The 144,179-nt window shown below is 40.0% G+C and overlaps 3 protein-coding genes across 5 annotated transcripts; all 3 read left to right on the top strand.

The window, feature by feature from the left end:
- Nucleotides 1-9,594: 9,594 nt before the first annotated feature.
- LOC132778318 (tRNA N(3)-methylcytidine methyltransferase METTL2-like) lies at nt 9,595-23,970 on the top strand. The gene is made up of 9 exons (XM_060781161.2): nt 9,595-9,786; nt 12,529-12,620; nt 14,560-14,927; nt 16,695-16,744; nt 18,556-18,616; nt 19,762-19,901; nt 20,194-20,300; nt 22,196-22,261; nt 23,369-23,970. Exons 1-9 carry the CDS (start codon nt 9,695-9,697, stop codon nt 23,515-23,517), a joined length of 1,125 nt encoding a protein of 374 aa, XP_060637144.2. The 5' UTR covers nt 9,595-9,694; the 3' UTR covers nt 23,518-23,970.
- Nucleotides 23,971-34,605: 10,635 nt separating this feature from the next.
- TLK2 (tousled like kinase 2) lies at nt 34,606-97,436 on the top strand. Of its 2 annotated transcripts, XM_060781159.2 has the most exons (22): nt 34,606-35,122; nt 46,884-46,966; nt 56,345-56,416; nt 57,463-57,532; nt 59,496-59,539; nt 59,632-59,727; nt 65,445-65,612; nt 70,902-70,997; nt 71,725-71,817; nt 72,833-72,943; nt 75,495-75,631; nt 77,006-77,158; nt 78,965-79,031; nt 80,613-80,710; nt 82,927-83,008; nt 84,309-84,400; nt 86,103-86,192; nt 88,043-88,212; nt 89,735-89,873; nt 92,147-92,258; nt 92,990-93,097; nt 94,436-97,436. In XM_060781159.2, exons 2-22 carry the CDS (start codon nt 46,886-46,888, stop codon nt 94,607-94,609), a joined length of 2,253 nt encoding a protein of 750 aa, XP_060637142.1. In that variant the 5' UTR covers nt 34,606-35,122; nt 46,884-46,885; the 3' UTR covers nt 94,610-97,436. The 2 variants fall into 2 exon arrangements, with proteins under 2 accessions (XP_060637142.1, XP_067326180.1); XM_067470079.1 differs by lacking the exons at nt 34,606-35,122; nt 92,147-92,258; nt 92,990-93,097; nt 94,436-97,436 and adding an exon at nt 35,217-35,293 and having other exon boundaries at nt 89,735-89,896.
- Nucleotides 97,437-110,406: 12,970 nt separating this feature from the next.
- METTL16 (methyltransferase 16, RNA N6-adenosine) lies at nt 110,407-135,625 on the top strand. Of its 2 annotated transcripts, XM_060781157.2 has the most exons (9): nt 110,408-110,673; nt 114,005-114,207; nt 114,912-115,052; nt 117,132-117,247; nt 119,903-120,045; nt 121,190-121,259; nt 124,462-124,551; nt 134,283-134,456; nt 134,545-135,625. In XM_060781157.2, the coding sequence occupies exons 1-9, from the start codon at nt 110,546-110,548 to the stop codon at nt 135,154-135,156; spliced, it is 1,677 nt and encodes a 558-aa protein (XP_060637140.2). In that variant the 5' UTR covers nt 110,408-110,545; the 3' UTR covers nt 135,157-135,625. The 2 variants fall into 2 exon arrangements, with proteins under 2 accessions (XP_067326179.1, XP_060637140.2); XM_067470078.1 differs by lacking the exons at nt 119,903-120,045; nt 121,190-121,259 and having other exon boundaries at nt 110,407-110,673.
- The last annotated feature ends 8,554 nt before the right edge of the window (nt 135,626-144,179 follow it).

Here is a 144,179-nt window from a genome sequence, read left to right as displayed (position 1 = left end):
TGGTGTAGGGTGTTAGATATATATATACATAGACACACACGCACATATACATATGTTATTGTACAGGAGATCAGATAGGCTAGATCAGGGGTCCTCAAACTTTTTAAACAGAGGGCCTGATCACAGTCCCTCAAACTGTTGGAGGGTCGGATTATAATTTGAAAAAAACACGAATGAATTCCTATACATGCTGCACATATCTTATTTGTAGTGCAAAAAACATTTTAAAACAATACAATAATTTAAATTAACAATTTTAACAAATATAAACTTATTAGTATTTCAGTGGGAAGTGGGGCCCTGCTTTTGGATGATGAGATAGGATTGTTGTTGTTGTTGTGTTGTATGCTTTCAAGTTGTTTCAGACTTAGGTTGACCCTGAGCAAGGGCCGGGTAAATGACCTTGGAGGGCCGTATCGGGCCTTAGTTTGCTGCCCCCTGGGCTAGATTAATGGAGAACATAGTTTTAAAGTGGCCTTGATATGTTCTTTAGGTGCTTGATAAAAGTTTATTTTAAAATGATGCATTGTTAGAAAAAAAATGCAGATATTGTCGCAAAGGAGATGCAATCAATGGCTGTATAGAAGGAAAAAGGGTATAGAAGATTGTTGAAATCCACAGAAGTAGCATTAATTTATATTTTTGTTGGATTGAGGATAAACCATTAATGACTTTAAAAAGAAAAGACTGGAATACGCTTCTATGGACTTTTGGCAAAGTAAAAAAAAACTCTGTTACTGTTGGTTTTGCTGATTAAAGGTATGAATTATGGAAACAGGATTTATGTTGTTAGAGAGTAGGTTACACTTATTTAATGTATGTAACTTTTTCTGCTGATACAAAGACTGAAATTCGTTGTTTTTCTCTCTCTCTTTTTCTCTTTCTTTTTTCTTCTTTCTTTCTCTATTACAATTCTTTTAATATAATAAAAATACAACTAAATAAAATACAGTAAAGACATAATTAAACAAAAAATAAAAGAGCATTACTTAGTAGCTGTGATGACGACTAATGTTTTAACATATGTAGTGTGCAAGGAACTAGGGTTTTAGCATGTGTAGTGTGCAAATGTTTTCTCAGTTTGAATTAGTGACAGTGGACTGGAATTTGTGGGTGCATCTTAATCCATGTGATCCTCTGTAAAAAAAAAAATCACTGAAGGGACACCATGAAGGGTGATTCTCTAACTGCTCTAGGGAAGGAGTTTGAAAGATTAACCAAGAAGGACTTCTCCTGCTATGCTTTAAAATGTACCTGTGGATGTTGGTGCTCCACAGAGAAGCTGCTCATTAAAGGTATCAAAACCTAAGCAAGCTCATGTGAGACAACATTATCTTTTAATAATCTGGACCCAGGCCTTCTAGAACTTTATAGGTCCTTATCAGTATTTTTAATTGAACCTACAAACAGATTTGTAGCAGTGGAACTGTTACAACAAAGATATTTATACTCTGTACAACTAAATCAAGCTAATAGGCTAGCTCAGCGTTTCTCAACCTGGGGGTCGGGACCCCTAGGGGAGTCGCGAGAGGGTGTCAGAAGGGTCGCCAAAGACCATCAGAAAACACATTATTTTCTGTTGGTCATCTGGGTTCTGTGTGGAAAGTTAGGTCCAATTCTGTTGTTGGTGGGGTTCAGAATGCTCTTTGATTGTAGGTAAACAATAAATCCCAGCAACTACAACTCCCAAATGTCAAGGTCTATTTTCCCCAAACTCTGCTAGTGTTCACATTTGGGCATATTGAGCATTCGTTCCAAGTTTGGTCCAGATCCATCATTGCTTGAGTCCACAGTGCTCTCTGGATGTAGGTGAACTTACAACTCCAAAACTCAAGGTCAATGCCCACAAAACCCTTCCAGTATTTTCTGTTGGTCATGGGCGTTCTGTGTCCCAAGATTGGTTCAGTTCCATCATTGGTTGAGTTCAGAATGCTCTTTGATTGTAGATGAACTATAAATCCCAGCAACTGCAACTCTCAAATGATAAAACCAATCCCTCCCCCCAACCCCACCAGTATTCAAATTTGGGCGCATTGGGTATTTGTGCCAAATTTGGTCCAGTGAAAATACATCCTGCATATTAGATAGTTACATTACAATTCATAACAGTAGCAAAATTACAGTTATGAAGTAACAATGAAAATAATTTTATGGTTGGGGGTCACCACAACATGAGGAACTGTATTAAGGGGGTCGCGGCATAAGGAAGTTTGAGAACTACTGGTCTAGCTATAACTCTTGAACCAGGCGAAGTTTCCAAACACTCTTCTTTTTTTAATTAACGTTATTTTTAACGTTGTCTAGGCACTTCCTTTGACTACATTCATGGCTGCTCTGCAACTTTGATCTCCAATTTCAGTTCTCTGGTTCTCTCCCTTCACAGGTGCAAAAAGCAACTGCTGCCTACCGAATGGCCATTGCTCTCCGGGAGCGAAAGAAGTCACTTAGGCTCTGGCGAAGATTGCGTGGAGGAGAGATCGGCCTGGAGACAGGGAACTCCACCTTTTACCAGACCTTCTCTACATATTCCTGGTCTTGGAATGTCTGTCAGGAATTGTTGACACCACGAGAACTTCAGGAGTATGATAATAAACTGTATCGTCGTCGTTCCTCTCGATCATCCACTCCTGCAGATAAACGGTCCAGTCTGAGTAGGAGGCAAAATAGAAGTCAGCAATAACTCCAGACCTTGCTGGCCAGAGCATCTTCTACCATTTTTGTGAGGTGTTCCACAAAACAGTCTCGGGCTGGTATCCGGGCCACCATTCCTGCAATAGGAAATTCAGGGTTTCACCTTTGTATGCTGGCTAATACAGTGAAAAGTTAAGATATAAGAGGCAAGCCCACTCTCTTGTCTCTCTCTCTCTATTTAGCTTTCCCTTGTTTTTTAGTATCATCTGACAGTGGGGTAGAGAGATAAAGGATGGAAAAGGGAAAGAAAATATTTAATCTAGGCTTTGAGCACATTTTTTGTCAGTAGACTGTAACCATGTAATCTACATTTTAATTTCACTCTGTTAATGTTAGGGCTTCCAGATGCACATGTGGGCACATAAGGAAAATATGTCTCTTTCCATGCCCATCACTCCCTTCTCCCATATGGTGGACTAGTCAACCGTATCTAGATTTCAGAGTCTGAGCCCATTTACACTACATAATTATAGCACTATTATTCCACTGCAAATGCCATGTTTCTGTCCTGTGGAATTGTGGGATTGACAATTTATGAAGGTGTATTGAAAATGCTCAGAGCTCTAACGCCTCAATGAGATAGCCTATGGAACCACGACAATCACAATGGAAGAATAGCACTAGAGAAATGTACTATGAATGAGTACCTGGCATGCTAGGAGGTACCTCATAGAGGTAAGAATTAGAAAGTTGGTAGCGATCTAGCTAGTCCCATCCTTCGCTGATGGGGGAAATCACTACTGCGACCCTTTTGTTACATCCAGGATTATCCAGCAATGTCAGGAGAGACTAATCCAACTAGTACCATTCACATTCATACTTATTATAGTTAGTGCATATCTCATTCATCTTTTTATGAGTGAATTATTCTTGTATTGTTGAAGGCTTTCATGGCTGGAATCACTGGGTTGTTGTAGGTTTTTCGGGCTATATGGCCGTGTTCTAGAAGCATTCTCTCCTGATGTTTCGCCTGCAGCTACGGCAAGCATCTTCAGACCTCACAACGTCTGAAGATGCTTGCCATAGATGCAGGTGAACCGTCAGGAGAGAATGCTTCTAGAACATGGCCATATAGCACGAAAATCCTACAACAACCCAGTGAATTATTCTTCTCCACATTCTGCAGATGGGACATGACGTCTTTCCTGACAGTGATGATTAAGAAGCATACAGAGAACCAAAGACTCCTTGGCCATGACTGAAGAAGCTGGAATTCTTCTCAGGCAGGATATAGAGCAGGGTAAATAGTATGTGGCCCCTGAAAGAATGACCGCCGGAGTCCCCCCCAAATCCTCCAGGTCCCTCTCTAAAAATTCCACCGGGTTAAATTGGGGCATTTTTTGCACAAATCCCATCTGAAATGTGCCAAAACCAAAGTGGTTTGCTTCCTATGACTACAAAACAACCAAAGAAAACCCCAAAAACACAGAAGAAAGAGGAAAATGGCTGAAATTTAGTTGAAATGACAGCCAGAAGTGATGTCACATTACTTCCAGACAGTGCCAGTGTGATTTCTTCAGCAGACCAAGGTGGAAAAATAATACCTGTGTCCTCCATAGTTGTCCCCTGTCATGTAAAGTATAAGAGGAGACAACTTGGGGGAAAGTATTAAGGTGGCAAGTGTGGGATACAGTATAAATCAAGAATTATGTTATCCGAATTCAATCAGTTTATCCAATCAGCTAGCCGGTCTGTTTGCACATACACCAAAAAGATATACAAAAAAGATCAACACTGAATGAAAGAAATTAATTTCTACAGCATATGGTAAAATATTATAAAATTACATATGTTAATCAATGTAAAGGCTTGATGTGCAGCTATTTCAATTTAGATATAATCTCTTCCTTTCTAAACCTACAGTTTGTCCTGTACACAAGATTCCCATGCCAACAAGTCACTATGTAATGAAGAAGAAAATGGGTGTGTGATTGGAATTCTTTATGGTTTAGTGGAGCCAGGGTTTTCAGGATCAAAGCCCTGAGATTTTTGAACTGGCACTGAAAACATCATCTGCCATTATCATCATTGGTCTTTCACAGCTGTGCTGTAATCTTTATGAGAAGGAGCAGGTGCAATATAAGGCGGTGAACCATCCCCGCTGGGATGCAAAGTATTTAGGGGGGACATCATATTGGAAGAGGCAGTTTGGACTCAGTAGTTTATTAATATTCAGTTGGCGAAGGAAATGCAATAACTTGTCTATTGATGTAGATTAAGTGGTTTTGGACTCTCCTGAGGATATGGCTGTGGGGACCATTATGGGAAACACTGCACTTTAAAATTTAACCACCACACCACTATTTAGCCTCCAAAGAAAACATTGCAATAGATGTGATTTAGTGCTTCCTCTAAAAAAAATCTCCCTGAGTATTTTACTTATAACTAGCCATCCCCTGCCACGCATTGCTGGGGCCCAGTCTGTGTATATATGTTTTTTGTGTGTATATATATGTGTATATATGTGGTTTTGCGCATGCGTTGTAATGTATTTTTTAGTTTTGGGCTTTTTAAGACTCTTCTGCTGTGTTTTTCAGTGTTTTTATGAGCGATGGTCACTTGTTGGCCTGAGAGGTGTATTGTGTCCAAATTTGGTGTCAATTAATCCAGTGGTTTTTGAGTTATGTTAATCCCACAAACGAATATTACATCTATATTATTTGTATAGATTGCCCATAGTTTATGGTAGGGCTGTGCTAGGGGTGTCCGCCTTGTGCTCTGGGAGAGGTTTTTGTTTTGCTTTGTTTTGTTTTTGTGGTGAAGAGCAGGGTGAATTATAAAAGTGATAAATATGCCAGAAAGTTGAAAAAGATTTAGAGGCGCTTTGACATTTCATAAAGAAATTATCTAGCCTCTTAAAATAATTATTATAATAATAATTATATGGTCACTAGCCATTCCCTGCCCCGCGTTGCTGTGGCTCAGTCTGGTGATCTGGGAAACAAAGTAATGAGAAAGTAATGGTTTCTAATATATGTAATTTCTTTATGCTTGTGGGTAAACAGTATTTGATTACGTTTTTTTGCCCTGGTGAAGGGAGTTGAACTGGATGGCCTTAAGTATTTTCAATTGCTCATAGGGGTTCTATGTGGGAAGGGGTTCTATGCTCATAGGGGTTCTTTTCAAGACATACTTGTCTATATTCTTCCTGTTAGGGAATAAACATGATAGAAATATTATAACTGGCTTTAATACATCTGTTTTAAACTTATTATAATTTGCAATGTATGTATATGTTCATTCAAGTCCGCTGTCAATTTATAGTGAACTCATACATTTCATAGGGCTTTCTTCAAGGAATTCTCAGAAGTGGTTTTTCAATTCCTTGCTTTAAAATATATAGTCTACTCCATCTGGTATTTGATGTTTATCTTCCAGCAAGTGTGGTATAATGGTTTGAGCATTGGGGTATGACTTTGGAGACACCCAGAGTGACTTTGTGCAAACCATACTCTTTCAAAAGTAGGCAAAGATAAGCTCCCTCTGAACAAATCTTGCCAGGAAAACTAATGATAAGTTGACTTTAGACTTGTCATAAATTGGAAATTACTTGAAAGCACATAGTAACAACCAAGTGATTGAACAAAATATTAATCTTTTAAAATGATGTTTTCGGTGGTGGGTTTTTTTTTATTGTTCAGGTAACTTAAAGTGCTAATCTGAGACCTTGAGACAGAGGATGGGATATAAATATTTAAATCACTGGACATAAATGTGACTGAGGTAGACTGAAATGTCCCAACTGTAAAAAAGAAATATCATGAATAGTTTAATTGTTGGCTTTGCTGCATCCTTTGTGTTGACCACTATGGAACATGACCAATAGTCCTTCAATCAGATGGCAATCATGATTTTACAAACAAACAAAAAAGAAGGGTAGGGGGAAAGGGATACGGTACTTTGTGGTATTTGATAATGTCAGAATATACCTTTAGTTTTGCAAGTTCATCGCAACTATCATCGTAATGGACTATTTATAAAAGCATCTAACTATGCTAATTATTATATACAAATAAAAAGCAAATTGTCCTTTTAATTGTTGCAATCCAAGTGTTTTTTTTCTTCCTGAAAAGAGCCATGTTGAAACATTCCTACATGGCTAATAGTTCTGCGCCGTTAACACTTTTGCTAAATTCAGATGAATTGGCAGGGCTGGTTCTGGCTGTGGCAGAAAAGCATTCTGTGCACAAAAAGCAATTTCCCCCTTAATTCACTTTTTCCAACAGCAGTCTATAATGCAAAGACAGTTCTCCAGACTGAGCCTTCATCCAGACTAAGTAGTGTGAAATATCCCCACAAAGAGTATATACAGCAACCTCAAAGCTTTATGTGAGCTACATTTTGAATTTTTAAAAGCAAAGCTAAGTAAGGCCCTTTCCACACAGCTGTATAAAATCAAAATTGAACTGTATTCTATGGCAGTGTGGATTCAGATAATCCAGTTCAGATGTTGTGGATTATCTGACTTGGTATTCTGGATTATATGGCTGTATGGAAGGGCCCTAAGGGTCCATGTTCTATACAGCACTGCTTCTTAAACTGTGAATCCCAACCCCAAATGGGGTCCCCTTAGCTCAAAATTGGAGCTAAGGTTCCTTAATGCCACAGACCTGCTAGCAACAACATGCAGTGTTTACAGTAGACTCTTCAGCTGTACTCCACAAAAAGGAAAATGAGCGTGTAGCAAGCCTTGCAAATACTGATGTATTACACCAGGGGTCCTCAAACGTTTAAAGCAGAAGGTCAGTTCACTGTCCCCCAGATTGTTGGGAGGACGGACTATGTTTTGAGAAAAACATGGACAAATTCCTATGCACGCTGCAGATATATTATTTGTAATGCAAAAAACATGAAAGAACAATACAGTATTTGAAATGATGGACCACGGTGGTCCACGCCGTAGTTGCCTCTAGACTGGATTACTGCAATGCACTCTATGTGGAGCTACCCTTGAAGATGGCCCGGAAACTACAACTCGTCCAACACTCGGCAGCCAGATTAATAACTGAGGCTAGTTACAGGGACCAGTCAACCCCCCCTGTTTAAGGAACTCCACTGGCTGCCATTTATTTTCTGCACCCAATTCAAGGTACAGGTTATCACCTATAAAGCCCTAAACGGTTTGGTGACCTGCCTACCTTCGTGATTGTATCTCTCTCCATGAACCAACCCAGGCCCTTCGATCTTCGGTGGAGGTCCTCCTTTCGGTCCTGCCAATCTCACAAGCTCGTCTTGTGGGCACAAGGGAGAGAGCCTTCTCCTCTGTGGCTCCCCGACTCTGGAACTCATTACCTGGAAAGATCAGGAAAGCCCCTACACTAGAAACCTTTAAAAAGGAACCTTAAAACCTGGCTCTTCCGCTGCGCTTTTGGCAAGTAGGTATATAGCATGACACTACTGTTCCCTTCAATGCTTCTGTCATTGGATTACACGCCCCCCCCCCCCAAATGGGAAGTTTAGTTTCACAACCCTGTGTTTCTTTATGAACTCCCTGCAAATAACTTGCTCCTATTCTTATCTCATTCGAGTTTTTTAACATTTTATCCTGTATATATGGCCCGCCCACTGTCACCATGATTGTGTTTATTGTAATGTTATATTGTTACTGGATTCATATGTTTTTATATAATTTTGATGCTGTTGCTTGTTGCTTATGTTTTGGTTTTATTTTGCTGTAATATCTTGTCTGGGCTTGGCCTCATGTAAGCCGCTCCGAGTCCCTGTTGGGGAGATGGTGGCAGGATATAAATAAAGATGACGATGATGATTACTATTATTTTACTGACACAAAACCATAGTATGTCACAGCAAACGAGATCTATATGCTGGATGTCGTATCACAAAATCACAAGTCGAACACTTCCCAAGTGTCTAGGACTGTGTGATGTATTTTCGAATGATGCGTGCATTTTCGAATGATGCGTGCAGATCCAAATAAGGTGGCATTTTGCAGTTGACAGATTGTGATTTTGTCAATGTTTATTGTTTCCAAATGCTGGCTGAGATCTTTTCGCACGGCACCCAGTGTGCCGATGACCACTGGGATCACCTGTACTGGTTTATGCCAGACTCTTTGCAGTTCGATTTTGAGATCTTGACAGCGGCTAAGTTTTTCCGGTTGTTTTTCCTCAATGCGACTGTCACCTGGTATGGCAACATCAATAATCCAGACTTTTTTCTTTTCCACAATCGTGATGTCTGGTGTATTGTGTTCCAAAATTTTGTCATTCTGGATTCCAAAGTCCCATAGTATTTTTGCATGTTCATTTTCCATGACCTTTGCAGGTTTATGATCCCACCATTCTTTACTGTTGGCAGGTGGTACTTGTGACATAAGTTCCAGTGAATCATTTGGGCCACAGAGTTGTGTCTCTGTTTGTAGTCCATAGTTTCCTTCTTCAGTGTTCCATTCGTGAGCCATAACCAGGTCTTTCCTTCAATTTTGTCAAGGAACTGCCCATGCAGTGCTTTGTTGTGCCAGCTATCAGCTCTGGTTTGGAGTGCAGTTTTCTTGTACTGGTTTTTTGTCTGCTGTTCTTTGAGAAAAAGATTATTATTATTATTATTATTATTATTACTTTACATCTCTACCAACCTGCTAGATTATAGGCAGAATAATAAATCTTTTTCTTGTACAACTATTGTTGTTGTTCATTCGTTCAGTCGTTTCCAACTCTTCGTCACTTCATGGGCCAGTCCACGCCAGAGTATTACTTCGACACATAGATGCAACCGGAAGCTCTGCGTGTATCACTCTATAGTCCTATATCTGTAGTTACAGGAATATAACTGATAGTTTTCACTCTGATCGGACCATGCCATGTAAGCGTGTTCTCCAGCGCATGCGCATTGTGCGGCCCCATTTCTGTATTGGAAGAGCACGCTGTGTTATCCGCGCATGCGCGCTGCGCAGCCCTAATTCTATATTGGAATACTGCGCTCAGAAACCCTAGGGCTGGGAATTCGCCGTCTACTTCCGGCTCTGTTTCACCCTTCTCTTGCTATGGCGGCAACCGGCGACGATGGGAGGAAAAGGAGGCAGTTTGGGAACCGTTTTCTCACCGATCCGACTCGCCTTTTCCAGCACAACGCCTGGTAAGGAGCCCCCAAGTCTATTTTCCCTCGCCCTCCTTCTGTGAGTCTTTTTTTCAGGCAGGAGGATCCTAGATGGCCCCACTTTGCCATGGCTCAATGTTATAGGATCCTGGGAGTTGTAGTTTTGCAAGGTTCTCTTAAGAGAAACTTCAAATCCCAGGATTCCATAACACCCTTCTACACTGCCATAAGAAAAACATATTATCTGCCTTGAACTGGATTATATTGCAGTGTGGACTCATATAATCCAGTTCAAAGCTGATAATGTGGATTATCTACATTGATAGTCTGGATTATATGAAAGTTCTGAACTGCATTCTTTATACAGTGTAGATGCACTTCATCAAAAGAGTCTTAAGGGAAGACATGCATGGGAAGACCTCATTCATAGGTCAAGAACCACATGGCGAAACATGGATATTTTGTTTGTTTCCACTCACACTGCTGAGCTTGGTTTTGTTTGTTTTGCTGTTTGTTTGGTTTTTTTTGTAATATGTACTGGCCTTCTATGGGAGCCTCTGGTGGCGACATGGTTTAAGCTGCTGAACTGCTGAAATTGCTGACCGAAAAGTCGGCGGTTCGAATCCGGGGAGCGGGGCAAGCTCCTGCTGTTAGCTCCAGCTTCAGCCAACCTAATATTAATAACAATAAAACTTTATTTATACCCCGCCTCCATCTCCCCAAGCCCAACAACACATCAATAAACAAGAAAGCAATAACGATACAATTAAATAAATCACATATAAACATTAATATGCAAGGATTTAAAAAACCTATGGCCGGGCCAGATGTAATAGTTAAAAATTAAAAAATAAACGGTGAGCATGAACAAGGTAGGATATATCTAATAGGAAGGTTTTAGAGAAGTGAGGGGAACCTAGCAGTCTGAAAACATGCAAATGTGAGTAGATCAATAGGTACCGCTCTGGTGGGAAGGTAACGATGTTCCATGAAGTCATGCCAGCCACAAGACCTTGGAGATGTCTTTGGACGGCGCTGGCTCTTCAGCTTAGAAATGGAGATGAGCACCACCACCACCCCCCCCCCCCGAGTCGGACTAAACTAGACTTAATGTCAAGAGGAATCCTTTACCTTACCAGCCTTCTATGGAGCCAATATGGCATAGTGGTTTGGGTGATGACTCTGCTTTTTTTCAGATCAAGTGAGAGGGTGATGTGGTTTTAGACTTGGATGCATTTTTTCAGGATTTAAAATGTTACTTTTTAAATAAAATTAATATTTGATACTTTTAAATCTTTGTATATTTTTCAATTTTAAATTGTATTTAATTCGGTTTCACAGTAAGCCACTTTGAGTCTCTTTTTTTTGAGAGAGGGGGGTATAAATCAACAAAATAATAAGCATAAAGATAATAATCAGCATAAGCAAAATAATAATAAGCATAAAAATAATAAGCATAAGCAATAGTATTCCCCGTAGTCACCTACGGATGTGAGAGCTGGACCTTAGGGAAGGCTGAGCGAAGGAAGATAGATGCTTTTGAACTGTGGTGTTGAAAGAAAGTTCTGAAAGTGCCTTCAACCACCAGAAGATCCAACCAGTCCATACTTCAAGAAATAAAGCCTGACTGCTCATTGGAGGGAATCATAGAATCAAAGAGTTGGAAGAGACCTCATGGGCCATCCAGTCCAACCCCCTGCCAAGAAGCAGGAATATTGCATTCAAATCACCCCTGACAGATGGCCATCCAGCCTCTGTTTAAAAGCTTCCAAAGAAGGAGCCTCCACCACACTCCGGAGCAGAGAGTTCCACTGCTGAACGGCTCTCACAGTCAGGAAGTTCTTCCTCATGTTCAGATGGAATATCCTCTCTTGTAGTTTGAAGCCATTGTTCTGCATCCTAGTCTCCAAGAAAGCAGAAAACAAGCTTGCTCCCTCCTCCCTGTGGCTTCCTCTCACATATTTATACATGGCTATCATATCTCCTCTCAGCCTTCTCTTCTTCAGGTTAAACATGCCCAGCTCCTTAAGCCGCTCCTCATAGGGCTTGTTCTCCAGACCCTTGATCATTTTAGTTGCCCTCCTCTGGACACATTCCAGCTTGTCAATATCTCGCTTGAATTGTGATGCCCAGAATTGAACACAGTATTCCAGGTGTGGTCTAACCAAAGCAGAATAGAGGGGTAGAATAGTAGAGGCCAAGATGTACTTTGGCCACATCATGAGAAGAAGGGAAAGCTTAGAGACGACAATGATACTGGGGAAAATGGAAGGAAAAAGGAAGAGGGGCCAACCAAGGGCAAGATGGATGGATGGTATCCTTGAAGTGACTGGCTTGACCTTGAAGGAGCTGGGGGTGGTGACAGCTGACAAGGAGCTCTGGCGTGGACTGGTCCATGAGGTCATGAAGAGTCGGAAACAACTGAACAAACCAACAACAACAACAATAAAGATATTAATAGGGTTAGAATCCCTGCTTAGTCATGGAAACCCATTGGGTCAGTTTGGACAAATTGCACTTTCTCATCCTCAGAAGCATTTGTTTCACAAAGGACTTGTAAATGTCCAACAAAAACAAACCACCTTTCTGCTTCAGATTCTTCCGCTTTCCTTCTTCCATGGGTTGCCTATGCCATTATTTTTTCTCAAATAACACAACTTCTATGATTATACATATGTATAGTCTGCCTTCTGGCTTCTGCCTTTACGTATTAAGCTAGTTCTGGATTCTGTCATTTAAGGTTAATTGTGCTGAGTTACTTCCATTCTTTTTCTTTTCCAGGGATAACGTGGAATGGTCTGAAGAACAGGAAGCTGTGGCTCAAGCAAAGGTCCGAGAGAACAGCATAGAGTTTGTCCCACAAGATCAGCAAGGTAGTGCTGGTGCCCAGAGAAAATCTTGGACTCATCTTTTCTCCAGATGTTGGTTAACTCTAGCAGCATCTTTTTTGATCCTAGCCAGAGAAGTTTAATGATAACACTTTGTAACACTATGAGGGTTTGAAGAGAGAACTACTGAATGAATGAACAACAACAACAAAAATCTGTTCCTGGTTTGAAAATATTGTTTCCTGTTTAATGGTGCAGTACTTACTTTGAAAGTAGTTATCATCCAGAAACTTACTTTCTGCTACAAACTATGTTGAATTGGTTGAGACTCTATGAGATATTAATTGAAAAACCATGGCAAAATGTGCTGCAGGATGTCTCGCAAAAACAAACTGGTAGCCAGATTTTGTTCATTTTCATGGTTTCTTCCTTTCTGTTGAAATTGTCTACATGCTTATGGATTTCAATGGCTTCTCTGTGTAGTCTGACATGGTGATTGTTAGAGTGGTCCAGCATTTCTGCGTTCTCAAATAATATGCTGTGTCCAGGTTGGTTCATCAGGTGCTCTGCTATGGCTGAGTTCTCTGGTGAGTTAGGCTACACAGAGAAGCCATTGAAATCCACAAGCATGTGGACAATTTCAACAGAAAGGAGGAAACCATGAAAGTGAACAAAACTGACTACCAGTTTTTTTTAAAAAAAACAACTCTAAAATCATGACAGTAAATAAAGAACAAAACTCAGAAGATAAAGGAATTCCAGACAAGAAACAATCAGGGCCAGCTAACACTTCCCAACAAAGGATTCTCCTTGGCAGGAAGCAGCTAGGCTTTGAAACTGTAAGGCTAATCAATGCTAATCAAGCTGGCCAGTTGCAACATTCACACTTGCCTCAGGCAGGAAAGAGTTCTTTCTCCCACCCTGGACTTTCCACAGATATATAAACCCCACTTGCCTAGTTTCCAACAGACTTCACAACCTCTGAGGATGCCTGCGAAAAATCAGGAGAGAATGCTTCTGGAATATGACCATACAGCCCTGAAAACGCACAGCAACCCATATTTCCTTCCCACTCTCCTTTTTGATACGGGCAATAAGTTTCCAACAGCCATAGGAAATTGATCTCGACTTAATATCCTGATATTAGCTAAGCATTTGTGAACAAGTGTCAACATTATTTTTATTTTGGGGGTGGGGGGGATGAGTATGATGTTTGTTTTTGTTCATACACAGGGTACAGGGAGTTTGAGCAAAACACCAAAAGAATTGTTCATAGGATCAGTGGTTCAAACACCTTTCCTGACACCCAGCTTAGCTTTGATATTTTACGTGAGCCAGGCTTAGGGAAAATTGCTTCAAGGACAGTACTGTAAGCAGGGAATGGCTCAACTCCTTTGAAATATGCATCTCTTCTAATGCTAAAATCAATAGAGATAGAGGAAATAATCAATTGAGGTGTTTGGCGATAGGATATTGCCAGATTAAATTCAGTGGAGATCTTTGAGGGGGCATGAAAGGTGGAGAAAGTAAAGTAAAGCTGTTGCAAATATGTACCTGTAATAATTTCCAAATATTTTAAAATGCTGACAGATTAATGTTTTGAGGACTGGAAAAGAAGCAGTCGGTTTAACTATAAAAAGGAAGTGTAAATTAAGCTTGGAAATACTTTTTAATTGGAACAATTATACAACAAATGGGGATCTATGGGAGTACCTACCATGGAGTCAATTTCAAATATCTCACGTTTTTATTCACTCAGGTGTATTTATATCAGCCTGTAACATCAGCCTCCAAATGGTTTGGACTGAAACTCCTAGCAGTCTAAGCTATCATATAGAATGGTCAGTAATGATAAGAATCATAGTCCAGAACATCTGGAAGATGCCAGATTGGGAAAGATTGCCTTAAGTGCAACATGCGTAAACTACAAGGGGAGCAGAATAGACTCACTGTGGTCATTTTTCATCTTGTCTTTCTCTTACAGATGCCTATGAGTTCAATGCCAATGAGTACTGGAATGCCTTCTACAAAACTCATGAAAATGGCTTTTTTAAGGACAGACACTGGCTGTTCACAGAATTTCCTGAACTAGCACCAAATTTATGTGACAGTCAGATTGGCACATGTGCCAACAAGGAAGCTGTGGAAAATGCCAACATCTCAGACCTTAGAAGCAGCAGTGGCGATGGACTTGATTCAGCAGAGAATGGTATCAGAGAGCATCCGAACTCTGAGCCAAACAGTGGTGACATAATCCATGCACAGGATGAACCGGGATCAAAGAAGCTGGAGGAACAAAAACTAAGAGAAGGTGACTTCCCAGGGTCATCTGCTACTTATCGAATATTAGAGGTAACAGTGCAATGAATCAGAACCTAACTAGGCTGGTGATGCAATTAGGCTGGTGATGCAATGGGCATGCTGAGTTCAGAATCATCTTTACCAACATGGGTAATATATGGCCAGGGAGACTTAAAAGCAGAGTGTAGTGGTGGTATTTTACACTGTGTTGATAATCCCAACCACCCCCCTGCCAAAAAAAAATTCAAATTAAAAGCTGCTCCAAATTTAAATAATAATAATAATAATAATAACTTTATTTACACCCCGCCACCATCTCCCCAAGGGACTCGGAGCAGCTTACATGAGGCCAAGCCCAATAACACAACAATAAAACAGAAAAGCAATAAACAATACAATGCAATGCAATACAAATTAATATAAATCACATATAACAATAACACAAGGATTTAAAACCTATGGCCAGGCCAAATGTAATAATTTTAAATTTAAAAAAATAACGCTGGGCATGAACAAGATGGAATATATCTGGAAGGAGGGTTTTAAGAAGTGAGGGCGCAGTCCAACGCAATCCAGTAGTTAAAGTGCATTTGTAAGGACATTTTGCTGGGAATTATTTCTTTTAAATAATTAAACAAAGAAATAATTAAACAAAGCTAGCTATGTACATAGATATTGATTTCTGTGTTTTTTAAAAGTTTGTAGCAACCACTACAATGGCCATTTGAAACTTCTTTGAAGTAATGGATGTTAATTGCCATGAGGTTGATAGAACTTTTACCTGTTATATTGAGAATACCCACTGGTAGGCATTTGGTTGTGGTATATTTCAGTTTTTATTAGAATAGCTTCATTGTCATTGTGCTATTGCACAACGAAATTAAATGCCTTCCCAAGCACACATCACAAAACAAGACACCCATCCCTCCACAACCGTATAGCCCCCAATGCCACATCAGTGTGAAACCATGGAGTTCAACATAACCACAGCTCTAGGATAAAAGCTAACGCTCAGTCTGTTTGTCCTTGTCTTTGGCACCCTGTACTGTCTGCCAGATGGCAATAATTCAAAAAAAAAAATGCTGGGTGAGATGGATCCCCAAGAATGCTCTGAGCTTTCTTAAGGCTGTGGGACCTATAAAGTCTGTTGGATTACCAAGAATTCTGCAGTTTGAAAGATAGCATTTCAACATGGGCGAGTAAATGTATAAGGATTTAGCAACTGTATGGGTCTGGTGTATAGGACAAAGCTGTTTACTTCATATTTGTATTATCAATAAAAAGTCGACCTCAGTGCAACTGCAGTGAGGCACGGAATAAAGCAGAGCACACAGTCTTCCATCATCTTCAAAGCCTGGAAGCAGCACGTTTATTTAGTTACTTTCTAAGAGCTACAGAAAATAAACAGAACGGTGTACAAGAGCAATCATACATTCAGCCTGCCTGTTATTTGGCATGACTGAGAAGAATACACACAGCAGTCCTTATCACAAGCTTATGCCATTGAAATGATGTATTCCGGAACTGTTTACAGTTCACGCTCTGGCAATAAATCGCATCTATGCCTTTAACCCTTGCATAGCATGCTGCCTTGCACTGGACACAAAGATTAAAACTATAAGCTGTATTTCACACTAGCAAAACCATTATGCTGACATGTATCACCTAAAATATGTATACGTTATTTTCAGAATGATAATCATATTAGTCTATTGTAGCAAAATCAGCGAAAAACGTGGCAGCATTTTGTTGACTAGCAAATGTATAACAGCGTGATATTTTATTATCGTAGTTTAAATTTATTTGTTTTCTTGGCAGGTGGGATGTGGTGCTGGGAACACAGTCTTCCCCATTCTCCAAACTAACAAGTAAGAAAAACTGCCAAGTACAGTTTGAATATTAAAAAAATAGTTGGCTATTTTTTATAATTACAGCAGTCATATATATGTCTGCCCAGAAATAATTCTAGTTAGGTTTATTGGGACCCTGAAATAATTGAACGTAGGGGTGCAATCTCTGAATCTGTGGAGGTTCTGATGTCTGTTATTTGCAAAAGGGTGACCCCAAACTGATTGACTGAGTTTCTGAGTTCCCATCATGTGAACATGGGTCCAATTGCTCCCAACATTTCATACATAAAGGTTGGTTGACACAGTGAGATCTCTGATATTAACAATTTTCCCATCTGTTCTAGAAAGTGGTATATCTATTCTGAGGTTTTTAAACATTGAATTCTATTTACATTTTAAAATAAATCACTTTCTTTAGAAAACAGTGTTTTGTTAACTTGCTTAAAACTCTTTGTAAAAGATTTACATTTGCTGTATATAGATGTACTAGACTATATCATCCAGAATCCTGTTGTCCTTTATGCTGGATGTGCCATTCTGAGTGTTCAACCCAAGACATCTAGGGACGCCAGGTTGGAAAAGCTGGGTTATGCCAAGAGATGGTATCTAATCCAGTGCCCTTCTTTTCAGCTTTCTCCAGGGAGTTCATATTTGGTTTCCTTGTTTCTCAATCTATTTTATCTTTTGCAACAATCCTTGTTGTCAATATACACAAGCTGTATTCACTCTGCTTTTAATCACCAGATTTGATCCAGGCTCAATTTCAGTTCTGCCTAGCTAGACTCTCCTGATGTCTCCCAATATTTCATAGTGTGTGTGTATATATAATGCTATAAACACAAATCAACAAGCCATATTCCAAGAGTTACAAGCATAAATCCCAAGTAATTCAACAAATATTAATGACATTATGCTAATTTACATTGGTGTAGATTACATTTTCCCACCCTCCCTCCCTTGTTACCACAGTATATTTCTACTAATCTTGCTGATCCATCCACTGGTAAAGTCTTTGTATTTTTTCTTTGATGTGATTGTTGGCTCCTCCATTTTTCACCCAGTTGAAGTAGACCTTCCATCTATTTGTAATGACCTTTTGTTTGTCCGTTCTTGTAGCTTGCTTAATCATAATTCCCATAATGTCTAACAGCACTTGATCATGCATATAATAATTCCAATTGCTTAACATCCATTTCGATTTGCCTTTCCATCCTCTAACGATCACCGCATGTGCTGCTCTTATGGTTACTTTAAATAACTCCTGGCAGCTGATTTTTATTCTCAGATGTTCCAACACTCCCCATAGTAGCAAATTATTATTAATTTGAATTTTTATCTGGGATATCTCCTGACTTTTTCCTTGTATCATTTGCCAGATATTTTTTTTATTTCAGAACACTCCCACCATATATGTGAATAAGTACCTTTTTCTTTATTACAATGCCAGCACTTCAGATTCTTTCCTTTTACCATATAAGCCAGTTGTTCAGGAGTTCTATACCATCTTAATAACATCCTTTTTTTCTAATTCATTATATTTTTCTGTTTTTATTTTATTCATGTTTTTAATTATTTCCTGTATTTCTTGAGTCTTTAATGATTTAACCCCATTCCATTTGTTACATATTGCAATATTAGCAATACCCAATATTTCATTGTTTATCTTCCTCCCCCCCCCCCCTCTAGAATTCTAGTGTTTACCTGTGTGCCTGCTTTGCAGCTGTTGTGTCTCAGTTTTCATGTTGTCTTGCTGTTGTCATCTTTGGCAACTCCTCTACAAGCATTCATCATTCTAAAAATTAATGACTGTTGCCTTTGGTTCATTTCAGTGACCCCGGCTTATTTGTGTATTGCTGTGACTTCTCCACTACAGCAGTGGACCTTGTCAAGGTAAAAAGAGAGATAATTCGATAAATACCACTATGTATCTCAAAGTATGCAGTGCCTTTTGCTATTGTCATGTAATGCAATTCTTTGACTTAATGTCAGGTGGAGTAGAGCCTTGCACTAACAGCTTATCCCAACATAAGAAAATGGAAAGAACCGCTTGGTTTAGAACTGGAGTGGACAAACTGAGAAAACCTATGATGTTATTACTACTTTGCTTGGGGGTTGTTGGTGGGGGCCCCGCAGGATCTGAGTGCCAGGCACAGAGGAAACAAAGGAGTAGCTCAGTCAGTAGGTCAGGCTCTGTCCACTCTTGGTTCCAGCCCTCAATTGACTTTTTTCCCTGTATTACAGTTCTTCTTATGCAGTAGTCTCATTATACTTCAGAATGTGACTACTGTTAAAATATGGAGGCAGGCAAACAGTACGGTTTGCTTTCACTTCTGATGTCTGTCTACTTGGGATCTGTGCAATTTCTTACACAAAATTAATTTCTGCTTGGAAACTGTAATTTGTGAGATTTTTTCATAACAGAATTTCTGGTCTCCCAATCTAGAAATTTTGGGTCCTGAATATGCCATCAGTTGGGGACCCCTCCCTGTCCCCAGCACCAACTGCCACTCTGGGCCAGAGTGAAGTGGGGGGGGGGGGGGCAGGGGACAGTTCCACCTTGTCTCCTGTGCTATTCTAATAATATATAATATATTGTATATGCATATAATATTAATAATATTATAATGTAATGCAATATAATAATAATATGATATTATAATATATTTATATTACATGTAATATTACTAATAATATTACAATATAATTGATATAGTACAATACAGCAATTGATATTGTACTATGCTAATAATATATTGTATGTATATATACCTTGTAAGCCACTCCGAGTCTCCTTCGGGGTGAGAAGGGCAGCATATAAATGCCGTAAATAAATAAATAAACAAATAAATAAATAAATTGTTGCACTGTGAATTACATGTTGGTTTTCATTAAGTCCAGGTTCAATCTCCTATTCAGACTATTAAGCTGATTGGTTAAGAGTGGGACAAGCCCCTGTTACTTGGATCAGTGCATTCTGCAGAGTCGTGATGAAATTAGTGCTGTGTGCTAACAACAATCATTGTGTGTATATTCAGGCTCATCCAGAATATGATACCGCTCGTTGTTTTGCCTTTGTCCACGACCTGTGCAACAGTGATGCACCCTTGCCAATGCCAGAAGAAAGTCTTGATGTGGTGGTTCTCATTTTTGTGCTTTCATCAATTCTCCCAGAAAAGTAGGTAACTCTGTCACTAAATTCTATTAACATATTGCAGATAGGATTGTGTGTTGGAGGAAATGTCTGTTGCAAAATTGTCTTTTTGTGACAAGCAAGAAACTAGCAGATCAACAGTATTTGTAAATTCATGGGTGAGGATTAACTCTTTTGAAGGTGAGCAGCAAAAACAGTAATGAACTTTAAATGTGACCTTGCCTTCAGCTGGTTATGCTGAGCTGATAGATGACTACCATCCAGCAATTGCAGCCAAGTCTTATTGTAACCAATGTTTACATCTTTTTTTTTCTAGAATGCAGTGTGTAATCAATAGACTTAGCAATCTTCTGAAACCTGGGGGAATGATTTTGTTACGTGATTATGGCCGTTACGATCTCGCTCAGCTCCGCTTTAAGAAAGGTATGACAAGAGGTGGGCTAATGGTGTTCCATTTTGTTGTTGTGTGCCATCAAATTGTTTCTGACTTATAGAAACACTAAGGTAAACCTATAATACACTTTCCTTGGCAAGATTTGTTTGTGAAGAGGAGAATTTGCCTTTGCCTTTGCTCTGGAGCTGGAAAACTATATTTCCAGAAGATTTCCCAGTTGGTTTGCATGGCTGGGCAGGGATTCCAACCCTGGTCGCAACACCCTTAGTCCAACATTCAAACTACTACGCTATCCTAAGCCTGATGTTTAGTCACTAAAGTGGTTTTAGATTTTTAGAAGGTGCATGAACTGTTCTCATGAGCAAAAGTAGCATACAAGTCAAAGGCAAAAAAGCGGTTTAAGGATATGAGGGGGTATAATGTCAATTGCAGTGAAGCCTCAGGTTTGTAGTTTTTACACAGCTCAACGCATTCTGATCTTAGCCAATACTGATTTGTTCCCCAGTGGTTAAGGGCCGGGCTTTAGCACAGCTGGTTTATCACTAGCATCAATAGATCACACTAATCGAAAGGTTGGTAGTTCGAAGCCCAGGTCAGGATGAGCATCTGACCTTCAGCCCAGCTTATTGTCCAACCAAACAATACGAAATCAGCTATGAACTGTGAGTAAAGAAATTAGACACCGCTTAAACGGGGAGGTATTTTACCGCACCATAAAAAGAACATACCAGAAAATGCCGGTGATCAAAGAAAGGAGGAAGTCTGTGATCAAGGGCTCTACATCATAGAGGAAGGAGTGACAGCACCCTCCTGTGGCCGGAAGTAAATACAACTTCCAGGATGCCAAAGCTGGGAAAAACGCTGCATATGCCTCTATCTGTTGTCTGTCTTGTCAGGGTGGAAAGGCGGAATATAAATGCTGAAAATAAAATGCTGTAAATAAATATATTTCAGAGGAAAGGCTAGAGAAAACACCTATTATTCTTTACCTAAAAATACCCTATGAAATACTTGAGGTCACCATATGTCAGTGAATGACTTGAAGACATATAAATTTACAATAGAAGAGAAAATGAGTTCAGGTGAAACTGAGTTTTTTTGTCTTTACCCTTTTGGTTAGATATCTGTTCCAGTTCTGAAAGATAGCGGCATGATGCAGTGCTTACTAATATTGTGCCCTCAGTAACTGTTGGACCCCCAAATCCCAGACTCCCATTTGTCCAGCCAATGTTAACATATTTTGAGAACCGTGGTTCAAGATCACCTAGGGACCCATTAGTAGTGAATATAGTTATAGTGAGACTTGGGAGATCCAGATTTCAAGTCCCTACTAAAACATAGACCTCATTAAGTGACCTAGTCCAAAGATGGCCTATCTCACAGATAGTTGAGAGGATAAAGTGGCATGGAGAGCAATACCATCTTGAGATCATTTGAGAAAGGTGGGATGTAAATTTAACTAATAAATGCGACTATGGTGAGAAAACAAACGACTGAGCTTTGAAGGAGAACAAGAAAGAGAGTGAAGTTTGGTTAATGGCATAACACTACATGTACGCCATCTGGAAATAAGTATTGTATCTGTAACAAGGCGGAAGGATGCCTGGGGTGTGTCTGTGTAATTATTTTGAATTTATTTGGATGGTGGAATACAGGAGCAAGCTACAAGCTGTGTTACCTCATTTTCAGATAGAAAGAAAACAAGCCTATGTGTGTGTTGCACTAGATTTATGCATCTTATTTCTGAATTCGGAAACATAAGAACAGTTGCTGAACTTCAAATCATCACTAGCCTGGTTTCCAACTGAAGGAAAGAGTCTGATTATCTTTCAGCTATATATTGTGGTCCCTGCCATCAGGAAAGTGGGCAGCAGCACTTGGGGTCAAGTCAATTGTAGTCAGAATTTTCATTCCTCTCTTCCAGGTCAGTGTTTGGCTGATAACTTCTATGTAAGAGGAGATGGTACACGAGTTTATTTCTTCACACAAGGTAAGCAAATTGCAAACTCAGCTATGGGGTCTTAGGGTACAAACAGGGTATAGGGTTACAGCCTGTGCTGGATGGGGTTACACTCCCCTTGAAGGCACAGGTTCGCAGCTGGGTGTCCTCCTGGACTCATCACTGAGCCTGGAATCCCAGGTTGAAGCAGTGTGCCAGCTGCGCCCATACCTTGGGAAGTCAGATCTGGTCACATTGGTCCACGCTCTTATTACATCCAGGATAGACTACTGCAACGCACTCTACGTGGGGTTGCCTTTGAAGACTGCTCGGAAGCTTCAAATAGTCCAACGAGAGGTAGCCAGGTTAATAACTGGGGCGTCATACAGGGAGCATACAACTCCCATGTTATGCCAGCTCCACTGGCTGCCAGTTTGCTACCGGGCACAATTCAAAGTGCTGGCTTTGGCCTATAAAGCCCTAAACGGCCCCGGCCCAAATTACCTGTCCAAACACGTCTCTCCCTACGAATCATCGCGGAGATTAAGATCCTCCAGGGAGGCCCTGCTTTCTGTCCCGCCATTGTCACATTCGCAATTGGTGGGGACGAGAGACAGGGCCTTCTCGGTGATTGCTTCCCGGCTATAGAACTCCCTTTCTGGTGAGATCAGACCACCCCCTCCCTCCTGTCCTTTAGAAGGATGGTAAAAACTTGGCTGTGGGGCCAAGCTTTTGGGACAGGGCAATAAAGCAGCAATAAGAAAGATTACCAGGCCAATTAGATTTGATGCTGATCACTAGGACGGTTTTAAATAGTATGTTTTAATATTGAGATAAATGTTTTTAATGTTTATGTATGCGTATATACATATTCGTGTCCTGGCATTGAATGTTTGCCGTATATATGCTGTGGTCCGCCCTGAGTCCCCTTTAGGGTGAGAAGGGCGGAATATAAATGTTTTAAATAAATAAATACATTGCCAGCTGAAATTCACTAACTGCGTTTTTGCTCTTGTACTCATTCCTTTTATAAAGGTCATTTTTTTTGGGGGGGGCACATTATTTGTCACATTGTGCGTTGTTCTACTTTGTAAATCATTTTACAGGGCAATATATTGAGAACAAATAAATAAATAAAATTCTTTTTTTATCCCCTAGATGAATTGGATTTGCTGTTCTCTACTGCTGACTTAGAGAAAGTTCAGAATATGGTCGACCGCCGCCTTCAAGTGAACAGAGGAAAACAAGTCACAATGTACAGGGTCTGGATCCAGTGTAAATACCGCAAACCTCCCAAAGGGAGATGAGCAGTCCATAGAAGAAAGAACTCCATCCCAACATTGGGGTTGAACCTATTGAGATTCTTTCTGTGGGGAAACTGCCCTATGATATGAGGGAAATTATCACCAACTTGATCTAGTTAGAGGAGTACACTGTGATTTTGTCAAGGGACACAATATTTACTGACACTGGTCCACAGTACATAAAAGGAGTGAAAATTGTAGGTCTATGAACTACGAGGAGGAGAGAATACAGTATTTCTAATGAACACAGTGTTGTGACTTCCTACAGTCACATAATTCAAAAATGCTTCTGAAATATTTAAATGTCTTAATCATTCCTTTGTAAAAAAATTGAATTCCTAAAATGGTGTGGCTGTCTTTTGAGGTTAAATGTTGGACGCATAAAAAATCTCTTTTAGGATGTAATGCCACATTATGGTCAGCATTGGGCTTATATGCACTCACTCTTCTTCCTTTATGCCAAAGTTTTTTGTTTGTTTTTTTTTAAAAAAAAACAGAGATTCTACTTTCAAGCTAATTATGATTCTGTATTTTACTTGAAACTATAGTTAGTTTAAACTCTGGTTGCTGTAAGCCAGGATTAAACCATGGTTTAATCATCTTAGTTTGACTGTAGGATGCATTTGGATATCATAGTTAACAAGAGCTAGCTTGAAAAAGCAATAGAGATGGTTCTGCTTGCTTGGGGTGATTCGTGTTTACTCAGGCCTTGAGGTCATTTGTTTCTAGATACTTGAGGCCAATCTTGTTCGAGATCTCTTTCCAGCCATGCTGGATCAGACCAAAGTCCTAGATAACCCTGTGCTCTGTTCCCACAGTTGACAACCTATGCTTCTAGGAAGGTGACATTCAGGACATGGTGACAGTAGCATTCTTCTGGTCATGTTTTCTGACAACTGGAATTTGAAGATATGCTGCCTTCATTGCAAAGATAATATATACCTATTATGACTTGTTGGATAATGGAGAAAGGCAGGGAGTTTCAGAAAAACATCTACTTCTGCTTCATTGACTATTCTAAAGCCTTTGACTGTGTGGATCATAATAAATTGTGGCAAGTTCTTAGTGGGATGGGCATCCCAAGCCACCTTGTCTCTCTCCTGAGGAATCTATACAAGGACCAAGTAGCAACAGTCAGAACTGACTACGGAACAACAGACTGGTTCAAGATTGGGAAAGGCGTACAGCAAGGCTGCATCCTCTCACCCAACCTTTTTAACTTGTATGCAGAACACATCATGCGATGTGCGGGGCTGGATGAATGCAAAGCTGGGGTGAAAATTGCTGGAAGAAACATTAACAACCTCAGATATGCAGATGACACCACTCTGATGGCCGAAAGCGAGGAGGAGCTGAGGAGCCTTCTAATCAAGGTGAAAGAAGAAAGCGCAAAAGCCGGGTTGCAGCTAAACGTCAAAAAAACCAAGATTATGGCAACAAGAATGATTGACAACTGGGAAATAGAGGGAGAAACCGTGGAGGCCGTGACAGACTTTGTATTTCTAGGTGCAAAGATTACTGCAGATGCAGACTGTAGCCAGGAAATCAGGAAACGCTTACTTCTTGGGAGGAGAGCAATGTCCAATCTCGATAAAATAGTAAAGAGTAGAGACATCAGACTGGCAACAAAGATCCGCCTAGTCAAAGCCATGGTATTCCCTGTAGTAACCTACGGATGTGAGAGCTGGACCTTAGGGAAGGCTGAGCGAAGGAAGATCGATGCTTTTGAGCTGTGGTGTTGGAGGAAAGTTCTGAGAGTGCCTTGGACTGCGAGAAGATCCAACCAGTCCATCCTCCAGGAAATAAAGCCCGACTGCTCACTGGAGGGAAAGATACTAGAGACAAAGTTGAAGTACTTTGGCCACATCATGAGGAGACAGGAAAGCCTAGAGAAGACAATTATGCTGGGGAAAGTGGAAGGCAAAAGGAAGAGGGGCCGACCAAGGGCAAGATGGATGGATGGCATCCTTGAAGTGACTGGACTGACCTTGAGGGAGCTGAGGGTGGTAACGGCCGACAGGGAGCTCTGGCGTGGGCTGGTCCATGAGGTCACGAAGAGTCGGAGACGACTGAACGAATGAACAACAACAACAACATTATGACTTACTTCTGCCAACCTCGCAGTTCGAAAACATGCAAATGTGAGTAGATCAATAGGTACCGCTCTAGCAGGAAGGTGATGGCACTCCGTGCAGTCGTGCCGGCCACATGACTTTGGAGTTGTCTGCGGACAACGTCGGCTCTTTGGCTTAGAAATGGAGATGAGCACCCACCCCCCAGAGTCCAACATATCTGGACTTAATTGTCAGGGGAAAACCTTTACCTTTTACCTATTATGACTATTGTTCATGATCTTTTATCCCCTTTTAGAGATATGCAAAGTGGTATCCATCACTTCATCTTAGAATAGCAAGTTCCTCAATTTACCTTGTGTGCTGTGTGAATAAGTGTTCTTATATTTCTTGAATGTCTTACTATTCAACTTTACTTGATGGACCATGTGAGAGATGAAAAAACAGTTCCTTACTCACTATCTTCTTGCCTGTCATAATCCACCTGCTTCATTATATGAGAGAGGTAGAGAAGAGATAGAGTAGCTATTTAGCACCATTATCCACTACATGTGACTCTACCATAAACTAAGTCCATTTTAAGCACATGGTTTCATGTTACATATGAATCCAAGTATGTATTTATATTATCGGGGTTGTGTTTTTGAGAACTAGAAGCCCAAGAAGTCACCATACGCATAGATGTCATCTTTATTTTATTATACTCAGACACTGAGGCCATGTATGAATGGTCTTGTACCGCTTTTATGTTCGGTGGAAATCTGAGCTTTGCAGGAATTTTAGTTAGCAGATTAAGGCTAATGCAAACCAACCATAGTTTGGTAGTAATTTTTACCAACTAAACAGCATAAATCAGTTTCTGTCTCATAGCAAAATACTGTTTTGCCTTTTAAGTACTGACTCATTCTATTCCAATTTAAGACATATTTTACTTTTAAATAATAGCTATTTTATTAATTGGAATTTCTGTTCAAATACATATGCAGAGGATAGCTTCATATCCTCGGTGGTTCTTAGCTTTTGGTTCCCTGGACATTTTGGACTTCAGTTCTCAAAATCTGTGGCCATACTTCTGGGTTTTAAGTTCAAAATAGCTGGAGAATCAAAGGTTGAGGACTCCTGAATTAAGTTATCTCATTGAAAACTAAATAATGCTGTTCTAACAAGAGTAGACACATTTAAACCAATGTAATATATATTAGTGTTGACTTACTAAGTTTCCATTGAGTCAGAGGTTCTGCTCTAATCATGACTAGCAATTGGATTTAGTACTGTACATCCTTGCATTCGCATGAGAACTACACAGAAACACACATTAGTTATGTAGCAGCAGCTGCAAAAATATTTTATTATTTATTTATTTATTTATTTAAAGCATTTATATTCCGCCCTTCTCATCCCAAGGGGGACTCAGGGTGGAGCACAACATCGATACGGCAAACATTCAATACCGGAACATAAAATAAACTATATTTCGATGGTACTCAAAAACTTTAAAGTTGAAAATAATAAGTTTCAGACCAATATGTTTTCTGAATGTAGTCAATATGCGTTCCAAATAAGAAGACAATTGGTTTCAAAATGAGAAACTTGGTTTAATTCAATTTTCCTTGTTCAGAAGGATTATAGTTGCCCTGATTTAGCTGTTGCTATAGATTTTTTAAAATGTCCTTGCTTGGACACAGAAGCAGTAATACTGTAGGCTGACTGAACTACTTGAAACTCTGGCTAAAGAAGAGGTTAGAGTTCGGAGTTTTGTAGGGCAGTTCCTCAGGGAAAAGTCCATTACTGAATGTATGGCCTGGACTACCGCAGGGGTTTCTGAAATCTGTTCCAGTGCAAAGGTTTTGAAAAGAACTGCTATTGAATTTAATGGGACATAATCCTGGAGAATTGGCACGTACTTATAATCTTCTGTGGGAGTAAATTCTACTCAGTAGGATTCTGAATATTTGTAAACAAGAGAAGTCTGTATGTTACTACAGTAGTATGTTACTACAGTAGTATGTTACTACTTTTGGAAGCTAGTGAGAGGTAAAAATATTCAAGCTTCAGAAGAGAAATGCAGCAAAATACCTGCTGTACTTGAATGGTCTTTAGGCCTGCTGTGCTTAAGAAGGGCAAGTTACCCACACTGGAAATGCCTACAGTACAAATCACCTTTATAGATTAAACATGTTTTCAGCAGAACCAATCATTGCTGTAATTGGGAGGGCTATAGTATTTACATACTTACTGCAGGGAGCATTTCCTGCATCTTTCTTCATGGCTGCCAGGATGAGGAACTCACCAAGAAGCCTAGATAACTATATGGACGATACTATGGAGATTGAAGATCGGATGTACTAACTGTCCTGCATGATTCTAGAGAGCAGAGCAGTAGGGGAGCGGAAAGGTATGGGAAGGGGAAACTGAAGATTTTTTTTGTCATGTCTGGAGCAACTTGAGAAACTGCAAGTTGCTTCTGGTGTGAGATAATTGGCCATCTGCAAGGTTAATGAGGGACAGATCATCATCCCTGGCCAACCTCCCTCCTTCAAAGGCAGGAGATCCTTGGCCAGAGGAATTCCCTTTTGATCCAGCACATCATCAAAGGCCAGTTTTCTCTATGAAAGCAATACAGTACACAGGATAGCCACCTAAGCAATAGGACAACCTACATCTGTGTATTTTAGTGCAAGAAACATTACAAATACATGAGACAAGCACACTGGGAAATCACTCATTTGGGAGAGAATCTATTTCGAAAAGATGGGAGCAAGTGATCAGCACCTACACAGTGGACAGTTCCTTAATGCCCAGCCCAGACATGGAGACCTTACTGTCACACCTGATCCACCACCCCCTACCTAGAGTTTCCAAAGCACCCAATAGATAAAACAAACTGCAAAACCACTATCAGGATTAAGGCAGGTTAGATTCAGACTCCCAAGTCAGCAGGAGAAAGGCCTCAGCAGACATTTACAACCCAGTTCCCTCCATTCCATGAAACTTGTGCACTAGTTGGAGTGGAATGACAGGATATAAATAGGTTTGTGGTCCACCAATCCATGAAGATGTATGTATGGCTAGTGTCACACCCTGATGACACATTGTCATCCCAATAGGACTCTCTCAGCACTTTGTCAAAGAGGATCTTTTGTTTTGATACCTTGTGAAGTGTCACATGGAAGCTCTAGTGGACTCATTATGGCAGATTCAGGACAGGTGGGAGGAGCCAAAGCACATAAGGAGACTAAGAAAACAAATAGCTGCTGACCTCCCTGTGCCTAGAAACACTGGTCATCACATAGAGTCTAATGTTTTATTCTGTACTGATGGGGGCAAAGGCCATAGTCTTGGCCAGAACAACCTCAAACCATGTTCCATAGTGCACTAGTTGGAGTGGAATGACAGGATATAAACACTGGTCATCACATAGAGTCTAATGTTTTATTCTGTACTGATGGGGGCAAAGGCCATAGTCTTGGCCAGAACAACCTCAAACCATGTTCCATAGTGCACATGTTCCTGTGGCATGTGCTATTCCTCTATACATATAATTCCAGTATTCAGCTGGCATCTAGGATTTCAACAGCTATCTTGGTTCCTTCATTTCTTATTTCTGAACTGCACCCATGCTCTGAGGGTAAAAAGAAAATTACTCTGAATCTTTGACACCTATTCCTATTTTTGGTAACTGGTAGAGCTCTAAAATTATTTTCCCCAAACTGCAAGACAAGTTGGCCATTGTCCGAAGGGCACATCAGCAGGTGAGTGCATGACTTCTGTTTGGATCCCTTGAAAAGAAAAGAAAAAAAACATATCTAAGAATTACAGAAGAGGACTGAATGATAGCGGTTTGCCCAAATTCAGTATGTATAAGAAAGGTAGAGTCTCTGTTGGCCCATCCTGTCATCACTCAGCTCCCCCAGAAATAACTCTTAAGCTCATGCAGATGTATCTGAAAAGTCTTTGTTGACCTTCCTATACTAGGAAAGGACATGTTCTTACATTTTTTTGTGTGTATTTCTGGCTTACAGGGACCCTGAGGCAAATCTACAAGGAGGATTTTTTGGCAAGATATGTTCAGAGGGGATTTGTCTTCGCCTTCCTCTTGAGACTGTACAACTTGTCCAGTCACCCAATTAGTTCCCATGGCTAAGTGTAGATTCAAATCCTGACCTCCAGTCTTAGGCCAACACCCAAAACATTAGATTATGCTCCCTTTTCTAATATTATGCAAGTGAAAAAGACAAGGTATCCAGAACTCTCTCGCTGGTACTAGTCAGCCAGATCATGGGTGTTTTCAGATCCTGCTAACTACCAGGGAAAAGAAGGGGCCCAGCATGAGGATCTCTGGAGTGTGAACCTGTGATTATGTAGAATTTCCGAGTCACAGGTACAGATTAGACAGCCACCAATCTGCCACTCAGTTCCAAAGCAGGGTTGCTTAATAATGTCCAAACTCATGCACAGGGTTCTACTTCTTAGCTCACTCACCACTTCACAACTATGTTCTCAAACCTTGCATCAGCTACCCAGCTCAGCATCTTGGCTGAACTACATATAGTTCTGTTAGTGGCCCTCTTCCTTTCGACTACTGGTTCTCCTCAGTCTTTCCCTCTTGAGATTTCCTGTATGCACAGTGGGCTCTTCAGAAATGTGATACCAAGACTCCTAATCTTGAGGCCCAGGACCTCTCTGGCAGAGCAGTTTAAAGGTCTCTCCTTAAACCACAAACCCCAAAATTCTGTAGGATGCAGTCATAGGATTTAAAAGCGGATACTCTTAATACAGTGTTTCTAAAACTCTGCTCCTCCAGGGGTTTTGGATTTCAGTTCCCACAATTCCGAACAGCTGGTAAACTGGATTTCTGGGAGCTGAAGCTCCAAACAGAAGCAGAATTTGAGAAAGATTGCTTTGGTGAAAGTATCCTTGAACTGCAGTCCTCCAGTGGTTGGGCTGCCAACTCCCAGAAGCTCTAGCCAGCATGTTCAATTGTTAGCAATTCTGGGAGCTGAATTCCAAAACATTCAGAGGGCCACAATTTTGAGGATGCTTGCTCTTCTGCAATGGTCCCTTAGGCATTTTGGACTTCCAACTCCCAGAAACACCAGCCAGCTGTGAGGAATCGTGGGAGTAGAAGTCTAAAACACCTGGAGGATCACACAGTTGAAAATCATTGCAGTAGAGAAGGTGTCCTCCAGGTGTTTTAGACTTCAGCTCCCAGCATTCCTGGCCATTGAAACAGCTGGCTAGCGCTTCTGGGAGTGGGAGGCCCAAACACCTGGAGAGCCACAGCTTGCGCAGACCTGCTCTAGTGTGATGAGATGGTTTGACACCCCTGGTGTAGATCCAGAACTTCATCACACTGGGTAATCTTTGACTCTCAAGATGTTTTGGATTTCAACTCACACACATCATCTACTTGTTCCCTTTGTAAGGCTGCCCTGAGCCCCTTAAGGGTTGAGAAGGGCGGGATACAAGTGTGGTAAATAAACAAATAACTCCCACAATTTCTAACAGCCTACCAGCTGTTAGGAATCATGGGAGTTGAAGTACAAGACACCTGGAGGACCAAAAGTTGCCCATGCTTACACTATAGCATCTACCCACTTTAAATCCAGTTGCAGCCCCATGAAGAATTCTGGGGTTTGTAGTTTAGTGAGGACGTCTCTGGCTCAGCAGTCTAAAGAAAAATGTAAACCGTAGAATTCTGCAGAAGAGAGCTACAGGATTTAAAGTGAACAGATGCTCTAGTGGAGTGGTTCTCAACCTGTGGGTTCCCAAGTGTTTTGGCCTTCAACTGGTAAACTGGCTGGGATTTCTGGGAGTTGTAGGCCAAAACACCTGGGGACCTGCAGGTTGAGAACCACTGCTCTAGTGAGATGAGGTCCTAAAATGGCTCTACAGCAGGCATGGGCAAACTTTAACTCGCACAATTCCTCACCTGGATGAATGACCTCATTATACTAGAGCATACTACGGAATATCTTACTGTGTTGGAGGCTGCCAGCGATCAGAAAGCCTTCACCTTGGCACGATGCAATGCACTTCCTTCTGCCATGCCGGAAAGTCGTTACCAGAAGACCCCATACTCTAAGAGGCTGTGTCCCTGTCACTCAGGTCACATAGAAACAACGGAGCACATTCGATCTCGTCTCATCTCACCATGGTCAATTAAATACCCAGGATGTCCTGGACAATTCTATGTAGCTCTGCTGCTCTCAGACACAAACTCGGCTGTAACATAAAATGTCGCTAAGTTCTGCTCATTGGAGGAAAGGATAGTAGAAACAAAGATGAAGTACTTTGGCCACATCATGAGAAGAAAGGAAAGCTTAGAGAAGACAATTATGCTGGGGAAAATGGAAGGAAAAAGGAGGAGGGGCCAACCAAGGGCAAGATGGATGGATGGATGGATGACATCCTTGAAGTGACTGGATTGACCTCGAAGGAGCTGGGGATGGCCACGGCCAACAGGGAGTTCTGGCATGCGCTGGTCCATGAGGTCACAAAGAGTCGGAAACAACCGAACGAATGAACAACAACAAAGTTCTGCACGGCTGCGATTAAAATTTGGTGGATGATGATTGAGGGTTAAAAGACCTAAGCTTCATCTCTGGAATATAGATGGGAAATCAGATATAGACTGACTGATACTTATAGTGTTGGATGTTTTCTTCTCCCCAGTGCCATCCCCATTATCTCCGTTTAGACTATGTTTGGGTGATCTCGTAGGTTGAGTTAGGTTTTAATAACTACTTGCATTGGTTTTTAGCTTAGATTTTAAAATTTGTTGAAGTCTGAAGTATATAATCCCTTGGGTTTGATGTGGATGTGCGAGACTGGGTCTCCCTGTTATGATCTGGTCATCGACCGTAATAAAGTTTACTTACTTACTTACTTACTAGAGCAGACATGAACAAACTATTGGCTGTTAGGAACGGTGGGAGTTGAAGTCCAAAACATCTGGAGGGCCAAAGTTTGCCCATGCCTGTAGCATTGCATCTGTGCCCTTTAAATCCTGTGGCTGCCTTCTACCAATGAGTCTGGGCCCAGTCTTTGCTATCTCCATTCAACTCTAGTCCTTCCATACACCTTTCTTTCAGCCTTCTTTCTTTCCCAATGAGAAAGAGGCACCTTCCTACTGTAATCCAGTCCTCCAGCAGTTTGAGGGACTGTGACCTGGCCCTCTGTTTAAAAAGTTTGAGGACTCATGCTATAAACCCTAGAATTCTGCAGAAGTCAACCACAGGATTTTAAATGCACAGATGCTCTAGTGCAGGGGTTGTCAAACTAAGGCCCAAGGGCCTGATATGGCCCTCTAAGGTCATTTACCCGGCCCTTGTTCAGGGTCAACCTAAGTCTGAAACCACTTGAAAGCACACAACAATCCTATCTCATTCGCCAAAAGCAGGCTCACACTTCCCATTGAAATACTAATAAGTTTATATTTGTTTAAATTATTCTTCATTTTAATTATTATGTTTTTATGTGTTTTCTGTACTACAAATAAGATATGTGCAATGTGCATAGGACTTCATTCATGGTTTTTTCCCCCAAATTATAATCCAGCCCTCCAACAGTTTGAGGGTCTGTGACCTGGCCCTCTGTTTAAAAAGTTTGTGGATCCCTGCTCTAGTGCAGTGGTTCTCAGCCTGTCCATCCCCAGATGTATTGGCCTTCAATTCCCAGAAATCATAACATATTGGCCACGGTGGTCCACGCTCTGGTTACATCCCATTTAGATTACTGCAACACTCTCTACGTGAGGTTGCCTCTGAAGACTGCCCGGAAGCTCCAACTAGTCCAACGATCGGCAGCCAGACTACTAACAAGAGCAGGGTACAGGGAGCATACTACTCCTCTGTTGCGCCAGCTCCACTGGCTGCCAATTAGCTTCCAAGCACAATTCAAAGTAAACCTATAAAGCCCTAAAAGACTCCGGCCCAGTTTACCTGTCTGAACGTATTCTCCCCTATGAACCATCAAGATTGTTAAGCTCGTCTGGAGGGGCCCTGCTCTCGGTCCCACCAGCCTCACAAGTGCGTCTGGTGGGGACGAGGGACAAGGCCTTCTCGGTGGTGGCCCCTCAGCTCTGGAACTCTCTTCCACTGGAGATCAGAACTGCCCCTTCTATCCCAACGTTTAGAAAACAGGTGAAAACTTGGGTCTGGAAACTGGCATTTGACGAGTGAGTCAATATCCTGCGATATGGATGGATGATGAACAACTTTATTGTGACGACTAACTATTGTAATCATATGACTGTATTTTGCTATTTTAATGTTTTAGTGTATTATGGAATATTATGTTTTTAATGATTGTGATATTGTTGTTGGAAACTGACCTGAGTCCCTCGATGGAGGTGAGAAAACCGGTATACAAAATCTCTAAATAAATAAATAAAAACAGCTGCTAAACTGGCTGGGATTTGTGGGAGTTGTAGGTCAAGAGACCTGAGGACCTACAGGTTGAGAACCACTGTTCTAGTGAGATGAGGTCCTAAAATGGCTCTACAGCAGGCATGGGCAAACTTCAGCCCTGTAGGTATTTTGGACTTCAACTCCCACAATTCCTCTCAGACACCTGGAGGATTGACTTCATCATACTAGAGCAGGCATGCACAAACTACTGGATATTAGGAGTTGTGGGAGTTGAAGTCCAAAACACCTGGAGGGCCAAAGTTTGCCCATGCCTGTACTTGAACATCTGTGCACTTTAAACCCTGTTGCTGCCTAGTCCTTCCAGACACCTTTCTTTGAGCCTTTCAATGAGAAAGAGACACCTTCCTACTAGGCCTCAAGAAGCCCTTCAATGCAGAAGGCCCCCAGGCGCTTCCTCGACGGCTCCCATGATGCCTTTCTCCTCAGCCCTTGAATCACCGGGCTTGACCTCGCGCCCAGGCGAAACCACATCCCGTTCTCCGAGACCTCCTTCCTCTCCCCCCTCCCCCTCCAGGCCCCGCCCCCATCTTTTAGCCCCGCCTCGCACTGACCTCTTCCCTCCCCCCTCACAACCTCTTCTCACCACCACCTCCCCCCTCCCTCAAGTGCAAATCTCGCGAGACAATTCGCGCTTTCACAAGTGGTGATCTCTCTTATTCTTTTTAATTTTTTTTTTTTGCACCAATCGATCCGGGGGCCGGGCTTAAAAAAAATGACTAAGTAAAGAAGGGCGGGAGGAAAGGGGGGGAGGAAATATAGACCAAAAAGGGAGGAGGGGGGGCTTGTTATCTATCTATAGACCCGGGATTTGTGAGGTTGCAAAAAAAAAAAGAGGGGGGGGGGAGAAAGTGCAATGTGGGGTGCCGCCCCCACTGATCGCCACTCGCCATCTCCCCACACGTTACACCTGAGCCGCTTTTGGGGGGGTCGTTGGGAAGAAACCCCCTCCTCCTTGCCCCCACCAACCTCAAAATTTCCAGGGGTGAGTCCCACAATCCTCCCGGGGACGAGGCTACCTTTGCCGGGCGCGGAGTCTACGCGAGGCCGGGGATTTTGCGGCCTGTACTGAGAAAGCCGAGCTTGAGGGTAGCCGAGCCGCCGCAGGTGAGAGAGAGTTATTTTCTAAGAGGGAAAAAGGGGAGGGAGAAAGAGATTCAATTCTTCCCGTCGTTCGTCCTTCCTTCCTTCCTTTCCTTCCTCAAGGCAGGTGAGCAGCAGGCCCCTTCTCCTCCTTCTCCTTGTAGGCCTCAGCGGCGGCCTAGAAACACCCTGGAGGTATTTTCCTGAGGAAAAAAAGGGATGTAGGCCTCGGTGGGGCAATTTGGGTTGCTGTGGTAACAACTAATTTAGCCGGGGCTTGAGTTTCTCAGCTAGGCCTTATTCAGGGGGAGGGGGATGTTTCATCTCCTCTCTTGCTCCCCCCTTCTTAGATTTTGGTTGCTATGGGAACGCTATTTTTAAGGTGGGGAGGGCTACCCATAGATTTGTGTATCTAGGTACTATTTTGGGGAGGGGGAGGCTGAAACCTGTGTCGTGCTTGTTGTAAAGTGAGAGTGAATGGGAAACTGTCATGGAAGGGGGGGCGGCTCGAGCTGTTGCTATGGTGGGGGGGGGGGAGGCCTCGGTTTGCTTCTAAGGCCAAGATGGGAGGGGGCGAACGGCGTTGCCATGGTGATTATCCGCGCGGACGGGGCAGAGCATCATTGCTACTGATCGGTTGCAATGACTGGTTTGGGCCTACATTTCCGATTTGAATCCTCGGCCTAGGAGTGTGGGGATTTTCGGGTGTGTCCTGAGGGCGAGGCGGGGGGGGGGGGGGTTGGCAGTAAGATGGCAGCGACCACGTCCTCCGGGGAGGGGAGGCCCCTGCGGGTGGGAGGCGCCACTGCTGCAAGTTTGGGTAGGTGTTGGGGGCTTTTTTTGAGGATGGGGGGATGAAAAAGAAGTGTTGTCAAATATTTATTTGGTAGTGGTGAAGTAGGAGGGGAAAGGGAGGTCCTGTCCTGTCACTCCATTGAAGTATGAGGAGGTGGATCCCATCGAGGTGCCATTGGCTAGTATGGGAGAATGGAAATAACTGGAGAAAGTGGCCCTGTCTAGACTGACCATTTAATGCAGTTTCAAACCTGTGGTTTGGCAGTGCAGATTGTTACATAGAAAATCCTGGAGCTGATTTGGGATGGGGATTACACAAACTCTCTCTCTCTGTTTGGTATTTTATTTATCGTGTCAGGAGCGGACCAAACAGTTGTACTGCATTTTTCTTAACAAACAAACAAAACACAAAGTTAGCAATCTTGGTTCGTAGTGCCAGAGCGCAGTCTGTTCAGCACCTTCCAAGTCGCCCAGTCCATTGCAGCAGGTGGTCAGTGGTTTGCGGTAGCCCCATTTCTTAAGATTGGCTCTGCATCTCGTGGTGCCAGAGCGCAGTCTGTTCAGCGCCTTCCAAGTCGCCCAGGAGGGAGTCTCTCATTTGATATCAGCCATTGGTTGAGATTCTGGGTTTGAGCCTGCCACTTTTGGACTCTCGCTTGCTGACAGTAACACCAGAAGCACTCCAAGTGGCCAGATACTGGTCAAAGGACATTTAATCAACCACCAAACTCACACATTCTGTATTTTCTCTGTTTGTTTGCTTTGCTCTGTTAGAAATGTAATATAACTGACTGGCTGCCCTGACATGAGAAATAAATAAGCAATCTTGGTAGTTGATTAAATGTCTTTTGACCAGTAGCTGGCCATTTGGAGTGCCTCTGGTGTTACTATAAGAAGGTCCTCCATTGTGCATGTAGCAGGTGCTCAGTGGTTTGCTCTTCTCCACACTCGCATGTCATGGATTCCACTTTGTAGCCCCATTTCTTAAGGTTGGCTCTGCATCTCGTGGTGCCAGAGCGCAGTATGTTCAGCGCCTTCCAAGTAGCCCTGTTTTCTGTGTGCCCAGGAGGGAGTCTCTCGTCTGGTATCAGTCATTGATTGAGGTTCTGGGTTTGAGCCTGCCACTTTTGGACTCTCGCCTGCTGAGGTGATCCAGCGAGTGTCTCTGTAGATCTTAGAAAGCTATTTCTTGATTTAAGTCGTTGACGTGCTGGCTGATTCCCAAACGGGATGGGCTAGAGATGTCACAGCCTTGGTCCTTTCACTATTGGCTCTTTTTGGTAACAGTTTGTTTTCTGACTGCCTCAGTTTGAAGCTAACTTCAAACTGAATTAAATGATCACTATTAGTTATTGGAGCCCCTGGTGGCGCAGTGGGTTAAAGCGTTGAGCTGCTGAGCTTGTTGACCGAAAGGTTGCAGGTTCGATTCCGGGGAGTGGCATGAGCTTCCGCTGTCAGCCCTAGCTTCTGCCAACCTAGCAGTTCGAAAACATGCAAATGTGAGTAGATCAATAGGTACTGCTCCGGCGGGAAGGTAACGGCGCTCCATGCAGTCATGCCGGCCACATGACCTTGGCGGTGTCTATGGACAGCGCCCGCTCTTCGGCTTAGAAATGGAGATGAGCACCACCCCCCAGAGTCAGACATGACTGCACTTAATGTCAGGGGACAACCTTTGCCTTTTATTAGTTATTGATGTATTTATTTACAATATTTATATCCCGCACTTCTCACCCCAAAGGGGACTCAGCACTGCTTACAAGTTATATGTACATACAATATATTCTATTATTAGCATAGCACAAAATTAGTGCTATATATTACTATATTGTACTATACCACTATACTGCAATATTATTGGTAATATTACATGCAATATATCATATATAATTATTATAGTATTATATTGTATTACAATATTATGATCAATATTATATGGACATACAATATATTATATTATTAGCATAACACAATATTAGTATAGACCAGTTCCTAGTTACTTTTTTGTGTGGAGAGAATTTGAAGCTTTTTGTGTGTGTCAGGAGCGACTCAAGAAACTGCAAGTCGTTTCTGGTGTGAGAGAATTGGCCATATGCAAGGACGTTACCCAGGGGATGTTTTACCATCCTTGTGGGAGGCTTCTCTCATGTCCCCACGTGGAGAGATGGAGCTGACAGAGAAGGCTCAACCTGCTCTCCCCAGATTCGAACCATTAACCTATCGATCAGCAGTCCTGCTGGCACAAGGGTTTAGCCCATTGTGCCACTAGGGCTCAAGGGCTAAACTGCATTTTCTGGGGTTGCCCTAAAATCTTCATAAGAATAGCCGTGCTGGAGCAGACTTCTAGTGTTGCATGCTGTGTGTTGGCCAGCCAGACACCTGTGGGAATGTTTGCAAGCAGGACAACAATGCAACACAATCCAATTTCTGTTCCATAGGGACTGGTATTGAGTGGTATATGTACTAGTGTAAGTAGACGTATCTAGTTCTTGGGAAGTCGTGGTGCCTAGCTCTATTCCGCTTTGTTCAGACTTCAATTGGAATACCATGCCCAATTCTGGGCACCATAATTTAAGAGAGATAATGAGAAACTGGACAAGTCCAGAAGAGAGTGACTGAAATTATCTGGAGACCATGCCCTATGAGGACTATCTTAAAGAGCTGGGCATGTTTATCTTGCAGAAGAGAAGGTTGAGAGGAGACATGATACTCATGTATAGATATGTGAAAGGATGGCATAAGGAAAAGGAAGCAGGCTTGTTTTCTGCTGCCCTGGAAACTAAGACTCAGAGCAATAGATTCTAATTACAAGAAAGGAGATCCGACCAGAACATTAGGAAGAACTTCCTGAGCATGCAAGCTTAGTGGAACTCTCTGCCTCAGAGTGTGGTGGAAGCTCCTTCCTTAGAAGCTTTTAAACGGGGGTGGGGGTGGGGGGGGGGATAACTTTTTACTCTGTTCCTTCCTATCTATTATTTTGAGACTGCTAAAACTCTAGGTCAGTGGTTCTCAAGGTGTTTTGAAAACCACTGACCTGTGGGTCCCCAGGTGTTTTGGACTACAACTCTACCAGCTGTTAGGAGGTCCGTTTTGTGGGTTGACCAGCCATCTCACATCTTTTCTTTGTCAAGATCCATCCACCCCCCCCCCCCCTTTCCCCTCTTAGCATCTAACTCTTCAAAATGCATTCTGGGCTCCATTTCCATGTGTGATGGAAACGGAGTCCCACCAGAAGTGCCCTTATGTCATGTGATTGCCTCCATGGGACTCCATTTTCAAAGGGCATGGAAATGCAGCCCAAATGCATGAATTCTCTTTTCCCCTTTGCCACGTCTCCCCCAGTATGCATAAATCACATCAGATTTGGACTTGAAACGTTCTATTCCTACTGCATGGGATTCCAGAAGAAAGTGGCATCATAAGTGTATTTATAATATGCAGATATCCTTTTCTCAGTTAGTAGCATGCTTTAAGAATTCAAAAGGTCCCATGTAAGAAACTCCACTGGTATAGGGATCATGTTAAATGTGGGTATTTCTGATCATTATGTCTCCAACTTAGGGAGGCCAGATTTGTGCCAAATGTCAAGGATTGCATGCTTGCCCTCTACATATCCACTGCAATCCCCATCCAGTTTTTTTGCTCCTTATTCACAAATCAGTCACACATTGAGATTTGGCTTTGGTTAGTTGTCATCTTTTTCTCTGTCATGAAATGTGAGGATGAATGTGCTTTGTGCTTTGAAGAGTCAATTTTTCTCTGTAAGCCTGCTTTGAACAGTCCTCCCTCTGTCCAACAGAAAGCATGAAGGATATATAAAGCCATAGGAAAGCCCCACTACAAGGTATTGGAAGCACCTTAAATATAAGAGCACCAAAGTGAAACAACTTTGATCTCATGACACTTTTCCCAGTCAATGAAAGCAATGGTAAAGTACTCTGAGAAATGCTTCTCTAGTATATAGCTTGTTTGGTTGCTGTTTCCACTCAGCTGACATTTTTTATAAGTCCTTCCACTATGTGGAGAATTTGGGAGCTAACTTTCTGAGTCCTCTGCTCAGGAAACTGATGGGAATCTCAGGAGGAGGAGCAAACTGCTTTAGAGGACTTTTCCAGGAGTTCTGTCACATTTATAGACTTCATATTGGTACATAGTAGCTTTTCAGTAGTCTTAATAGATTGAGATGTTCTACAACTATGCAAGATTCTTTTAAAAATACACATGACCCTAAACATACTCGTTTTGAAAATCACTTCAGTTATCACTATCAATACGGGGTATTTGTATTCAGCCATACCATTAAACTATGTTCAGAGTGCATAACAGCATGATAACATCACGGTTAGGGATAACAAAAAGTAGAAAGAGTTGGCAGATAAACATGTAACATGTGAATTGCAAGAGAGGACATTGAAGGAATTAGCTGATCAAAGTCTTGAGTGCAAATGTGGCTTCAAATCACTTTTTGACTTAAGGTGACCTCATAGGGTTTCCTTAGACAAGGATTTCTTCTGAAATAAAGGTATTCGCTGATAGTGTCCCTTCCAGGTCTTGACTCTGCTTTTCTTCCAAGAACAGATGAGATGCCTTTTAGGAATGTCCACATAGAAATGGCTTAGTCCGCTAAAGAAAGGTTAACATGGAGAGGAGGCTAGGTGAGTCACTCTACTTAGAGAGTTGAGTGAACCTCAAGAAAACCTCCTTAGTGTGCTCCAAAGAGACACAACTTGGAGAATCTCTCTAAAATGATCAAACTTCATATAGATCTCAGGTTCCCAGCCTTTTTTTGACCAGGGATCACTTTCCAATATTAGTACCAAAAGGGTTACAAATCAGTTTTTGGTCAACTTTAGATTTGGTTGGTTATAATTCAGAAAATTGCATTGGATAGATCATATCAGCTCTAGTTTCTGATACAGAACATATGCCATACAGTACTCGCCATCTGCTCCCCCACAGAAAACCATATGTAATAATCTAGAGCTGGTGTAGTCTACCCAATGCAATTTTCTGAATTAGCTCCCCAAATAACTCCAGGAACAGACCTAAAACGAAGAAGACACCAAGGCTCCCCTGCTTCCAGGTGCCATACGGCTCTGCTCAGGTGGAGGGAGAAGGAGGAGAAGCAGCAGCAGCAACAGTCAGGAGGTTTCTTGTCACGCCTTTCGTGGGTAGTCAGCATCTCCCCTCCCAACATTCCCGTTGCCTTGGCACTATAAGAGGGTTGTGTGAGACCAGTCACCCTTGTTGTAACAATGTAGTAATGGTGAGGCCGCAGACTATATTTTAGTTCTTGGTTGGGAACCACTGATACAGGTGAGGCAGTCTTTTAAGTGTTCTGATACATTGGAAAGTGGTGCTTATTTCCACCAATCTGTCCACAGATACCCAGCAGGTTTCCTTTCCTTCCCGGTTTCTTAAAAATAATGGGCGACTGGGATGCTGAAGAAGGAAGCATTATTCTCCAGTGCCATCTTTATTTCTAAGAATGCCTGTGAGTCTGGAGAGTGATGAGTAATTTTGCCTGAGTGATGTGTATTTTGCCCAGGGTTGGATAATAGTTATGCTTATTGTTGTGAAGGTATTTCGTATAAATGTTTTCTCTGAGGATCACCAGCTTGTCTTTTGTAAAATAAATATTTTAGCGTGCTTTAGGGAGGCAAATATGTGCCATGGTTTGTCAATTAAAAAAAATGTATTGGGAAGAAAACTTGGGGGGGGGGGAGTGTTGAAGTAGCTTTATTTTCCTGTTGTAGTCACTGCGAATCGTACATTTGATAATCTCTGCGCCTGCATTCGGAACCTTCTGAAAGCATTCGGAACCTTCTAAAAGCGAAAAAAAATTGACAGTTAGCTTCTGGCCACGCCCACCCTCCCCTGGTATAAATGGCCCGTGGGCGGGGCCAGCCGGCAGTTCTCTTCATCCGGGCTGTTAAGCAGTTGGAGAACCTTCTACTCTTGCGAGCTAGAATTTATTGAACAGAAAGCGATCCTGTTGCCTGCAGCTGACTATGGCAACTAACTCTTTTAAAACATGTACTAGATGCTTTAATATTTTGCCAGATAATGATGGGCATGATCTTTGCCTCGCTTGTTTGGGCGAGGCCCATTTATATCAATCCTGTTCTGTCTGCCAGTCCTTCACTCCGCAGACCAGAAAAAACAGGATTTTGAGATTAAAAGCAGCTCTTTACAAAAGGGCCCTTATACCATCAACTGATCCAATTAATATTGACCTACCGCTTGCGGGAGCCGCAACAGCACCTGAAAAGAAGCTGAAGAAGCCCAAAGACAAAGGGGCTCAAGATGGCCGCTCAACAGTCAACAAAAAAACGGCCGTTGCTGGGGCAACGGGCAGCTCGTTAACCGCCTGTCATGCTACTGAGGCCGCTTCGAGACCGAGGGAGAAGGGCGAAGTGCTCCCCCTGTCGGCCATCAAAATCTCCAATGCTACACCAATACAGGAGAGACGCAAGGGAGAGCCGAGATCGGCTAAACTCACCCCTCTGATGCCGATTCTCGTGCCTAATCAGCCCCCACCCTCGGTGGGTGTGGGCCCCTCAACCTCCGGAGCTGAATCACTCCAAATACGGCCTTCGACAGTAGTTGATGCGCGAAGAGAGGCGCTTGCGGCAGAGGGCTCTTTGCCTGCTCCTCCTTCCACTGCCGCCGAGGTCGAGCTCGGCGAGGGGGCGGGGCGCGTAAGCGCAGCCCAACCTACCATTCTTGCGCCGGCTGAGGAGGTGGGACGCGCAAGCGAGACTCCGCCTGCTGGTATTGAGGCGAATGAAGGAGAGAGGCAGTCGAGCATGGCTCCTCCCCTAAGGGATGGAGCTCCGCCTCTCAATCCAGAGGGCTTAACGCCAGTAGTGGCTTCTGATTTTACTGAAAGGCTCTCGCCGAGGTGCGCTTCAAGGAGAGGGAGCAAGCGCCCTAGACGCTCCAGATCTCCTTCGAGGCGCAGCTCAAGTTCTCACCGCCGCCGATATCGAGCGGCTTCAAGGCATGGGGGCCATGGGCATTCCCCCTATGCCTCATCATCATCATCGTCAACATGGTCATCTTCATCATCCTCATGCTCCCTCTCTCCTCCTTCGAGGCGATCAAGGCAGAATAAACGTCATAGGCGTGACTTTTATCCTTATCCGCCTTATTGGGGCCGCCCTCCAATGGGTTGCTACCCGCTTCCAGGCTGCTGCCAGGAGGGACATGTTAACCATGCAAACTCCTGACCCTGCTGGGGACAGACAAAGATATCCACAACACCGGAGAGTGGGGGACCCTGGATTGGATGTACATCCTGCCGATGTACAGGGCCCTTCCACATCAGCGGCTACTAGTGCCAGACCACAATATGTGGCTCACAAGGTGCTAGACATTCAAAGCCAAACTGCATCTTCGCCAGCGGAGATGGCTCCTTTACGGCATGCCATAAATGCTCAGAACGCTGAGATGACCACTTCACTGCCAATAAGTGTGCCACCGGCATCCATCAGTGATATACACTGTGATGAACCTGCATCTACTCATGCGCAAGGTGATTCAACCCCTCGAGTTCCTGACTCGGCTTCTCAAGTTGAGGTAGTTGAACAAGTACGCATGCACATGGACAGTTCATCGGAGGAGTCTGATGTGCCTGATTATCTCTGTCAAGGGGACAATGATGCCACTTCCCTTATACAATCTACTGAGATCAATAAATTTAATGTACTTATAGGGAAAATGATTAAGGCATTAGATCTACCCGCTCCAAAGGCACCAGAGCATGTAGACGATCCCATGTTCCCCTCCGATGAGCAGGTTTACATGGCAACCTTATTCCCAACAAAGGCATTTCCTGAGTAGTCACCTGCAAATGCGTACATACCCACCCTTCCTCCCCTCAGGTGTCATGTCGCGCCTTCCAGATGTTTTGCGGCAGAAGAGAACTGCCGGCTGGCCCCGCCCACAGGCCATTTATACCAGGGGAGGGTGGGCGTGGCCTGGAGCTAACTGGAGCTAACTGTCAAATGTATGCATTCGCAGGTGACTACTCAGGAAACTACAGTTACAGGTAAGCAACTTATAAATGTTGCTGTTCAAGACTAAATCCAGTTACTAGGGTCAACTAGAGTAGATCAGAATAATTGATTACTGAATGACAAGATAGTACACTACTTAGGTAAATCATTGGTTCAGGAGTTCTGCTCAATTTGGAATTAGCAGTTAGATTTAGGACTTGGACACCACAGCTGCCTCATATTTAGATTTTGGGGCATTTTTAAAAATCTGTTAGCTTTACTATCTGGCTTCTGAGAAATAGAAGGTGGCACCATTTTGTGAATGAGCCAGAAAGAGCTCCTACACCAACTCTCCAAGAATATCCATGACTGTCCCGCAAAATTTCTAGTATTCACTGATCCCAAAATGTTTGTAACTTTTTTTAAAAAACTGCTGATGTCATTTCTTCTGCAGCAGTCTTCTAAAGGAAGACTGATGATGGTGGAAGAATGGAGAGCAAGCAGAACAATTGCTATGATGTCAGCACCTGTTTATTCCCCCTCTTTCTAAAGGGCATTTTCTGCCCTTCAGGAATATTCCTTATAAGAATGTACTAGAAGCAAACTGACTCAACTCTTTTATCTTCAACTTGGGAGAAATAAAAGTGGAACAAACACTGTTGGGAACAATGCTTTTGGGAATATATGAATCATTGGGCCCAGTGTACTTTGGAATTCTACCCTTTTGAAAATAAGTTCAAAGATGAATACAGACTACTCAACAGTTCTGGGTATGGTATTTCCTTCTCCCTTTTTTGTCATAGTTCTGCTTCGGTGTTTGTCAGTACATATGAGAAAACAGGCTCCTGGGAGATTTGTCTGGATTATTATTCACTAGAGGGAACAGAGAAGAAAACAATAAATCTCCCTTTGTTATCCATTCATATTTTATTTATGTGTTCAAGATAGTATTATTTGAGGAAGGTGGCTATATATGGTGGACGATAGAATGGAACAGATATTGTGTTCCTACAAGTTATTTCTGACTTTTGGCTACGCTAAAGTGAACCTATTGCATGGTTTTCTTGGTAGGTTTTATTCAGAGGAGTGTTATCCCTGGATTCTTCTTAGGCTAAGATAATGTGACTTTGAATTCTCGCCATGGCTGGGCGAGAATTCAAAACCTAGTCTTCCCATTTCCTAGGCCAACACGCAAACCACTATACCACACTGACTCTTGAAACAGATATATTGTGTTTAAAACGGTGAACATTTTTGTCTGGAAACATATACTTTCTTGTGTTTTGAAAATAAGGTAGAAGTTTTAAAATGTTTGAATGATCCTTCAGTCTCGTTACTAGTTGGGTTATATTCTGTTTGATACAGATTAGACTTGAGTTCATTCTGGGTGCTTGCTGTCATTTGTTTTTTGTTTGGAGTTTCAACAGCAACAGTACATTTCCAGGGTGGATTTTCATAACATCGTACCTGCCGATTTTTATTCAGTGTCTGTTACAGCACTATGCATGTCCAGTTCCTATTGGCTTCATATTTAGGGCATGTGTGCTTGTATCAGTACATGCTCGAAATATGTGTGTACAGGCTAATGGAGGAACTTGACCATTTGATTTCCTTTGGTTTCTGAGTAAATGATGTCAGAGGTGTTTAGTTTATTGAGAGGTGTGGGAAAAGTCATAAAACCGTAGAGTCTCAGAGTTAGAAATGACTGCCTGGAATGTCTAGCCCAGTCTCTGTCATGTACAAATCTCCAGTTAAAATACTCCTGACAGATGCCCATCTAACCTCTTATTTGCAGAAGATTGGCTGGTACATTGGTAGAAATTATAAAGTAAAAAATGGCATGTCAGTGAACTGCAAGGTTAGGCAGTACTGCTGAGGAAAGCTAGAAGACCTAGAGCAGTGGTTCTCAACCGGTGGGTCCCCAGATGTTTTGGCCATCAATTCCCAGAAATCCTAACAGCTGGTAGAGTTGTAGGCCAAAACACCCGGGGATCCACAGGTTGAGAACCACTGACCTAGAGTTTTAGTAGTCTCAAAATAATAGTTTTCTAATATTTTATCTTGATGGAAAAGGCCAGTTTTTAGTCACGTTTCCCATTTACAGTTGATGCAAAATGTGATTAATGATTGAAAATCGACTGGCAACTTTGAACTTCCCAGGGGAAATGTGTTAATGATTCGATTAGGAGTCATTCTAGGTGCTGCTTAGTTTTTTGAAAAGACCTTTAAAAAAAAGATTAACGTGTTGGTGTCAAACAGGTGCTTCAAAAATAAATTCAGTATACCCATTTTCTTCATCAATTATGTGTGTTCTACAGAACTGAAATGCTTAATATTACAATAATTAAACTATCCTGCACCATTTGTTTTGAAAGCAGAAATCCACTATTAAAATCTAATGGTTCTTGAAGTCTTAGCAGGAAATAAAAATATGACATCACATTTAAAAAACATTGTAACAAAACACAAAAATTATTGGAGTACATTGTTTACAAAGTGTTCACATTAAAAAGTTAATCCATACTGACTTTATTAGGAAGAACTGGAGGCAAAAAATTGCAGAGAAAACAAAACAAAATTGAAATAAAAAGTTGCTTACCTGAAATAATAGAAGAGATCCAACATGTTCTGAGAACCTAAAGAACTTTACAATTATCTTCCTTCTTGATAACATTATGTTTAGGGCGCTGGCCCTACAGTCTTTTGGTAATGGAGAAAAGAAGATTTTGAAAACACCTGTTGTAAGTACCAAATGTTAACAAAGAGCTGATAGTGCAAAAATCCAAATATTAGCTTGATGCTGACAGTTCCAAAGATGAATGTACCCTAAAATGGCAGTTTGTGGTGTTATATAAACTGTGTGTCATAGACTAAGGCTATTTTGTATTTTTTTTAGATATTTAGATTTCAGCAGTATTTCAGTAATCTCTAATCCTTACCTGTTGTAGGAATTGGGTGTTCTTATATATTTCTGTATTCATAATGATCAGATATGATGGAAGAATTGCACAGCCTGGACCCACGACGGCAAGAACTGTTGGAAGCCAGATTCACTGGAGCAGGTGTCGCAAAGGTGAGTAGGAGTGCAGCTATATGATTAAACACACTCCCACATTGTGTTTAATTAGTAACATTTTATTCGATTTCTGAGGGGGCTGTTCGAATTTTAGCATGTGTCTTGGTGTCATTTTAAGTCTTGCTTGTTATAGAGCAAAATGTTGCTGAAGCAGCTTTTGTTCTTTGTTCTATCAGAAACAAGATATTCTGTTGAAATAATAGAAATTTTATTACCTCCAGAGTTGTCTTGGGATTTCATGCACAATATGCATGGTTTATGAGCAGTGGAAATTGATGGGGTTCTTTCACTCAACTGAGTGTTCAACTTGGTTGAAAAGTTACATAATCTTAAAATTCCTGTAGTTTATGTTCTAATCAATTAGATTTTAATAGCTAAGATTCATTTGTGTATTTCACATTGAATACAGTTCAGCACTTCTTTGCATTCTCTTGATGGTTTGAAGTTATTTTATTAATTTATTTATATCCTGCTTTTTCATCTCTTAAAAGAAAATAAAAAATTATGGGCCCATTTTTTTTAATTTTCTTTTTATTTTTCTTGGTATATTACATTTTGGTTTCGCATTCCAGAGTTCCCACCTCCCTTAACTTTCATTTTCTATCCGTATTCTCCTGTATTTGATTATATTCAATTCATTCACTTAATTGTGTTTGTCATGATCATAATCACATTCATATTTTCTTTGTAATTCTGCACAGTGTTTTAACAGTTTACAAAAATATATGTATTTGTGAATAAACATTTCCAATATATCTAAAAATAGTAGAACCTGATATAGCAGTACTCTTTATTTATTTTGCAGTTGTTTTTAGGATATAGTATACAGCTGAGACTGGACAAAAAATGACATATTTGTGCTAGGTAGGGTGAAATGTAATTATTTGTGTATTGACCTCTATTGTCTAAGAGGGATTAGAATTTTTCAAGCATGTTTATCATGAATAAAGCATACAATAGTTATGTCTGAAGGATGTGTGGTATGTTGAACTTTAAAATCTATAGTTGCCTTTTGAGAGATCAAGATTTGGAAGCCATATTTCCAAAGATACAAGTGGTTGATTTGTCTTTCATTGTAATTTTAAATTCTTGTGATTTTATAATCTAGGAAATACAGACCGCAGCAAGAAGCACTTCTGCTAGCTCTGAATTTAGAAGAAAAATTGTGTGCTACCTATGTTCTCATCATTGTGATTACTGCTTCTTTGACGTGGGTAGCAAATTATAAGGTTGCAAAACATTGACTACCTATTTTACAAATTGAGAAGTGAGGTAGGAAAACAAACTTGCTTAAATGGCCGATAAAGCACTTGAAAGTAGAAACTTCAAAAACATGACATGTGGGAGTTAAATGTTTTAAAACAAGGCAATAGTATACTCTCATGCTAAATCTAAATTGCAATACAAAAACCAATATAAAACTGTCATAATACCTTCTATGCTAAATGGATCCTACTAGGAAAGCAAAGTCTTAACCTAGTGCTGAAAAGATGATCCATGTGTAGGACACTATTATTGGAAAGTCTTCTCTATTACTGTATATACTCGACTATAAGCCTAGTTTTTCAGCCCTTTTTTAAGCTGAAAAAGTCCCCCCTCGGTTTATACTTGAGTCAAAGTTATTTATTATTTTAGTCTGTTGTTATTATTATTACATTTATCATTTTACTCTATTACTATTATTAATATTAAATTTATTATTTACACGTTTACATTGAGAAAGGTTAGAATAATGGTTTAATCAGAGTTGGGAAGTCTTATCTTAAATTACAGTTTTATGTAAATATTCAAAAAATTTAACCAACTGGTGCCTCAATTAATTTAATTTTTTGGTATCTATTTTTTATTTTGAAATTTACCAGTAGCTGCTGCATTTCCCACTCTTGGCTTATGCTCGAGTCAATCTGTTTTCCTAGTTTTTGTGGTAAAATTAGGTGCCTTGGCTTATATTCGGGCCGGCTTATACTCAAGTATATATGGTCATTGCTGTGCAATTAATAATTTTGTCTGATACCAAGATTTTAAGGCATGTTGAACTTCATATGCCAAGATCACCCCATCGTAGTTTACATAACTTTTATCTGGTCATTTGCATTGAACAAATATCTGACTATTACATTCAGGTCCTTAGCTATTTCTGAACAAAGAGAAATATTAGAGTTGCATGTCATCATCATGTAGGTGACATTGCACTTTGAACCACTGGATCACTTCACTCAGCAGTTTTATTTATCAGCATGAGGGATAAGATAGAAGACTCTGAGATCCAGAAGTAAAAATGAACAGATATGCCCAGAAACAACTTCAGAACAGAGCTATAGAAATCTAACTAAAGCCCCAGCAAAGTAGTTTCCCCACAGCCAACTCGCCTAAATACAGCATTCTGGTTTTTCTGGCGTTTGCAATTCTGTAAGATTTTGTTAGAAACCGCTTTCTGTCAGCTATTCCAGAATGATACTGTGATCAGTGCTGTCAAAAGTTGCCAAGAAATCAAAGTGATTCTTCAGAATTTCATTCCTTTTTTATATCTTCTGATAAACATTCTTTAGCTGACTGGCCAAAGTAGTTTGAGTGTCTAAGCCAAATATCAACTCTGATTAAAGTAATCTGAAACTTGTCTTATTTAAGAGACTGCGTCTGGTCCATGATACTATTAACAATATTAATTTGTCAGTGATGTGCAAATGTTGTAATTTGATTTTTAAAAGGCATTGCAGACTTTATCTGATTAGTAACCAGCATAACTTTTGGGATGCTTGCTAAAGCTAGCTTATGTATGCAACTATATTTAGCATAGTTAATGATCTAAGAATCATTTTTAGTTTGTGTATTGAATGTGATAGGAATCATTGATGAATTAAGAAAATTCCCTGGAGGCATGATTCTAAAGGTTCTCTTGTGGCTTTAGTACATTTGCACCCTATTTAATTTCACGTTTCAAGGAATTAAAGATCCTCAGGGGTGGCCTGCATTGCAACAAACTGGGTTACAGTAAGCCTGTATGGAATTAATCACAATAACAGAAATTATGCATACTATTTTCATTGGGAACAGAAATGTCTTATGCTGGTCCACTGGCTTGGTTCTTTTGAACTAATAATTAGCAGTGTAACAAAAGTCTAGGTTGCTTCACTTAAAGATTGGAAGAAAATAATCCAAGTTTTGAATATGGCCAGATCATTACAGGTTGAAATATTTGTTGATTCAGAACAACAGTATTGTGACAACATCCCCTCTCTAGGCTGATCCTGCAATTCCAACCCTTGGGCTCCTGTCACTCACCTTGCTCCCCTTAATTCCTTCATGGATTGAGTGTGTGGGCCTTGAGGTGTTCCCTGTTTGGACTACTGGATGTGTTGTTCCATGGGCTCACTGTGTAACCAGACCCTTTATCAAGTATAGTAGGACTAGCCAACTGCAATTGCAAAAATAATAAAGAAGTAGAAGCTTATTAATACAGTAGGTCCATTCACTTTTGTTTGGCTTAGGAAGTTGACCATAGAATCATGCTGAAGGATAGATGCCTAGAGAAGTGTTTTCACTAAGAATCTCTTGGTACTCCAATATGACTCTATTTATAACTTCTGCTGAAAGATCACACTGAAGGACCTAAAGAATAGAGGAAACATGTTTAAATATTTGAAATGATATTATAAGAAAGAGGGGGGCATGCTTGTTTTCTGCTAGGACTTGGAACAATGGGTTCCACCTGAACATTAGGAAGAACTTCCTGACTGTAAGAGCTGTTCAGCTGTGGAACTCTCTGCCTTGGAGTATAAGCGCCTTTGTTTTAAACAAAAGCTGAATGGCCATCTATCCGGTGAACTTTGATTGTACTTTTCCTGCATTGTTGGGATTGGACTGGATGGCCCATTTTATGATTCTGTGAATACGTCTCTAGATATTTGTAAGTCATCCAGCAAACGATCCACTGGATCCTGACTACAGCATCATGCTGGAGGAGTTAGAAGTTCCTAAATAAAGCATATTGATCAAATTTGCAAAAGTTAAACCTGCAAATGTGGAAGGCTGAATGTGTACAGTTGCATCAAAATCAATCAACCCCTGAACACAGCTCCCACAACCTTATTCACTTATTTGACCAGCAGCCTGGTCTATCTTCATTACAGTTGTTTCCTATCTCATCTTTGCCCTATCACTCTTCTGTCAGAACAAACCTCACTTTTGTATCCCCTGTAGCCCCGCTTCATAATATTCCCTGAGCTGTGATTAGCAAGCAATAGCCAGCCTTGCCTTACTTCCCTTCACATATATAGGATTACATTTCAGCATACACCAATCACTACTGTCCTGCGAAGTACAAAGCCAAATCAACATAAAAGTACCTTTTGTTGTGACACTAATTGTTCCTTAAATCGATGTGTCAAAACTACTCAAGAGCAGCATCTTATTTGTATTATTATTGTTATTTTGCTGTTTATACACCCACCAGTCATCATAAGAGTTTGGGGTGCACGAAATTCTCCTGGGGACCTCATTGCTGTTTGTCTATTCACGCGCATCATTTCCCAAGTGTGTTTTAACTGGCATTTGTTAGTCTTTGTTTGACTTCTGTTTCTTTGTTCTAATAACCTTGCCAGAATGTTTAAAATTCCTATTGCATTCCACTTTAGTAAGGGAGCCATAAGATATTATATCGTTATGATCATAGAAATGAATAGGATGTAGTTGGCACCAAACAAGGGCAATAGCAATAAGGGAATAAATAAATGCAAGATGTCCAAGCTATTGTATAAAAATTACAGAACATAGTATTTTGTCTTTGTAATGAGGCTGTAGACATCCAGTAAGTTAACAAGTTTTATAAAGTTAGTACAAAACACTTCAGAGGCACAAACACTCCAGAACAGGCAGAAAAATGCAGACATGACAATATCCTGTTTTCTCAGTCTTCATTTGGTTCATAGCTGCCCACAAAAAAGGCTCTTTATATTTTTAAAAAGCTGTCTGGCCCTGATAGACAGGAAGCTGCAAACATAACCAGTTATCTTCAAGTATTTAATCATTCTGGCTCCACACAGGAACATTGTTGAATGTTATAGCCATTTATATCAATTACTCTACAAACCCCAAGGAAATATAATCAAAATTTTACCTGTGTATAATACAGGTAAGTATCATATTGCTATCAATATGTTATCAGATACCTAGAGGCAAAATTACCTTTCCTGTGGTTTTACCAACCACAGCTGGTGGCTTATAACTCAGATCTCTGATGATAGAAAGATAATTTCCTCTTACATCAAACCAATGTTCTGTTTTATAGCATGTATTTGAAAGTGCAAATCTAATAAATGCTTTACTAAAAGTAATTTCATAGCTAAACCCAGGTGACCAGTATAAGATAAAATAGTAATTCTTTAGAATTTGCATTAAAGATATAAAGCCCAGTAGTGTCCAGAAGGTCTATTTTTGGGTCAGTATTTCTAATGGTTGTCTGAGGAACTTATCCAATTTGAGAAGTTCATCAGACATCTTCTTTAAAAGAAGTTAGATTTTGTGGGGTAGGCAAATCCTATGATTGATGACAGTATTTCACAAGCAATACATGTAATATTTTGGATATCCCTTTCAAACTTGGCACTGTGTCTTGGTTGATTTTTTTTTCTCGTGTCAGGAGCGACTTGAGAAACTGCAAGTCGCTTCTGGTGTGAAAGAATTTGCCATCTGCAAATTTTTGCATCTGGGATGCCAGGATGTTGTTGTTGGGTTTTTTTGTTTTGTTTTGTTTTGGTGTTTTATCATCCCTGTGGGAGGCTTCTCTCATGTCCCCTCATGAGGAGCTGGAGCTGATAGAGGGAGCTCATCCGCGCTCTCCCCGGATTCGAACCTGCGACTTGTTGGTCTTCAGTCCTGCTGGCACAGGGATTTAACCCACTGTGCCACCAGGGGCTCCTTGTTTTGGTTGATGATACTATCAAAAATATCTGTGATGGATGCAAAACATTATTATTTTGGCCAATTTATTTGCACTTTCCATGCAATCAATTAGAAATATATGCCCTAAATATAGTGCTGTGACATTTCTTCAGTTTGGCTTCCCAGGAGATTTCAGTCTCCAAACTATCAAGGTCAGCCTGAAATAATGACTTCTCAGTTCTTCCCAACTCTTTGTGGAGATAATGTCAGCTATGAAGTAGTGCTGTATTTAAAGATGTCCACTATGTCATGTGCTGTAATCTGAGGAAAACAATGCCTTTGGTGATGGAGGCTTTCTAGGCAGAGCAGTTAAGATTTTGGGGAAAGGTAACGTTGAATATGCCGATTTGGTAAGATTGTAATGAAACACGTAGCAATTTATGTTGATGAGTAGTCCTGTCAACCTTGGTGCATCTTCCCTGCATGATCTGATTCATGTGTCAGTATTAGGGCTGTGCAAAATTTTGTTTGTGCCTCGTTTGCCATTTCTATTTTGTAAGATTTGTACATATGACTCAATATTAAGAAATGCGAAGGGCGCCCATGCAGAAAGGTTAAGATTCAAAACACTGACCTATGACTTTTGGAAGAGTTATGTAAGTCTTGTTAATGGATCCAAGTCTCCATCTCGGGCACCACTTCTCCCTCAAAAGGGCTGGGTTTGGTTCCCCTAAAGAGCCCTGAGGACGGTGGTGAAGCTGGAGTGGAGGGAGAAGCCCCACTTATTTCCCAAATGGGCATCGAGGGGGGCCTGGTGCTGGTGGGAGGAAAGGATGTCTGGCTGAATGGCCGAGCAAGGAAGAAGCCCCTCCAGCACATGGTGAGCCCAGGAAGAGACAAGCAGAGGCCATCACATTGAGGCTTTAATGCAGGAAGGGAGCAGAACTATAAGAAATGTAGTTTACGGTAGGGCCTTTGGAATTCTCTGGCACAAGAGTCTTTGCCTTCCCAAACTGCATTTCTCAGAATTCTGCTTACTGCCTCCTCCTCCTCCTCCTCCATGAATGTTTTTGTGTTCCTTCTCTAAAGGGATTTCGAGATAAAAGGGGATTGTTGGGAGTTGAACGAACCCTGTTATGACTATTATTATTTCAAAGGCTGGATCTATTGAAAGTACGTTGACTGTGCTTTTCCTGTCTGGCAGAAGGGGGTTGGACTGGATGGCCACTGGGGTCTTCCAATGAAATAGAATCATAGAATCAAAGAGTTGGAAGAGACCTCATGGGCCATCCAGTCCAACCCCCTGCAAGAAGCAGGAATATTGCATTCAAATCACCCCTGACAGTTAAGTTTATGTTGGTTAAAATTCCCTAAAAATCTGTGGATGTACAAATATTTCTGAAACTTGGGGGGAATGATACCCTGGTTATGTTGTGTCATATTGAAAATAAAAACTCAAAGAGATAGCTTTTATAGTTTTGTTTAAATGTTGTTCATAAAAAAACTTTTTAAAAATTCCAAAAATTAGTGGATGTGTGAAATGTTCTGAAACTTGGGGGCAGGTAACAGTGGTAAATGTGTTCTACTGTTGTAGCAAGTTTCATCTCGATAGATCTAAAATGAGGGAGAAAGGAGCCTCAGAAGCTTCCCCACTTGCACAATTACATAACGAAAAAGTAATAAAAGTAACAAACATTTCATTATATCCTTATAGTTACCATAAGAACGTTTTAGAAACACTTTAGAAACAATCCCACACTAATTTAGTAATGAGTATTGTAACTTTTTTTATTGATCGCACAGGCCTAGTGAGTATATCCTTGGTGATTTGTAAACTTCCTCATACCTAACGTTTGCCACATGCAGTTATAGAGCTGGTAACAAATAATGTATTTTTAACTGATAGTTGCTACAAATTTGACTTTCCAGCATATAGTTCCCTGGAGTCCCCGTCAAAGATCTCATCTACACTGCCATATAAAATCTACATTATCTGGTTTGAACTTGATTATATAGCAGTGTAGACTAATTTAATCCATTTCAAACCAGATAATCTGAATTTTATATGGCACTGTAGATGTGGCCAAAAATGCCAGTGATTGTGTCAGTGTAGGGCACAGCATTGGGAGATTGCTACCTTGTTGAAGGCTTTTGGTCTAGACACTCTGTCCTGCATGTCATTTGAAACACTATAGCATCTCATTATGAAGATTAAATGTGGAAAGTTCTTTTCAAAATGTGCATCATATTTGTTTTCCTACAGTTACATCACCAACAGTGGTCAGTAGTATTCAATTTCATAGAAACGTCTAGTTTTTGTATTAAAAATAGACTCTTTGGACTTCATAAGAAAATACTTTGGTCCTTGGATGCAAACTAAGTGTAATTTCTCCACCATGTGCATTTTAACAGGTTGATATTCTTATCATTTAAATGTATTTTGTCAATGATTGTGAAAAAAGTGTTGAAGACTTGAAGTGCTGCAGAAGACGTGGGAGCCCAAACAGGCTCAAATGAAGATCTGATAGGACTTGGCTGCATAAACAGAAGAGGCCATTCATGGTTTTATCCAGGCCAGGGATATGGAACATGTGAACCTCCAGATGCTCTCAGCCAGTGTTCTGGGATAATAGGAGTTGGTCTGTAGGTTCCCCAACCCTGGTCAATAAACATCACTAGAAGCGTTGGTTGTTATCCAGGGATCAGTGCAATGAGTTCCAAAAAGGGACTTGGGCATTTTAACTTCTTGAAACAGAACCATTCTTGGCTGCATCATCAGTGGTCTTTGAAAGTTAGAAAGCATTATAAGACTGGATGCATAATGTAAAGGTTGGGGTGTTGTTTGAAAATAAGGTTTTAAAACTCAATAATGCATTTGGGCATTATTACAAAGGCCTGAGACGGATTGTGACCTAAAAGATTTCAGGTCAGACTACTCCTGTATGTTCTAAATGTTCATATGCAACCTGGAGGGCATTTTAAATGTTTAATGCATTCAGATTATTTAACTTGTTTTTACAATATGGACTCTGCTGTGTGATCACAGCCAAGAAGCATTCCATGAATGTACAAATAACAATTAGTTTGAGAATATAATATGTGACAATATTTTGATGCATGCAATTCTGTTTTCAAATGTGAATGTATGTCTACTGCCATGACAGTCCAGGGATGAAAGTACATAGTTTTCCCAAGATAGTTGCATCCCTGTGAGATTGTAAGACAGAGAATTCCAATTCTTGTGAGGTGACAGAAAGATTTCCTTCATGTTGACAGAATGTACTAGCATAGGTCTGGACACTTTTATCTAGAATTAAAGTGCAAAAGCACTGAAGTGGGCTATAATTGTTCATCTCTGGGGCTTATAGGCTGATTCTTTTTCAGTACATAGCTTTAGAAAAGCTTTACTGGTGGATAAATACTGTCATGTATGTAGTTACTTTAAGGGATATAATTTGCCTGCTGGTAACATTTATTCTTTTCCTTTTGTACCAGGGCCCCTTGAACAGTGAATCTTCCAATCAGAGTTTGTGCAGTGTGGGTTCTCTAAGTGACAAGGAGTTGGAGGTAACTGAGACTTAAGCTTCCTTGACAACTAAACAATCTTGAGCTTGTCTTCTTGAGGATACAGTAGAAACCATGGGAGAGAGAGATTTTCCTGCTTTCATTAGAAAATAATGAATCTAAGTGGAGTTGTGTGACTTGTTCACCTGGTGAAAACCAGTTCACAGGAAAGCTTACTCTTTGACAGACCTTTTGCTTCATTAGTTACATAACCTTGCATCTTATGCTATTTTGAATTGTAGACAAGATTACAGTTAAGACCACAAGATTGTCATACTCTTGCATCTGTATGAAACAGATGATCCTTTACAGGAGGACAAAAGAAGTGTGCTTAATTCTTCACTGTAGCAAATCAAATTATCAATTTTTATTAGTGATAATAAGCTCTTTAATGATTGGATAATTTATTGGTGATATGAACTATTTGTATATTGCCACAGTTTTGGCTAGTGTATTATGCAATTTCATATATAAGTCGAGGGTAGGTGTTGGGGCCAAAATTTGGAATTTTGATGTGACCTATGGTAAGGTCACATCATAATAGCTATCAATACCATTTCCCTCTCCAGGCATTAAAAAAAAAAGCTAGAAGCAGAGCCACAGCATAGAAGTGTGTGTGCTGGGGTGGGAATGTCAGGGTTTCTTATAGGTTCACCCAAGGATGGCCCAAACTCTCACCTTTTCCCAGCCTACTCAGAGAAGGGGATAGTACCTTTTTGATAAGAGATTAGGTATAATACTCACATTGACCCGTGGATAAACCAGTCCATTTTTTTGTGTGCGGGTATTTTGACTAAAATTTCTAGACCTACACATTAGACTATTGGGTACATATAATTAAATATTTTGCTGTAATACTTGATGTTAGAGAGAGACAGTGGCTCCAGAGTAGAAATAGGGAAATGAGGAAGCCTCTTGTTAACAATATTTTTTAAAAACATGTTGAAACTTTGCAGATAAACATATTTTTATTAACAGTGTTCTGAAATACTGGGATTTCTGGGAAATATTGATTTGGGATTATTTTTTTTTGTCCTCTTCCTTATAAGACTCCTGAAAAAAAACAGAATGACCAGCGCAGCAGGAAGAGGAAAGGAGAACCCTTTGAAACTAGTCAAGGTAGGCTCTCTAATTAGGTTTTCCAAAAAGTACTGAGTCTCATTTGCTTAGAGCAGTGGTTCTCAACCTGTGGATCCCCAGATGTTTTGGTCTTCAACTCCCAGAAATACTAACAGCTGATAAACTGGCTGGGATTTCTGGGAATTGTAGGCTACCTGGCAACCCACAGGTTGAGAATCACTGGCTTAGAGGAAGTGTTGGGCAACATGGTCTCTTAGACTTTGAAAAATAACCTTTCCTCCAGAGACTTTTGTTGTCCCCATTTTAAGAAAAAAGATTTTAGTCCTGCAGTATGCTTATTGTGACACTCATCTTCCTTTTTTTTCTCTGTATGTGCATACCATATTAGGGTCTTCTCAGAGTTTGGAAAAGCTGGAAATTCCAGTCAGTCCCGTCCCAGAACTGGAATAAATGTACACTCTGGCAGAGGATTTCTGAAAGTTTGAATCCAAAAATAACTTTTCATGCTCTGTATCTGGCTTTCCAGCACTCATACAACAAAATGTGAACTGATAGCACATCTGTTATGTAATTTTCAAGATAATTTATACCCTTCAGCATGTACATGTAGAAAACATATAATGAAGCAGTCTTTCCTCTCTTGTCGAAAGCAGCATTGTGCAAAATGTTAAATTAGAAGTAAGTACAGTCTGGGCCATATTCATCCAGTAGGGGCAGTCCCCAAATTACAAACATCCAACTTACAGATAGTTAAGAACAGGGATGAAAAAACAGAAAGTGAGAGAAATGTACCCCTCTGAAGAGAAATTCACTCCTGAAAGAGTTATCATAAGGAAAAGGTGTCTCCTCTGAAGCTTTCTCGCCAATCTTTGTTTCGGCAACAAACCTATATTTTTAAAATCCAGTTATCACAGGGACAGAAAGTAAGATGAAAACTTCTGAATGGGCACAGACAAGTAAACAAACACCATAGGGGTGTTAACCCTTCCCTAGGCTATCTATCTGTCTATCGAGAGAGAGAGAGAGAGAGAGAGATAAAATTACACTTAAAATGTAACTATTCCAATTTGCATACACATTTAACGGAAGAACAAACTTACAGAACCTATCTTGTTCATAACTTGGGGACTGCCTGCATCAACCTTTCTTTCAAACATGGAAACCCAATAAGTGACTTCGAGCAAGTCCTCTTTTCAAAGGACGGCAATGGCAAACACCCCCTGAACAAATCTTGCTAATAAACCCCTATGATAAGATTATGATGATTACAATACAAATATTTAATTTGTATCCTCCTCTCTTTAAAGATTATCTCATGGGCATGCTGAAAGAGATTGGTCTTTAAGGTTTTAAATGCAGTAAATGCATCCAACTGTCAGATTCTTCCAACAGGTTGAAATAAGTGGGAAAACACTTCAAGGTACCCTACTAACAAGTGGCAGATCACTCAGAACTGTGAGCTTCCTTTAAAACTGATCCTTGTCTACAGAAACTATTCATAGACCCCACTAAAGGTGGGATGAATGATGTAGATTTCACATACTTTATGATGACTATAATTAGTGCTACCTGAAAGAAGTCTAAAATACTATTGTGTATGAATCCTTGAGACGTACGATTCTTCTAAAACAGGTGGGCAACTACAAAGGAGGGAAGCCACACTTGCACAATAGGAAGTTGTGCCCTATTGGTTTTCATTTCTTTTTTTGGTTGATTTTTCTTCCTTTTTTGTTGTTTTTAAGGCATGCAGTGTTTTGGGAGGGTTGAGGGATCAAAAATCACCTGATTTTTATTTTTATTAGGACAATCTGGGGAAAGGCCATCGGAGGATTAAGCACATAGGGTGGACTTCCTCACTCTTCGTTTAAATTAAGCAGGCATACTCAACAATTTTCAATTCCTTTCAAACAGTTTTGAACAAATAATTTGACTCTTTAGCTTATTCAAATATTTGAGATTGTTTTAGTGTGACATGACTGGTAACTTTGTTGTTTTTTTCCAGGCAAAATCACTGCAAGGGGACACAAAATTAGTGATTATTTTGAGGTAAGCTAAGAGAAAATAAGTTATTTGATTACCTCTTTGTGTACATTCAGTCAGAAGGATTTATTTACTTTCTCTCCCATCTCTTTTCCTAGTTTGCTGGGGGAAGTGGTCCAGGAACGAGTCCTGGAAGAAGCGTACCGCCTGTTGCACGCTCATCACCACAGCATTCCTTATCCAATCCGTTACCTGTAAGCATTTACCTGAAGGAGAGCCTGTGGTCTCTGTGTGAACAATGTTGCATCCTAAAATGTCTTTGCTTATTTATTTATACCGTATTTCTTCAATTCTAAGACACCATCAATTGTAAGATGCACCCTAATTTCAATACCACCACAACCACCACAAATACATAAGAGATAATTGCGATTCTAAGATGCACCCCATTTTTAGAAATGTTTATTTTGATGTTTTGTCATACGTCTGATATAACAGGCTTCATTTTTAATTTAATTTTAGTTGTTAAGTCATAATTTGCATTTACATGTTGGGTTGCTAAATTTTGTTACTATGGATGTATTGTTATATTCGGACATTGGATGTTTGCCTTTTATCTTTGAAATCCGCCCTGAGTCCCTCCAGGGAGATAGGGCGGAATAGAAATAAAGTAGTAGTAGTAGTAGTAGTAGTAGTAGTAGTAGTAGTAGTATATAGAAAAAAATTGCATCTTAGAATTGAAGAAATACAGTATTTGCTTTTCCAGCACATGCTTTTGGCTCTTAGCTGCTGAGCAAAGCTTAGAAACATAAGCAGTGGTTCAGATGCTCTAGGGAAAGTGTATGTTTTCCAGTATGAGGTGATAGAACCTGGATCTCAACGCTTGCCAGACGAGATCAAGACTCCCCAGACTTCCCTTCTTGTGATATCCCAAAGGATAAATTGACTTACACAAAAGTCTCTATGAATGTGAATGCACCTTTTAAATAGGTAGCAGCTCGAATATATAATAGCAAATATTAGCTTCTGGAACACCATTGTTGCCTACAGCTTCCATAATGTGTTTTCTTTGCTATCAAACACATTTGAGAATACTGTCTACGTGTGTGAAACTAGGTGGTCGATAGTGCACAAGGGCATAGGCTTGCAAAGCTGTACCTCTGTTAATGCAGTAAATGTGTTACAGGGTATTACTTTAACATAAAAATTAATATCAGAGGCAGACATAACAGAAAGAAATAGAAATAGGTCCCTACGCCACAAAAAGAATAGCTCAGTATTTTGCAGGAGATGTTTTATTCAAACAGCATGTGAAATCAGACACTTCAGCTAAATGTTTCATAAAGACATTTTGATCCTAAATACTATCTGAAGTTGTCTTCCAAAATATATCCACATGCTTCTATCAGCATCTGCTTTCCTTGTGATTCAGTTTTGGTGTCCATACTCAACAGATCTTTTTTTAGCATACTGGGATTGGCTGGTGAGGCAGTCTTAATTGCTCTCCCCTTTTCTCTCTCTCTCTCTTTTTATTATTATTTTGCTGTTCATATATGCTATTTAATGGGTTCTGGAGCTAGATGCTGTTACCTTGCCTGTTTTAGGCTGGCACGCCCACCTGTATAGGCTCAGCTATATAGGCACCTGTATAGGCTCAGCTGTATAGGCACGCCCACCTGTATAGGCTCAGAGTAGAATTTCATTCTTTTCAATGCTCAAATTTTTATTGTACCGTTTAGTACAGACACACCACTGAAACCTGACATGGAAAGTTTGTTTTTCCAGCTCTTTTTCTCCATCTTCAGTATTTCAGTGCTGTAAAAATACCTTGCAGCTAGGCAAAGAAAACGAGGGGAGAAAGGGGGGATTGGAGAGGTTTTGTAAAAAGAAGCTTCATTCTCAGAGGTTTCATTAAATGTAGTATGACTATAATAAGATGTAGCAAGAACTATTGTTATAGAAATGTTAGATCTAGTTCAGTGGTTGCCAACCTTTTATTGACCAGGGATCACTTGACCAGGAACCACTTTCCAACGTTCGTACCAAAAGGGTTACAAATCAGTTTTTGGGGGGTTTTTTTCAATATAATCTTTATTGAAATTTTTGACAATAATATATTAAAAGAAAAAAATGATAGATAGGTAAAAATTAGATAGAAGAAGGGAAAAGAAAGAGAATGATGTCTGTGTGCACACACACACATAAACACACACACACACACACACATTGTTTCACGAATCAACTTTAGATTCGGTTTGGATTCAGAAAATTGCATTGGTAGACCACATCAGCTCTAGTTTCTGATTCGGAAGATATGCCATGGTCAGCGACAGGGAAGGAGTGGCAGGCGGTGCGAAAGGAGTGGGAAAAAAATAAAATAAAATAAATAAAGTGGATGGAGTCTTGCGGACCAGATTTTCATCCACGGCCCACAGGTTAAGAACCACTGGTCTAGTTGAAAGTTTGTTGGAAGGTGCAATGATTTGAGGAGATAGGAGGGGTTATAAATAAAGCATCATCATCATCATTATTATTACTGCATTTTAAAGAGCATCAGCCTTGGTACGTCCTTTTATTATCGCTATTCTTAATTTTGGCCATATTATCTAGTCGTCTTAGATTTTTACTTAGTAAGATCTTGGAACACTGATACAAATAAATGTCCCAAATTTGCAACTGCTGTTTTTTTTAAGGCAACAAGACCTATAGGGAACTTATCCATCCTAGAAAAAGCAATTGACTACAATCTTCATAAGCTTTCTGCAGCTTGGTCACTAAAACAATTCTTATTTGTCAGTCTATCTCTGTCTATACTTTTCAAATTCCTTAAAAGTGCTGAAAATATATTTTACAGTTTGTTCAGTCAGGAAGACTAAAGAACCTTGTTTCCTTGTTACACTGTACTATTATAGTTCTATATTTCACTTTAACTACCAGGAGTTCTGGGATTTGTATGATAGTGAAGCCCACAAGCTTTCTGACTGAGAATTCTAATTGTCACCCAACTGCAAATGCCAGGATTCCATAGGACATTGCAATGGCAGTTAAAGTGGAATAGACCACTATTCATGGTATAGTATGATAAGGATAATTCATCACATCCTCATGCTGCACATCTAATTTCTACAAAGCATAGTATTGTCAATAAGCCAGTCTATCCATCTAAATACTCTGGCAGGTTCAAGGTCCTGGGTTGTACTATCAATCTGTTACAGAGAGATAGGACATCCTTGATAGTTAATGCAAAGGTTTCTCTATATCTCTTTCCAGTTCTTGTGAGAGTTTGCTAGATCTAGTCAGAAGTGGGAATAGAACAGAACAGGCAGTGTTCTAAATATGTTTCATTCTTGTGAGTTTGATTATTCATGTTAATACTCCAGCAAGAAATGCAAGGAAACTTAAACAGAGAAATTCAAAAGAAAATAAAAGATGACAATCAACCCTCCATTTTTTAAAAAAAACAAACAGTGCTTTACTTGGCACTGTTGGGTTTTTTTTCTAAATACAGACAAAGTAATGATGGTGAGGAAGAACCATGTTGTAGGTGTGTATCCGGTATAGATAAACTATGTTTAAACAGTATGGTGTAGAAATGTCTTATTGTAACCCCTGTCCTCTCATGACTCATTTTCAATGTATACTTAGCCTAGAGAAGAGACAGTGGTGACAGGATAATAATAATAATAATAATAATAATAATAATAATAATAACAACAACAACAACAACAACAACAACAATACATCATACAGTCCTAGACACTTGGGAAGTGTCCAATGTGTGATCCAATACAACAGTCAGCAGAGTGTCTGCTATGGACTCATCTTGTTGTGTTTCTAATAATAATAATAAACAACAACAACAATAATACATCATACAGTCCTAGACACTTGGGAAGCGTCCAACGTGTGATCCAATACAACAGTCAGCAGAGTGTCTGCTATGGACTCATATTGTTGTGTTTCTAATAATAATAAACAACAACAACAACAACAACAACACATTTATTACCCAGCTTGAGGCAGGGTACAAGATTGTTAAAACAAAGAGATAAAACACTGTTAAAATGCAAGATACACAAAGTTAAGATGCAGATTAAAAATAAGATAGCATTCTTCAAATACATTAAAAGTCTTACTTTGTGCTGTTTCAGCAAACATGACAAAATCTATTCAGAGAGTAGATTTCAGTTGAACATGAAGAGAAACATCTTAACGGTACTTTCATTTTGACACCGGAACAAAGGTTTTTCCCTCAAAAGCACACCAAAAGAACAGCAGTCTCAGATAAGGTTTGCTGCTACACCATATTTTTATCACATCCCCAAAGGTGCAAAGATATGAAAAAAAATTTCATCTGTCTTTGGAAGAAAAGAGCTTTCTGAAATCATATATACTTGTGTATAAGTTGACCTCGTGTATTACTCAAGGACAGATTTTGGAGCCAAAATTGTGGGACTTGTTGTGAGTCATGGATAAGTTGAAGGTTATTCTGCGGAGATGGAAAGAGGCCAGTGCCACCTCAGGCCGTGACTATCATAACCATTTTCCTGCCCAGATATTTTTAAAAAGCCAGAAGCAACATTGCAATGGAGAGAGTAGAGGAAGTCAGTGCTTGATTTGGGTTCTTCTGGGACAGACTGAGCTCTTGCCTTTTGTCATTCTATTCAGAGAATTCAGAGAAGGAGGTGGCTCCTTTTTCTTTCTTTCTTTCTTCCTTTTTTTTTTTTTTTGATAAAGTTAAGGTACAGGAATTACATTGACCCAAGTCAACCCAGTTTCTTTTTTTTCTTTTTCTTTTTGTATATTGATTTTTATTGACATAATTTAGAATTACATGTAAAGTGGGGGAATATTGTAAAGAAGATAGAAAAGTAGGAAAAGAGCTGAGATGTAAAATTACAAGTTGTGTATATCTATATATATATATAAATAAAAAAGTGGGGGGGGGGAGAAAAAGAAACTCACTAGTTTCTGTAATGAAAAATAAGTAAGGTCTCACCCAGAAGAACATGGGGGGTGGGGGTGGGGAGGTAGGACTTCCATCTATTCTCTGAAGATCTTTTGCAAACTTTAACAACTATAATGTTAAGAATAGCTTCCTTTTTTAAGTTCTTTTCTTACAACATTTTACTCCATTCAAAAGATGATCTCTATTTTCCGTTGTTTAAAATAGTTTTTTACTAAGTCCCAGTTTGTATGCTTCTTTGGAGTTCCTGATAAAAGAATCTATGATTAAGTGGGCACAAAATGTAGGCCATCAAATACAACTGAACCAGTGGGAGAAAATCTGGAATCAAAAAATTAAATATACCTATTCCTACAACCTAAAAGAAAATTTACTTAAAATGATTCACAGATGGTATATTACACCCCAAAAAAATTCAACATTTTATAAAAATGCCTCTAATAAATGTTGGAAATGCAAACAGCAAATAGGATCTTTCTTCCATACTTGGTGGTCCTGCCCAGAAGTCAAAGAATTTTAGAACATGATACACAACAACATACAAAAGATTCTAAAAGTACAGATAAAAAAGGAACCAGAGTTCTTTCTGCTTGGAATGCTTGATTTTGAAGGAGAATAAAATATGGATATAATCTTCAATTACCTATCCACCGCAGCCCGAATTGTGTATGCTAAGACTTGGAGACAAAAGGAAATACCTCAAAGAGAAGACTGGCAAAATAAAATATTGGAAATAACGAATATGGACGAATTAACGTATTGGTTATCGACGAAGTCAACCCAGTTTCTTGAGATGAATTTTTGATTAAAATTTCTAGACTTATACATGAATATATATTGTAATAATATTACTTTTTATAGCTAGATTCAGACTGCCTTGCTTCTGCTAGCTTTTTCCAAGCTGCTTCTTTCATTGATGCATGGATTGGTTTTCTTGTTTTCTCCACCCCAAATTGGCTTTCCCCTCCATCAAAGCATCTTACATTTTCTTTAAATGTGTTACAGCGGCGAATGGAGCAGCCGCTTTATGGGGTAGAGAGCAGCGCAGCCAAGGAACTGCAGGAGGAGCATTCTGCTCTGCCAACGCTGGTGTCGGCGATGCTAGCAAAGCAGCGGCTAGAGGGCGAGCAACTGGCCCAGAGGGGTACAAGCCTCTGTTTTCCATTTACTTCGGTGAGCATGGTCTCATAATTGACCAAACTCAGGAGGAGTTGAATTATTCTGATCCAGGTGGACTGTCTGAAACTCCCCACTGCTGTCACATTTATATTGGAATTTGTTTTCTTTCTGTTTCTTAATAATCTAGTCGGTGGTGGTTACAGCTATTGAACAGTGGATAGCAAAACCAAATAAAGATTTAGGAGAGAGATGGGAAGCATGCAGCCCCAAAAGTTTTGAACTCCAACTACCAGAAGTCCTAGCCAGCATAGCCAGTGGTTTAGGATTGGGGGAGCTGTAGTCTAAAATATCTGAAAGGCCAAATGCTTCCAGGCCTCCATTTAAAATCAAAGAAGCTGTTTGTTGTGGAATTGCATTTCCTTCAAGTCCCAAGATTTTCTCATCTGTATTATGTTGATACTCTCTTTTCTCTTTCTTTCTTTCCTCTTCTGTTCCTAGGTGATGCTGAAGTGGACATTTCATTTTAAATATTCATTTTAAGTATTCATTAGCTTGGGAGTTCTCCTGGATTCATCACTGAGCCTGGAATCCCAGGTTGCAGCGGTGGCCAGGGGAGCGTTCACACAATTAAAACTTGTGTGCCAGCTGCGCCGCCCGTACCTTGGGAAGTCAGACTTGGCCACGGTGGTCCACGCTCTCGTTACATCTAGGATAGACTACTGCAATGCACTCAACGTGGGGTTGTCTTTGAAGACAGCTCAGAAGCTTCAAATGTTCCAACGAGAGGCAGCCAGGTTAATAACTGGGGCGGCATACAGGGAGCATACAAGTCCCATGTTATGCCAGCTCCACTGGCTGCCAGTTTGCTACCGGGCACAATTTAAAGTGCTGGCTTTGGCCTATAAAGCCGTAACGGCCCCGGCCCAAATTACCTGTCCGAACCCATCTCCCCCTATAAACCATCACAGAGATTAAGATCTTCCAGGGAGGTACTGCTTTCCGTCCCGCCATTGTCACAGGCACGATTGGTGGGAATGAGAGACAGGGCCTTCTCGGTGATTTCTCCCCAGCTATGGAACTCCCTTCCTGGTGAAATCAGGTCGCCCCCCTCCCTCCTGTCCTTTAGAAGGATGGTAAAAACCTGGCTATGGGACCAAGCTTTCGGGGCAGGGCAATAAAGCGGCAGTAGGAAAGATGACCAAGCCAATTAGTTTTGACGTGGATGACTAGGACGGTTTTAAATGGTGTATTTTAATATTCTAACAAATGTTTTTTTAATTTTCATGTATTGTATGTGAATTTGTGTCCCGGCATTGAATGTTTGCCGTGTATATGCTGTGCTCTGCCCTGAGTCCCCTTCGGGGTGAGAAGGGCGGAATATAAATATTTTAAATAAATAAATAATTATCCAAGTTAAGAGAAATTGAAATACATAGAATCAAGGCTTTTTGAATTTTCAAGAGCTGTATTCTTTATTATTGTTATTATTATTCTATTGCTCAAAGATCCAAACTTCAGGATAAGGTTATACCAGTGCAGATTTTTTTTTTTAGTAACAGTGATTCAGTGCCCATCATGCTTGTGACACTTTGATCAGATAGAGCTATAATATTCAAAACATCCTTTTAGTACAGCTCTTGGCTGTGAGCATTGCCTCTAATCCTTCACTTTGGCAGTTTGTGGGGTGAAGTGATCTGCCTCTGTGGAAGATCAGAATGTGTTATCTTGACCTTGCTGGGTGTAGCTTTGTTTTACTTCGAAACTCAAGGCTCTCAACTTCAAAAAAAAATTATGCCCCATGACCCCCGGACACACACACAACCTTTTCCTGTACTGTTTCCATCTCACTTTGGCATGCATTCATGATCAAGCATTGGCACTCTATGAAAATAATTTATGATTTCAAATAAATTTAATTTCTTGGGTTAGTTTCAAAAGCTAGACATGTCTGTCACTCTCTCAAACAAAGCCATTTTGCCAAACACATTCAAAATATTGCAAATAATACCTTTTCATAAAAAGCATTTGAGCCTTAGTAATGAAAACAAACTCTAGTTCAGTTTGAATTGCTTTAGTTGAGAATGTCAACAGATTTATATCATCTGACTTCACTCTTAAGACTAACTCTGGATATTTGGGTAGAATGTGTTCTTTTCACATGGAGGATCTGAAATGTTATCCTTCAGTATCATTTGTTAGATTATCTTTGGGGGCAGAGCTGGGAAAAGTCACTGCCCTGGGACATTCCAGAGAGTTCAGTCTACGGCTTCCCTGTCAGGAATGAATAGGAGACTGCTACACAATATCTTTATCCTTGAATAGCATTGTTTGTTAAAATACTTCATCAAAAGTAACAAGGAGATGTAGTAGCACAGAGGTTCTCAATCTGGGGTCCAGGGACCCCTGGGGGGTCGCAGTGTCATCACAGGGGATCCACAAAGAATTAAATGAGTCCACTTTGGGATGAGAAGGGTGGTATATAAATGTGGTAAATAAATAAAATGATCTACTATTAGTATTAATACAAATATTAGAAATGTATATAAATTGTTATAATCAAAATATTTTATAACAGGAGTATGTGCATTAACAGATTGGCTTGTATGCCCTTCTTGGAGGACCTTCAGGAGAAAAATTGAGATAATTATTTGATGCAGTCTAGTACCTTAAATTTTGAGTTAAGTCTTGGGGGTCTGTCGCCACAAAAGGAGGTCTGTGGTGAAGAAAAGGTTCCCCACTGTAGTAGCACAATTTAAAGAGTCTCTAAGCGGTGTGTTATTTAAATGTTATTTCCTGCTTCTTGATAAGGAGTTGGACTAGATGGCTCACAAGGTCCCTTCCAACTCTATAATTCTATGATAGAAAATAGTCCTTCTCTACAAAAATTTTACCAAATATAGGGCAGATAAAAATGTTAATGATGACTTCAGTGGAAGACTCGGTCTTTAAATAACTCTTGAGTATTTCTGAAGCATAGTTGCTTTAGATAAAAGAATTACTTTAGAGAAGGATGTTTTTTGTAGCTGTAAAAGAAACAGGTGCATTTAATGATGAACCCGGTAACATTCACAGGGAGATAGAATGACTGGGATTGGATTCACTTCTTTCAGGAGAAATACCTTAGACAGTGTCTTTAATGAAGGTTATTTTGTTTTAAAACATTATCACACCTGTATTGTGAAATTTTGATTTGATATTGAAGATAGTGTTCTTTGATTTTAGATAGGTAAACCTCTGTCTTTTTGTGGAAGGTTGTTCAGTATTATTTCAGTGATTAAACCATGTCTGGTGTTAACATTTTGAATATTAGATAAGAATAAAAAGAATAGAATATGGATTGATTTTCTTTTTAATTGTATTTATTTATTTATTTATTAACTCTTTGTATCTTGCCTTTCTCTACCCTGAAGGGGACTCAAGGCGGCTTTACATATGGCAACTATTCAGTGCCTTTGAACAACAAACAGTTAATATACATTAAGTTAAAGATTTAAAATTAAGTGCACATTGAAAATATATAAAACATTACAAGCACTATTAACATTACTCCATCCATATTTGTTTCTAACGTTCCTAAATCACGGTGACTCTAAAGTGGTGGCCAATGGACTAAGCTATCAGCTGCTGTTCTGTGGCAATTTTCCAGGGGGGAAAACAGCCACAAATAAGGTAATGTTTAGGGGTATTTGGATAAACAAATCCTGTGCCTTCATACCAGGTAGATTGAGGGGCACTGCCTTAAATAAAAGAGACCTCTCTGAAACATCCCAGGAAAGTACAATTAAAACAAAGCTGGGTCAATTTAGATCTGTAACACCAGGGAGGGAGGACACCAGTTTGTGTAAAGAAGCATGCACCTATGTGCAGTCCTCTGTCAAATCTTTAATATCTGAATTGCTATGAGTGTTATAAAGCAGAAGCCTCTTGGCTTGGAATCACAGGCTTGAGTCTCTCTTGTATGAAACAAAGTATCAACGTTTATTCAAACATTCCAAGCTCCAAACGATTGTGGTTACCATTACTATTTTTGTTGCAAACTTGAGTTTCAGTCACGTATAGTATACTTGTTGCACTTTCCTGAAATCGGCTTTCAATGTTTCTCATTTATCAAGATGATATTTGCTTTACACATACAGGACTAAAATTACTTTCCGATTCAAGCACCACTGGCTTTTCTTTAGGTTCTCAAAACTTGTACTCTGTTTGACTAGCGGCTTACTTTTCTAACAGGATTTATTAACTACCATTCATGAACAGGAATCCCTAACTCTCTGTCCTTCACAAACTGCAATCCCTACTCAACTCACTCTCTTTTTTAAAACTCTCTCTCTAACTCCCCTCCTTTTTGAACTTAACTCCGCCCCTTTAGAATGTTCGGCCCTGCTCTTCCCAACTGTCATTTTGTCTCCCAACCTTTTGAAATCCTGGGGCTATGCTAATCTGCATATGACCAATCAGCCTCCATATGCAAATAAATCCAGTCCCTCTGTTGCTATCCTCTCTTGTCTCTAATCTTCCTTATCTGCCCCCTGTGAACATAGATCTATGTACTAAAATTTCATATAGAGTAACAAATTCGCTACATACGCCCCTTCCCTATAAAAATATTGCTGGAGATGAGTGTTTTTAACCTCATCGAAAGCAATATTGTTAACTTATACCTTACCTAACAATCCTATATTCAATTCACATTTAAAACCATATATTTAAATACTTACATTTCTATCATATATCACATGAATATACATCCTGATGCTTTATCAATACATCTCTCAGTTGACATCTTTGACTTTCTGACAATTCTAAACACTTAGACACATCAGGTATGATACTTTGTTCCCTTAATTCTCCCCATTCTGTTACTGAATATGCTTTTGCTTCTTTTGTTACTACCCTAAAAATCAAATTTGTTCTCACATAATAGATCTATGTACTAAAATTTCATATAGAGTAACAAATTCGCTACAAGATCCTTCCTTTATTTTACTTTTTTTTACCTTTTCTGAGAGATCATGCAAGCAGTCCAGTGATTGCATCTAAGTATTTGCTCTTTTTTGTGGTCTTGCTGTTTCACATACATAATTTTATTGATTATAGATTGAAATATGTTATAATGTTTGATTTTATTGTTACTGATGTTTTTATATTGTATATTGTAATTGTGTCCTTGGTGGCATTGAATTCTTGCCTTGTAAACCACCTCGAGTCGCCGGAAGGCTGAGAGGGGCGGTATAGAAATGTACTAAATAAATAAATAAAAGCATTTTTGAGACTTGGTCTCTCAGGATTTTTTGGCAATCAGACTTTTCTGTAACCATAATATTTTTACTTTTTTTATTGCAGGCCCAGCAAGGCAGCCCTTCCTCAACGGGTTCAGGGAACACAGAGCATTCCTGCCCTTCCCAAAAACAGATCTCCGTCCAACATAAACAGACACAGGTAAAAGACAGGTGTACAATATAATGTATTTACTGCCATGAGTCCATCTTAAAGAATTTAAGCATTGCCCCCTAACTACAGATCCCAGAATTCCATGACTATTAAAGTGGAGTCTTAGTTTTATAATTGTGCCAAGTGAAAAGTCCCATGTTAGATATCCTGTCTGGCCTCACTGTGTGCTCTTTCCACAGCCTGTTCAGCCTTAAGATTAGATTAGGCAGTTTCATGAGGCCTGTTATACGTTAAGAGACTAAAGTCATTTTGTTACAGGGGATTAAGCTTTTGTTGTACATTCAGAAAGAATCTAAAGTTTATAGTTTGTTAGGCGTTTTTCTTCTATTTCTTTCCCTTAAGCCATGACAGGAGGTTCCATCCAGAATTTGGAAACTACTTTTTTGGACTACAGTTTGCAGAATTCTCTTGTTGCTAGAGCCACTTGCCCTGTTGGTGACTGTAGTAGAAAAAGTCATTTCTGCAAGATCTAATTTCATTGTGTTGTTGAAGGCTTTCATGGCCGGAATCATTGGGTTGTGAGTTTTTCAGGCTGTATGGTCATATTCCAATAGCAGTCTCTCCTGATATTTTGCCTGCATCTGTGGCAATTTGATCCATGATACTGAAGGGCTGAAGACAAAATATTTGGTCTGCTTTTTGGTTTCTGACTTTATAGACAACTTTCCTGATATGTGATATCTCGCTTATTCCTCTTTCTTCTTCCCTGCCACAGTCTGATCTTACAATGGAGAAAATATCTGCACTAGAAAACAGCAAGAACTCTGATCTCGAAAAAAAAGAAGGCAGGATAGATGACTTATTAAGAGTAAGTAGTCATAAACTCTACCCTACCCTCATATTCATATATTTTAGCCCTCAGAGCTTATGTAATGTATAAATATATTTAGATGGATAGTGATGAGATTAAATTGATCTGGAAATGGAGGATCTTTGTAAAATGAAAATTGCCTTCTGCCATACTATATAGGTGTGTAGCCCATAACATCATTTGAATCTGTGGTTCAAAGAGGCTGTGGAGAGTTCATAACAATGTGTTAAAATATGATGGGACAATATTGTAGGTCCAAGGATAACTCTGGACCCTGATTCAAACTGTAATGGAATTGGAGATTATCTACCACCAGTTTGGGTATCTTTAAAAAAAATGGACAAACACATGGGAGATAAGGCTATCTGTCTATCAATGGCTCCTAGTCATGATGTTTTTATATTAGCTGGCTGCTCTTTGAGCAGGATGCTGGACTAGATGGCCTTTGGCCTCAAATCCAGCATAATGCCGTTCTTGGTTAAGCAGTTTTCCTGATCCTGTAATATCTTCTATGTCCTCTAACATTAGATATTAATTATTTTTCATCTTTTCTACCATATGACTTTAGGCCAGGGGTCCACAAACTTTTTAAACCGAGGGCCAGGTCACAGTCCCTCAAACTGTTGGTGGGCCGGATTATAATTCGAAAAAAACATGAATGAATTCCTATGCACACTGCACATATATTATTTATAGTTCAAAAAACATTTTAAAACAATACAATAATTAAAATTAAAAACAGTTTTAACAAATATAAACTTATTAGTATTTCAATAGAAAGTGTGGGCCTGCTTTTGGCTGATGAGATAGGATTGTTGTTGTTATTGTGTGCTTTCAAGTAGTTTCATACTTAGGTTGACCCTGAGCAAGGGCCGGGTAAATGACCTTGGAGGGCCGCATCCGGCCCATGGGCCTTAGTTTTAAGACCCCTGCTTTAGGCAGCTAGTTTACAAGTGACAAATTGAATGGTTTCTTTCTTCCCTTTAACTGCTTACTATTACTTTGTTTTTAGGCAAACTGTGATTTACGCCGACAAATAGATGAACAACAAAAAATGCTTGAAAAGTACAAAGAGCGGTTGAATAGATGTGTAACAATGAGCAAGAAGCTTCTTATAGAAAAGGTAACTTGGAGTACTAATAAACATGTTGAATTTAAGGAAAAGTAATATACACACATATACATACATACAATGGGAAGTCAGATAACCCTTTGCTTAACATAATTCACAAAATTACAGAGGCTAAGTGGAATAGGTGAGAAAAGGAATTAATTTCAGTCTAGTTTCAACCAAGTTAGTGTAAAATCTAAGAATCTTATTTTTTGTTTAAAAATCTGCTGAATATTGCCATCACATTCCTTTCATTGTCATCAGAATTACAATGAACTGATAATTACTGTATATACTTGAGTATAAGCCTAGTTTTTTAGCCCTTTTCATTGGTTGAAAATGTTCCTCTCGGCTTATACTTGAGTCAAGATTATTTATTATTTTACTCTGTTATTATTATATCATTATTTTACTTTATTAATGTTATTATTACATTTCCATGGGTTTACACTATTATTATTGTTATTACATTTATTATGTTACTCTATTATTATTGGAAGGATACATAAGCATATTGAAGATGCTTAGAATCAGAGTTGGACAGTCTTATCTTAAATTACAGTGCTATGTAAACATTCAAAAACATTTAACCTTCTGATGCCTCAGTTACTGTAATTTTATTGGTATCTGTTTTTATTTTGAAATTTACCAGTCACTGCTACATTTTCCACCCTCGGTTTATACTTGAGTCAATACGTTTTCCCAGTTTTTGTGGTAAAATTAGGTGTCTCGGTTTATATTTGGGTCGGCTTATACTCAAGTATATACAGTAATTGATAATGAAATGTAGGTGATTTTCAATGTCATGAAAAAAAAAAGTTTCTAGGTGATTATATCATCTTTTATAATTGCTCAGAAGGTTGCAATTTTACATTGCCAGCAAATCTAACACATACTACACATTATGTCCATATACAGTGTCCATTTACCCATAATATTCATTTATGGAATCTTATGGGTAAAACCTATGATTTGTTCAAAGAAAAGGATATTTTTTAAAAAAATGAAAAAAGTAAAATAAAATGGGAAAAATTTTTAATCTGTTATGTCTTGATATGCCTTCAAATTATTTCCAATTTAAGGTAACCCTGACATGAATTTACTACGGAGTTTTCTCAGCAGGATTTCCTCAGGGCAGAATTGTCTTTGCCTTTCTTTGAGGCTGAAAGAGTATAACTTGCCCAACATCACCCAATGGATTTTGATGAATGAGCAGAGATTTGAACTTATTTCCAAATGGCTCCCTTTAACAAGTCTAATTAGAGTAAATTTAGACCCACTCCCAATATTAAATTGTTTAACTTAGTCCATAAAGATATTTTTTAAATATATAGCAATTCATGCAACATTTCTTGAATTAATTATTATCTTTAGCCAGATATTATCCATTTTTTATCTTCCATGACCAAACAGTACTGGGAAGACGGTTTAGATGTAATCCATGAAATTATTAAATGAAATGGTTCCTCTTTGTTGTCCTTAAAATGATTCAGTCAATACCCTATAAAGGTGGAAGTTGAGTCAGAGGACTCAGAATTGTTACAAGAATTACTCATACAGCAAAATTAAGTCATCAGCCTTTCTTTCTACCCCGCTCATATCAGTCCGAAGGCAACTCAGAGCGGCGTTCTTCACAAAGGCTGAACATATATCTCTTAGCTTAAGAATGATTTAATGAAATAGAGGAATTGTGTTGTTGAAAAAAAGGTATTGGTGACCATGACATCCTATGGGAATCAGTATAGATCACAAATAAGTCTGCCATGAAATTGCTTATGCATTTCTGCAACAACATACTTCATGATAGCATGCGACTATATTTTGTTGCTTTACTGTGTTAGAAAAAACATAACTTCTAAGGTGGTTGATTTCTCCCATTTTCCTCTTTTGTTGATGTGGGGTATGATGTGGGGAGATTGTAAACCTAAAAAGAATTTTATATAGCATTAATGTCTTACTTTTTGTAGTGCAATAAAATTATATTTCTCCAAGGCATGGTAAATTTCAGAGTTTGCCTCATAGACTTGCTTTCAGAACAGTTACTCATCTTCTCAAAAGTTACATAAAAGGGGGAACCAAATTTATGATAACATTTACAACACCAGAAAATACTGTGAAATTCAATCTTGCCAAACCACTGCATCTAATTCCCCCAACTCTTTAAAACTGGAAAATTGATCATTTTGTTGCAGAGCTTTCTTGTGGCCAGGCTTAGATTTTGCTAATGGAAGAATGCTAATTTCCAAAAATAAAAATACTCCAAACCAATTTGGCCATTTAATCTGTACCCTATTGTGAATTGTTGCTTTCAAAAGATTGTCTTCTTGATCCCATCTTTACTTTTACACAGATGCATGTACAGCTATGCTCTGTTTTTATTTTTAGTTTTTATTTTACAAGTATCTTGATCAGCGATTTGATCCAGATCATTATTTTGTAGAGGGAACTCTGTATATCTTTATTGAAATTTAAAATTGTTAATTGACTCGGCTTTGGTTTTTCCTTCCTGACCAGTGTTGTGGTCAGAGCTGAAATTCTTAACACTCTCTGCTTCTGTTTCCAGTCGAAGCAGGAAAAGATGGCATGTCGAGATAAGAGTATGCAGGATCGGTTGCGGCTGGGTCACTTTGCAACAGTCCGGCATGGGGCCTCTTACACTGAGCAGTGGACAGATGGCTATGCTTTCCAAAATCTTATTAAGTAAGTTGCGTAACAGCCACTTCTACCTTTACCTGAGGCACAAAAGAGTTTGTCTGTGTATTCAAGTGTTTGTCTGTGTATTATGGATGTACATTTTTATAGCACAGTTTAGAAAGAACCCATGAAGGTAGGATACTTTAAAAGATATATTTAGCACAACCAAAATGTTTCCATGTAAAGTCATCAATTATAAAATAACTAACTTATTAATACCAATGGACCTACTATAAAATATCTAAATCTGGATCAGTCCCATGGTTTCAGGTATTTTCGTTGGATGTGAGGACGTTCTGGCTGTGACATCTGTCACCCATTGGGTATTTTAGTCTCTCTTCAACACTGGGAACTCCCCACTCCCAGATCCAGAAATTTGAGTCTGTTAAAGTTATTCACTGCAAATGAGGAATCTTGAAGTATGCTTTCTATATTCTTAACTGGAATTTGCAGGTCTTTAAAAGAAGTTGGATTAAGTATCTACAGCAGGGGTCCTCAAACTTTTTAAACAGAGGGCCATGTCCCTCTGTTTAAAAAACAGTCCCTCAAACTGTCGGAGGGCCGGTTTATAATTTGAAAAAAAAACATGAATGAATTCTTATGCACACTGCACATATCTTATTTGTAGTGCAAAAAACATTTAAAAACAATACAATAATTAAAATGAAGAACAATTTCAACAAATATAAAATTATTAGTATTTCAGTGGGAAGTATTTGCTTTGTTAACCGCTCTGAGTCGCCCTGGGGGCTGAGAAGAGCGGTATACAAGTATAGTAAATAAATAAATAAATAAATAAATAAATAAATGTGGGCCTACTTTTAGCTGATGAGATAGGATTGTTGTTATTGTTGTGTGCTTTCAAGTCGTTTCAGACTTAGGTTGACCCTGAGCGAGGGCCGGGTAAATGACCTTGGAGGGCCTCATCTGGCCCCCGAGCTTTAGTTTGAGGAACCCTGATCTACAGGCAGGCATGTAGCCGGGGGGGGGGGGGACTTGAGGGGCTTCAGCCCCCCCCCCCCCAAATTCTCATGGTGGTCCACGAAAAGGCCTTACTGCTACATTATTTAAACTGTTATGTTTATTCATATCATGATCTGATCACCATGCTCAATATATCCCATATGAATGGGGGTATTGGGGTAACGATACAAAAGGTTTGCTAGGGTAGACCCTCTTTCACTCAGTCTCAGCCCCCCCCCCCCCCCGAATCAAAAGCCTGGCCCTGTCTACAAGCATGATTAAAGTCAGCCAAACATTCCCAGAACCCTTTTTCTTTATCACTTCCTTCCAAGAAGTAGCAAAACCCACAGATTTACTATCCTAATGGTTACACATTATGTTCTCTGATATATGTTTTTGTGTCCTGCTTTGATTTAGGCAGCAGGAAAGAATAAATTCCCAAAGGGAAGAGATAGAGAGGCAAAGAAAAATGTTAGCAAAACGGAAACCACCTGCCATGGGACAGGTTCCACCAGCAACGAATGAGCAGAAGCAGCGTAAGAACAAGACCAATGGCGCAGAAAATGAGACGTAAGTAGTGCAAAAAAACCAAAAAAAAAACCAACCAAAACTGTGTGCACAAGTGCAAGAAATAACTTACAGCAAAAGATATCAAGGATTTATTGTAGTAGGACTCCCAGTTGAATGAAACTTTTGAAATGTTTTTCCTCAGTAAGCCTATTAGTATAAAGAAAAACTGTTCTTAATGGTTAGAGATCATAATTCAGATGTCTACTCAACTGTAGGCTTGCTAAACATATTGGGAAACCTGTGCATATGGTCCCTATTCTATTAAGTAGACCCAGTACTGCCCTCTCTTGATTATTGTAATTAGAGACTGTTAATATAGTAATATTCTGCTTATTAGCAAATACACTCCATATAAAAGACTGAGTTTTCTATCTCAGTCTTATGGACAGACACTGTGACTTTCACATGGAATTCTGAGCATGCTTGCTCAGAAGTAGCCATTGAATTAATTAATTGCTAGTGTGCTTAAGAATTGCAGCCTAAGGGTTGGTCTTTGGAAACTTCAGCAAGTCCAAATGCTATGGCTATTGGCTAAACAGTTGATAGGGACTAGATACCAGGATTCACTTGAGTCTCCTGTTGAAATAGCTTCAGAGGCTACCAGTCTGTTTCTGAGCATAATTCAAACTGCTGATTTTGATCTTTAAAGCCCTCTATCAGGGCTTTTCAAACATTTCATATTGGTGACACTTTTTACATCAATTTATGCTATTGCTCCCTCAACTTTCTTGTCCCAGGAGTCCCGTCCCCCCCTCACCCCGTATGAAGGTTTGGTTATTTCTCTGTCTCTCTATGAGTTCTCCCTCACAAACAGTTCTGCCTCTTTATCTCACCCTGAGTTTTTAAATCGTTTTAAAATCATTTTATGTACATGCAGCCCGCTCTCTGTCATTATGTTTGGTTTCTATGTTTTGTGTATATTGTTCATATGCTTTGATGTTTTTACTTTATTGTTATGTTGTTTATTTTATTGCAATTTGTATTTTTGTATTGTTATTAGATATGTATCATTTTGTGGCACACTAACTTAGTTTTAATAGCAAACAAGAGGGGTGTGCCCTTCTCCCTCAAACCAGACACTTGATGGAACCCCCCCCCCCCCACTTTTAATATGCCCACAGTGAGTCCCCCTCCAGGGCAGCCTCAGGAGGGACAAAAGCTAGGCCTGGCGGGGAAAGGGGGCATAGAGAGGAGTGGGTTCAAATTTTGCCAGATGAGAAGCTTGCCTATCCCAGCCATCCCTCCTCAGAAAACCCAATAGCAAGGGAGGGATGGGTGTTGGGCACACAGTCCAGATCACAGTGGGAGGTACTACTTTTGCTGAATCTGTCCCAGTGTGGAAAATTTCTGTTGGTGTCATTTGGTGGAAAAGTGGCATCGTAGTGGGCAAACTACCGCTCCTCAGACCACGCTCAACACACTACAGTCAATGCACGAACATGCCATAACACACAGTTTGAAAAGCTCTGCCCTGCGTGGTGTCAGTTTGACTGTTTGAGGGATCCGATCCCCTTGAACAAGCCAGTGAAAGATTTAAGATTGGCTTTAGAGGTCTTTCAATTCTAGCCCCTTACATTTGGGAGACATTTTTCATAGTGGTTGCTCTCAGGCCATGGACCTCTCTTCCATGAGAGGTCTGGTTGGCACCGCTGATCTTTTTCTGCCAGCAGGTGAGGGCCTTTTGATACATGCAGGCCTTTGAAGTGGTATATGTTTAAAATAATCTTTTATGGGAAATAATGGCTAGAAGAAAGATGGCTTCTAAAGAGAATAATGAATAAGTGCTCTTATTTTGTGTGCTTGCAGGTTAACATTAGCAGAATATCATGAACAGGAGGAAATCTTCAAACTCCGCCTGGGTCATCTTAAAAAGGTAAAAGAAAATCAATTGCAGATAACTTCAGGATTCACTGGTTTTATCTACTGTCTCATCTCCTCGCTGATACACTCACTTTTCAGGCTATAGAAGGCTTTTGTATAGAGTTCAGCATCAGTCCCAACAACAGTCTTACATTGCTGCATCTATACATCTTCTGAAAGTGTTTGCAATACTCTTGCATGCTATTGTGTTCTGTATGCATGAGTATCTAAATCTAAACTTGCTAGTTTCCTCTTTGGCCAAGAATTCAAATGTGATTCAGAAGATGCTGTACTTCCTTATGGGACATACTGTATACTTGAAGATAAGCCAATTTTTCAGCCCTCTTTTTGGGCGGAAAAAGTCTCCCTGGCTTATAATGGGGTCAAGCAAGACAGCAGAGTCTGGAGGCCATTGCTTGCAATATATTATTTATTTCTCTCTCTAGTATATATAATTATCAATCTATATGTAGCTCTGCATTTTTTATTTAGGCATTGAATGTTTGCCTGTTACTATGTTGGAAGCCAGCCTGAGTCCCCATGGGGAGATAGGGCGAGATACAAATGAAGTTTTATTATTATAATTATAAAGTTACTGTTGATACCATATTGTTTTTGCTGACTCTACCTTTCCACTTACAGAGCTCGTTTACTGTTTTTCTTTGAAATACGATAAATATTCCAAAACATTTAACCTACTGATGCCTCAATTAATGTAATTATATTGGTATCTCATTTTATTTTGGAATTTACCAGTAGCCTCTACATTTCCCACCCTAAGCTTATACTCGAATCAATAAGTTTTTCCAGTTTTTTTGTGGTAAAATTAGGTGCCCCAGCTTATTCGGGTCGGTTTATACAGATCATGAGAAATATGGACTGTGTATTTTATGTCTTACTGTATGAGCCACAGTTGTGCCATGAGACATGCACACTTCTATTCTGCTTCTGCAGAAGAATGAAAATGATGAACAAAACAGTTTTCAGGGGATATTTTCTGCCATTACTAATCTTACTTAGGAAACTCTTAAGATTTGTTGATACACCATTTGAACTTCACGTATATCAAACAAGCTCCTTTCTGAAATAAGCAAAGAATTATATTTCTTCTATTTTGATGTCACAGTTGCTTAACCAGCAGCTTTTAAAAGGCCAAGGTTTCCCGTGCTATCCAGACAGCCTTGTGCTAACATTATTGTGATATTTGCATGCTACTCACAAAATACTGATCTACTAAGTCATTTTGTCCTCCTTATCCTCAATGTTTCATTGTCATCAAGTCCAGAGGAATACCACTGATCCTGGGGATTATTCCACATGAAAAAGTGCATGTAATTGAAACAGAAGGTGTTGCTGCCGTGTGTAATTCACACTGGCATGAATTCATGGGGGTGGATTAGGAGTTCAGAGTTTGAACACTCTGGGTGTTCAGAGTTGAAGATTAAAGTAGGAATGTATTTTCTGTATAATAGCAAGAATTATGAAAAGCTTATCTTCTTTTTTACTTTTGAGCAACATTTTCTTAGAATTTAGCAGAATTTTAGCTAGATTTTAATTTCCCATTGGAATTAGACTGATCTTTCTCTTGATACAGGAAGAAGCAGAGATCCAAGCGGAACTGGAGCGGTTAGAGAGGGTTAGAAATCTGCATATCAGGGAATTGAAAAGAATACACAATGAAGATAATTCACAGTAAGTATCAGGCATAGGAATGCTGCAGATTATAAGACTAAAAAAAGGATTTAAATACGCTTCTTTCTTGAGGACACATACCATGAAAACAACTCAAAATGTCTATTAACTACTACTTTTTGACTGATTCCTTGCTAACTACATAATTATTAATGAAGTGCTATTGCTAATTAAGTGGGAATATGCATGCATGAAATAGTTTAGGGTCTAAATTAAAAAGAATGTGTCCACCATAACTATTTTGTGGTTTTATCACCTCTTCCAGTGCATATTTGAGGTGTGGATAAACTGCCTCAACCTTTACATTAATGGCTCTTCTGAGGGGTGTACAGGGTGCGGCAGCATAACTTCCTTTTTTTAAATGCACACCATTCAGTCAGTTGAAGACGTAGCAGTGGTCTCGTTCGAGAAGCGGGAGTATAAAGTTTTGTCCTGATACAGTTCAGTCGCCATCATGCGTTGGAACAGTGAGGAGCGTGCTTTTGCTGTTGAGGCCTACTTTTCGAGCGGATTTTCTGTGATCGCAATCCAGCGCGCCTTTCGGAATCGCTTTAATTTAGCCCCATTGCCTCCTATCCTGGACCAGAAATCAATTGTGACGTGGGTCACTGCATTCAGACAAACTGCAAGTGCGACAAGACGAAGAACTGGAGTCCCTCGGCCCATTAGATCACCTGAGAATATTGAGGCAGTGAGAGCTTCAATGTTGCGATCGCCACGGCGTTCTGCGCACAAACATGCGTCTGCCCTTGGACTTTCCGATTGTTCTGTGAGGAGAATTCTTCATGATGATCTTCATTTTCATTCTTACAAAATGGCGGTTGTGCAGGAACTTTCTGAACGTGACTTCAATTCTCAGAGGAACGCATTTGAGGTTCTTCTCGAAGTTGTTCCTGAGGACGCTATTGTTTTTTTTAGTGATGAAGCCCATTTTCATTTGTGTGGATCTGTCAACAAACAAAACATGTGCTACTGGGCTGACAACAATCCTCGAGAATTGCATCAAAGGCCTTTGCATTCACCTAAAATCACACTGTGGTGTGCAATTTCCACAGCTGGAATTATTGGTCCCTGGTTCTTTGAGGAAAATGAAGTTGCAATGACAGTGAATTCGGACCGGTATGTAAACATGTTACAGGATTTTTTTTCCCACGGCTAGATGGGTTGGACTTAGGGGACATTTGGTTCCAACAAGACTGCACACACTTCAAGAGCATCGATGGCTGTTTAGAGGGAACACTTCCCAGAGCGCCTCATCTCAATTAGGAGGGATTTGGAATGGCCGGCCCGCTCTCCAGATTTGGCCCCTTGTGATTTTTTTACTGTGGGGTTTTTTGAAATCCCGTGTTTATGTGAACCATCCAAGGACCCTACAAGATTTGAAGCCAACATCCAGGAAGAAATTGCCAACATAACACCTGCTATACTGGCAAGAGTCATGACAAACACCAGAAATCAGTTTACTCAGTATATGGAGAATGGGGGACGTCACCTACCTAATTTGATCTTCAAAATTATGTAAAACAAAACTTTAGGTATGCACCTACATTATAAAAAAAAATCTGATTCATACAATGGGTTTTATTAAGTTTTGAAAAAAGGAAGTTATGCTGCTGCACCCTGGAATAGATGCTTCTGCTTCCCTCCTATTGGTTATTTTTTGCAGTGCTTGGTTCTATGTCATTTCTGCTCTTACAGATTTCCTATAGCCATGAAGTCAGATTCTCTTGTGAGGCTGTAGGGCCTGTATATATAAAGTTAAAGCAACAGTACAAGATCTATAAATCTAGAACTGGATTGCATGGGGAGGCATGCTCTCATTGTGCCAGAATGATGTAAACTATCTCCTTTTTAAACTCAGGAGATAAATTAATCCAATGACAGTCACACAATAAAAGTAAGGCATTGGAAGTAGAATGTTTACCTCATAACATGAACAGTGCAGGCATCTAAGGGGCAAAGCAAGTGAAACAAAGGAAAAACAGAAGGTTACGTTAGTTGAGTGACCCACTAAGGAAGGCATTGGTAACATTATTAGAAATTGCAGTTCTTTAGTTATCTAGGGGAAAATGCCTATTAAACAAGTGGCCAGTCTCAATGTTTGGGCCTTCTTCTTGACTGAAGGCTGAAAGAAAGATTGCATTCGAAGAAAATTTGCCACTGAGTAATTTAGGCCTCTGATGAGGATATTTGACCGTCTCTCCTCTCCTTTCCAGGTTTAAAGACCACCCAACACTAAATGACAGATATTTGTTGCTGCATCTCCTGGGCAGAGGAGGATTTAGTGAGGTATATAAGGTAAACTGGACTACATTTTTTCTTGTTAAGTTGTTATTTTAAAAGTGTTGAAGTTGTAATCTTTGTTACCTGCTACTTTGGGAAATATAATTGAGCAAAAGCTCTTTCTGAAAATCTGTAGAGAAATTTACCAACTGGAACGAAGTGTCAGCTCTGCAAACTTTTCAGAATGATGATTGCTCACAGATTAACTCTGGAATATGCAAACGTTATTGAGAGCTAGGTTCTTGTGGGTTTTTTCGGGCTATAGAGCCATGTTCTAGAGGCATTTCTCCTGACGTTTCGCCTGCATCTATGGCAAGCATCCTCAGAGGTTGAGAAGGTCTGTTGGAAGTAGGAAAAATGGGTTTATATATATTGAGAGCCTTACAGTGAGTCAGGAAAAGCCGAATCTACATCCTAACTTCTCAGGCCCCAGTTATACCCCGGCTTGCCTTTGAAGTCCCTAATTGTTGACATTCTCACAAAGAAATGTCAGCCTAAACTATATAACAGTGTGTTGCTATCTTCCGCTTTCTCAACTTGAGCAGCCAGGTGGCACTCATTTACAATCTCTGCATCACAATGAATGATACTCATTTATGGCATGGCCAACGCTTCTGGCTTTCTTTGAAGTCGAAGATGTGATCCATATCATATCAGTCATGCTAGGATGAAGTTGGCAAAGAACAACTGCATGTATTTCCCTCACCGCCATAGCTTTTCCAGGTTTTGAACTTTATTTATATTTATTTTATCATCTGGAACCAGATTTGAAAATACATTTGAAAGCTTTTAAACCTGTGTAAGTGTGCTTCGAAGTGATGGCATTCTAAATTTACTTAAAAGAGATGTTCACTTTGGTTAACTCACAGATTTAGGACAGAAGTGTTATATGAATCTTACGGGCATTGTCCTCACAGCCCTGTCTGGCTGCTGCATCTATTTCTGCATATTTTCCACAATAATAACTTCCTTGTGTTAAAAGTGGTGGTAGCAGTCTTTCTCTTCTTTCTAAAAAAATGTTTACAGTGGTTGAGACAAGCTATGAACAATTTGTCTACTCCACAAATCTGCAGTTACAGCTTACATAGTCTTCACTGTTTTTTGATAAATTATTACCTGTTCCTTCTGGCTTTTCTTTTCTTTTTCTTAATTATACCAGTAATATTTTGTCACAGCATTCTTTACATTCTTGTGAAAATAAATTTAAAATATAAAGTTGACTTAGTTTGCCTCACATCTTTTTTTTTCTGTGGATGTGGTGTCATCTCTAATGGAATTCTAAAGCAGTTAATAAATTTTCCTTCTTCTCTTTCAGGCATTTGATTTAACAGAACAGAGATATGTAGCAGTAAAGATTCACCAGTTAAATAAAAACTGGAGGGATGAAAAGAAAGAGAATTATCACAAGTAAGTAGCTTGGGCCCTTGAATTACAGAGGAGAGGTGTTTAAATAGGTCTATCATTTCAGAATTGGAATGTGGTCCAAAATACATTAATATACATTTGATTTCTTCTCTGTTTGTGTAATAAATAGCTAGAGAGGCAGAGCCTGTAGGTAAATGAAACAGAAAGAAAGAAAGGATGACTTTGGTCCCAAAGTTAATCCTGTCTAGAGTAACTCCCATGATTAATCAGTATGGCTTACATAAGTGTTAATGTATTCTGCACATGATTCAGTGGGTATACTTTAGTTGGGACCAGCAGTTGGATGTAGGATATAATGGTTAGATGCAGCTTGATTTTCATAGGAAAAGTACAGGGTGAGGCAGCATAACTTCCTTTTTTTAAAATGCGCGTCATTCAGTCGGTTGAAGACATAGCAGAGTGGTAGTAGTCTTGTTTGAGAGGCGGGAGTATAAAGTTTTGTCCTGACACAGTTCAGTCGCCATCATGCGTTGGAACAGTGAGGAGTGTGCTTTTGCCGTTGAGGCCTACTTTTTGAGCGGATTTGGAGTGGCCGGCCCGCTCTCCAGATTTGGCCCGTTGTGATTTTTTCTATGGGGTTTTTTGAAATTCCGTGTTTATGTGAACTGTCCAAGGACCCTACAAGATTTGAAGACCAACATCCAGGAGGAAATTGCCAACATAACACCTGCTATGCTGGAAAGAGTCATGACAAACGCTAGAAATCTGTTTACTCAGTGTATGGAGAATGGGGGACGTCATATATCTAATTTGATTTTCAAAACTACGTAAAACAAAACTTTAGGTATGCGCCTACATTATAAAAAAAAATCTGATTCATACAATGGGTTTTATTAAGTTTTGAAAAAAGGAAGTTATGCTGCCTCACCCTGTACTAAGAAAAAGAATATCTTAGTTCTTTAACATCTACCTGGACAACTGGATGGGCTGTATTAACCTCACACAAGCCACTTGCTCCTACCAAAAAAATATTGTTGCACTGAAATGCTCTCTAGGGGGGATACAGGGGTCATTTTTGCTATGGTGCTAGGCCACTCTAGGTTGCTTTGGCTCCTAGGAGAGGCTTTTTTTTAATGATGGAGGTGAACAAAAGTCACTTCCCATTCATTTCTTTTTTTAAAAAAATGTCTCTCCCAGACCCAGGAGGGCAAAATGTGTAGAAATGCTCCCTACACCTTCGAGAAAGCATTTTCTAAAAATTACAAAAATTAGCCCCCTGGGGTGGGAATTCTGGAAGCACACCATGAGGACTTTTGTTTTTTGTTTTTACATTAGAGGGCCATCAAAACAGTTCTTTGGACTGTATTTTCCCACCATTTGCCTACAGCTTTTGTATCACATAAATGGTGGTTTGTGCTGCTGTACTTTAAATGTTTCCTTCTCCCTAGCATCTAGTCATGATCTTTGAAAAGTGCTTCTTCAGTGTTCTGTTTATGTACTAAGTTTGTAGAAAAAGGAATGTTCTTATATAGTTTCCTTTCTCTTGATATATACCTGAGTTTTTCTAGCAGTGTTGTGTCTGGGATCGACTGAACTACAATAAGCCTTTTGTAGAGTCTAAGACTGAACAACAATGTTACCATGGCTATTATTTTCCATTTGCAAATGGCATCATTTGGTGTAATGATAGAAAAGACTGGAAATTGAAATGAAGAAAGATTGATTGTTTGCCTTCTTATTGCAGACACGCATGTAGAGAATACAGAATCCATAAAGAGTTGGATCACCCTCGCATAGTTAAGCTATATGACTATTTCTCGCTGGACACTGACTCGTAAGTGTTGCTCCTTTTACAAATTGTGTTCTTGGAGGTAGTTTTGAAGGCTTGCAATGAAGCCACTTGGAGGTTTGGAAAATCCTTATTATTTGGAGCTCATCTTGAGAATGAGTCAGAAAGATCACATTTTTGTGTTAAAAGTTCAAAGTACAAAAAATATATATCAAGTGCAGCCATTACTCCTAAATGTGTGTGGGTGTGGGTGTGTCTAGCCCCTTTCATTGTAAAATAGATTGAATTTTGCAAAAACCTTTTTGTTCAAAATTTTAACTGTTGCAGTTGAATATGCAGAAGTTTAAAAAGAGAACTAATGCTAAATTAAGCTCTATTAGGAGATCTTGTGTATGTGTCCTTCACAGCAAAGACTTAAAAAGTGGAGAACGTGGGGTTTTCCAGATTTAATTGAAGTGACCTCCCACCTGCATAATCAGTAGCAAGGGATGATGAACTCTGAACCTAAGAACATTTTCCCGTCGCTGCTATAGAAGCTAGCCAAAAAGACTTGCTCCTCTGCCGTGAAAAATAATCATGAAGTCCTCTTTCCTTGTCATTGGAATAAACCATTATTTTTAAGCATGAAAAATAAGTGTTTACATTTGTCTATCCTAGAGTCAGATAGGCATTTTTATAATTCTGGGCTTTTAAAATACATCAGCAATATCCATGTAACTTTGGCTTACTGGAAACAACTTTGTTGCTTCCACTTTACTCTTTATTGCAGGGGTTCTCAACCTGTGGGTCCCCAGATGTTTTGGTCTTCAACTCCCAGAAATCCTAACAGCTGGTAAGCTGGCTGGGATTTCTGGGAGTTGTAGGCCAAAACACCTGGGGACCCACAGATTGAGAACCACTGCTTTATTGTGTTGTTTGAACCAAGTGCCCAGGTTCTTTAAGACAGAATGATTACAAATCTTCAGCAAATCAGAGAAAGTATCCAGAGAAAGTTCCTGTGTTCAGAAAACATGGTAAACGAGCCTCAGGGCAAAACTTTGTAGTTTGATTAGGCTACTCAATGCCAACAAGATTGATCAGGCACCATGCACTAGCACTCTATTTCTATGTGATAAGTCAGAGTTTTCCCTTCTAAAATATTGGCACTGCCGATGACAGATGAGATGGAGTTACACTGTAGGGAGAATTCAACAAATGGGGAGAGTACAGCTAAATATCTAATTTCCACCTATTTTATGTTATCTTGGGGAGTGTCTTGAAATGCTTCAGGCGATTATTTATTTTTGCATTTGATACATAGCTATGTAAGAAATCTTATTGCACAATGAAAATGATACTATTTTTGATGTATACCTTAGGTCCTTCTTAATATAATGTGAAGGTACACATTAATTTTGTACCTTTTCTGGTTTGTCTTCCTAAAGTTTATCTCAAAATCTTAGTAGCCATTTCTGTCATATTTTTTCATGTTCATAACTCGTTTTCAGTGTCATTGTAGGAACAGTGGCTGTTTCAGTGTGCCTTCTCAGAATAAGGAAACTCCCAGGCACTTTGATAATTATTTTGGATTGTCTGCACATTTCTTCCCTCTTCAAAACCTTTATTCCAATTACATGCTACCTGTTCATGCCCAGCATTATTTTTTAAATTTTTAATTATTGCATTTGGCCCAGCCATTGGTTTTTAAATGTGTCGTGTTATTGTTATTGTTTTTGCTTATTTTTGTATTATTGCTGTTATTGTTATTGTTGTGTTTGGGCTTGGCCTCATGTAAACCGCACTGAGTCCCTCGGGAGATGGTAGTGGGATGCAAATAAAGTATTATTATTATTATTATTATTATTATTATTATTATTATTAACATAAGCCATTATGTTTCACTTTGCCTCTTCCAGGTTTTGTACAGTTCTAGAATACTGTGAGGGAAATGATCTGGACTTCTACCTGAAACAGCACAAATTAATGACAGAGAAAGAAGCCCGGTCTATAATCATGCAGATTGTGAATGCATTAAAATATTTAAATGAAATCAAGCCACCCATTATTCACTATGATCTCAAACCAGGTAGGTTCATTGTAAAATGTGGAACATTGTATGAGAATAGCAAAGCAAGGCACCATGGCTTCGTGTTTGCTTGGTGGTTTTTGTTGTGTGACTTGAAATCATCTCTCTGGTCTTCATAGGTACACATGAAAGCATCCTGTAGCTAAAGTTTAAACAGTTTCAAACCTTAGAAATTTGAAGTTGCAAAGATCTTAGAGCTGAGATGGAGCCTTCTTGCTGTTCTGTAAAGCACACACACATTGATGATACTATGAGTAATAACCATAATAATGAGTGTTCATTTAGTAAAAGCATGGTTGGCATTTTAAAAAAAATCTGCCATCTATCTTGTGATTTATTTACATGGATTCAGGTGCAGCTTTTGGATAGTGTCATAGCAGGGATTATTATCTTGTATTGTGCCCACATGACTAAAAGGTTTATGCTGGGGATTAAAAGACTGATTAAGGATATAAATTGTTGCCTTAAATCCAGGGATTCAACATGCTAAGTTTCTCGTCGTCTTCTTCCCTTAAGGTTACTCGTGGAGTTATTTCAGTGGGAACACATGTGATTCCTTCATCTCCATTAATCTCTCATATTGTAATAATCTATATTTAAAGAGACCCTTTTAACCTCTAACTAAGAAAGTGTAAACACATTAAATATCACAAACACATAAACAAGAAATACTTTTTTACTATTTAAGACAGAGGTGTCAAACTCATTTTCACTGAGGGCCACATGAGCCTTATGATTGCCTTCAAGGGGCATTTGTAATTGTAAGATTGTATAAATGTAAATATGTTGCCCTGGCATTGAAAGCCTCACAGGCCACATAAAATGACATGGCAGGCCAAACTCGATTGTGTTTGACACGTGTGATTAAGGGAATGGCTTCACTACAGTGTAATGAAGTTTTTTATGATGAATTGTGACAATTATTAAAAATTAACATATTGCTGGTCTCAGGGTTTTTTAAACTTCCATTGGCTTGCTGTTTTGCCCACCATTATTTCTACCCTGCCTTTCTCTCCCCAGAGGGGACTCAAGGCAGCTTTACAAACAGGCAACAATTCAATGCCTTAAAACACAATGTACACTTAAATAAATATTAAAATAGAATTTAAAAGTATGTTAAAACAATTAAAACATTTAAAAACAATGCATTCTGAGTTAAACCCGTAATCCATGAGTGTAATCCAGACCATTCCAATTGTCATTGCACATTGTTCCAAGTCTATCTATGGCACATGTTCTCTAAAGGCTTAGTCACAAAGCCACATTTTCACTGTCTTGCGGAAGGTCAGGAGGGAGGGGGGTTGATCTAATATCCCTGAGAAGGGCCCTGTCTCTCACCTCCGCCAATCATGCCTGTGAGGGAGGCAGGACTGGGAACAGGGCCTCCTCGGATGATCTTAAACTCCTCAGTGGTTAATAGAGGGAGATATATTCAGACAGATAAACTGGACCAGAACCATTTGTCCATACCCCACATACATAAGACATGTTCACATTATGTTGTTCCCTCCCAATCCTCCAGGTAATATCCTCTTGGTGAATGGTACTGCATGTGGTGAGATTAAAATCACTGACTTCGGCCTCTCAAAGATCATGGATGATGACAGCTACAATTCCGTTGATGGCATGGAGCTTACATCTCAAGGGGCTGGCACTTATTGGTGAGGGTCATTATCTAACTTTTGGGCTGAAAATGTTATCTGGTGTCGGGCACTGTTCTCTAGAAACAGTGCCGAGGATATCAAAATCTTGCATAAGAGCTTTGTCCTTTAATAAAATGCAAAACCAAAGATCAGGAGCAGATGAAGGCATCCTTCATATAAGAGAAGATTGTATAAAATGTGAAGGATTGTGTGAACAACAGGCCAAGGCATTCTTTCACAAACCAAGTGGAAGCCCCCGGTGGCGCAGTGGGTTAAAGCCCTGTGCCGGCAGGACTGAAGACCGACAGGTCGTAGGTTCGAATCCGGGGAGAGGTGGATGAGCTCCCTCTATCAGCTCCAGCTCCTCATGCAGGGACATGAGAGAAGCCTCCCACAAGGATGATAAAACATCAAAATCATCCGGGCGTCCCCTGGGCAACGTCCTTGCAGACGGCCAATTCTCTCACAACAGGATGCTCCTGACACAACAAAAAAAAAAAAAAGTATTTCCCCCGAAGACTTTGACTAATAAGGGAAGTTAACCACTTATTGTTGAAAGATCTAGGCTTCAAAAAGACAGGTATATTTAGATTTATTAAAATAAATTAATACATTTAAAAAGTCAGATAACCATAGTTGCACACCCCAGGGGCCCCTTAGCATGAATGTCTCCGATTTAGTTTTGATATGCTAATAGACACACACATCTTTTTATTATTACCATTTTATATTTTATTATTAGTTACCTTGAATACTATTAAACACTACTCATAGTCATCATAGTGGAAAGATGGGATATACATTTAATTTATTTAATAAAAGCAGAACATAACTAAATTACTCTGGCAGTCTTCCAGTTGACATAAATTGTAAGGGAAGGTATTTTGTGTAAAAAAAAAAATTCAGATGATAATTTTATACAGTGTTTCTCAACCTGGAGATCGGGGTTTTCAGAGGGGTCACCAAAGACCATCAGAAAACACATATTTCTGATCGTCTTAGGAATCACTTTGGCAGAGAAGGCTGAAGATCTCTCTGACTGTATTTCCCTTCCTTTCTGGAAACAGCCAGCAAATCCTCCCACCAAAAGTCCTCCTCTTGCTGTGATTGGCCATCCTCTCAACCAAGGGGAGGGCTATTTCTGAGACTCCAAGCGGGGAGGAGAGAGCAGGCATGCTTGGCACATGGCAGCATGGTGCACATGCACCAGTGAGAGAGAGTAAATGAGGTCGGAGGAAGGCTCATGCCAGCAAGTCCCTTCAAGGCAAGGGGAAAAGTACCCGCACTACTGAGAGTGGCCCAGCAGTATTAGGAGGAGGAGAAGCAGAAGCAGCTTAGATAATTTGTAATGCTATTTATTAGAAAGTCAGTCTTTCATTTTGTTTTTTTATTAATGCTCCCATTAGAAAATGCATAAGGATGTGGGACCCTACAAGTCCCAAAATCGTTGGTCAACCGCCCCCGCCCCCCCCAAATCCCAGCAATAGTCACAGTTGGCCATGTTGGGTCTTTGTGCCACGTTTGGTCCAAGATCCATCATTGTTTGAGTCCACAGTGTTCTGTGAATGTAGGTGAACTACAACTCTAAAACTCAAGGACAATGCCCACCAAACCCTTCCAGCATTTTCTGTTGATCATGGGAGTTCTGTGTGCTAAGTTTGGTTCAGTTCTATAGTTGGGGGAGTTCACAATGATTTTAGGTTAACTATAAATCCCACCAATTACAACTCCCAAATGACAAAATCAATGCCCCCCCAACCCCACCAGTATTCAAATTTGGGTGCATTGGATATTTGTGCCAAATTTGGTCCAGTGAATGAAATATATCGTGTATATCAGATATTACGATTCATAACAGTAGCAAAATTACAGCTATGAAGTAGCAACGAAAATAATTTTATGGTTACGGGGTCACCACAACATGAGGAACTGTATTAAGGGGCCACGGCATTAGGAAGGTTGAGAACCACTGATCTAATTAGTTAAGTATGTACTATAACTATTAATACTGTTACATGAGAGTAACAGTCCTTCAGAAATTTCAAATCAGTTTAATACCCCTTCATTAGCAAGACCTAAAACCTTACCTTCTTCAAGAGAAAGGCTAGTATTTTCTTTTGTTGCTGTGGCACTACATAAATATGCTGTGTATGTGATATTTTATATGAAGACATGGCAATTTGAATGTCTTAACTCTCCTTGGTTAAAAGGGTGATGGTGGCGAGAGAAGTGGACATCATATAAGTAGTGAATGAGGCCAGATTGAAATTGTTAATCTTCCTTTTGTGTAGGTATTTGCCACCTGAGTGTTTCGTGGTTGGAAAAGAACCTCCAAAGATTTCAAATAAAGTTGACGTCTGGTCAGTGGGAGTAATCTTCTATCAGTGTCTTTATGGCAGAAAAGTAAGTAATAATAATAAAAGAAACTGTCGATGAACAACAGAAAGAGACTGTCCATTCTTTGTGAAAGTCTGTGTTTTCAACTTCCTAAGAATATTTTTTTGCCCCGATCTTCTTAATTTTGGAGTTTTTCCAGGGTGGGGATGTCCCCAAATGTACAAGCAGACTCTATGAAAGGTGCCAGTGCCGAGGGGCAAAACATCTGTGTTGTCATTCCATAGGCTTCACTTATCTCCCCTTATTCATGCTCCTCTGAATGCAGTATTTATTTCACTCAAATTGCCCACTATCTTCACAGGTACTTTAAGTGAGGATAGGTAATAAAGGTACACCAAGACTCAGGCCCTCCCTTCCTGAGGAATATAGTCTGACCCCCTCATTGTTTCATTGGCAGACAAATACTTTTTTATTCTTTAGGAATTGACTTTTTGTACTGTTTTGTTACTGCATTTTACTTCTATTTTTTTCATTGTTTTATATATTAAAGATAATGTAACTGCATTTTAGCAGTAACATTTTGTATATTTTTATAATGTAGTTGTTTTTAATGTTGTGAGCCACCTCGAGCTCCAGTCTTCAGGGGAAAGACGGGATATAAGTAAACGTGGTTATAAGAATAATAATGATAAATAATGGCCACAGAGTATGCCTTTTTCTTTGCCTTCATATAGCTTCTTGCCCCCTCCCTGAGTTTTTCAACTTGAGATAAAAGCTAATGTTCTCCTCTTTTGCAGCCTTTTGGCCACAACCAATCTCAGCAGGATATTCTGCAGGAGAATACAATCCTTAGAGCTACAGAGGTGCAATTTCCTCCAAAGCCAGTAGTAACGCCAGAAGCTAAGGTAAGAAAATGTATATATCTGTGCAGACAATAAAGCTGAGGCAAATCTAGTGACAGTTTGTAAAGGCCCTTCTCCCAGACAGAGAAAGGCATCTGGTGATAGCTTGTCCACTAGTAGAAACAGGCTTTAATCCTGTTATTACTTCCAAATAGAGTAACCCTATTGAGCCACTGGGATTTCCCTATGTGTTGACTCATTATTAAACAATGGATCCAATGGATTTACTCTAACTGGGAATAACCAAGAGGTCTCATAGTTGAGGTTTCAAATATCCAGTAAGCAGGAACTCATCTTTTTGGAGTCTAGAGTTTAGAGGCAATTATATTTCAGCACTACACTTCCTAGCTTGTAATACTACCTCTTCTTGAACTGGATATTGCTCTTAAAATATTCCCTGTAGTAAAATGACTTTTTCCCATACTTCCTTTCTATTATTTCATTGTTCACCTGCTGTGGAATGCATCTGGAGACCAGCTGATGGCAGCAAAGTGAGGGAGGAAATAGATAACAGTATAGAAGTACAGGAAAATTGGCAGCTCCTTTTTGTATAGTTTCTACTAGTCATGTGCATTTGGGCCAAAAGGCATACCATTTTTGGGGTCCGTTTTCATCTGACCCCTTTTTGTTTACCAGAAAGTTACCTGAAAGGGGAGGGCTTTGTTCCATCTCATTGGACAGAGATTCAGCCCATTGGCTACAATGGGAAAATTTAAAGGCTCAATACTTCGCCATTTTAAACCCTATCTGCATGAGAACTACCTCAGTTGTAGACCCCATTTATAGCTATAGGCCTGCTAAGTTTCAAAACAATTCACCAATATACTGATTTTTTTGGAATTATTTTAAGTTTTAAATATAACATTTTTTAAAAATAAGAAAAACCACAAGAGAGGGTTCTGGGAATTGTAGTTGCTGGTTGTTTCCATTCTCAGCCAGTCAGAGCATGGACACTACCAGGCTTTTTGTTGGCTGAGAGACAGAAAAAAAAACTTCAACTCCCATCATGCTCCGAAAGGAACTTTCAAAGGCCACTTCATGCTAGTGCCACTGCGAAAGTGGGTTCTGAGGGCCCTCTCTGGAGCAAGAGACAACTTTCCAAGAAAAAATGGAGGAGGCTTCTTCTGCCTCAGGTATTTTATGAACTGAACTCTTTCCAAAAATATAATCTCTGTAAATTCGTGTCACTGGTCGTCTCTCTCTTCCCCTTTCTGTTTTCAGAAATTACACGAAAATAGCCCTCCAAAAACTGCAAATAATTTCATTAACAGTGATTCGGACCCAACTCTAGTTTCTACTGAAAGTTAAACCGGCTAATCCTTATCATTATTAACTTTTCAGGCATTTATCAGGCGTTGCCTGGCATACCGGAAGGAAGATCGGATAGATGTCCAGCAGTTGGCATGTGATCCCTACTTGCTTCCTCACATCCGCAAGTCTGTATCAACAAGCAGCCCAGCTGGGGCTGCTATCGCCTCAACCTCTGGATCCTCTAATAACAGCTCTTCAAACTGAGCAGAAACAATAGGCCAAAAAATATACATATAACCGGAACTGCAGAAAGAAACCGAGAGAGTCAGACATGTTTTGAGATGCAGCCTTGGGATTGGCAAGGAATTCACACAACGGCCTCAAGAAACCGGTATCAGGTTCTTTGTTTTTCTCTTGCGTTCTTGTCCCATCCGTAGAACAAGGCATTATCGATTCTCGGCAAGGATCTACGGCTGCTTCAGTCAAGCTAAGTGGCCAAGGGAGAGGAGATTGGTTAACTGCAAAGGCACTAACCGCTCTGAGCAGCGGAGGGAAAAGATGGTTCCATGTACTGTGAACTTCCAAACACCACAGACCCAGGGGTGGTTCCATGACACAGGGTGCGCACACTTTGTGTGGCGAATTGTGGACTTGGCAGCAGGGTAAAGAGGCTGGACTTAGTCCACTGTCAATATTTAAGAAATAACGTTCTTTTCTTTTTAAATAAAGTTTAGGCTACATTTCATTGGAGGGAAGGGGAAGAAACCACAGAGTTTAATGCTGTGAGGTTCCACTGAGGGATTGGCGTGAGACTCCTTGAGCCCTTTTTTAAGGGAGTCCGGTGTCTCGCCTGTTCACGCCACCAGCATTAGCATGTTACCCCAAATAATTTCAGTTTTGAAGTAACTATTTTTATTGGGATTTTTGGTTATAACTAGCAAGTCAATGTGGCAGTCCTTTCCCCCTTAACCTTACGTTGGTCTCATTTGGTGAGGGAAGTGCAATGCAATGCAAAGCTTACATTACAGCTGTGAGCATAGGTGTGTCTTCCCCTCCCAAACTCCATTCCCTTCAAACCCTTCAGAAGAAGAGCTGCTTCTTGACAGACACTTGACGGTTGTTTCCCCCACCCTCAATCAGAATAAATCAAAATGTTTCTTTTTAAAAAAAATCTGCTTTCCTCGCATGGTTCTCTGACTGATTCAGTGGGGTCTCTTTCAGACCAAGGTGTTCTCTTTAACACACATGGATGCTGGTTCTGGCAGAACACACTAGCCGATGTATCTTCCCCCTCTACCTCTCCGTTTAACATTTATCTTCTAGGCTGTGCATTAATACCCCAAAGGAAACACATTCTCAGAAACAGGTAGAGTTTCTGATTCTAAATCTTCTAGTTGAGTTCCTTTTTCTGTTTTTTTTAACTGTCTTTTTGGGCTTTTTTAACTTAAAGGAAAACATTTAAACCAAAGAATCCAGTTGCTTGAAACTTGACTCCCACATGTGGCCAAAACGAAGTTTGCTAAAATATATTTCTAAATTGTACTGTGTGGTGGCAGCTGAGCAGGACTTAAATTCTGTGTTCGCAACTCTTGATTCTCATTGCTCCCTCCTTTGCCTTCTCCAGGCAGCAGTGCAGGGTAAGGAGGATCAAGCCATATTGAGATTTAGTGGGGGACCAAGAATGGGGAGACATAGCTGGGATATAGAGACTGTATGTAGATGTTATGTGCACACTTCTTACTATTTCTTCAGATCTGGGAAATAGGCATGTGTGTGTACCCTCCCCACCTCTCCAGTGGCTCCATCACCAGTTTTGTCAATAGAGGAAACCATGCCTATGAGTAACTGTCATAAAAATACACTGCATAAGAAAGTAAGGAAATAATGACATCGCACCTGACGGCACTATTAAAAAGCTTATATAGCTTTAAGCAAGAATATCGCACTGGTCCTATGAGCCAATCTTTTGAGATGACTAGGCTTCTCCTCATGAGTGTGTGACGATCTGTTCTTCAAAACAGAGGGAGTGACATTTTTTTAAAAAAAAACTGTGAGTTGTGGTTCTTCCTTTAAGGAATGACTGCTATTTAGACTACTTTTACTGGGTACAGAAAATAGACAAAATCTGGGACAGGGAAAAGGCTATATGCTTGCCCTCATTATGGTTACCTTAGTTTCTAATAGAGTTTATCCTTCCTCACACCCCAGAATCAAGTTCTTAATTGCCTCGAGGCAACAGTAAAAAGCCAATTTCTCTGTCCTTTCTTCCTCCCTTTACCCCCAACATCCTTGTTTTCCTTAAAGAAAAACCAGCATGTGTGTTACTTTTAGGGTTCATCTCTGCCAGGATTACTTGTAGCTCTTTCACTAATTACAGCTCGGAGCCATGCATGAACAGACAAGAAACAGAGGCAAATGTTGTGGTCGCCATGGCCAAATTCAGCTGTTGTCTGCTTGAGAGGGACAAGATGCTTTGACCCCATATCTCAGCCATTTTAGGGGGTAAGGCTCAACTTATTTTTTGTAGTGAAACCAAGGCACAAAGCAGACTGTGTAAATGCTCAGGCCTATCTTTTATCCTTTGCTTTCTCCCTTCGTAGAAATTAATCGACTCTTTGCTGTGGACAGATTAAAATGTGCACATGCCAGTTGGTCATCTGGTTGCTACTTCACCATCATATTCCAAATCAATTTACTTTTAAGTTTGTTCATTTCTGTAAAAATCCCAAACTTTCAGTCTTAACTTGTATTTCTTCCTCCTCCTCCCACCAAATAGTGGCTGTCAAATATTTCAGTCCCTTTGGTTTGTGCCTGAGCAGAAGCCTCTGCCTTTTATGGTGTTCATCACTGAAGCAGGTTAAATCACTCTAGATGAGAAATGCGGACTGTGACTTTTTTCCTTTTTAAAAAAAAGCTATTGCTGAAATGGGTTTTATTTTGGGTAACCAAACGTTTTTATTGCCACACTGTTCATTTTACTGAAAGGAAAGAGGAAACATGTATGGATTTGTAACTTGAAACTAGGCCAGACTGTTTTGGCTTTGCCCAACAGACAAAAATATGGATATTAAACAAGTTTTAAGAAACTGAACCTCTTCACCTGTCTGTTCCTTTTGAATGGTTAATGTGTTTGACTTTGGGGGGGGGGGGCAGGGATGGCACTTAAGGAGCAATAGCCAGTGTATCACTTGCTCTGAAGAGACAGAGTGTATACTCCACAAATACCAAATGCTGTTGGGAAAAGATAATTGGACATTTTTAGTGGAAACCATAATAGCAGGGATGCCCATGGTATCAGCTAATCAATAAATGCAGTTGCTGTTGATTCAATTGTCTTTTTCCAAATACATGTAGAAATGTTCTATTTCATAATCATTCTGTGCAACCATGAATTCAGAATTGCAGAGTCTGAAATCAATTTATTATTGATTTCCTAAAATGAGTCCACTAAACTTCAGTAGTGCGTTAATCTGATTTTCTCCAATTTTAAAAATATGTTTCAATGAATTAGGTAGTCACATTTAGTTATCACAGGATGTCTATGCCCTACACTGCTGGAGAAATTATGCTGTTTAGCTAGTATTGCACCACCTGACATCTGTCGGGAAGTAGCAGCCCGTAATGAAAGGACTCAAGGCATTGACATCTCTGGCCCATCCTCAGTTCGGATATTAGCCAGCAAGCCAATGCCTTAAATAAAGAAATAGCTTCCTAAGATCTGCAGAGATACTCGCAGGAACACCTCAGCAAGCGAGAGTCCAAAACTGGCAGGTTGAAACCTGGAACGTCAATCAGTAGCTGATACCAGATGAAGAACTCCCTCCTGAGCACACAGAAGACTGGACGACTTGGAAGGTGCTGAACAGACTGCGCTCTGGTACCACGAGATGCAGAGCTAACCTTAAGTAATGGGGCTACAAAGTGGAGTCCACAGCATATGAGTTTGGAGAAGAGCAAACCCCAGACCACTTACTACAATGCAGTCTGAGCCCTGGCACATGCACAATGGAGGACCTTCTAACAGTGACACCAGAGGCACTTGAAGTGGCCAGCTTCTGTTCAAAGGAAAATTAGTATAATGCCAAGTTTTAAACTTTGTTTGTGGTTTTTCTATACATTATAATTGTATTCTCCATTCACTTCTGACACGATAAAAAAAATAACACAGCCAGGGGTCCTGTTTCAAGATAAGAAATGTTAGAATTAGAGGGAATATATGGCTTTGTTCTTGAGCATGTTAATCTTTTTACTTCGGGGGATCAGAAATTATGAAGGAAGAACTTTCTGCAACAGAAGAACAGTTGAGTTTGAGAGAAAAGAAAGAGAAACATGGAAAAGAAGGGAAGCGTGAGTTTTGAAATGAAATTGGGGTGAAGAAGGGAGTTATCCATTTGTTTTGCAAGAAACTAAGGTCCTCAAGTAGCCTTCAAAATGTGAAAACCCAGTTCACCCCATGGCCTTGTCTGAACAGAAAGTGTTTGGCATATTTAGAGAAGTGTGGCATTATGACTTCACTACTGGTTGTATTCTGAACTGGTTTCTGTTATAATCTTATTCTGTAAAATCCTGTATAATATTTGGACGCTTTCAGAAAATCAGACAATTTCAACCTGAAAGGTGTTCTCTCCATGGACTTGAACAATCTTTGGAGTCTTACTGTTGCGCAGTACACATTGTGACTCTCTTCAGTATCTTCTCCTTTCTATAGATTATATTCTGAACTGGTCACTGTTGCACAATTGTTATAGTATGATTTTTTTGTTACACAATGCTGGACTTTCAAATAATTAAGTAAAAATATCCTTCTTCCATTTCCTTCTCTCTTAGCTTCTCCTTTGCATTCTTGCTGTCTCTCTTCACCCATCTTTCCTATTCTGCTTTTTTACATAATGTACCTCTTTTAGTTGTTCCGGACACATGTTTTGAGTATGTATGGTAAGGCTGGAACATGGAACGAAAAGATACTGGGCTTTTCATATCTTTCATTTTGAAAATCCAAAGACATGCTTCTTAGTAAGTCTTCCTTCACTTGTGGGGCATTTACTCCCAGGAAAATCAAAATTATTCCAGCCACTTATATCAAGCTCATTTTCCCCAGATGATCTATCAGGTAAGTTTTCAGGTCTCCAATGTCTATTCATTGCTCACCTCAGCCATTCCGTTTAGATACAGGATTCACTCTTTCAAAATAAAGTAAAAGACATATAGATTTAGCTACTCAATACATTCTTAAGATATTTAAGCAAGTAAATATTAAAGCAAAATAAAGGCAGAGAATGCTGTGGTTGTTAGATATTTGATCTTATAAACCAGAGATACCATGAATTTAACTTGGTCTTTCTGCATCCTTTTGGCAAAATGTATGTTCTACCACTGATATTTGCAAATCATGCTTTATGGGTGGCAGAAAGGATTTAGGTGTGCAGAAAAATATTAGGTATATGCGTAGAGACTTTTCAACCATTTCTGGTCAGGAATACACCCATCATTCAGTGACTGATCTTTGTAATTGTGTACTTACTACTGTACATGGATCCATATCCTCTAAATGCAACAATGTTGTAACATTAGAAAATTGATCATTTCCGCTACCTCGGCAGCCACCTCTCCACAAAATCCTGCAAATATCTTGGGAAGACGAGACAAACGTCAGCATGCTGGAAGAAGCAAAGACCACCAGCATTGAAGCGATGGTCCTCCGCCACCAACTCCGCTGGACCGGCCACGTCCGGATGCCCGACCACCATCTCCCAAAGCAGTTGCTCTACTCCAAACTCAAGAACAGAAAACAGAATGTTAGAAGACAGGAAAAGAGATGGGCTCAACGCCAACCTTAAAAACTCTGGCATAGACATCGAGAACTGGGAAGCCCTGGCCCTTGAGCGCTCCAGTTGGAGGTCAGCTGTGACCAGCAGTGCTGTAGAATTTGAACATGCAGGTCAAGAATATGGCTCCACAGTCACCTACGGACCCACCACCAGGACACCGATCTTGGAGGACCATCATCCTTGGACAACAAGGGATCGCCTAAGTAAGTAATCCTCTAACTGAAATCAGTCAGTCCTGATTAACTTTTAATAAACAAGGCATTTGAAAGCTGAAGCATACATGCTGGTAGTGTAGAGGGAGAGACTATTTTAAGGAACTGACAACAAGATGTGCTTCCTTGAGGTGAAAAGTGACAACCTCCATGCCATTTTCTGGAGATTCCATGGCCTCGTCCTACATTAACTCTGTCAAGTTAATAAACAATAGCAAATTAAAATATTTCCAATTATTCGTGCTTATGGTATTGAATTAATTTTCCCATTTCTAAATTACCAAATTAATTTTCAACCCTAATTTTGCAACAGTGTTGATAGTTTCTTGATTTACATTTTGCCTTCAGAATTGGTAACACATAAAAAGCAGCTAAAAATAAGTGAATGATGATAAATACTTGGGGAAATTTCAGAAGTTATGATTTCCTGCTCCAGACTGTAAGAAGATTTCCATTACCAGTGTATCAATCTTGTCCCAAACTTGTCTTTCCACTTCAATAATAAACAGAACATTGTGCACATATATTCAGTTGTGCCTAATCTGCATAATCAGGAAATTCTTCACATAGAATTTAGGTGTGTTTGATTTTTACCATTTCATTGTACATTGAAGACAATTATGAATGTACACCTGAGATCGGACCTGTGCATATAATTCCTCAAGACAGCATTTTGCATCCTGTGCTAAACTGAAGTAAATCAAATTATCTGAGCAAAGCATTTGTAGGCATCTGTTGGTCCAGCATACTCTTCCAAATAACTGGCAGACTCAGAGCAATCTGCTGATTCATCTGAGCACAGGTATATTTCTCTGCTTTCATAGCGATGAGAGGTGGCTCATGATCTGTTATCCCTGCAGAAATCTGGTTTCAGGGTTCATCCACATTAACATTCTGAAGGCTAGGATGATCCATCTGGTATTTTCTTCATTTCCAGTCCAATATTCTGAAATTCTATGTGATGTTACACAGCCCAGTCTTGTAAAAACAAGGAAACCTTTTCTTCAGTGAGCAAAACCAGGTCGCCTATCTGTCCAGATCTTCCTTATTGATGCAGAGGGACAAATTGCAGACACAGCGGCTGATCAAGCAGAGACCGGACCCGAGATAGTGAACTCATCACAATGAGAATGGCAAGTGCTTAAAGATACACACCGCCTCCCCCTCAAAAAAAACCCCGCAGAACATTTTCTTTCTCACCAGGTTTGCAAGCCATCTGTGCCAATGTTCACTAATGCCCAAGATTTCAGCACTTTTATGTATTAACCTTTTTTTAGCTCTATAGATTAATCTTCAGTATCTATTTCGAGAAAGTTGGCAAGATTCTTGTAATTTTGAGTATCCTTGAATCCAATTTTACAGATAGCAAGCTTTTCATATCTCTGGTTGTACTGGTCTAGTTAGTTTTCTTGGCAAGAATACTGGGGTGTTTTGCCATTGCCTTCCCAAGGGATCACGCTTGGTCTGACCTTTCTGCCACGACCGTCCCGTCTTGGGTGGCCCTTCACGGTTTCTCTCGTAACATCATTGAGGTGCTCAAGCTCCAGCGCCACAACAAGGCGGCGATCCTTTGCTGGAGATAGATAGATGCTTTTGAACTGTGGTGTTGAAGGAAAGTCCTGAGATTGCCTTGGACTTTGAGAAGATCCAACCAGTCCATACTTCAGGAAATAAAGACTGACTGCTCGTTGGAGGGAAGGATATTAGACACAAAGTTGAAGTACTTTGGCCACATCATGAGAAGACAGAGAAGACAATTATGCTGGGGAAAATGGAAGGAAAAAGGGCAAGATGGATGGATGGCATCCTTGAAGTGACTGGCTTGACTCTGAAGGAGCTGGGGGAGGTGACAGCCGACAGGGAGCTCTGGCGTGGGCTGGTCCATGAGGTCACGAAGAGTTGGAAACGACTGAACGAATGAACAACAACAAGTATACCATTCATTGTATCCCAAACTGAAACCGTGTCTACTATACACCTGGATGCTTTATGGATAAGGCTAGTAGGCTTAGGATTGTCAGTGACTGCAAGCAAAGAGGCCCCTAATACTGTTTCTATTAGAGAACATAACCTTTTAGAGAAGAGCAAAAAAAAAATCTTTAAAAATAAATATAATTATTCTAGGCAATGGTTTCAGTTGTTAGACTGAATAACCAGCAATCTCCAATCTGTCAGAAAAAAACAGCTTTGCAAGTGCATAAAAACAGGAGAGCTTTAGAAGTGTTTTTTTTTTTATTTCAGTGCCCCAAAAAGGTACTGTCCTATAAAACAACTTGTTTTATATAACGCAGACGAGACAAAAATGAAGTAGACTTTTGTGGAAATAACATACTTTATGTACTCACATTTTTATGGAAATAACATACTTAGTTTACTCACAATTTTCATGTGTTCAGCCTCCAATGAAGACACTTGTATGACGTCCTTTATATCTTCACCAAGCTTTATCAGGTCAGTTTTGACCAGCATTCCTTTCAATATCTTATGTAAGTCAAATTCTAGAACTGTGCTTCTCTCCCGAGGAATGAAACAGGTATATCTACTTTATGCCAATTTTCCAATATTACACCAGGTAATCAATAAGTGGAAAGAAAGACGCATTATCTTTATGAATTCATCTGTAGTTGTGGACAATGCTCTTGCCCTGTTCTGGGTGTACATAATCTGGTTTAGGTTGCAGTGTGGGGAGGAGGAGTATTTGCTAAATTCACCATGGCTTAATAGAGTCTCCTAACCCAAACTTTAACAAAATTCAAAAGTCAGAAAAGGTGACTGAATTAGGTTTCTGAATCATGGCCCATTTATCTCCAATTTATTTAACTCACTGGCATCATAACACAAAATTGCAAAGTTGGTTAATTGCTACTTTGTGCATCCTCCTCCTCATTATTATTACTTTACTGACACAAAACCACAGTATGTCACAGCAAACGAGATCTATATGCTGGATTTCGTATCACAAAATCACAAGTCAAACACTTCCCAAGCATCTAGGACTGTGTGATGTATTTTCGAATGATGCGTGCAGATCCAAGTAAGGTGGCCTTTTGCAGTTGAGAAATCGTGATTTTGTCAATGTGTATTGTTTCCAAATGCCAGCTGAGATCTTTTGGCACGGCACCCAGTGTGCTGATGACCACTGGGACAACCTGTACTGGTTTATGCCAGAGCCTATGCAGTTAGATTTTGAGGTCCTGATAACGGCTGAGTTTTTCTTGTTGTTTTTCCTCAATGTGGCTGTCACCCGGTATGGCGACATCAATCATCCAAACTTTTTTCTTTTCCACAATCGTGATGTCTGGCATGTTGTGTTCCAAAACTTTGTCAGTCTGGATTCAAAAAGTCCCACAGTATTTTTGTGTGTTCATTTTCGACAACCTTTGCAGGTTTATGATCCCACCAGTTCTTTACTACTGGCAGGTGGTACTTGTGACATAAGTTCCAGCGAATCATTTGGGCCACAGAGTTGTGCCTCTGTTTGTAGTCCATTTGTGCGATTTTCTTGCAGCAGCTGAGGATATGATCAATGATTTCATCAGCTTCCTTGCACAGTCTGCATTTTGGGTCATCAGCTGATTTTTCAATCTTGACCTTAATGGCATTTGTTCTGATGGCTTGCTCCTGGGCTGCAAGAATCAGGCCTTTTCTCTCCTTCTTCAGGGTTCAATTCGTGAGCCATAATCAGGTCTTCTCCTTATCAATTTTTCGGAGAAGCAAATCAAAACAAAGTCTATACTGGCTCGGTCGACACCCAGGATAAAAAGGACTGCAATGGATGCTGCTGATTCTAGACATTCATCAACAAATCGGCTACAGAATCAAAATACAAATGAACAATCACAGAAGCGGCAGAAATACACAATGCCAGAAAATTTCACTATTATTATTATTATTATTATTATTGCTACTTTTTCTTCACTAATTTAAGGAGATAATTCTAGAGTCTACTGAAAGTATATGTAAATGACAGGTACTATGAACCAAAATACATCCTGGACTGTGAAATTTAACAAGTGGCATACCAATACTACTTGGATGGGAGGCTGCCAACTACTACTGGGCCTTAGTTTGAGGACCCCTGCTCAAGTATATACGGTAACTTGTTATAGTTACGATACAGACCCTGTCCAATTTTGGAAACACTTTAGAAATGATTTTCCCCAACCCCCTAATTTTGTAATGAGTATGCTAACATTTTTTAATCATTGATCGCACAGGCCTAGTATGTTAACATACTGACCTAAAGGTATATGGAACATCAACGTCTTGTATTTTGTGAACTGATCAAATAGTGTACAAAATACAAGAGGTTCTTGTGGGTTTTTTCGGGCTATAGGGCCATGTTCTAGAGGCATTTCTCCTGACGTTTCGCCTGCATCTATGGCAGGCATCCTGGACTGTGAAATTTAACAAGTGGCATACCAATACTACTTGGATGGGAGGCTGCCAACTAGTACTGGGCCTTAGTTTGAGGACCCCTGCTCAAGTATATACGGTAACTTGTTATAGTTACGATACAGACCCTGTCCAATTTTGGAAACACTTTAGAAATGATTTTCCCCAACCCCCTAATTTTGTAATGAGTATGCTAACATTTTTTAATCATTGATCGCACAGGCCTAGTATGTTAACATACTGACCTAAAGGTATATGGAACATCAACGTCTTGTATTTTGTGAACTGATCAAATAGTGTACAAAATACAAGAGGTCCTTGTGGGTTTTTTCGGGCTATAGGGCCATGTTCTAGAGGCATTTCTCCTGACGTTTCACCTGCATCTATGGCAAGCATCCTCAGAGGTAGTGACATCAGGAGAAATGCCTCTAGAACATGGCCCTATAGCCCGAAAAAACCCACAAGAACCTAGTGATTCCAGCCATGAAAGCCTTCGACAATACAAAATACAAGAGGTTTATGTTCCATATTCTTTTAGCTGTACGGGTTCAAAGTAGTTATTGTGGCAGATGTCTTAGTAAATGTTCTTCAAAGAGCAACAAATTTGAACGGAACTGCAAATGTCCATGTCCTGGAGAGGAAGGATCAGCTTCCATCTCTTGCCTCTCTGCTAATTTGTAACGCGCCAATGTAGTTGGCTCTCATGTCTGAGTGATGAAAACTGTGCAGCAAGTCAGTCAACAGCCATTACGATGTTTTGTCTTCACCTGACTTACACCAGAAGTTTCCACTTCGTTCTTCATCCTAAATGTCATGTGAGAGGGTGTTGAAGTAAATATAAATAGGTTTTGAGCACAGCCCCCGAAATCCCTGTCCTGGGATATACTGAGTGTTGACAAGCTCTCAACTGTGTCTTACTATTTTAAGTGGCTGCAAAATTGCCTCCTAAATTAACCTCTCCGTTGCTTTACAGTTAGGATCCAAGTAGGTGAATTTCTCACTATCAATAGGAGTTCTTCTCTCCACTGTTTCCTGAAAGATATCCAAGCCAATACTGTTTCTTCCGAGGACAACTTAAGGGTAAAGAAACATTCCAGGGTTTGCCCTTTTAGCAGAAGCATCAAAGGATAAACAAGGACATGTCAAAGTAATTAAGATGAGGCAGGTTTTCCACGGACAATCTCTTTAAAGGTTGTATCTATAATGGGAAATGTTTCTAATCCTGAAGCATTCAGATTTGCCTGAAATGTGTACTGTTGTTTCAGACATACGTTAAGCCATTAACGCCCACTTGAATGCAAGAAGGTTTGTGTCAGGTACCAATTTTTTGTTCTAAGAATTACTTAGAGAAAATTACGGATAAAACCCACCGGTTTGCCAATCCTCGGACAAATGATAGCACCAAAGAGAGAGGTTCCAGTTTTATTTCATGTGGTGTAATATCATATATTACAGTATTAATATATTACTGATGTGCTATGCTAATAATATATTGTATACACATATAATACTGATAATAATATTAAAATGTAATACAATATACTAATAATAATATAAGAATTATATTTTTATATTACATGTAATATTACAAATAATATTACAGTATAGTGGTGTAGTACAATGTGGGAATGTATGTTACTAATATATTACTAATACCATCCGTCCCCTGCCATGCGTTGCTGTGGCCCATGGGCATATGGAATATTCATGCAAAGTTTGGTCCAGATCCATCATTGTTTGAGTCCACAGTGCTCTCTGGATGTAGGTAAACTATAACTCCAAAACTCAAGGCCAATGCCCACCAAACTCTTCTACAGTTTTCTGTTGGCCTTGGAAGTCCTGTGCACCAAGTTTGGTTCAATTCCATCGTTGGTGGAGTTCAGAATGCTCTTTGATTGTAGGTGAACTATAAATCCCAGCAACTGCAACTCCCAAATGACAAACTCAATTTTTTGAGTAATGGTCATTCATTGGGTTGTTAGGTGTATTCTGTCCAAATTTGGTGTTAATTGGTCCTGTGGTTTTTGAGTTATGTTAATCCCACAAACGAACATTACATTTTTATTTATATAGATTGTACTGATCCATTTAGAGGAGCAAGAGACCAAATTGCCAATATCTGCTGGATAAAGCAGAAAAGCAGGGAGTTTTTTAAAAAAACATCTCTTTCTGTTTTATTGACTTTTCTAAAGCCTTTGACTGTGTGGATCATAATAAATTGTGGCAAGTTCTTGGTGGTATGGGCATACCAAGTCACCTTGTCTCTCTCCTGAGGAATCTGCATAAGGACCAAGTAGCAACAGTAAGAACTGACCATGGAACGACAGACTGGTTCAAGATTGGGAAAGGCGTATGGCAAGGTTGTATACTCTCACCCAACCTATTCAACTTGTATGCAGAACACATCATGCGATGTGCAGGGCTTGATGAATGCAAGACTGGGGTTAAAATAGCTGGAAGAAACCTTAGATATGCAGGTGATACCACTTTGATGGCTGAAAGCGAGGAGGAGTTGAGCCTTCTAACCAAGGTGAAAGAAAGTGCAAAAACTGGGTTGCAATTAAACATCAAAAAACCAAGATTATGGCAACCAGATTGATTGATAACTGGCAAATAGAGGGAGAAAACGTGGTGGCAGCGACAGACTTTGTATTTCTAGATGCAAAGATGCGGACTGCAGCCAGGAAATCAGGAGACGCTTACTTCTTGGGAGGAGAGCAATGACCCATCTTGATAAGATAGTGAAGAGTAGAGACATCATACTGGCAATGAGGATCCGCATAGTTAAAGCAATGGTATTCCCTGTAGTAACCTATGGATGTGAGAGCTGGACCATAAGGAAACTGAGCGAAGGAAAATAGATGCTTTTGAACTGTGGTGTTGTAGGAAAGTTCTGAGAGTGCCTTGGACCGTGAGAAGATCCAACCAGTCCATACTTCAGAAAATAAAGCCCGACTGCTCATTGGAGGGAAGGATATTAGAAGCAAAGATGAAGTACTTTGGCCACATCATAAGAAGAAAGGAAAGCTTACAGAAGACAATGATGCTGGGGAAAATGGAAGGAAAAAGGAAGAGGGGCCGACCAAGGACAAGATGGATGGATGGCATCCTTCAAGTGACTGGATTGACCTTGAAGTAGCTGGGGGTGGTGATGGCCGACAGGGAGCTCTGGTGTGGGCTGATCCATGAAGTCATACTTACAACATGATATCCGACACATGGGCGTGGCCCATGTGAAAAACTTAACAATCGAAACTTACCCAATATTTTTGCATTTGAATTTTGTAAACTGCGGAAACCTCCCAAAGTCAGTGCAAGCATTCAAAACAAAGACAAAAAGACTGCAATTCCTCTTTAAATTAATGGCATCTCGCTATTAGGAGAGGGAAGCAGCAGGGAGAAAGCAGAGTTCACTGGGAAAGAGACCAAGAAAGCACAGACTTCTGGGAAATGTAGTTTGGGAAGTAACATCAACATTTTATCTTTTAGTAACACCAACACCTTTTCTTTTTCCACATTTCTTCACTCCTTCCTCCCTTCTCTTTAACCCATCCTAACTTTGTGAATTTCACTTTACACATTTCCTGGTCCCAACAGAAGGAAGGCAGAAAGGAAGGAAGGGAAAAAAGAGAAGGGAAAGAAAGGGAGAAGGAAGGAGAGGGGAGAAAAAGGAGGGAGGGGAGAAAGAAAAGAGGAAAAGGTAAGAGTAGAGGGAAGGCAAGAGAGCGAAGGAAGCGAAAGAAAGGTAAAAGGAAGGAAGGGGAGAAAAAGCAGGGAGGGAAGAAAAAGAAAAGGGGAAAATGAGAGAAGACAAGAAAGAAAAGGGTTGGGAAAGGAAAGAGAAGGGAAAACAGGTAAGGTATGATTGGAGGGAAGGCAAGAAAAAAAAGAAGGGATTAGAAAGGAAAGAGAAGGGGAAGGGGGAGAAAGAAGAAAGAAGCAGGAGGGAAGGAAGAAAGAGGAAAAAAGGGAGAGGAGAGAAAGAAGAAGGAAGGAAGAAAAAAGGGAAAGCAGGAAAGGTATGAGTGGGGAAGGCAAGAATTAAAAAGAAGGGAAGAGAAAGAAAAAACAAAGAAAGGGACAAGGGAAAGAAAGGAGGAAGGAAAGGGGAGAGGGAGTAGAAAGAAAGGAAGGGGGGAAATGTATGAGTGGAGGGAAGGAAAGAAAGGAGAAAGGGAGAAAGAAGGCAAAAGGAAAGAGAAGAGAAAGGAGGAAAAGTATGAATGGGGGGAACGCAAGGAAAAATAAAAGGTAAGAGAAATGAAAGAGAAGGAAAAGAAGGGGAAAGGAACAGGAGTGAGGGGAGAAGGGGGAAAAGCTTTGAGTAGAGGGCAGACAAGAAAGAGAACGAAGGGAAGACAAATGAAACAAAGGAAGAGGATGAAGGAGAAGAAAGGGGAGAGAAAAAGAAATGGGGAAAAGTATGAATGGAGGGAAAGAAAGGAAAGAGAACAAAAGGAGGAAAGAAAAGGAGAAAGAAAGGAAGAGAAGAGAGATATGAGTGGATGGAGGCAAGAAAGAGAACGAAGGGAAGAGAAAGAAAAGAGGAAGAAGGGGGAGAGAAAAAGGAGGGAGAGAAGAGGAAATGGGGAAAAGTATGAGTGGAGGGAAAGAAAGGGAAGAGAAGAAAAGGAGGAAAGAAAAGGAGAAGGAAAGGGAGAAAGATATGAGTGGATGGAAGCAAGAAAGACAATGAAGGAAAGAGAAAGAAAACAAAGAAAGGAAGAAGGGAAAGAAAAGAGGAAGAAAGGGGAGAGAGAAAAAGGAAGGGAGGGAAGAGGAAATTGGGAAAAGCATGAGTGGAGGGAAAGAAAGGGAAAAGAACAAAAGGAGGAAAGAAAAGGAGAAGGAAAGGGAGAAAGATATGAGTGGATGGAGGCAAGAAAGAACGAAGGAAAGAGAAAGGAAACAAAGAAAGAAAAAGAAGGGAAGAAAAGAGGAAGAAAGGGGAGAGAGTAAAGGGAGGGAGAGAAGAGGAAATGGGGAAAAGTATGAGGGAAAGAAAGGGAAGAGAAGAGACGAAAAGGAGGAAAGAAAAGGAGAAGAAGGAAAGGGAGAATGATATGAGTAGATGAAGGCAAGAAAGAGAACGAAGGGAAGAGAAAGAAAACAAAGAAAGGAAGTAGGGAAAGAAAAGAAGAAAGGGGGGAGAGAGAAAGGAGGGAGAGAAGAGGAAATGGGGGAAAAGTATGAGTGGAGGGAAAGAAAGGGAAGAGAAGAGAACAAAAGGAGGAAAGAAAGAAAAAGAAGGGAAACGAAGGGAAGATAAAGGAAAGAAATGGAGAGGTGGGTCAGAAAGAAAAAGGAGAGAGGGAAGAAAAAAAGGAAAAGGTATGAGTGGAGGAAAAGAAAGGAAAAAAGAAGAGAAGGGAAAAAGAAAGAGGTAGAAAAAAGGAGGGATAGAAGAGAAGAATAGAAAGAGGAAGATGCCGAATTCCCAACTCTTCTTGCTCAAACCATAGACCTGCGAAAGGACAGAATGAACCCACAAGCTTCCGCTGGGACTAAAGAGGAAAAGATGCCAAGAGTTTCCCCTCTCCCCCTCCCTCTCTCTCTCTCTGGAGGTCCACCATAGAGACCTGCGCCGGAAGTTGGGCCTGCTGAGGCCCCGCCTCTTCCCTTCCTTCTCCTAACTCCCTCCGACTCTGTGGCTTTCCCTTCGTCTCGCGCCCGTCTGTTGGCGAGGAGGGGAAGGGACAGACAGTAGGAAGGCGCCTGTGGGGTGGGCCCGACCCAGGTCTGAGGGGGCGCCTCTCCTCGTGGGGATGGCCCTCAATAAGTCCATGCACGCGAGGAACAGGTACAAGGACAAGCCTCCTGACTTCGCCTCCCTGGCCTCCAAGTACCCGGAGTTTAAGCAGCACGTGCAAATAAACCTGTCGGGGAGAGTGAGGTAGGCCAGCATCCGAGTCCATTGCAAATCTGTCGTGTACACAACCTCAGCTGACAGCGAGTGAGGCCTTCCAAAATCAAGGCAGTTCAAGCTCTGAGGCCCCTTCCACACACAGCGAAATAAAATCTCATATTTTCTGCTTTGAACTGTAATATATGACTGTGTGGACTCAGGGCCCTTCCACACAGCCCTATATCCCAGAATATCAAGGCAGAAAATCCCACAGTATCTGCTTTGAACTGGTTATCTGAGGTTCAGATAATATGGGATGATCTGCCTTGAAAATATGGGATATAGGGATGTGTGGAAGGGCCATCAGATAACCCAGTTCAAATCAGATATTGTGGGATTTTCTGCCTTAATATTCTGGGTTATATATTTTTTTATTTATTTAAAAGTTTTCTATACTGATCTTCTCACCTCCAAGAGGGACTCAGATCCGGTTCACAACATGTGTTCATATACAAAAATACAAACCACACAATGTATTATCATTACACAATTAAAAACATATTACAATACAACATCGTCATCATCACACTTATATAGCCACGTCGTCAAAACATTCATGGTCATAATTCATAGTTATTCATTCTCTTTCAATGTGGGCCAAAGTTGACTCAGTTATCAAAGGCCGCATTCCATAGCCAAGTCTTTGTTAGCTTCCTGAACGTCAGGAGGGAGGGAGCAGCTCTAATCTCCTGTGGGAGGGAGTTCCAAAGCCAGGGAGCCACCATCGAGAAGGCCCTGTCTCTCGTCCCCACCAACCGCGATTGTGACAGTGGTGGGATCGAGAGCAGCCCCCCCCCCCCGGAAGATCTTAAAGACCTTGATGGTTCATAGGGGAGAATCCGTTCGGACAGGTAAACAGGGCCAGAGTCGTTTAGGGGTTTGTAGGTCAAAACCAGCACTTTGAATTGTGCTCGGAAGCTAATCGGCAGCCAGTGAAGCTGGCGTAACAGAGAGGTTGTATGCTCCCTGTACCCAGCACCCGTTAGAAATCTGGCTGCCGAGCATTGGGCTAGCTGCAGCTTCCGGGCAGTCTTCAGAGGCAGCCCCACGTAGAGAGTGTTGCAGTAATCTAAATGGGATGTAACCAAAGTGTGGACCACCGTGGCCAAGACAGATTTCCCAAGGTACGGGCGCAGCTGGCGCACAAGTTTTAATTGTGCGAAAGCTCCCCTGACCACCGCCGAAACCTGGGGCTCCAGGCTCAGCGATGAATCTAGGAGAACTCCCAGACTGCGAACCTGCGCCTTCAGGGGGAATGTAACCCTGTCCAGCACAGGCTGTAACCCTATACCCTGTTCGGCCTTTCGACTGACCAGGAGTACCTCTGTCTTGTCTGGATTTAGTTTCAATCTGTTGTCCCTCATCCAGTCCGTCATAGCGGCCAAGCACCGGTTCAGGACTTGGACAGCCTCCTTAGTAGCAGGTGGAAAGGAGTGACAGAGTTGGACATCATCTGCGTACAGATGACACCGCACCCCGAAACTCCGGATGATCTCTCCCAACGGCTTCATGTATATGTTATATAGCTGTGTGAGTCTCCTGACACCAAAAGGAGTTAAGGAAGATTTGAAGTTGCATCTACACTACAATTAATGCAGTTTGTTATGCCTTGGGGTGCCGTGGAATTGCCCGAGTTGTCCTTTGATGAGACAGTAGCACACTTTGGCAGAGAAGGCTTTTGCAAACTGCAGCTCTCAGGAATCCATAGCATTGAACTCAGTTCAAATGGTGTCAAATTGCATTAGTTCTACAGTGTAGAATGTGTCTCAGCAAGTCCAAAAGAGGCAGGCTCAGACCCAGAACCTCAATCAATGGCTGATACCAAATGAGAGACTCCCCCCTGGGCACACAGAAAACTGGGCGACTTGGAAGGCGCTGAACAGACTGCGCTCTGGCACCACGAGATGCAGAGCCAATCTTAAGAAATGGGGCTACAAAGTGGAATCCACAACATGCGAGTGTGGAGAAGAGCAAACCACAGACCACCTGCTGCAATGCAGCCTGAGCCCTGCCACATGCACAATGGAGGACCTTCTTGCAGCAACACCAGAGGCACTCCCAAGTGGTCAGCTACTGGTCAAAGGACATTTAATCAACTAACAAACTTGCAAACTCTGTTTTGTCTGTTTGTTAAAAAATTGTTTAAAATGTAATACAATTGTCTGGTTGATACTGACACGATAAATAAAATAATTGGACCATGACTTGAGACCAGCTTTCAAATCTCTGCTAGGCCAACCAGTTGATCATGGTATGTCAGACTTTTTCAGCCTTAGAGGAGGGCAAAGGCAAACCTCCTCTGAACAGATCTTGCCAGGAAAATCCTGTGATAGGTCCACCTTGAAGGCACAATGTAGCAAAAGCTATCTGAGAAGCAACTGGAAAAGGTACAGGAGCCTTGTTACAACAAGAAACGATGCTTAGATTCAGTTTATTATCGTTACTGATCACCTTCTTGTGATTTGTTGCACGCATGAGCATGAATCCCATTGTTGTGTCAAAGCAGTACTAGATACTACTAAATCAATTGATGAATTCTAAGTAAACACTTCATGTGAACCCAATTCATTGTGTTTACTCTAATAAAGGGAAATGATAGGTTTCAGGCCTTGGTCTTCTTCACTGCATCACTAGGAAAAAAATGGAAAATATTTTTAAAATGAGGAAAAGTATTTCTTCAAATTCATGACATACTATTAATTAATCTACAAAAAATCCAAACCAATTCATACTCCAGGAAATAATGCCCAACACCTCACTGGAGGCAAGGATATTAGAGGCAAAGATGAAGTATTTTGGCCACATAATGAGAAGACAGGAAAGCTTGGAGAAGCTAATGATGCTGGGAAAATGGAAGGAAAAAGGAAGATGGGCTGACTAAGGGCAAAATGGATGGATGGTATCCATGAAGTGACAGGCTTGACCTCGAAGAAGCTGTTGTCTCTTCTACCTTCTGGACCAAGGCAAGTGAGGATTTGGACTCTGGATTACAACTCAGTATGGTCGGTAAATTGTACTTCAAATATTTTTCCAAGCTTTGAATCAGACCATTTATCTATGTAGTTCATATGCCCACCCTGGCAATAGCAACTTTTCAGAGTCAGTCTTTCCCATCATCCTGGAAATATCAAGGGTTGAGCCTGGGAGTTTTTGCTGATACCATTCTCGTAAGGCCTTTTTCTGACACATTCTCCAGTGCTTATTTGCAAGCCTGGCTACAGTTCCAATTTGTGTATGTTTTTTGTCTTTAAATTATTCTGTGATGTTTTCTGTAACATAACACAAAACTTGGAGATATTTAATTTGTTATGTTTTTCAGTGTAAACTTCAAGGATCCAGAGGCAGTGAGAGCTCTGACATGTACACTGTTGAAAGAAGACTTTGGATTGCAAATTGACATACCATTAGAAAGGCTTATTCCAACAGTTCCTTTGAGATTAAACTATATCCATTGGGTTGAAGATCTGATCGCTCAGCAAGAGACTGCTGCTAAAGGCTCTGTGATATGGGGAATAGATATAGGTAAGATGTACGATCATGACTAGTTGAACACTTCTGTTGTCCCACTACACACATCGACATCTATGACACTGCTACATGAGTTTAACTTCACCTCCGTGGCATTTACTCATAATATAAAAGTTTTTAAAAATGCCAGTACAAAATCACAGGAGCAAGAATAATAGCTATAGTACCTATACCAAAACCACCGTGTCCTACATAGGTTGGTACAGTGGAACCAAACACCCAAACACCATATCAAATGGGAGACATTGCTCTAATGTCTCATCACCTTACATATAAATAGACTGCCTAGTGCAATGATAGCACAGCATTCTCAGTTTATTAAATTGCTATAACACTGACAGGAAGAAACTAGGTAATGGGATGTGTAAGAATCCTGCTCTTGGGATTCAAATCTAATTTATCCTCCATTTACTGTAGTTTTACTTCATGTCAGAAAAACAGTTGAATTATTCATATTCCAGTTTGTCCCTGTTTTATCAGTTCTGCGATTGCTAGATTTCTCTCTCCTGTCAGATATTTTGTACTGTGGAATATGCAAGGTTATTTCTGAATGGTCACTTTAAATAAACATTGGGATATTTGAACAGGCATTGCCTGCTGGCTAACAGATGGCATATTTGTCATGTATAATCTTTGAAAATATATTACAAATTAGCATGATTTGACTAGTGAACTTGCCCTCCTTTGGTGTGATGTAGGTACAGGAGCATCTTGCATTTACCCATTACTTGGTGCAACTTTGAATGGATGGTATTTCATTGCAACAGAAGTGGATGATGTCTGTTTCAGCTATGCCAAGAAAAATGTGGAACAAAATAATTTATCTGATCTTATAAAAGGTATCCTATTTTATCTTCTTGTCTCATTCCTTTTGCAGCAAAATAATCTGTCAGTTGTTTAACAGACAATGTATTGCATGATTTAGAAGCTATTTTCTTTGACAACAGAGCCAGAGTGGTATTCATTCTTTCTTGATTATGTTCAATATTATTTCATTGGTGGATTGGTTATCCCACCTTTCTTCTGTGATTATGCGTAGGAAGTCTATTTCTCAAACTTGTACCTGCAATCGAAATTACTCCCAGCTCTTAAAAAATAAAGGGATGGTAGAGGAAAACAAATGGTAGAGTAGGGAGGAAGAGAGACAAGTAACAAGAAGAGGGATGTATAGTGATGCTGGCATAACTATAAAGTATATGTAGCCATTTTTATAGAGATTAAAGTCTTCAGATTATTATTGTTATATGTATTTATACTCCGCTTTTTCTCTGCCAAAGGAATTAAGCACGACAAACATTAAAAACTATAAAATATGTGAATTAAAACCTAATACATATAAACATTAAAATAGAATAAATCTGGAAGTATTAAAAATACATAGTTAAAACCAGTAAGGCCATTAAACAAATCTATTAAATTAAATACAACATGACATCCCCCAGATTAGTCTTAAAAACTTTCATATTAAAAAGCCTATTACCAACAGGAAGGTCAACTAGGTCAGTTCAGAGGAAGTGTGCAACTTCCAATTCTCTAAAACCATTCTCATATTAGTAAAGGCTGGATCTGAGGAAAGGAGAAAGTACTGCTCATTAGTATTAGAGATTTCTGCAAGTGGCACTTATGCTCATAAAGCAACATGGAACAGCTGTATCTTCTCCTGGTTCATATTAGTTGTAGATCAGGAATGGAGATACATAGCTCCAGGCAAGAAAGCTGGTTTCATGGCGCATGTCGACCCACCAACACAAAACATTTTGGAAATTTCAGCCCAAACTGTATGAAGTCATAGTCCTCAAGTAGCTGATCTAGGTCTAGGGCATCTCTTTTTCCAAACTGGCTTCCAAATCACTTACTGACTTGGGGAAAAATATATATATTCTGTAATTAAAAGAGCTAAAAGGAAAAAATATAACAACATTGCCCCACACCCCCTTCAGATGGGCATTTGTGTTGGCTTCTTTTAAAAGTCAAATAATTTGAGGGCACTTTTAGATCCATTTAAAGACATCTGCGATCAGATTTCAACTAGTTACCCACCCATAGATTGTGTTTTCTCAGTTGTTCCTATGGTCGTCCATAATGCTGATTTACTTGGCTTTCCCATTTTCTTCCGGTCTTTCCTTGGTAGCTTCAGCTATTATAATTGAGTTCCAACTAGGTTTATAATGAAACCAGTTGTAAATTGTTTTAAAAGGACTAACAATGGTGTCTATTCATTAGTTGTGGTTATGTATTAATAGAACTACATGCATAAGCAAGGGAGAGAGCCTTCTCCTCTGTGGCCCCCCGACTCTGGAACTCATTGCCCGGAGTGATTAGGAAAACTCCTATGTTAGAAACCTTTAAAAAGAGTCTCAAGACCTGGCTCTGCTTTTGCGCTTTCAGAGAGTAGCCACATAATTTTATGCTATTGCTCCCTCAACGTTCGTGTCCCAGGAGTCCCCCCCCCCCCACGTATGAAGGTTTTGTTTATTTTCCTGTCTCTCTATGAGTTCTCCCTTACAATTAGTCCTGCCCCCTTATCTCACCTGGAGTTTTTAAATCATTTTATGTACATGTGGCCTGCTCTGTCATATGTTTGGTTTCTGTGCTCTGTGTATACTGTTTTATATGTTTTGATGTGTTCACTTTAATGTTATGTTGTTTATTTTACTGCAATTTGTATTCTTATATTGAAGTTGTTGTTCGGGCTTGGCCCCATGTAAGCCACTCCGAGTCCCCGTTGGGGAGATAGTGGCGGGGTATAAATAAAATAAAAATAATAATAAATAAAATAAGCATTTTATTTCTCTTTTTAAAAAATTCCTATTGTAATACGAGGAAAAAACCAGTTGTGTTTATCTTTATTTGCAGCGTTGTATGAATTTATGTCAGTTTGTATGAAGGGGGATTACCTATCTTTGTTCTTCTTGCAGTGGTGAAAGTACCGCAGAAGACACTCCTATTGGATGCGTTAGAAGAAGAGTCTGAAGTTATCTATGACTTCTGTATGTGCAACCCTCCCTTTTTTGCCAACCAGCTGGAAGCAAAGGTATGTTGATTTCTGATTATTTAACTGCGCTTTTTCTTTATGGAGTGATGGATGTTTATTGTTGAAAATTTGAATTATGTATTATGTGAAGCTAGATGCATGATTGCATAGGCGCATGCTTAGTGAATACTAAAAAACTGAAGCTAAGTATATGCATACTTTTAATCTCTACAGTTTCTTAAGCTACACTGCAATATAAACTTCTGTCCTCTACCACTACATTCTGTTAACTAGTTGCTGCTTTGATATCAGAAGGAGTACAGAGCTTTACAGAGTGTCGTTAACAAAAAGCTGGTTCCTATCTACAGCTTCACAACCCCCATCGGCTTCAGCCAACACATCCAGAACACATCAAGGGGAACTGTGATTTAAATCATAGAATTTAAACAGAATCTCAGAGGGGCCAGGTAGAAGGGAATAGACAGAAGTGAAACCAAGAACAGAGAGAGAGAAGTATTGAGTGATGCAGGGAGTAAAGGTGCAGGGATGTGAGCGAATAAAGCTATGCATGTTAAGATGTTCATAGAAGAGACCGTTCTTTGAGAAAGTATTTGAAGGAAGAAAGATAATATTACTGGAGTTCAGCCTATGGCTGAAATATAGGATTCATTCAAGCAGTTGATTGGGTTAGGCTGTAGGAATAAAAAATGTGGGAGGGGATATTGCAGGAAATACAGAAAAAGAGGATCAGGCATGGCTATAAGAGTTTTAAAGGTTAAGATAAGGAGTTTGAAATGGGTGTAGAATTAATTAGAAGCAGATTTGGAAGTATAAGTCAGGAAATTTGATTGGCAACATGTGAATAGTTAGGGCAACAGGGTTTTGAAAAGAGGCCTGAACTCTAGATCAGTAGTTCTCAACCTGTGGGCCACGGACCACTAGTGGGCTGTGAGGAGTAAAATCTGGTCCGCGAGCCTCCTTCCTCTTTATTTATTTTATTTCCACTCCTTTCGCACCACCTGCCAGTCCTTCCCTGTTGCTGACCATGGCATAATTTCTGTGTCAGAAAGTAGAGCTGATGTGGTCTATCCAATGCAATATTCTGAATCAGCACCCCAACTTAATCTGAAGTTGATCAAAAACCAATTTGTAACCTTTTTGGTACTAATGTTGGAGAGTGGTCCCTGGTCAAAAAAAGATCGGGAACCACTGCTCTAGATAAAGGAGTGGCTAAAGAAAAACAGGTGTCCTAGTAACGTTAGAGATGACCAGAATGTGCACCTGAGTTTTCAACCAAGAAAATTCAGTAGAACAACATGTGTTGGAGCTCAGCCTGTGTTCCAGGATCAGGATACTTTCGATGTGGGGAGTGATGTCAGTGAGATGGCAATGATTTGGTCAGTGATATTGATGCAGAGAATGACCAGGAGATCCCTGTTCAAAGTGTAGTTTTCCATGAGAATGTCCTTGAGGGGTATGGGGATTATAGTGTGCTTTCTGAATTGTTACCAGAGAGTTCCCATGATAGGGAACATGAAAATAGCTCGGCACCTGGCCCAGCTGCAGAAATCAATGAGCAAAAAGATAATGAGCAAATAGACACGAGGAGATTAGTCAAAACAGAGCCGAACACTGGCTTTGGCGGTCTGCCAGGCTCCGAGTAAAAAAAGATAAGAAATTCTCTGTTAAAACGAAACCATTTTCTGAATGCTATAGACTTGGCTAACAAGGAGATAAAACTCCCAAGTACAGGATATGTAGTCAGATGAAGCATTGTTTGGAATCAAGTCAAGTTCTCGTTCTTGTTCATGGAAGTTTTGCTTGAGGAATTCATGTTTTAAGTGCCTTTGTTTCATTGTTTTGATTCTTGGATTTCATGCTTCTATATTCATGCCTTGGGTTCATGTTTCTTGATTTTTTGCATTATCTTTGGGAAGTTTTGACTTTGTTTTTATAGACTTTGCCGGACTATTATCCTGGATTACTTTGTTCCTGCTTATCTTCCTACCTAATTGGATTTACCTATTTCTTTAACGTGTTTTTTATCTTACTGCTTTTTAATTATCTTCAATAAAAGGATTGTTTTTCATCCAATGGTGTGGTGTTTAAAGTCAGAGGGCTTTTCCTGTCCTGGAGTGCAACAGTATTATGAGTAGGAGAAATAGCAATGTTTTGCCATTTTGAAGAGAAACATATGACATAATAGTGGCAGAATAAAGATAGGGGGGAATGAAGATGGAGGTGAGATGTAGTGGAATAATTATCTGTCAAGAAAGACTTTATGCCAAAGTTCCACACATACCTGCTATTGCCCTAGTGTTGGGGGGACCATTGTCCTGCTTTCATCCTGTCTTTCTTTTCCTTTCTTTCCTTCATGCCCTTTCCTCTTTCCTTTCCCTTCCTCCTTCTCTTCTTTCCTCCATTCCAGCTGTGAAAGGGCCTACCTCACAATTTCTCCACAATAACATGGCCCTTTGTTGTGGCTCTTTCCTTCCTTCCTCTCTTACACATGTCACCTTACTTCCCAGTGACATCACAGAGGGCCACTTTACCTAGCAACAGTCAATCCAGGGACATCACAGAGAGCAAATCATTTACCATGCAACAGCCTTTGTGGTGCAGACAGACAGACAAACTTTGACTTTTTATGTATAGATAGATACATAGGTGCTTAAATTCCAGCGTTGTAATGTAGATGCTTTGTTTCTTTCCTAGGGAGTAAATTCCCGCAATCCTAGAAGACCTCCTCCAAGTTCAGTTAACACAGGAGGAATCACAGAGATCATGGCTGAAGGGGGAGAGCTAGAATTTGTTAAGAGGATTATCCATGATAGCCTGCAGCTTAAAAAAAGATTAAGGTAAAAAAAATTGATAAAAGTAAACATAATTGTTTGCAAATGCAACTTTTTAAAAAAGAAATCTAAAATATTAAAATAATGAAATACCTCGTAGTGTAATCGCATCTGTATTTCCCTTTCAGCTTAAAACAAATAAACTAATCTTTTCCAGTCTTTAGGCAAAAGTATTTAAAAATAACACACACACAAAACTTGTCACATTACAGTCTTAGATTTCATAAGTAACCCCATAGTAAGAAGATTAAAAGCAGCAGGCAATCTGTTAGCTCAACATTTTTTTTTTTTTGCTGACAAAATACATTTGGCCACTCTCAATATCATAAATTGGTTTATGATAGAGATGTTCCCTTTTGTAATGATTTTTATAAATAAATGCGCAAAGGTCTAACGCCTTGTGCATTGTTGTAGTTGCTGTTTCTTTTAAGTTGTTTCCAACCTATAGCCGAGCTTTTTCTTTCCATGTTAGGAGCGACTTGAGAAACTGCAAGTTGCTTAAAGTGTGAGAGAATTGGCCATCTGCAAGAACGTTGCCCGGGGGATGCCCGGATGTTTTGTTATCCTGTAGGAGGATTCTCTCATGTCCCCACATTGGAAGCTGGAGCTGACAGACGGGAGCTCACCCCACTCCCTGGATTCAAACCACCAGCAGTCCTGCCAGCACAAGTCAGCAGTCCTGCCAGCACAAGGGTTTAACCCATTGCACCACCGGGGGCTCCATAGCTGAGCTTTTCACAGGGTTTTCTTGGCAATATTTGTTCAGAAGACATTTGCCATAAATATCTTTGATTGGTTGTAAAAGTAAGATATTAGTGGGGATAATGATCTTTGAGCTACATGCATTCCCTTGCCTGTTCTTGCAGTTCCTGTTATTTAATTTGCCACCATACACTGGCAGGAAACGGCTTATCAGAAGCAATAGGAAGCTAGAACTAACTTCTTGTTAGTTCCAAAACTTTTCCAGAGTCATAATAGAATGTTAAGCAGTCATACCTTCATATACAAATAATTTGTTTCTGGGAAATGTCAGTTATCCATTCCAAAAGGCTCCCAGACAGAAAGACTCCTCTCTTCAGCCTCATCTGCTTTTTTTAGATAGGCCACTTCTTTATTTTCTAAACTGTTTGATTCTGAAATATTATTACAGGTGGTACAGTTGTATGCTAGGAAAGAAGTGCAGCTTGGCCCCATTGAAAAAGGAGCTCCGAATCCATGGAGTAAGTATTTCTCCAAGTGTGTTGCAATTGTTTTACTTAAAGTTTGCACTCACATAATTTGTGTAAAACACACTTCCACAGAATAGTTTGTTGGGCAGTTGGGCTTACCAACAAAATACGCTCCTCATAAATGCACAGCAGAGTAACTTATCAGCAGCAGTGTAACCCAGCACTAGGAGCCAAAAGTGATTTAAAAAACCAAAAACACAGAGACCAATGTTATCTCTTCCATAAGAGGCTTTTCTTTATAGCAAAATAATATGGTTGCACTGTTTACAAGAATAAAATTTCCATAACACAAATAAAGTTCTTTACTATTCCTTCTTTGTTTCCACGTTGGACTTCTTTCTTATGCAGATAAACAGCTTCACTCTCACAAAGCTTCTTCTCACACAGAAGTTACACAGAAGCTTCACATAGGAGCCTTTTACTCACAGCAGCCTTTATACACTGAAGCTTCACACACAATGGCCTTCAACTTGAGCATTCTCTTACAAAAGCTTCTCATACCAGGCCTACCCATACTGAGGCCTTCTCAGACGGATGTCTCTCTCACACTGAAGCAAACTAAACTGAGGCCTACTTATACTGAGGCCCTTCTCCCACAGAGACCACTCACAGACTGAGAGCTACTAAACTAGAGGAACACCTGCTTATATTGAACTACAGCTTTTGCTGAGTCATTGCATCCATTTAACCCTTTCAGTGCTTGACTCACATTTTTGTAATTAAAAATACCTAGTTAGTTTTTAGTATTTCTGACACCGTTTCTACTGGAAGTTTGGAAAATCTGGCAAAGATACAATTACTAGATTAATTCAGGGAGTCTGAAAGACACTCCCATGGACTTCTCCAGCTCTTAATTTCTGAGAAACAAACTACACTTGGCCCTTTTGCAGGGGTTGGGAACCCAAGATCCTGACAGGGGTCAAAAAATAAAATAAAATATAAATTAAAATCACAAACACTATTTTTTTTAACCTGAGAAAATACTTATCTAGGTATTCCAGTGCAATTCTGTGGTCATACTGGGATACCTAGAATCATGCTGGAGAACCTAAAAACACTTAACAATATTTTTTCAGTCACATATGTGGCAGCAATGGAACAATGGTAAATACAGTAATCTGCAAATAATCAAATTTGAAAGTGCTTAACCCGCAAATGTGGAGAGATGACAGCAAACTATTTTTTTCCTGTATGCATTCCCATTAGTAACCAGTGTGAATTTCACTGCGAAGCTTCTTTCCCTCATTTGGATGCATTTAACATGAGTCTTGGAGTAAATAGCTTTTCTTACTCCCCTGCTGGTCTTGGCAGTATACTATCCCAGGCAGAGAGGGGAAGCAATTATGCAGTTTTGTGTCAAAGAGATGCTGAGTAAGAAGTGGAGAAAGTAAAATTTCCAGTTTCCAGATTTTTTTTTATTTGCAAAATGACAGATACTGCAGTCCTCCTCTTTCTAGAGGTTTTATAGCCTGGTCTGTCCATTCACCAAAAAAACACAAAACAAGATAGTATCAATTTTAATACTTCCTGACCTACAAATAGACCCACAAGGATTCAGCTCTGTGGAATTGGTTATGCCAGACCTCACCAGTCCTCTTGTACTACCTTTCTAGTGGGGTTTTTTTTTCTGTAGAAGACCCATGAAAAACATACCGAATATACTCAAGTATAAGCCGAGCCAAATATAAACCGAGGCACCTAATTTTACCCCAAAAACTGGGAAAACATATTGACTCGAGTATAAGTCGAGGGTGGGAAATGCAGCAACTGCTGGTAAATTTCAAAATAAAACAGATACAAATAAAATTACATTAATTGAGGCATCGGTAGGTTTAATATTTTTGAATATTTACATAACACTGTAATTTAAGATAAGACTATCCAACTCTGATTCTAAGCTTCTTCAAGGTAAATGTGCTTATGTATCCTTCCAATAATAATAGAGTAACATAATAAATGTAATAATAATAATAAGAATAAGAATATAATACATGTAATAATAACAACAATAATAAAGTAAAATGTAATGTAATAATAGAGTAAAATGATAAATGTAATAATAATCAATAGAGTAAAATAATACATGTGATAAAAATAATAACAGAGTAAAGTAATAAATAACCTTGACCCGAGTATAAGCTGAGAGGAATATTTTCAGCCTATAAAAAGGGCTGAAAAACTAGGCTTATACTCGAGTATATACCTGACAGGAGTCGACACAGATTAGATCATACTCATGAACATCCAAACAGAGACAAATAACTTTATAACCCAAAGTTGTGCAGACAAGCTATCTTCTTTGGCCCTCCATTTGCTTTCTTATCACTTTTTGTTTCTCACAAAACCGAGCTATTTTCAATAACTATCTTATTCTGTCTCCATTTAAGATTCTTGCTTCGTCTAGTTTTTCCTGTCTTTCTTTAGATTGTCACCTCGTTCCCCCTGACTTTGCCTTCAGGCTATGCTCTGTCTTTCAGATCATTTTTCCATCTTCTACCTAGTTCTACTCTAAGCATCTACCTGGCCTCATTGTGTTCATTGTGAATGGTGGGTGGAGAAAGGGGGAAAGTATTGGGAAGAAATATTTTTTATTATGGGTAGGTAGCCTTCTTACCTACAAGAGCTGCACATACAAGAGAATTGGGGACAAATTCTAATTTCTACTTGGTGAGTGTGACTGAAACCAACATTGCGAAGGGCCTGCTGGACTTTAGATCCTTTTTGCTCTAATACAAAGCCTACACATTCTCTGTTACATCTCTGTGGACATACACACAGTCTTTAGAGGTAAAACAGTATACAGGAATGACCTTCCCTGTGATTCATAGCACTTGACACAGCCTACTAAATAACTGTTCATTGGGCTATGACACACAATTTACTTTGGGAGGACCACATCTAAAAAGGATAATTCCTTGTTTCTGTCCTTACTATAAGCATCATGCACCTTATAGCCCAATAAAATAGCTGAACTGTGAGCACTGTGTGTGTGTAGCAGCTTCCAGGATTCATATGTGGGCTGCACTTTCCCACAGATGATCTGCCATGCAATGCTTTAATGTGAAAGATAAAACACAATGTCACTATGGGAGATCGGGGATCTCATTTCAAATGCTTTCAAAACAATAGTGAAATTGTGGGAAAACATATTTTTGGAATAAAAATAAAATGTGTTTGCTGTTTTCATGTGCAGGTTCCTAAAGTCACACACACTGAATTCTGTCAGGGTCGCACCATGAGGTGGGCACTGGCATGGAGCTTTTATGAAGATGTCACAGTTCTGGTAAGTGCCTATGAATCTTTTCTCCCCACCCCTTTGTGATCTTGTTTTAGACTACATTGCACATTATATCAAATGTGGGACATCAGTTGTGCAAATGCGAATCAGGGTGAAGGATGTTGGATGAGTGAGCTTATTAACAAAAAACCCTCCTCATAAATGCACAACAGAGTAACTTATCAGCAGGAGTGTGACCCAGCACCAGTAGCCCAAAGTGATAAAACAAAACAAAACACAAAGACCGATGTTATCTCTTCCATAGGAGGCTTTTCTTTAGAGCAAAATAATATGGTTAGACAAGGACATGGTTTCCATAACACGAACAAAGTTCTTTATACAGGGTAAGGCAGCATAACTTCTTTTTTTCAAAGCCTAATAAAACCCATTGTATGAATCAGAAATGGGTTTTTTCCTAATGTAGGCACATACCTAAAGTTTTGTTTTACGTAGTTTTGAAGATCAAATTAGGTAGGTGATGTCCCCCATTCTCCATACACTGGCGTGTATTCTGGCGTTTGTCATGACTCTGGCCAGCATAGCAGGTGTTATGTTGGCAATTTCTTCCTGGATGTTGGTCTTCAAATCTTGTAGGGTCCTTGGACGGTTCACATAAACACAGGATTACAAAAAACCCTATAGAAAAAAATCACAAGGGGCCAAATCTGGAGAGTGGGCCGGCCACTCCAAATCCGCTCAAAAAATAGGCCTCAACGGCAAAAGCATGCTCCTCGCTGTTCCAACACATGATGGCGACTGAACTGTGTCAGGACAAAACTTTATACTCCCACCTCTCGAACGAGACCACTAGCGCTCTGCTACGTCTTCAACTGACTGAATGGCGCGCATTTAAAAAAAGGAAGTTATGCTGCCTCACCCTGTACTTCCTTCTTTGATTCCATGCTGGGCTTCTTTCTCATGCAGCTTCGCTCTCACAGAGCCGCCTCTCACACCGAAGTTACACAGGAACTTCACGCAATAGCTTTTTTCACACAGCAGCCTTCACACTGAAGCTTCACCCAAGATGGCCTTCAACCTGGGGCTTCCTTTCACCAAAGCTTCTTACACCAGGCCTTCTCATACTGAGGCCTAATAACACTGAGGCCTTTCTCCCACTGAGGCCTACCTCTCACATTGAGGCCCTTCTCCCACAGAGATCTCTCACAGACTGAGACTACTAAGCTACAGGCACACACGCTTATATTAAATTACAGCTTTTGCTGAGTCATTACATCCATTTAACCCTTTAAGTGCTTGACTCACATTTTTATAATGAAATATACCTAGTTAATATTTAATATTTCTGACAAAGGAGACTTTTTGTCTGAAACAAATATTTGGTTTGAAGGAGTCATCATGTCTCACTAGTGACCGTATATTTGCACAAGTAATCATCCCATAAGATATTGTGTGAGGTAGATATACATTTTAGAACATTTAAAAGACATTTAGGTAATGTCACAGAGGTAGAAGGAATGCTTCTTATCCCTGACTTCTCCTTTTGCCTTCTCCCCAGAGAAGTGGAGAATATCAGCTGTGCAGAATTGCAAATGGTTTGCTCAGCTGCTTAGGCACAGGCCAGTACTGAATGCTTCAATAGCAAATGTATCCTAATTCCTTTGCTAATTGGTACATTCTGCCTGACTAGTTCCTGCCAGTCAAGAAGATTTATCTGGCAGTCAGAGCCTTAGGTAGCAGTTCTGCATAACTTCAGCATATGTGAGTCTTGGAGTGTGCATTTCCTGTAGTATACTTTCTGCTGAGAGGAAAATAATGACAAGAGGTTCATTAACATAGTATTTATATATAGAGAGAGATCCTGCCCTTGTCACATTCCAGACATGCAAAAGGTTAAAAAAATAACTTTAAAATATTATATAAAAAATGAAAAAAGCAATTAAACAAACAATGGAATTAGAAGCAGTTAAAAACAAAGACAGTAAAAGGAAAAAAGCAAATACGTATACTTTTTGAGGGGCTGAAAAAGCCTCCCTCGGCTTATAATGGGGTCAAGCTGGGAAGCGAAACCTGGAGGCCATTGCTTGCAGTATATGACTATATTTCTCTCTCCTCCCTTAACAGTGTGTTTTCTTTTCCGGAGAGAGAGAGAGAGAAATAAGCCTTTGCATGTCAAGAATATCCATTAAACTTATAAAAGCATTTCCCCTGAAATATTTGTTAATCTCTCTACAGATATATAGGCATTTCCCCTTGGAAGCCTTTGCAATCCCTATGTACCTACATATCTGCATCTTTCTGTCTATATACATTAATTTTATATATGATTTTTCTCCTCATATGTTTGCAAGTCTTTGCAAATCCCACATACATATAGATATTTAGAGATTTTCATGTACCTATATATCTGTATATATATGTATACATTTTTATATATGAATTTTCCCTTCACATGTTTGCAAGTCTCTGCAAATCCTATATAGATATCAATAAATATATAGATATATCCTATATATCCTATATTTATCAATATAGATATCGATAAATTTATAGAGGTATCTGTATGTATGTATAGATGTAATTATCTATATTTAGAGAGATGTCTAGATAGTTGTGTTGTTATTGTTTATTCATTCAGTCACTTCCGACTCTTCGTGACTTCATGGACCAGCCCACGCCAGATAGATAGATAGATAGATAGATAGATAGATAGATAGATAGATATGAATATAGATATATTGGGCTTGTAAATATTACAGGGGGGAATGCACATACAAATATATATTGACATGTCTAGATAGATATGAATATAGATATATAGGGCTTGCAAATATTGCAGGGGAAATGCATACACACACACACACATAGAAGGAGAGAGATGTCTAGATAGATAGCAACATAGATATACAGGGCTTGCAAATATTACAGGAGAGAAAAGCACATACAGAGAGAGGATTTGCAAATGGTTCAGGGAGAAATGCATATGTGAAATTAGTATATATAATTATTGATCTATATCTAGCTCTGCATTATTTATGTAGGCATTGAATGTTTACCTGTTACTGTGTTGGAAGCTGGCCTAAGTCCTCATGGAGAGATAGGGCAGGATACAAATAAAGTTTATTATTGTTATTATTATTATTATTAAGTTATGGTTGATACTATATTGTTTTTGTTGGCCCCGCTTTTCTTCTTACAGAGCTAGTATACAGTTTTTCTTTGAAATACGGTAAATATTGTAAAACGCACATTTACATTGAAGAAGGTTAGAATAATGGTTTAATCAGAGTTGGAGAGTCTTATCTTAAAATACAGTTTTATGTAAATATTCAAAAACATTTAATCTACTGATGCCTCAATTAATGTAATTTTATTGGTATCTATTTTTATTTTGAAATTTACCAGTAGCTGCTGCATTTCTCACCCTCGACTTATACTCGGAGTCAATATGTTTTCCCAGTTTTTTTGTGGTAAAATTAGGTGCCTTGGCTTATATTTGGGTCGGCTTATACTCAAGTATATACGGTAACTATACAGCACATGCTTAAAGGTACTTTCTCCCCCTGAGCCATCAGCTGAAACAAAAATGTCTTCCTCAGTTCTTGTGGGTTTTTTCGGGCTATATGGCCATGTTCTAGAGGCATTTCTCCTGACGTTTCGCCTGCATCTATGGCAAGCTTCCTCAGAGGTCTGCTGGAGCTGGGAAAAAAGGGGTTTATATATCTGTGGACTGACCAGGGTGAGACAAAAGGCTTTTGTAAGTTGGGCTAGGTGTGAATCTTTTCAACTGACCACCTTGATTAGCATACAATGGGCTGACTGTGCCTGGAGCAAACTCTTAATGAAAGGTGCTTAGAAGTCCCTGCCTGTTTTTCTCTCTGCTGTTTTAATTTTAGAATTTTTTAATACTGGTAGCCAGATTTTGTTCATTTTCATGGTTTCTTCCTTTCTGTTGAAATTGTCCACATGTTTGTGGATTTCAATGGCTTCTCTGTGTAGTCTGACATGGTGGTTGTGAGAGTGGTCCAGCATTTTTGTGTTCTCAAATAAAATGCTGTGTCCAGGTTGGTTCATCAGGTGCTCTGCTATGGCTGACTTCTCTGGTTGGAGTAGTCTGCAGTGCCTTTCATGTTCCTGGATTCTTGTTTGGGCGCTGCGTTTGGTGGTCCCTATGTAGACTTGTCCACAGCTGCATGGTATACGGTAGACTCCTGCAGAGGTGAGAGGATCCCTCTTGTCCTTTGCTGAACGGAGCATTTGTTGGATTTTCTTGGTGGGTTTGTAGATTGTTTGTATGTTGTGTTTCCTCATCAGCTTTCCTATGCGATCAGTGGTTCCCTTGATGTATGGCAGGAACACTTTTCCTCTGGGTGGATCTTCATCTTTACTCTTGTGGCTTGTTCTTGGTCTTTCAGCTCTTCTGATGTCTGAGGTGGAATATCCATTGGCCTGTAGAGCCCAGTTGAGGTGGTTCAGTTCATCTTGGAGGAGGTGGGGTTCACAGATTCTTTTTGCACGGTCTGCCAAGGCTTTAATGGTGCTTCACCTGCTTATGAATGAATAGCAGGGATGGCGCTCGTGTAATCTCTCTACAGGGCAATCTGAGTCTGAAAGCAGCCACTCCTTTGTTGCCACTAAATCTACCTGTGAAATGGTGGGACATAAAGAAGGACTTTCCCAGAAAATGTCAGGAAATGCCATTTGGTAGAAGACCTGTAGTAGACATGAACTGTATAAGAATTTAATGGTCATTACCTGTCCTTTGAATTCTGCCCAGAATCAGATGGGGAGCCTGTGAATCTTTTACAACAACAAAAATCATGTGTTCCTTGTAGCAATGTTCAGAAATCTTTTGGTTTGTTCTTTGGAAAACAAAGGTGAGAAAGGAGTCTGAGGTCGCTTTACATTTCATAGAATCATAAAATCCTAGAGTTGGAAGAGATCTCATGGGCCATCCAGTCCAACCCCCTGCCGAGAAGCAGGAAAATCGCATTCGAAGCACCCCCGACAGATGGCCATCCAGCCTCTGTTTAAAAGCTTCCAAAGAAGGAGCCTCCACCACTCTCTGGGACAGAGAGTTCCACTGCTGAACAGCTCTTACAGTCAAATTCCATAGCACCATGGGAGGTTTTCTGCTTTGACAAGGCTGTGCTGGATTTCTTTCTGCTGTTAAGCTGCGAACAGCAGAGCTTTCTACCTGTAGGAGACATGTTTCGAGAGCAGTGGTTCTCAACTTGGGGTCCCCAGATGTTTTTGGCCTACAACTCCCAGAAATCCCAGTAAGTTTACCAGCTGGTAGGATTTCTAGAAGTTGAAGGCCAAAAACATATGGGGACCCCCAGGTTGAGAACCACTGTTCTAGAGGGTGGAACCCCATTATTATCCTTTCTAAAGTGAAGGGGGAAAAACTTTCCTTTTTCACACCAAAGAGAGGTTATGAGAAAGTTGAAATAATTGAAATATCAGGTAAAGCTTCACTTAGTACTCTTAGGTTCAGTTCTACTTGATTGCATTTGCAGATATAGCCATGGTAGACTGCTTCAGTATGAAAATATATTAAGGATCTTGGTAGTACCTTTGAAACTAACTGAGAAGAGGCAAACTTAAAAGGTTGGAATGTCATGTTGATTCTTCACATTCATTCATTTAGCAGTCATGGCTAAAAATAATTGATCAACATTTGTCATATCATTTTTCATTGAAAGTGAGTATAGTAGCTAGTAATACACAGAAGCTATGCATTCTCTTTAAGAAATACTGTTACTAAACAACTCTTAGTCTCTGTTTGCTGTTACAAGGCATAATAATGTGAAAGGGATTAAAATAGTGTGCACACAGTTTTGTAAATCTCACCTGTGCTGCTCGTTTTTTTTGTTCAAAACTTAAAATAGCTTCTTTGTTAGATTACAACTTTCAGAATCACTGACAGAAGAGAGAAGAATCTGAAAAAGTCCAAAAAGGAACTTTTCAATTCTTTAGTCTTCATGGACTGTTAGGAATTGTGGGAGTTGAAGTCCAAAACACTTGGAGGGCCGAAGTTTGCTCATGCCTGCTTTACCTTCAAAATGCTGAATGTTGTGGGAGAGTCCTCTAAACTCTGTTATTTCCATTGCTTTAATTTATGCTTTTTCATCTCCAAGAACTTGATTTCAGGCTACGACTACCATAACCAAAATTACAAATGTTGCTATTGTTAGGGAAAGTTATCCTAAAATATAGCAGAGCATCCAAAAACAAATAAGATACTTAAAGTTGAGCATAAAGCTTCTTAGCCAGCAGTCATTCGTTTCTTCATTCTGTCAGATTCAAGCTTGTGAGGCTTTTTAAAACTCTTATGTGCAGTTTCTTGACTCCATGCCTCAGCTTTTACAGTGAATGTGCAGACGACTCCTTGTCGGCATCACAAAAAAGGATGCTGAGCTTTAATTCCTGTAGAAAAATTCTGTGATAATAGATAAAAGAATCTAGCCGCTCTGGCTGAACTCTCTCCAGGGGTCTGCAGCAGGCAGAATTTTATCAAGGAGCCGGAGTGTTTTCTGCTTTCCAAGGCAATATTCTGTATTATACGGCAAATCAAAGAAATAATCAAAGCTAATGGCATATACATAATTTCTTACTGTTCATATAACTAAAACACAACAAAATATAATTATCCACAAGCAATAATACTTTTATTGGGCACCAAACCTTATAATACATTATACAGGTGTTCAAAGCTTCACAGTCTTTTTCATCAGATGAAGATATTAAAAATCATATTATTGAACCGTCTCATTTGAATCTTTTGCCTTCAATATAAACATTAACTTTTTTACTAGGAGTGTGACTTATTCTCCCAATTCTAATTGTGGAATTTCTTTCTATTACTTAGTATAAACTTGGATTGCTGTGAGTTTTCCAGGCTGTATTCCAGGGGATATTGATCATGCAGTTCTTCTGATGTCTGTAGTGGCTACCAGTATTTAAAAACTCTAAAATCAGGACAGTAAATAAAGAACAATACTAAAAAAAAAAAAGGGGGGGGGGACTCCAAGCAAGAATCAATCAGGGCCAGCAAACACTTCCCAACAAAGAATCACCCAAGCAGCAAGCAGCCAAGCTTTGAAGCTGCAAGGCCATTAAATGCTAATCAAGGTGGCCAATTGCAACATCAAGCAGACAAGAGTTCTTTCTCCCACCTTGGACATTTCACAGATATATAAACCCCATTTGTCTAGTTTCCAACAGACCTCACAACCTCTTAGGATGTCTGCCATAGGTGTGGGTGAAACGTCAGGAGAGAATGCTTCTGGAACATGGCCATGCAGCCCGGAAAATTCACAGCAACCCAGTGATTCCGGTAATGAAAGCCTTCGACAACACATATTCTAAGGGCTGTTTCTCTATAATATACAATGTAATATATGGCTTGAATCCAAAGGAGCTTCACAGAATGAAATTTCCAAACGCTGCCTTCCTGTATACTGCTGAGTAATATGGGGTGGAGATAGAAAACTTTACATTCTATGAATTTCCTTAAGCTAATTCATTACTGCTTCCATGACTCAATTGATGGTCATTCCTCACCCTCAATGTCAGCTCCACCATTTTGTTTGTGTGTGATGTTTAATCCCTTCCTCAGAGGATGCTTTACATTTGTACAAGTGGTTGAAGGGAGATTTATGACTTTCGTAAGTATTTAACTTGTAGTCTGAACTTCCTTAAGTCAAGTTCGGATTAAGTTGTTGATGCCAACTACTTCCAAATTATCTGATCGTTGGGTTTTTCGGGCTAAATGGCCATGTTCTAGAAGCATTCTCTCCTGACGTTTCGCCTGCATCTATGGCAGGCATCCTCGCAGGTTGTGAGGTCTATTTGTTTCCTAAATGAAGTCAGATTTGGCCACGTTGGTCCATGCCTTCGTTACCTCTAGATTGGACTATTGCAATGCACTCTACGTGGGGCTGCCCTTGAAGACGGCCTGGAAATTCCAACTGGTCCAACGAGCGGCAGCCAGATTACTACCTGGTGTGAGCTACAGGGAGTGGTCAACCCGCCTGTTTATGGAGCGCCACTGGCTGCCATTTATTTTCCGGGCCCAATTCAAGGTGCAGGTTTTGACCTACAAAGCCTAAACGGTTTGGGACCGCCTACCTCTGCCACCGCATTTCCGTCTACAAACCCACATGACCTTTTCGATCTTCTGGAGAGGCCCTTCTCTCGCTCCTGCCTTCATCGCAAGCGCGACTTGGGACGAGAGAGAGGGCCTTCTCTGTGGTGGCCCCTCGGCTCTGGAATTTGCTCTCCAGAGATATTAGGCAAACCCACACCATGGAAATCTTTAGGAGGAGCTGAAAACTTGGCTGTTCCAATGTGCCTTCAGTGACAGAATGTCTGACAATCCCTGACCAAACTCTGCATAAAATGTCCTCAGAAGCACTTCATTCTCTGGTTTGTGCAATGAACTCTTACCTTATCCCCCAGATCCCCTTGCTGATATTTTACACTGCCCTATCTCCCAATGTTTTAAAATTTTAATATTTGAACTGGCCCTGCCCATTGTGTTCATTTTTAGTGGTTTAGTGTTTTGATTTTATATTGTTGTGCTGTATATTTCCATTTTGTATTTTTGTATTTTATATTAATTTATTTTCTGATTTTCTGTTGTGTTTTTGTGTTATATTGTGTTTCTGTAGTGATGGGCGTGGCCTCATGTAAGCCGCCCCGAGTCCCCTTTGGTGGTGGGGTATAAATGAAGATTATTATTATTATTATTATTATTATTATTATATAATATATTATTATATATATATTATAATATAATATATAAAATAATATAATAATATATTTTATTTTCTTCATGTTTACATAAAAGGGGTGGGAGCAATAGGTTTGTAGGGTGAAAAAAAAGGAAAGTGGGGAGGTGGGAGGTGGGGGTAATGTGAGAGGGGAGGGGAAAATTACTGGGATGAGGATGGGGTCGGAAGGTTACTTCCAGGATCACCCAGGCTGTCTCAATTAATTGTATATTTATGTACGTTTGTAAGTATATATATACACACACACACATATTTATCTATCTATGCATATATACACGCAAACACACGTTGTTTTTTTGCCCTCGCTTGATTCGGTTGTCGTCTTGATGTTTACATATTCTTTGGATTTCAATTACAGATCCATAATATATATCTCTTTGTTTTCTTCTTTAATAAAATCCAGAACTATTTTCCAGTCAGTTTTTTGGGGTTTTGTGTAATTATGTGAAATTCATTGTGTCAGTATGTCCATATTTTTATGTCCATTATTTTTGCTATCCACTGCTCCATTGTGGGGATTTCTTTGGTTTTCCATACTTTTGCTAAAATCATCCTTGCGGCTGATTAGATAGAAAAATATCTTACCCTTGTTCTTTTCTATTTTGAATCTGATAGTCCCAAAAATAATTTTATGTTTAGAATTTTTTCTATCTTTTTGTGTATTTGTAACCAATACTTTTTCACTTTCCTGCAATCCCACCACATGTGAACAAATTTGCCTTTTTCTTTTTCACATTTCCAGCATATGTCTTTTGTTTTACCTTTACTGATTTTTGCAAGTATTTCTGGTGTTAAGTACCATCTGTAAAAGAAAATCAAATACACTTACGCAACAGAGCTTAAGGAGAGCTGGTACAAGATCTATTATTATTATTATTATTAATAATATTATTATTAAATGCTGACTGTACAATTTCTAATCTATTGAATTCTAATTATTCTGCTCAGTTAAAAGTGCCTCTCTGTGTTTTCTGTCTCCAGTCACCTCCTTCGAAGAAAAGAAAACTAGGGAAACCTCGGAAACCATTTACATTCCTTGTCTTGGCATCTATAGCCAAAGAGTTAGCTGTGAAAGCTCCATCTGTGGGAATAGATGCCGTGGAAGAAATGGCAGTCGTCGCTGCATGGATTAGAAAGCTTCTTACTGACCTGAAGGTATAACTTTATCTCTCCAAATGTGATTCTTCTTTAGCGATGACCGAATGGAATCACATTAAGGTTCTCTGTGTATTTCTTTCGCTAGGTTCATCATAAAAATCTCCCCTTTGAAAAAGATGAAATCAGCTTGTTTCTCACAGCTCGAGAAAACTCATGGATTCATTTAAGAAGGAAGAAGAGGGATAGAGTCAGGCAGCTGCGTGAACTTCCTCGGGCGTCTGAGGACTTCCTGCAAGCCACTGAAGAAAAATCCCAGGAAAATACCACTAATGCCACAGAGTGTACAGAAAACAAGGCTGAAACCACAGAAAAAAGTTCTGCAGCCCTTGACTGTGATCTTGAGTCACCAGAAGGTGACGAACTAAATAGTGCACAAGACATTAAAGAGGAAGAAAACTCTGAACGCCTTAAAGAAAATAATAAAGTAGAGGAACCAGTCCGGTTAGAAAGCTTAGGAGAATACAGTGATGCAAAAGAGGATTCAGGAATCTTGGACCCTGCTCTCTCAACACTTGAACTTGGAGAGACTCCCAGTAGCTCCAATGAATGGTTTCTTTTCAAGTGTGTTTTAATTGTGAAGAAGGAAGGCTCAGACATCTTAGTGGAAATGCACTGGATTGAAGGCCAGAACAGAGACTTGATGAACCAATTGTGTACTTACCTAAAGAACCAAATCTTTCGGTTGGTCACAATTTAATTACTTATGAAAGACATAAATCTTATTTTTGTAATCTTACAAATTGTTTAATGCGCTTCACTGCAGCATTGTGGTGAAAGGTAACTGTTTTTAGAAGCCCTTCTGTAGTGTCAAGTTCTGGGATATATAATGATGTTTAAAGAAAAATCTTAGGCTGGAATCAAACTAAGCTAGTCATACTTAGTTTTCTTTAGACTCAATAAGATTGACATTGTGTCTGAATTTTCACATTGATTTCAGTGGAACCCAAGTGCAACTAATTTAAACTGAACACCGCTGCTTTTGTGTATCTGAATGTGAGTATTCTAGCACTTGAATATGCACTAAAATACAGCACTCTATCTACCTTAGGCAATGGCATTGTGCATTCTTTGTCAGTTTTTCTACCTGCTCATTATTTCGTCCCAGTGGTTTTATATCTGTGTCTTACCTATCTTGACAGTTTCCTAATAAATACTGCTGAATCTCAGTTTGATGTTGGAAGAGATATTTTCTATATAATGCAGCTCTGGTTTTGAAAGGACAGGTTCTGGACAATTGTGTTGTTGATGTGTTTGATTTTACAACAGCATTGTGAAAAATCTATTGTGGTTAATTTATGAAAACTATGGTGTTATATACAGTGTTCCCTCACTTATTGCGGGTGTTACGTTCCAGGACCATCCGCGAAAAGTGAAAATCTGCAAAATAGGGATGCTATATATGTATATCGAGTTCTGGGGGTGAAGCAGAAGTGAGGAGAGATTTAAAGTCACCATGCACTTTTTTTTTTTGCTAGCTATCTCTGCTTTGCTTTGCAATCTCTCTTGCGGGTTGGACTGGATGGCCCATGAGGTCTCTTCCAACTCTATGATTCTATGATTGGCTGCCTCCCTCCCGAGGAGAAGGGTGAACCCCCCCCTCCACACTCCATCATTGCCAGGAGGCGGGATTAGAATGCCGCTGTGGGCAATGGCAACCATTCATAAACTGGGAGGCAAAAACCCACGAAACAGCGAGTCCGTGAAAAGCGAACCACAAAGTAGCGAGGGAACACTGTAAATTAAAAGATAAAATGCCAGGTGAACAAAATTATGCTTTCAGTGGCTATCATCGCTACAAATTATCTCTCACACCAGAAGCTACTTGCAGTTTCTCAAGTTGCTCCTGACACAGAAAAAAAATCACAACTGAATTGCATTGTCCAAATGATAAGCTAAATTTGGAAATAATAATAATAATAATAATCTTTATTTATACCCCGCTACCATCTCTCCAATGGGGACTCAGGGCGGCTTACATGAGGCCAAGCCCATACAACAAATTACAATAAAATAAGATACAAGTTACAATAAAATAAACAACATCGCAGAAAAATACAGAACATATGACTACAATAAACAAAATACAAGATCAAAAAAAGCAGTAAACCGAACATAAAGACAATGAGCAGGCCGCATGTACATAAAATGATTTTAAAAACTCAGGGTGCGATAAAAGAGCAGAATTATTTGTGAGTGAGAACTCGTAGAGAGACAGGGTGATAGACTGACCTTCATACAAATACGGCTTGTTGATCTTTTTGGCTGTGTACATATTATCATATCTTATTTTAATCAGCCAGAATATGAGCAAAGGTTTGTAGTCTCTTCAGTGGGAAAGCAGAGAGGCAGGAGATCTGTTTATTTTGGACCAGGAAACAGCTTCAGAAAAGACCAAGATTTCGAGGGATGGCTTGAAGTTGTCTTGGTATTCTGGATTATTTTGGCACGGTGTTAACTATTGTTTCCTAACTCAGGTGAAAAGGAAAACTATAGTGACTCATGCATATCCAAAAGACTTCTTATCTCGTTTTAAGGTGACATATACACAAAACTCATCCAGGACACTTGGTTCTGTATGCACATGTTTAGGACCAGGCTATAAATGCTTCTTTCTTGCAATTCTGTCATTCAAAAAATATGTCATAGAATCATAAAGTTGGAAGAGACCACAATGGCAATCCAGTCCAATCCCCTGACATGTTGGAACACCCAATCAAAGCGCTAATGACAAATGGCCACCCAGACTTTGCTTAAAAATTTGCAGCAAAGGTGACTCCACCACACTCCGAGGCAGAATATTCCAGTGCCGAACAGCTCTGTAAATCAGTTCTTCCCACCCCAGTCCACTAGACTTATGCCCTGAATGCTCCTAACCCTCCATCAATCTTCCTCCCTCACCCTCCCCTTCTATTCCCTTCCCTTCTCTAAATAGTTTTGTGATTTAGCCTTCAACATACCTTTGTTTTCTAGCCTTTTAGATTTTAATGTACAGTGATTCTATGAGACTGTACCTCACTCTCCTTATGCTGGTCTATGACTGTAATAAAGATTTTTGATTTGATTTGGGCTCTTAAAAAATCAGGAAGTTCTTCCTAATATTTAGGTGGAATGTCTTTGTTTGCAGTTTGAATCCATTGCTCCGTGCCCTGGTCTCCAGAACAGTAGAAAAAAGCTTGCTCCCCTCAATGTGACATCCTTTCAAATATTTAAACATGACTATGATGTCTCCTCCCAATCTTCTCCAAATTAAACATATCCGTCTCACTAAGTCCCTCTCATAGGGCTTGGCTTCCAACTCTTTCATCATTTTGGTTGCCTTTCTCTGAACACGTTCCAGGTTGTCAATATCCTTCTTGAAGTGTATGGTCCAGGTGAGGTCTGACCAAAGCAGAACAGAGTGGGACTATTGCTTCCCTTGATCCAGACACTATATTCCTACTGATGTAACCTAGAATCGTGATTGACTTTTGAAGGTGCTGCAGCACACTGTTGGTTTGTTGAGCTTGTGTCTACCAAGACTTCTAGATCCCTTTCACATGTACTGTTTTCAAACCAGGTATCACCCATCCTTTATCTGCATTTCATTTTGTGTATATGTGTGTTGTGTTACTGTTTATTCATTCAGTCGCTTCCGATTCTTTGTGACCTCATGGACCAGCCCACATCAGAGCTCTCTGTTGGCCGTCACCACCCCAGCTTCTTCAAGGTCAAGCCAGTGTCTTCAAGGATACCATGCATCCGTCTTGCCCTTGGTTGGCCCCTCTCCCTTTTTCCTTCCATTTTCCCCAGCATCATTGTCTTCTCTAAGCTTTCCTGTCTTCTCATTATGTGGCCAAAATACTTCATCTTTGCCTCTACTATCCTTCCCTCCAATGAGCAGTCAGGCTTTATTTCCTAAAGTATGGACTGGTTGGATCTTCTCATGGTCCAGAACTCTCAGAAAGTTCTGAGAGTCCAAGGCACTCTCAGAACTTTGCTCCAACACCACAGTTCAAAAACATCTATCTTCCGTCACGCAGCCTTCCCTATGGTCCAGCTCTCACATCCATAGGTTACTACAGGGAATACCATTGCTTTAACTATGTGGATCTTGGTTGCCAGTGTGATGTCTCTACTCTTCACTATTTTATCGAGATTGGTCATTGCTCTCCTCCCAAGAAGTAAACGTCTTCTGATTTCCTGGCCACAGTCTGTGTCTGCAGTAATCTTTGCACCTAGAAATACAAAGTCTGTCACTCTGTGTGTTGTACTGTACATGTTTTCCTATTGAAGTTCACTTTGTTTGTTTGTTTTGGTCCAGCTCTCAGTTAAGGTCATTTTAGATTCTGATCCTGCTCTCTGGAGTACATTGTTTATTCCTTCCAATTTGGTGTCATCTGCATGTGTCGGCAAGGAAGATGATTCCGTTTCTTAAAACAATAATACCTACAGCAGTGTACTGAATAATACTTTGCGGTGTACAGAATACAAAATGGGTAGAAAAATCTAAAGCAGCCAGAGTAAATATAGGTCACCATTTAAGAATGAAATGAAGGTCCTATAGAATGCAAAGGAAGGATATTTGGTGAATAGATACCTAGGGATTTCACAGATCAAGCTGATAGCAAATTATAATCTCTTGATTGTTAAGAATCAGCAAGATATGAAAAGATGTTGTTTATAGGCTTCAGTGACTCGCAGCACTTCAATTTAAGAAACAGCCTTGCATTATTTTTCTCAGCCTGGCATTGCTCTTCGGGGATTAATGACTTTGCCCCAAATTATAAGGGAGCTAAAGTCACTCATAAAGTTATCTTTGAAGGAGAAAGTAAAACGGCAATATGATCACCAGACTATCAAGTGGTATTAAATGTCGCTATGCATTGAATGCTTTTGCTCAGAACACGAAGTCTAGAGATTCCTGCCTTATCACTCACAAGCAATGTGTTAGTACATGATACGCAGTCATTCCTGCTTGACTTCTCCTTGGTCGCAGCAAAAGCTCCTGGCAAGGAAAAGAGAAATCATGCAATTGTAACCATAACATCATCACTGCCTGGTGGATACGTAACATAAAATTCTCACAGTCCCTTCAGACTTCGTTGGCATTTGATGAGAGGGTCAGGGCCTATAGAGCCTGCTCCACGAGAAAATATTTGGGTGGCTACTAGGCTTGGTTGATAAAATGGATCAAAACTAGTTTTGGATGTAGGGGGCACTGGTGGTTCAATTTGGAATTGCTAGGTTCTTGTGGGTTTTTTCGGGCTATAGGGCCATGTTCTAGAGGCATTTCTCCTGACGTTTCGCCTTCATCTATGGCAAGCATCCACAGAGGTAGTGAGGTCTGTTGGAATTAGGACAATGGGTTTATATATCTGTGGAATGGCTGGGGTGGGGCAAGGAGCTCTTCCCTGCTGGAGCTAGGTGTGAATGTTTCAACTGATCACCTTCATTAGCATTTGAAGGCCTGACTGAGCCTGGGAAAATCCCCTGTTGAGAGGTGTTAAGATGTGCCTGGTTGTTTCCTCTCTGCTGTTTTGCTGTTGTAATTTTAGAGTTTTTTAATACTGGTAGCCAGTATTAAAATGAACAAAATCTGGCTACCAGTATTAAAAAATGGTTGCTTGCCATAGATGCAGGCGAAATGTCAGAAGAAATGCCTCTAGAACATGGCCCTATAGCCCGAAAAAACCCACAAGAACCTAGTGATTCCAGCCATGAAAGCCTTCGACAATTTGGAATTGAATTCTGAATTTTTCTAAAAAATATTTTTGGAACTTTACAAAATTTCCGAATCAGTTCGTTAATGGCAGATGTGATTGCTCAATACGCAATAAGCAAGACTTGAAGGTATGGAATTTGTAGTGTCTTTTTAGGCAACACACAAAAAACAAAGGAAATAACAAACAGCCAGCCCTGAGAGCTTTTGGGGCCTTGTAAGCTGATTTCACAAGTTAGGTAAAGAGAGACTTGAAAGTATAGGATTTGTAGCAAACAAAGAAAATAATAATGGCAGACGCGATTGCTCGATATGCAATAAGCAAGACTTGAAAGTATGGGATTTGTAGTGTCTTTTTAGGCAACACACAGAATACAAAGGAAATAACAAACAGCCAGCCCTGAGAGCTTTTGGGGACTTGTAAACTGATCATAAGTTAGGTAAGGAGAGTCTTGAAAGTATGGGATTTGTAGTATCTTTTTAGGCAACACACAGCAAACAAAGAAAATAACAAACAGCCCTGCATTTTTTGCCTTGGAGGCTGATTTCACAACTTTAGGAAGGATAGTTTGTGTTCAAAGAGTGCCTTGAATTGATGGGAGATCTAGTTCTTTTGAGGCAATGTGCAACACAAACTAAAAAACACTGAGGCCAGATAGACCTGCTACAACGTTGGCTTTTAAAAATGTTGGAGTGAGTGCTTTGGTTCCTCCGTGTTGCTCTTTCCACCCACGCCACTCACCCACACACTACCCTTGCGGTGCCCACCTGTCCCAAACCCCAACAGCAGCAACAACACAAAAGCAGCAAGACAGGCTGCCCAGCCAGGCAGGGAGTCAGGCAGGCAACAGTCCTCCCAGCCTTTCTCTGCTTGCTTGCTCACCATGCTCTTCTTCCAACCTCCCTTCAAAACAACCTCCCTTCCCTTTGTCTTTCCTTTTCCCTTCTCCCTTCCCTTCCCAGCTCCAAATGAGCCTCTGAGCCATCTGCTCCCCAAAAATTTATCCCCTGCTTGGCTGGGAGGCAAGGAGCCTCCCAGCATGCAAGCTGCTTGCCTCCCAGCAGGCTGGTAGAGGGCTGAATATACACAGAATCATTTCACAAAAATGGCGGAAAAAGCTTCGGAAGGGCAAAGGGACTTCCGGTTTTAAAAAATGCTTCGAAATCACTTCAAAAGGGTAATTTTAACAAAATTATTACAAGCAACGAGTTATCTGACGCGGCTCTATCCCTGCCTAGTGGCTACACTTCAGAAAGATGTTTGAAAAAGTCTAAAGGTGTTGACGTGATGAGCGCCATTAGTTATTTGGAAATCAAAGCCAGGTCTCATCCACCAAAAATCAAAGCTATACCTGGTTCAACAAGACATGCATAGGAAGTGGCTCTGCAATAAACACTATGCCAGGCATAACTTGGATACTATTTCTTAATGTGATAGTAAGCCTATTTTGTAAATGTCCTCCATTAGAACCAGTTATTTGTAATTTCACATATATTGCTAGCACTTATACATGAAATGTATTTAAAGAATAGACTTGACATGAGTCCATTAAATAGATTCTGAGTATGTAAACATGCTATATATGTTGAATAATGTCTTCAAATTGGTATTGACTAGGACAATACAACATATCCTTTGCCTGATTTGTATCAGATTGGCATTAGGTATTTTTGAACTGTTTCTTCCTACAATTTCCTTTCTTTTCCAGTGCTGCACCATTTTCTACAAACAGATCAACTCAGTTGTTCCAAAGTTCTTTCACTGCCTTGGGTACATGTTTATGCATGGGCTGTACCGTCCTTATGATTCCCCATAGGCAGGTTAATGAAGCATCATTCTTTGTTGTTTAACCTACAAGGGGACAAGGTAAGAGCATGAGTGCTGATTCCTCCAGATTCTTCATGCCTAGCATCTTTTCCCTCTGCAAAATTCAAACTATTACAACCTAGCCATTAAAGAGAAGCTCAGAAAGAGACATCCTGGATGTAAATCATTAGAAATTTGCAATGAGAAGAACTATAAGACAAAGAGAACAGATACTTAGAGAAGGATCATGGCCATTGTAGAATATTAATATCTTTTTTGGAGGGCAGAGGTATTGTAAAGCTAGCCCAAAGGTAGAGCAAGAGAAAGAAGAGAAACCAGCAGAAGTGATGAGGTTGACTTTACCAGCAAACTGGTCAGGAAGGATGGATCCAGCATCCCACCTGATGACACGGGCTAGACACTGCCAGACTACTGGGGGATGCAGTGGATAATACAGCAACCTCAAGATTCATCTTGATGTCAGGGAAATGCAAAGGTCCTTAGGCGATCCCTCGTGGTCCGAGTAGGGTTGTCTTCCAAGATCGGTGTACTGGCGGTGAGTCCATAGATAACTGTGGAGCCCTATTCTTGATCTGCATGTTCACCTGCACTGAGGGCATTGGTTTCCAGGTGGAAGGCGGTCCCGGTTGGGGTTGACTTGACACACCTTCGTTTTGGCACGTTTTCTCTTTCGCCCTCCATTCGTACCTCTTCAAATTCTACAGCATTGCCGGTCACAGCTGACCTCCAGCTGGAGCGCTCAAGGGCCAGGGCTACCCAGTTCTCCCTGTCTATGCCAGAGTTTTTAAGGTTGGCTTTGAGCCCATCTTTAAATCTTTTTTCCTGTCCACCAACATTCCGTTTTCCATTCTTGAGTTCGGAGTAGAGCAACTGCTTTGGGAGACAGTGATCGGGCATCTGGACAACATGGCCGGTCCAGTAGAGTTGATGGCGGAGGACCATCACTTCAATGCTGGTGGTCTTTGCTTCTTCTAGCACGCTGATATTTGTCCACTTGTCTTCCCAAGAGATTTGCAGGATTTTTCAGAGGCAACGCTGATGGAATCGTTCCAGGAATTGCATGTGGTGTCTGTAGATAGTCCACGTCTCGCAGGCATAAAAGGTTGGGAGGACAATAGCTTTATAAAGAAGCATCTTTGTATCCCTATGGATGTCCCAGTCCTCAAATACTCTCTGCTTCATTTGGAAAAATGCTGCACTCGCAGAGCTCAGGCGGTGCTGTATTTCAGTGTCAGTGTTGTCCTTTGTGGAGAGGTGGCTGCCGAGGTAGCGGAAATGGTCAACATTTTCTAATGTAAAGGTAGCCAGCCTCCTCTCAACACTCCTTACTGTATATAGCCGAGGATCTCCACCCCCAGCTTGTTTGTGTATGAATTTCCCAGCTTCTACAAGGACAAAACAACGAACTCTGAGGTGAAGGTGTATACAAGTTCTAAGGGATAGTAGGACCCCCAGGGAAGGGGCTTTGCCTTGAAGTAGTGAAGGGCAAGGACTATGTAAGTGTCTCCCTTTCAGAGGAGGACAACGCAGCCCACTACAAAAGCTCTGTTTCTGTTGCTTGATGAGAAACCCTGAAACATTGTGTAATTCTTTATTTAAAATTGTTAACCCTCACTTTTCACGGGGAAGGCTTTTAGAGTGGCTTAGATACCAGGTTTTTTAGAGTCACTGCCCAAAGACTTGTTATCTCAAAAAGGAAAATGGATGAGATGGGAAAAGGAAAGGTGTTTTGCTTTATTTTGAAACTGAAGTGGGATACATAAAAAGGCATCGGCTAGCAGATAGCTTTACAGTGTCTGAATGTCACTTTTTCCAAGTCTTGCCTTCCACTTTTGCCATTGGTTCCATCCATGACCTTTGGAGGCCTTCTACGAGCTTCTCCTATGATGATCAAAGGAAATACTGGACAGCACGTGGTTCCTAGAGGCTCCTTGCCCTCTTTGCAGCATTTTCCTGCATTGTGCTTATTCACTTCCATTCTGATCCTGGAGCACAGTCTTGGCTGGTCCTTTCTCCCATTGTCTTTCTGCTATCAGAGAAGTGAATTATTAATGGTGCGTTAAATGGAACTTGGCTGGGGGCCAGGGAATGGTGCTAATCAGGAGCTAATTGAGGGAGAAATGAGATACTGTTCCCAGCCACCTGAGCAATGGGGTACATTGCTGCCCTGTTACCAAAGGTGACCCCAATGGAA

The sequence above is a fragment of the Anolis sagrei genome, chromosome 6 (genome assembly GCF_037176765.1).
Source record: "Anolis sagrei isolate rAnoSag1 chromosome 6, rAnoSag1.mat, whole genome shotgun sequence".
Classification (NCBI taxonomy): domain Eukaryota; kingdom Metazoa; phylum Chordata; class Lepidosauria; order Squamata; family Dactyloidae; genus Anolis; species Anolis sagrei.
The sequence above is the reverse complement of the archived record's forward strand: the minus strand, read 5'-3'. Positions and strand labels throughout refer to the sequence as shown.

Coding starts and splice junctions, on each gene's coding strand:
- LOC132778318 (XM_060781161.2), top strand. CDS start 9,695: ATGGCGGCAACCGGCGACGATGGGAGGAAAAGGAGGCAGTTTGGGAAC. Junction 19,902..20,193: donor TCATCAATTCTCCCAGAAAA/GTAGGTAACTCT, acceptor TTTTTTTTCTAG/AATGCAGTGTGTAATCAATA. Junction 20,301..22,195: donor TCAGCTCCGCTTTAAGAAAG/GTATGACAAGAG, acceptor CCTCTCTTCCAG/GTCAGTGTTTGGCTGATAAC.
- METTL16 (XM_060781157.2), top strand. CDS start 110,546: ATGGCCCTCAATAAGTCCATGCACGCGAGGAACAGGTACAAGGACAAG. Junction 115,053..117,131: donor TTTATCTGATCTTATAAAAG/GTATCCTATTTT, acceptor TTCTTCTTGCAG/TGGTGAAAGTACCGCAGAAG. Junction 124,552..134,282: donor ATGAAGATGTCACAGTTCTG/GTAAGTGCCTAT, acceptor TTCTGTCTCCAG/TCACCTCCTTCGAAGAAAAG.
- TLK2 (XM_060781159.2), top strand. CDS start 46,886: ATGATGGAAGAATTGCACAGCCTGGACCCACGACGGCAAGAACTGTTG. Junction 46,967..56,344: donor CTGGAGCAGGTGTCGCAAAG/GTGAGTAGGAGT, acceptor CTTTTGTACCAG/GGCCCCTTGAACAGTGAATC. Junction 92,259..92,989: donor AGTGTCTTTATGGCAGAAAA/GTAAGTAATAAT, acceptor CCTCTTTTGCAG/CCTTTTGGCCACAACCAATC.